The sequence below is a fragment of the Schistocerca gregaria genome, chromosome 5, assembly GCF_023897955.1.
Source record: "Schistocerca gregaria isolate iqSchGreg1 chromosome 5, iqSchGreg1.2, whole genome shotgun sequence".
Lineage (NCBI taxonomy): Eukaryota > Metazoa > Arthropoda > Insecta > Orthoptera > Acrididae > Schistocerca > Schistocerca gregaria.
In genome coordinates this window covers 506,767,218-506,911,396 of record NC_064924.1, presented here as the reverse complement: position 1 = coordinate 506,911,396, position 144,179 = coordinate 506,767,218, and positions in this window count along the sequence as shown.

Genomic DNA, 144,179 nt, shown 5'->3' with positions numbered 1-144,179 from the left:
ACAAAACCAGGTATAGTTAACTAAACAATAGGACATAAAAGAACGGTGTCCTGAATGCATCTTGGTCATCTAAAAAAATATAGTGACACAGCTGCTCCTAACGGTTATAGGCGCACCTGCGGTGATGAGCCATCTCAGACTAGCCAGGTCCACAATGCCTCCAATAGGCCTCTCGCTCAGTGATGGAAAACACTTTTGTTTAGCATCGTGTAGGATGCTCCAGCTGGGACGAGGGGAGAGCCATAGTCTTGTAGATAACACACCCACTGTATTGCGCTGGACTATTTAACACCAACTCGACTCATACAATAAAGTAACTATAAGAAAATGAAAAAAAGACATTCATGACTATAGTAAAAGTCCTCTTTCCATGAAAATATTCAAAGTCCATTTTCATTTATTTTATGAGCAAAATCGTTATATATTTTTTACATTCGACTGCATTCGTATCTCATTATATTGTGACATCCAGTGAAGTATACCACCACCGATCACAAATGATCAGCAGAGCCATAACCTACCCGCATAAAATCAGGAAAAAGAAAACATCCACTATTTTGATTCAAACACTACCAATCACAACAGAATGTTCTTGTTATTTCGAAGTGAAATTGATCATGAGAGTCACTTGACATGGTAATTTTTTTTTGTAGTCGGATTACACTCACCAGGTAGTTCAAATGGGAATCTATGGAGGGAACACGACGTTCTTTTGGATGAACACTATTAAGAAGTGACATCTGAAGGTGGCTGAAGAGGGATTCTACAGCCCACAACACGCGTTTCGCATAACGACCATGCTATTAGAAACGCGATCTTTGTGGCTATGTTACCATCACCATGCAGAAAAATCGGTTTTGAGTTTACAGGTACACATACGAGCCTCTGATAGTGTTACACTTTCTGGTACAAATGCTGTCAGCGATTTCGAATCAAGTCTGTCCGTACAACCACTTACTTGCCTTGGATCTTGTAGGGACATCTTCTAATTATTACAACCACTGGTGAATCGCATTTGTGGCACTCTCATATCTTGAAATGAGTCGCCTTTTGGATCCCGGGGAGCATTCTTGTCTATCACCCAAACATATGTGGTGATTCTATTAAGTATTCAGGTATTGGTTCATTGGAGCATCATGATCGAATTCACTTCGACAGACCGGTGTAAAGTTTTATCACGTGTACTGTAGGATGACCATATCCAACTGACTATGTATCAAATGGGAGGGTTCCTGTAATGCTCCCTCATAAGCCGTTTAATATATTATTTTTTTCGATTGTAACACATCCAGTCAGTGTACACTGCCATACACTTCGTTGTTTCAACCGTGTCTTAGAGACCCGTGTCAGCTGCTGCTAAACCAACATTAACATGCTTTGATTCTCTGGCTCTCACAGAAAACTGAAGATTGCATGGCATAAATTGTACAGCTACCACAACAGAGGCTGGTAGAAATAAAACACAGACACGATGTTTCTCATTAACAAAAATGTGGAAGACATCGCAACATACGGAAACTGGAAGAGTTGCTTCCAACAACTATTCGAAGGAGATTACCTGTACCGTTAAACTCATGTTTCCATCGAAAGGGTAGCGGATGTCTCGGTGCTCTGTTTCGTAAAGTATTCTTCCTTCATTTTGCAGTCATGTATATGATTACTGTTCCGTTGTTGACCGTCGCTGGAAGGTGCTGTTCACAACATGCATGAGGTAACACAAATAAAAAGAGGTACTGTTACCTTATTGGAGAAAAAAATAACAAATAGAAACATTTTTATGGAACCACAGCATACGAAAATAGGACGAGTATGTAGGAACGAGGAACGCTTCCAAACAACTGTATTAAGGTGATGACCTCTACATTTAATCGCATGTTCCACAGCAACAAGCAACAGATATCCAGTGTTCTGTGAAGGTTCCCTCTATCTCAACGGAGAGGTGTCAGTCAATAATTATGTGGTAATCAACAGCGTAGCCAATGGACACTTGGGATTGGAAATATTGCATTGATATGGACTGAAATACGGTAATATACACTGCAGTTGATAGACAGATCAGTTTTACCAAGAAGTCGAAAAGAGCAATATCCATTACATTCTGCAACCTGTTTAGAAACACAGTGAGCTGAGCTAATGGTACAGGAGGGTGTTTCGACCATTCGGTGGAAGAGGGAACATGTTGTCGTAGCTCCACCAACCGTGTACAATGTGTGAAGTAAGTGCCAAATCAAGCATGCTCCATCAACACGACAACCGTAAGAAGACTCAACAGTGAAGCAGATCTGTGTCCCTCAAAATCCATTGACATCCTTCACCCAAACATTCTATCAATGTTGTTCTGTACCATCCAGCAAATAAAACTTACGAACTAACTGTGTGCCGGCTTTGAGCACATGTAACAATCCTATTAAATATACAGGTATTGATCCATTGCTCAGACCAGTATGCAGTTGCATCGCCTGTACTGTAGGAGGATGACCATCTCCCACAAACTATACAATAATTCGGAAGAGACGCTCACTTTGACCCTGTGTCGTTTGGAACATTGCTTTTTCTGCTGTAACACGCTTTGTACACTGTGATATATTTTGTTTTTTTATCGCCACAACTTCGAGGTCTGTGTCACATTGTAAACTGACATTAACACGTTCTGATCCATTGCTTCTGACAGCAAACTAGACGTCGCACGGTATAAATCATATTGTTATTGCTGCTACCATAACACACCTCACACGCTGGAAGATTTTAATTAAAAGACAGTTACAACACAAGGAAACTGGAAGAATTTGGCGGTGTTATGGAGAGTCTCCAAACAGCTGTCAGATGGTGATTGACGATCTCTACATTTAGACTTGTCTCTCACACTGATGGAGTAGCTGATAGCTCTGCGTTCCATTTCGACTGATTCCTCATATTGCAATCATGTATGCGATCACTGTTTCGATGCTAGCCATCCCCAGAAGGTGTTGCCACTCCACCAAAACTCTCTATCTGTAACAAGCAGAGTCAGTCAATCATTATGTGGTAACCAACAGCGTACCAGTGGACGGATGGGCTAGAAAAGAAACTGTCAATGTACTGTAGTAATAAGCACAGTTGATAGTGCGAACAATTATAGTAATTTTGTAGTAATTTAAACAGCCACCAATGATGCGACAGCATGTTTACCAATTTCCTTATAATCGCTATACCGTCCCTTATCTACTTTGTTAGTGTCATTGCGAATGTTGATAGATGACTGTGCACTATGTCCAATCATTGTTAATTCTCGGACATACACATCATCGAAGTATATCAGGCAGCACCCTACATATTTCCAGCATCTCGAGTATAGTGCATAATTTACGATCTACCTTTATGCGGATGGGAGTCACAGAGTACTCTCGTAGTCTTAGGATTAAATTAGAGACTGAAAGACCCCCTAGCACTGTCTTTGACCAATCCATCCTGCAGTACCGCTACCGATTTAATCTGCAGCTGACCTGAGTCAGACTGCTATGTTCCGCTTCTCGTGAATGAATGGAGCTTGCCGAGTCCTCGCCCATCCAAGTGCACAAGATTTCTCCCGAAGCGCCCATGTCGAGGAGGTTAGCACCACTTATCGGTGTATAGTAGTAGGTTTGAAAGTGCTGTGATGTAATAGCAGACGGTTAAGAAAAACAAGAAACGGATGCATATAGGTCTCCAGATGGATGGAGTTCGAAGCATTTTGTGTAAATCCATTATGCAGTCAATTTTAAAATATTGTTCTAATGTCTGGGATCAGTACCAGCAGGGTACTGGTAAGAGGGAACATAAACCCACACACTCCTGAGGCTACACGGTTCTGTACTTAAAGCGGGCTATAATGTTAGATCGCTTCAGTTACTGACCTATCAGTCATGTGAAATGCAGCGCTTATAATTGGCTACCAGTGCTGTACAATGGCAATAAAGTCATCAGATGTTCAACTGACTCTTTTATTAGAACATGTTCTAATAACAGACTCAGTTGAATGTCTCACCACGTCATTGTGATTGTACAGCATTGGTTGCCAATTATTAACATAAAAATTATCGCAATCCTCAGACAGGATTTCATGTCCTGTATATCAAATGCACATCTGTTAACATTACACTGTAGGAAATATATTTCCTGTGCATGACATACATCCTTCCTGCAGGTTTCTCTACGATAAACTATGGTAAAAAACCGAAAAATTAAAAAACCGCTTCCTTAAAATATCGATTCTGTGTGATACGTGCACAATTTAGCTTTCCAGAGATGTATAGTGTCCACATCCGATCACGAATCACAAATTATACTATGCTCGAATCAGTCCTACATAAAATGATCGTTAGTCACGGAGAATATCTGTTACAAGAAAACAGATATACGAGTAACAGCGGCGTCTGACATGTGCAAGTACATGTCAAGCCTCCACTATGCAAACAGGACATCTGTTAAGCAGATGTATAAATGAAGATTTTATTGTCTAATACACACCTATCGTTAACTTAGAATCATCTTATTTATGAAACTGAAGTATCCATTTTATACCCAAGACGCGACAAGGGAGTGGAGTACATCACTAAATTCCTTCGTTTAGAGGAATGCACCGAAACAAGATGGTCGTGTTACATCACACATATCATCTGATGATGGAGAGGTTTGCTGTTAACAGTCGCAAGTAAACAGTGCTCTAAGTCACATAGAGAGCACGTGGTTGTTTACGAGTCGGACGCCGTCTATGGAAATGGAATGAGCGTTTGTCGTCATAGGCAGGTCCGGCAGCCTTCGACGCCACATTGGGCGACCTGCGCGCGAAATGAGAAAGGAATGATGATGAAGACAACACAGCACCGAGTCTCTTGAGCGGAGAAAATCCCCGACCCAGCCGGGAATCGAACCCGGGCCCGTAGGACGGCTATCCGTCACGCTGGCCACTCAGCTGTAGGGGTGGACAACGCAGGCTATGTCACTCAGCTAATGCATCCTGACAGAACAGCGGAATAAATGGTCGAATAACCTCCGCCAACATCTGCCTCCCTCTCTAGAATGTATCATCATTCTGCCATTACACCGTATCTCGTTACAGTTCCATCTCAAATGATCACCCCGACCACTCTCTGTTATCCTTTAACGCAGATGCATGTAAGTTTAGAGGAAGATGGTTCTCTGTTTTCCTGAAAAGCGTCAGATATAGTAGTAAACTCGCGTGTATCACTGTTATCACAGTAGAGATACACTAGAATGCTGCCTCGACGGAAAAAAGTGACTGTTTGCCTGGCCCCTTTTCTTCAATGTCGGCGTTTTCTCGGATTCCTCTTGCTGTCGCGTACTTGTCCCCATGTACAAGAATTGTTCTGCGCCAATCAGAAGACACTTAATTACTTCCTCAATTTCCGCGCATTTCATCGTATTTTGGCTCAAATTATTCGTATTTTCCATCATTTTTCGCAAGTCTATCGATTTTTTATGTCACTTCTACTCATGAGATCATGGCAAACCTCTCGTTCCGTGTTCTAAAACTGCTTATAAATATGGTGCAGCTGCCAGAACCTAGCGCATATCCATTATTTTTCTGATCGGGAGGCGTAGTATACCACTGTACTCGTTGGCATCCAGTCTCCACCACCCGCATGTTCTACATTTGCAGGGCGTTTGCTCTGTATTCTGTATGTATGTGTATGTGCATGTATCGAGGACTGCTCCCAGCTGCGTGCAGACAACTGTTACCTTTTGGATTTGGTCATAAAGTAAGACTTCGAAGGAATTTTTAACAAAATTTATATGTGCGGCTAATTAATAACAACCCAGGACTTCTGCATGGAAGCAGATCACCAGGGAAACAGCAATGTGATTGTGGACAACAATAAGTCAGTTAGAATAGGTTGTTTAATGTGGATTAGCTCCATCTGTAAAGATATATAACAAATTTATATGTGTGATGCAAGAGTGAATAACGAGAGAGGTAACCACATTACGGACTTTATAAAGTGTCCAGAGATGCGACTACGAGAAACTTTTAGGTCATCCTTCGCTAAGCAGCAAGACATTACCAGGTTGGAGGCAACAATAGAAAACTACAGAATGGATCTTGTATTCGACCCTGTGCAAGAGTGTTTTACCTGTATTAGACACCAATAAAGAGTATTTACAATGTGTTACGCTTCACTATGTGCCACTTTCTTCCATGTGGTGTCAATTAACGTATCACGTACAGAATAACTGTTGTGTTGTGTATAAAAACGTTCAGTAGTTTGTGTACTGCGGTGATAAGAATACCCGAAAATGGCAGGTGTGGAAGTAAAACTTCCAGATTCTCCGGAAAGAGAAAAGCTTATCAGCTATGTTCTGCCTGCATACAGTTTTAATTATCAACCTGTAAACTACGTGGAGATTCTTAACTCTGACTCCAATAAAGACAATATAAGAGTTATACAAAAGTGTTATATTAAAGCAGGAGAAACGTATTTCTCTCAGCCTAGAACACTGTTCTCCCAAATAACGGCCGATGTAGTTACTTCAGAATGGGGACTGGTTGACACGAACAACGTCATTCCACAAGTCCTAAGATAAAGAGTAAATGTAACACACAGACTTAAACCATTTCACAGTAAAGAAATTACACCTTTAAGTGCAGTTAATGTATTATGTGCACGTAAGAGGAAACTGGAAATGGAAGACGTCGAACTAAAGAAAAGAGTATACAGAGAAGACAACTGCTATAAAGGTAGAATATAAGCAGCAAATGGAAAAGAAAGAGGCTTTTGCGAATGTGTAGGCCAGGTTTATATACAGGCTTAAACACAGTGTATGGAGAAATCTGGCTACGACTGGGGAATACAATATAATACCATTTACTGTAAAGAACAGTGGTAAGTGTTGGATTGCTGGCCAAAAATGACGGATTGGAGCATGTTTACTATGTTAAACGACACACGAAAACTCTTTTGTCGAACTCCGTTCCTCCTTAGATCTGCTTTAAAAAAGAGGGATACATTACATCGAAATGTGGTGACCGTGCTGTCATACAATTAGCAACAGAAGAACCGTTTGCAGAGATTAAAACTAACGGAATAACAACTTTTAATGGCAATTCGTTTGCAAAATTTGTAAACTTAAAGTTCTACACCAGAATTCCGCAGCAGAAAAGCTGGCAGCCTTTAACCAGGAGGATGTGGAATGTTATAACAACGGTGTCATGCCGGAAATAAGAAAAACATTAAAATCTTTAAAGGTTCTCGTCTAGAAGAACTGCCAGAAGGAACAGAAATAATTATTACAGCCATAAAAGAGGTAGTTTACAGGAAAAAAATTAGATATATGCTGGAGTTCGAAAACATACCTTCTCGTATTTGTCAAATTACAGACTGCAGAAGGAAATAGACGTTTCAGATATGGATTTAAGTTATAAGTTAAAAATGAAATTGAGCATTATTGAATCTACACCTAATAAAAATAAGGAAAGAGTTGTTTTCTGCGTGTAAATATAAATGCAAAAGTTAATAAACATTTGGTACTAGAATATTTGCTTGTTTTATTCACTAACCTACCAAAAATCCTCAGACATTTCCAATACACAATGATCCTTGGGAATTATTTCGCTTGGGGAAAGTGGGTAGTCGGATGACCTTGAAAAGTTGTTGAAACTAGGTAGTTGAAAATATGTTGACCACCTTTCCGTACCTAAATGAGCTGTGGATGCCTCCCAAGCACGTCAAGGTGAGTGTTTTGTATCAGTGTAGTAAATAAACTACGTGAAATCTGTCTCTAAATAAATTGTTCCGAAAATAAATAAAGTACACTTCTTCCTCTCTTCAGCAGCACAGAACAGGCTGAGTCCTTTTCTCCCCATTTTCCCCCTCCAGACCGCCAGGGCGATGAGGAGGCTGGGACACACTTGCAGCTGATGAAAGGAAAACACGTGAGATCATCATGCTGCTGTGCTCCTGCTGACTGAACTGTACGATCACGTGACCTATGATGGCGCCCTCTAACTGTGAACTCACGAACTAGCTCAGTTCTTTGGTGTGCTGGAATGGAAGCAGTTGTCTGTCGTGTGGTGGGAGCTTGTAATTAGATTTTAGAAATGACGGACAGTTCCAGCAGAGATAGATGTTTTCCTGTGTTGTGTAATGCATCTTTAATACATCTCGATGTAGAGCATTTATTTGTAAGACTATATTCTTCCTCCTCATACATTCAAACATTACTGTTTGCTTCCATTCTTCATGCAGTGAGCTGTGGATGCACTCCTCGGCTGAGTGTGTGCATGTAATACAGCTATTAAAACTCTCCCCATCTGGCACCACCACCTCGCTAGTTGCATACATGCTCCTTTTACACCAAGAGCTCAACAAGCACTGATATCTCAGCCTCTTGTGGTGATAACACCACACTAAAACACTAAGGCTGTATGTGGATAGTAAATATCAACACATTTCTACAAATTTAAACAAACTTATACAAATCGAAACAAGTTTAAACAAATTATATTCGAATAGAATGACATCATGCAGTAGGGGCAACACCATACTAACCCCCCTCAGCAGCAGGAGTAACTTAGAGAAAAATTCCCTTCAAAATTCATATTTTCCCACCTACTTACTAAGAGGTTGAAGCGCCATCATCCAAAAAGTCGAAAAGGGGGAGCACGGGTCAGCCAGGTGACCTGTAGTAGCATATAAATCAATTTCCAGCCAAAATTCAAACTTCCTGCCAAGTGGGCATGGGGGGGGGGGGGCATGACACTTTCCCACCAAAAGCCGCCATCTTGGATAACTGTACTCGCGTCATTAGCTGACGTCACGGCTGCCGTCTTGGATGCCGTCATGCAGTGTTGTAAAGTCTACAGGACGCCATCTTGAATTACGTCATCGCCGCCATCTTGAATGCATCTGACAACATGCACTCTGCACTCAAGACCAGCTCCCTACTACTCTTGAGTGCACTGTTGTTGGCAGTATGGCATTGTTCAGTGTGGTGAGTCAGTGAGTGGTGAAGCTACTTAACATCACGAGTTCACTTCTCGCCATTAACTGCAGCGCACCACTCTCTCACCACCAATTATTTCCGTGAGGACACGTTTCTTTTACTTGTTGTCGATCTTTGGAGTTGTTTCGGATCATCGAAATTCTGATGGTATAGGTCGTAATGCACGAGATCATTTGATAAACACATGCCACAAGGTAAGTATGGTACATATGTTTGCGAAGCTATTACAAGGTTACAGAGAAATGGGGCAGCACACACCCTTAGGTTACAAAAACGGTAGGGCAATACACTATCACATTTATAGTTATAAATATTAAAATAGCCTTGTTCAGAGTAGCAGCACTAAATTTTAACTCCATTGTTGCGAAATAAAGTGATGTTAGTCCCGATACAGGCGATTCTGTTCCCATTTTATATGGTATATCGTTTTCAATGGAATTTGAAGGCATAAGTAATTTACAAGTAATTGCATGTAAAAATTTGTCACTTTGCAGAATGTGTTGACACAATGAGTCTTTCAATACAGTCTTAAGTATATATGGAGCCACAAATATATTAAGAATCTGTTGAGACATTTGCTGCACATCTTTAATACCTATATGAACGAGGTTCAGCGTAGTAACATCCTTTCAAAATAATTTCACTGCAATGTATTTCGCTAACAATACTCTCACTTGGGGAAACAAGTTTTTCGTATTATTCTGCAATTAGCATAGGTTAGAGAGATGCATTTTAATAAGTTTATTATAAAGAAAGGTGGAAATGAAATAGGTGGTGTGACGTCTCAGTTGCTCGGATAGGAAATAGAGGTTTTCTTTTTTAATTTAGTTTCTTTTCTTTTTTAATGGTTGCTTCAGTCGATTTAGGTTATCGACGGGAAAAAATAACTATATCTGGATCACCAGGCGGAGTTTTAACCCCCTGATATCCCCCTCCCCCCAAATATGAGTCCTGAGCCCAGTATGTGCACCCAGATACACTGCTGCTGTGGCTTTAGCGCAAAGGACCAGAGCGACCAGAAAGTATCTTTCTGGAACACCGTCGACATCCTGTAAGATCTATGAAGTAACACACGTTTATGGGAACAATCTGATGCTTTTTGCCACGCCCATTACCATCCATATTAGTGTTACATACATTGCTACTAATAGTCGGCCTTTCCGATTTTCAGGCGCGGAATCAAGAGGAGATCATCAGCAGGAGAAACAAAATTAGCATCCTATTCGTTAGATCCCATCAGGTTAGAGATCTGAAAAGCAGAAATGAATAAACTGAAGTGACAAATGGTGGGAATTAGTGAAGTTCTGGTGCAGGGTTAACAGTATTTCTGGTCAGATGAGTACAATGTTTCACATAGGGAATCAAATAGTGGTAATTCAGGAGTGGATCTAATCAATAAGATAATAGGAATTCCGGTAAGCTTCTATGAACAATATAGTATCGCACAATCGTAGAATAGAAAGAGACCAAGCCAACACCCACCGCAATAGTACAAGTTTGTATGCTCCGTAGCTGATGAAGAGATTGGAGAAACGTATGATGATATGAAAGAAAATATTCAGACAGGTAAGGAGGAGCAAAGCGTACTTGTTATGAGTGTCTGTAATTTCATAGTAGGAGAAGCAAAAGGGGAAAAATAGTAGGAGAATATTAACTGGAGGAAAAGGACCAACGGGAAACCCGCCTAATACAGTTTTTTACAGAGCATAATTTGATCATAGCTAACATTTTGTTTAAGAGTCCTGAAAGAACGTTATATACGTGGAAGTGACCTGGAGACGCTGGAAGGTTTCAGATTGATTGTTTAACGATACATCACAGATTTCAGATCGCTATTTCAAACTGTAAGACAATTCTAGCAGCGGTTTGGTACTCCGACCATAATCTTTTGGTTATGAACTGTAGATTAAAACAGAATAAATTGGAAGAAAACAAGAAATTAAGGAGATGGGACCTTCGTAATTTGAAAGAACCAACGAATGTTGAGAGTTGTAGGCAAAAATTGACTGATACAGAGGAAACTAATCCAGTGGAGACAGACTGAATAGTTTTGAGCGATGAAGTAGGGAAGGCAGCAGTAAATCAAATAGATAAAAGTAAAAGTCCTGATATACATCCTTGGATAAGCAGGAATGGCTAGAGAACAAATGCATGTCGATAAAGTTATGTGTAACTAGGGGAAAGACAGATACCGCCCACATGAAAATTAAAAAGATCTTAGGAGCAAAGAGAAACGTCTGTATGAATAACTACAGCTCAAATGTTAAAACAGTACTGAGAAAAGAAAGGAATGCTTAAAGATGAAAGTAATATACAATGGGGCGACACGAGGGAACTGGACTTGGAGGACATTGTTAGGGAGAGTGAAGAGGAAACAAATGACCATGAGATGCGAGATATGAGACTGCGAAAAAAATTGGACAGGGAACTAAATGTAGGAGACGGCATTCCCTCGGAACTACTGATATCCCTTTGGGAGCTAGCCATGACAAAAGCTATTCCACCTGATGTACAAAGTGTATGAGACGGAAGAAATACTCCAGTCTTCAAATACAACGTAATAACACAAATTTAGAAAAAAGCGGGCGCTGACAGGTAGTAATATTACCTAACTCTCAGTTTAATAAGTCAAGGTTGGAAAATACTGACATGAATTATTTATAGAAGGAAATTTGTTTGAAGTCGATTTCTGGCGTTACATTTCGCTTTCGGAAAATAGTAGTAACACGCGAGATAAGAATGACCCAACGATCTAGAAGGTGGGTTACAGAATGGCAAACCTACATTTACAGCATATTTAGATTCATTCAAATTCAGAAGGTAGCAAGGACAAAGCACACTTAGAGGTCACATACAACTTACATAGAATCCAGACGGCAGCAGTGAGTTTGAGAAAGAGTTGTGTCCTATTCCCATTGTTATTCAACCTGCACATTAAGCAAGCAGTAAAGGAACTGAAGGAAAATTTCAGACGGAGAAGAAATAAAAACTTTTAGGTTTGGCGATGACATCGTAATTCTCATAACGAAAGCAGAGGGCTCGGAAGAAGCGGCCATGGGCAGTGACTTGAAAGGATTACATAAGATGAACATCAACAAAAGCAAAACAGTTGTAATGGGATGAATTCGAATTAATTCAGATGATGCTGAGGGAATTAGATCGGGAAATAAGACGCCAACGCCGACCGTTTCTAGGCGCTTCAGTCCGGAACCACGCGGCTGCTACGGTCGCAGGTCCGAATCCTCCCTCGGGCATGGATGTGTGTGATGTCCTTAAGTTAGTTAAATTTGTAGTTCTAAGTCCAGGGGACTGATGACATCAGATGTTAAGTCCCATAGTGCTTAGCGCCATTTGAACATAAGACGCCAATAGTAGCACACGAGTTTTGCCATCTAATGATAGCCAAAGTAGGAAGTATGTAAAATACAGACCGGTGACGGCTAGAATAAGTTTTTCCGACGAAGAGAAATTTGTTAATCTGTAACAAATTGAGCTGATAAGGATTCTATTCTGAAGATAATCAAAATATCCACGGGTGTACTGCCGGTCTATAGTGTCCAACGGGCACAATATTTCGGCGATCAAACATGTCGCCATCATCAGGTGAACTGACGGACTGAGCTCCTGTGAACGTGCCGGCACGGAGATCCGTACGCTATGGCTGCTCAGGGGGAACTGGGTTCGGTCGCGGCGGCGGCCGATTTAAATACCCTCCGCCCGCGGCCCGCTCCCTCCGCCGTCCGCGCCCCGCGCCACGGCCTCGCGGTGGAACAGCTTGCGACGGCGTCTGAGATGACGTCGGTGTGATGGCTCTGTCCGCCGTGGTCGTCACAACCATGCATTTTCTCGATTTACTCTTGATTAACCCAATCGCTGGTTCCCAAGCCTTGCTGAGATTATAGCCACAGTCACGGTTTATGAGGTCGTAATTGGTGCGAATTTCGATGGCCTCTCTAACAACGCTGTCCCAGTATCTCGACGTCTGTTCCAGAATCCTCGTGCGGTCATACTCCATAGCGTGATTTTCCGACAAACAATGTTCAGCGACCGCCGACTTGCTCGGATACATCAGTCGAGTGTGCCTCTGGTGTTCACGGCATCGATCCTCGACAGTACGCATCCTCTGACCAATATACGACTTGCCACATTGACACGGACACTATAGACCGGCAGTACACCCGTGGATATTTTGATTATCAAATACGCCGGGAGAAACTCAAGAATCATATTCTGAAGATATTTGTCTAGAGCCTTGAACGGAAATGAAATGTAAACTATACGTAGTTCCGATAAACAGAGAATAGAGACTTTTGCAATACGAATGAATATTAGATGGGGAGAGCTGAATAGAATTACGGAGAACGTAAATTTGTCTGCCAGCCTGGCTAAAGGGAAGGATCGCCTGCAGGATAAATTATCAGATGTCAAGGTATCATTAGTTAACTATTGGAAAGAAGTGAGTGGAGAGAAGTAAAAATTGTAGAGAGAGACCAATAGAGGACCATCAGCAGATTCAGAAGGATGTAGGTTGTAGTACTAATTCCGAAAACAAGAGGCTTGTATAGGACAGAGTAGCGTCGAGAGCTACATCATACCAGGCTTCGGACTGAAGACTACAACAGTAACCTATTACATCTGTTCTTACTTCGACAGCACCATGTAAGTGAACTAATGGAGCGTAAAGGAAAACATAACCCTATCCTAAAAGGTTAACTTTTTTTAATACGTTCATAGAAAAACGACTTCTCTGAAAATTAAGGCCATCTCTACTTTATCAAAAAGAAACTAGTTGTTTCCACAGAACGTGTAGTCTTGACTCCGGTTCATGGACAAACTCTAGTGGAAGCCTAAATCAGGTGCCGGTAGTGTCAGCTAGTAACTAATTCACGCAGTCTGACCTTCTGTCACAGGGTGTGATATGATATTGACAATTGGGTCTCTCTTGATCGCACCTGTCGAATACGATGAGTAACGATATTGTGCCGTAATCAGCGTCACCCACTGCGCCAGTGCTCAAATTATCCCACCGCGACGGGCGACCGCACAGAGTCGCCCCTCAGCTGCACGAGTCCTCGACTTCTCCGTCTGAACGAGGACGTTGCGATGGCCAATGGCGGTACTCGGCGGGAACAGGAAGAGGTCTCTTGTTTTTGTGTTTTGAGTGGAGATAATGCGTTCATCTGGTGCAGTGATGCTTTTGGTCAGTATTAGCAGACAGTTGGCAGCACTATATGTTGTAGCAATGAGGTGTGGGATAGTAATTACGGAATTCGTGGGATTTCTGCATTTACATGTAGCATAGGAAACTGAATGACTATAAGGTCAACTGTATTTGATGAATTTCTTATCTTGTGCGATTGAACTTCAGGCAAGAGGTCAGTCTGGTGGCATGGTAGTCATAGACATTTACATGTTCTCCTTTAATTGGTTTAGTTTAGTCTAAGCAGTTGTATTTATGTGTGATAAATTTTGAGCCCACAGGGCGCTGAGTGAGAGCCCGCTACTGTCATGGATGACGATGTTTGGTTCGTGAGGCGCTCAACTGTGCGGTCATCAATGCCCGTACAAAGTCCCAATTCTTACACAGACCAGTTTTTACACAGTCCAACCTAGCCACTGTTACGAAAGATGATGAGGATTATGAAATAATGAGGTCAACACAAACACCTAGTCGGCGGGCAGATAACATCTCCAACCCGGCCGGCAATGGAAGCCAGGACCCCGTGACCCAGAGGCAGCAACGCTAGCCGCTGGAACCCGAGCTGCGGACGTACTGCCACGAATTTTTCGCCGTTGGTTGAACAGGAAAGTGGAGTCCACTCTGGCTCGTGGCGTCATTTTGCGACCTACTTCAAAGCCCGAAAGTCACCAACGGCCCGTAGAGCGATGTGCCGACCTAATAACCTTCTAACGCATCCACATGGCACCACGTAGCGGAGGATAAGACGGCGAGCGCTCGATGTGGCGTTTGCTTCAGGACTTGATCGTATAATTCAGTTCTTACAGTATTTTAACAGTTATTTATTGGATTCCTCTATGCTAAGAAGTTTTGTTAAAGAAGGGAGTCCCACTGATAGCGGCATCATTAAAGACGAAGGACAAGCTCAGACGTTTTAAGGATTGGGAAGGAATTCCGCCGAGCGCTTTCAAGGGAACCATCCCGGCATGTGGCTAGAGGATTTATGGAAATCACGGAAATCCTAAATCTTGGCGGGGGTGCGGTGCTTTGAACCACAGTCCTCTCGAATGCCAGTTCAGTCTGCTGACCACGTCGTTCCGAGCTGAATCTGAAATCTTTATGTTAAATCTTCTCTGTTGTATTCGAACAACTGATAGTATTTTCCTACGACTTCTGTACTAAAAAAGGAACAATAAAACTCTTCACAGAGCATTTTAATATAAATAATGTACGAGAATGAGTCAAATGAAAACCTTAAATTTGTAAGCGTGCTACAAACAGTGTGCAGAATGACCTGTAGGTGACAGTGTAGTGCAGATGCACACATACCTTCACAGTATCAGTATAAAAATGGCCGCCCCACTTCCGACTTGCACCAGGGAAGAATAGCGTTCTGTTGTTCCGGTTTTGCGTAGTGAAGGTGTGAAACCCATTGAAATTCATCGACGAATGAAGGTTCAGTACGGTGATGCATGTTTGTCACAGTAGTAAGTCTACCAATGGAGTAGGAAGTTCGCAAATGGTGTGACTTCAGTGGAAGATGCTCCTCGTCCAGGTCAGGCACAACGAGTTGTGACTCCACAGAACATTGCAGCAGTTGAAGCCATAGTGAAGGAAAATCGCCGAGTGACAGTGAATGACAGTGCAGCATGTTTACAGATTAGTCATGGGTCAGCAGACCATAGTGTCCATGATGTGCTCCAGTTTCACAAAGTGTCTGCAAAATGGGTGCCACGGCAGCTGACTCCTGAAATGAGAGAAGGACGTGTTGATGCTTGTGAAGAAGTTCTTCGGCGCTTTGATCGAGAAGGTGAAGGCTTCCTTGCAAGAGTCGTTACTGGGAACGAAGCCTGGGTTCACTTCCACCAACCGGAAACGAAGAGAGCGAGCAAGGAATGGCGCCATTCCTTATCAACAAAACCGAAGAAGTTTCGAAGCGAACCATCAGCAGGGAATGTTATGCTAACTCTCTTTTGGGACAAAAAGGCGTCATTTTGGAGCATTACATACCTAGAGAGACCACTGTCACCAGTTCATCATACACAAATCTCCTGAAAAAACATCTGCGGCCTGCAGTCAATTGAAAGCGACGTGGATTGCTGTCAGCAGGTGTCCTTTTGCAACATGACAATGCAAGGCCCCACACTGCCGGTACAGCAGTTGCAACAATCACAGACCTGCATTTTGAATGTCTTCCACATCGACCATACTCACCAGACCTTGCCCCAAGTGATTTCCATATGTTTGGACCACTCAAAGACGCAATGGGGCGAAAGAATTTCCGTTTTGACGAAGAGGTACGCCACGCGGTGAATTAGTGGTTGGGCAGATTACCAAAAGAATTTCTTTCATTAATGCACTTAATATGCGCTGGAGGACTTGCATTGAGCGTGGAGGAGATTATGTTGAAAAGTGATACAGCTTTGTGCCACTTCTGCACAATAAATAATATTTTTAAAAAGTATTTAATGTTTTCATTTGACTCGCCCTCGTAGTACACTGTCGGAAAACATCACAACAGAAAGAAAGAGTTGTCCGACGTAAACTAAAGTTGCTACTCGGATTTCTATATGTGAAAGACAATGTTTGTCCCAGTTTCGCCCCAGTCGTATGAGAGTGGTGCTAGCAGAGCCGCTATCGGTTTTGCTTAAATACTCCCTCTAACGGTCGTTAGCGTTAGTTATCAAACGGACTGGACGTGCTGAGTGGATGACAGTCAAGTATGCCTTTAAGGTGACAAAGACTTGGTTATCATCACCTCGATGAGTTTGAGTTTGACGTCGTGTAATAGAGTTAAGAGAATATCTATGTTCGTTCTGTGGTGCGGCACAAAGACTTGGCAGAGATGTAAGCACTGTACAGTATTGTTCTCAGCGGTGGTAACGGGAATGTACTGTCGGAACAAGACCAGATTCCGGGCGGGCATATGGCGTTGCCGACAGGAAACGCTATCGTTTTCAGCGTATAGGTCTGAAACATCGTACTGCATCTGCAGCAGCATTTAGAGGAGCAGTTGGCTCCACACTGACACAACGAACTATTGCGAATGGGTTACTTCAAGGACATCTCTAAGCCAGATGCCCTGTACCGTGCATTAGATTGACCCAAAATCATGGCCATTTCCGGCTTCAGTGATGTACGTCGAAAGCTCATCGGGGGGCAGGATGGAGGTGTGTCGTATTGTCTGATGAAAGCTGGTTCTTCCTATGTGCCGGCGATGGCCTTGTGTAGGTGAGGGGATAGGCTGAGAGCCTGCAACCTACCTGTCTCGCGTGCTAGACACATTGGACTTACACCTGGAGTTATGGTGAGGGATGTGTTGTTGTCCCAGCACCTGTGCTGCCATTTATGAAGGGCATTCGGGTGGGTGTTTTCTAACAGGATAACGCTCGCTCACATACCGCTGTCGTAATCCAACGTGCTGCACAGAGTGCCGACATGTTGCCTTGTTCTCTTATATCAACAGATGTATCTGATATTGGGACATCATCAGAAGACAATTACAGCGTTATACGCAACAAGTATTAACCGTCCCTGTATTGGCCGACCAAGTGCAATAGGTATTGAGCTTCATCCGGTTCGTGTACCACACAATGCTTGCAAGTTTGCATGCTTGCATTCGACGTTATGGCAGTTTCACGGACTAATAATGTACCAGCATTTCGTATTTGCAATGGCTTATCTCCACGCGGCATAGATCCCGAGTAATCAGTACCCAGAACAACCACCTTTGGCCGTAATAACGGCCTTGATACGCCTGGGCATTGAGTCAATCAGAGCTTGGATGACGTGTACAGGTACAGCTGCCCACGCAGCTTCAACACGATACCACAGTTCATAAAGAGCGTATTGTGACGAGCCAGTTGCCCGGCCACCACTGACCAGACGTTTTCAATTGGTCTGAGATCTGGAGAATGTGCTGGCAAAGGCAGCAGTCGAACATGCGGTCGTGCATTATCCTGCTGAAATGTACGGTTTTGCCGGGATCGAATGAAGGGTAGAGACACGGGTCGTAACACATCTCAAATGTAACGTCCACTGTTCAAAATGCCGTCAATGCGAACAAGAGGTGACCGAGACGTGTAACCAATGGCACCCATACCATCACGCGGTGTGATACGCCAGTATGAGGATGAGGAATACATCCTTCCAATGTGCGTTCACCGCGATGTCGCCAAACACGGATGCAGTCATCGTGATGCTGTAAACAGAACCTGGATTCATCCGAAAAAATGACGTTTTTCCATTCGTGCACCCAGGTTCGTCGTTGAGTATACCATCGCAGTCGCTCCTGTCTGTGATGCAACGTCAAGGGTATCCGCAGCCATGGTCTCCGAGCTGATAGTCCATGCTGCTGCAAACGTCGTATGGCTGTTAGTGCAGATGGTTGTTGTCTTGTAAACGTCCCCATCTATTGACTCAGGGATCGAGACGTGGCTGCACGATACGCTACAGCCATGCGGATAAGATGCCTGTCATCTCGACTGCTAGTGATACGAGGCCGTTGGGATCCAGCATGGTGTTCCGTATTACCCTCCGGAACCCACCGATTCCATATTCTGCTAACAGTCATTGGATCTTGACGATAAACCGCCACCGCCATAGGCTACAATCCGACCTTTATCAAAGCCGGAAACGTGATGGTACGCAATTCTCCTCCTTACACAACGCACCACAACAACGTTTCACCAGGCAACGCCGGTCAATTGCTGTTTGTGTATGAGAAATCGGTTTCCTCATCTCAGCACGTTGCAGGTGTCGCCACCGGTGCCAACCTTCTGTGAATGCTCTGAAAAGCTAATCATTTGCATATCACAGCATGTTTTTCCTGTCGGTTTAATTTCGCGTCTGTAGCACTTCATCTTCATGGTGTAGCAAATTTTAATGGCCAGTAGTGTATGTTAATTAGACAAATGTATTCCTGAAATTTCGTTAATCTATTGTAATTATTTCTTGGTGTTGAGATATGTTGTCTGTCAGTGTTTGCTGAACTACAGCAGCAGTGAAGTGAAGAATGTAACACCACGTCCTGAGTTACAACCTAAATCGCAGCTTCATCAGCTACTAGTGATTGGGGGGGGGGGGGGGGGGGTTGGCGTTGGGGTTTGGGCCGTACATAGATCCACGAATAAATCAGGCCACAGGAGGCAGTGCTACGTGGCAGTAAGCCCATGTTTCTTTTGCAGCTTAGCATAATTATCAACATGCAAGTGCCATTAGAAGCTTAACATTAGTGAAGACAAGCTTAAATTTGGAACGACCGTGTTAATGCGCTGATAATTCTTGCAGAGGGGTGTTAATGTTGAATAAAATTCATCACGGCGACAGCGTAATTGCGGTTTAACTGCTCGGAGCGCCGATAGCGGGACCTTTGCTCAGCACGCGAGACTGCGTACCCGCATTCCTTTTTACTTCCTCTCATTCTGCGATGATGTACTGTGCAAGACGTACGTGCACGAGAAATAACGCCATTCTACATCACGCACCGCTTGTGGCACACGACCATTACTAACAGACCTTAGTCTAGTTTGGGATGACAGCTCTTATTTAACTTCTTCATTGGTTATGCGTGTAATATATGCACTACCGAAGCGAAATAACTTATCTCCTTGTCTGTGGACACTGTATAGTCGTTATTTTGCTACATGAAACATTATATGGTCTAAAATTTACTTTCTCTTTCGAGAGTGTCATATGTCTTTCAGAAAACTTTCTGCAGCCATTTACGCACTTGCGTGCATGTTGTAACGTTTATGTCGAAAGTAAGGGGTTATGTTTATGTCTATCAAAGAATTTGGCTACTTTCCATCATACTCGTTTTGTTTCTGTTCGTGTTCATCTTATATCCTCCTCCCAAGACACTATCCATTCCGTTAAACTTCTCTTCCACGTCCTTTACTGTCTCTGACAGAATTACAATGTCATCGGCAAACCTCAAAGTTTTTATTTCTTCTCCACACATTTTAATTCCTTCTTCTAGTTTTCCCTATGTTTCCTCTACTGCTTGCTCAATATACAGATTGAATAACATCAGGGAAACGCTACAACCCTATGTTACTCCCTTCCCAACCACTACTTCCCTTTCATGACCCTCGACTCTTATAACTGCAGTCTTCTTTCGGTACAATTTGTAACTAGCCTTTCGCTCTCTGTATTTTACCTTGCCACCTTCAGAATTTGAAAGAGAGTATTCCAGTCAACATTGTCAAAAGCTTTCTCTAATTCTACAAATGCTAGAAACGTAGTCTTGCCTTTCCTTAGTCTTTCTTCTAAGATAAGTCGTAGAGTCAGTTTTGCCTCACGTGCTCCATCATTTCTATGTAATCCAAACAGATCTTCCCCGAGTTCAGCTTCTACCGGTTTTTCCATTCGTCTGTAAAGAATACGTGTTAGTATTTTGCAGCCAAGACTTATTAAACTGATAGTTCGGTATTTTCACACTTGTCCACACGTGCTTTCTTTGTGATTCGAATTATTGTATTCTTATTGAAGTCTGAGGGTATTACACCTGTCTCATACATCTTGCTCACCAGATGGTAAGAGTTTTGTCATGACTGGCTCTCCCAAGGCTATCAGTAATTCTAATGAAATGTTGCTTAATCCCGGGGCCTTTCTTTGACTTAGGTCTTTCAGTGCAAATTCTTCACGCAGTATCATATCTCCCATTTCATCTTCATCTACGTCCTCTTCCATTTGCATAATATTGCTCCCAAGTTCATTGCCCTTGTGTGGACCATCTATATACTCCTTCCAGCTTTCTGTTTTCCCTTCTTTGCCTAGGACTGGTTTATTATCTGAGCTCTTGGTAATCGTAGAGGTGGTTCCCTTTACTCCAAAGGTCTCTTTAATTTTCCTGTAGACAGTATCTATACGTGGTGATTTCATAGTACATAAATCACCCCTAGTGGTATATGCCTCTACATCCTTACATTTGTCTCTAACCATCCTTGATTAGCCATTTTGCAATTCCTGTTGATCTCATTTTTGAGACGATTGTAGTCGTTTTCGCCTGCTTCATTTAGTGCATTTTTATATTTTCTACTTTCAACAATTAAATTCAATATCTCTGCTGTTACCTCAGGATTTCTACTAGCCCTCGTCTTTTTCCTACTTGAATCTCTGCTGCTTTCACTATTTCATCTCTCAGAGCTAACGGCATTAATATGTTTTTTTTAAAGTAGATCATATCTGTCTCATTTTACAAAAATTAAACAGAAAATCATTGCAATGCAGTCACATTTGCACACTGGACTATGGTATCGATACATCGATCGTACTGTTCACAGTATGATTGTAAAGATATGTACCTCAGCAGATGATTGTATTTTCGTGGGTGAAACACGTGTCTCATTGGCTACAAAAGTAAGGTAAAATAAGGTAAAAATCTGAATTTCAGTTCTGGATATTTTTCCCAAACATAATACATGTAAGATATATAATTAAAACAACAACCAGCCATCAATGTACTTGTGACTGGTTACTGTTTTAATTATAAACATTTTTGTACTACAATAATGATTCTCAACATGTCAGCTTTCAACAAAATAACCTTAATATGTGGCTACAGGAAACTTGGCACATTAAGGCAGAATATCGTACACATGTCAAGATATTTCTAAAATTTGAGGCTACGAATTAGCACTTTTTGGTATAAGGCCATAATCGTTCCCTTACCGTTATGTGTGGGAAGGATGATAATCAGGGTGTGGTAAGATGAAGACTTAAGACAAGAATCTACTTAAAAGAAAAGTTATTTCAGGTTTTGATAATTAATTAAAACGCTCAGCTGCCGACAGGTGTTGTGGATGTACTTCGATGGGGACAGCTGAGAATGTGTGCCCCGACTGGATCTCGATCCCGGGATCTCCTGCTTACGTGGCATACGCTCTATCCATCTGAGCCACCGAGGACACAGATGAATAGTGCTACTGCAAGGACTTACCCCTTGCACGCATCCCGTGAGAACTCTTACGAGCATTATCACGTTAGTCTGAGCAAGTAATGAGTGGTTGGGCAAATATCTATTAGGTACATTACGTATGTAGATTGTGGATAGTTGGGAATGTGGGTCTCACGGGATGCGTGTAAGGGGGAAGTCCCTACAGTCACGCTATTCATTTGTGTCCTCGGTGGCTCAGATGGATAGAGCGTCTGACATGTAAGCAGGAGATCCAAGGTTCGAGTTCCGGTCGGGGTACACGTTTTCAGCTGTCCCCATCGAAGTATATCAACAACACCTGTCGGCAGCTGAGGTTTTCAATTACTTATCATCTATTCTAGAGAAGCTGCACTGTCATCAACGATATCTGTTCTTTCGAGAACAGTTACTACCTTCATATATATACACTCCTGGAAATTGAAATAAGAACACCGTGAATTCATTGTCCCAGGAAGGGGAAACTTTACTGACACATTCCTGGGGTCAGATACATCACATGGTCACACTGACAGAACTACAGGCACATAGACACAGGCAACAGAGCATGCACAATGTCGGCACTAGTACAGTGTATATCCAACTTTCGCAGCAATGCAGGCTGCTATTCTCCCATGGAGACGATCGTCGAGATGCTGGATGTAGTCCTGTGGAACGGCTTGACATACCATTTCCACCTGGCGCCTCAGTTGGACCAGCGTTCGTGCTGGACGTGCAGACCGCGTGAGACGACGCTTCATCCAGTCCCAAACATGCTCAATGGGGGACAGATCCGGAGATCTTGCTCGCCAGGGTAGTTGACCTAAACCTTCTAGATCACGTTGGGTGGCACGGGATACAAGCGGACGTGCATTGTCCTGTTGGAACAGAAAGTTACCTTGCCGGTCTAGGAATGGTAGAACGATAGGTTCGATGACTGTTTGGATGTACCGTGCACTATTCAGTGTCACCTCGACGATCACCAGAGGTGTACGGCCAGTGTAGGAGATCGCTCCCCCACACCATGATGCCGGGTGTTGGTCCTGTGTGCCTCGGTCGTATGCAGTCCTGATTGTGGCGCTCACCTGCACGGCGTCAAACACGCATACGACCATCATTGGCACCAAGGCAGAAGCGACTCTCATCGCTGAAGACGACACGTCTCCATTCGTCCCTCCATTCAGGCGTGTCGCGACACCACTGGAGGCGGGCTGCACGATGTTGGGGCGTGAGCGGAAGACGGCCTAACGGTGTGCGGGACCGTAGCCCAGCTTCATGGAGACGATTGCGAATGGTCCTCGCCGATACCCCAGGAGCAACAGTGTCCCTAATTTTCTGGGAAGTGGCGGTGCGGTCCCCTACGGCACTGCGTAGGATCCTACGGTCTTGGCGTGCATTCGTGCGTCGCTGCTGTCCGGTCCCGGGTCGACGGGCACGTGCACCTTCCGCCGACCACTGGCGACAACATCGATGTACTGTGGAGACCTCACGCCCCACGTGTTGAGCAATTCGGCGGTACGTCCACCCGGCCTCCCGCATGCCCACTATACGCCCTCGCTCAAAGTCCGTCAACTGCACATACGGTTCACGTCCACGCTGTCGCGGCATGCTACCAGTGTTAAAGACTGCGATGGAGCTCCTTATGCCACGGCAAACTGGCTGACGCTGACGGCGGCGGTGCACAAATGCTGCGCAGCTAGCGCCATTCGACGGCCAACACTGCGGTTCCTGATGTGTCCGCTGTGCCGTGCGTGTGATCATTGCTTGTACAGCCCTCTCGCAGTGTGGGTCTGACACACCGGTGTCAATGTGTTCTTTTTTCCATTTCCAGGAGTGTATTTTTTTAGGTTTTGCCTGTGATACATTTTGATTACAATGAAATCAAAGCACAATAAAATACGATGGAATAAAATCTTGGAAGCAGACCAACAACATTTAACCTTCAGCATTGGTTTCTTTACTCCAACATTTTTATTGTAAAAATCCATGCCAAATTGTCCGAGCTGGTAGATGCTCCAGGGACACATTTCTTCGACGTAAAGTATTACAACTGTAGTGCGGTTTCCGATTTTTCACCAGAAAAAAATGTTGTTTTCTACGTTCATATCATCATCTGCATCAAAATTTGGGATAACGGTAGAATCTAAATCTTTGGACAAGGCAAAATTGTGACCATGATTTCATTTTAAGAGAAATCAGCAGTTCGAGGATTTTTTTTATCGCAGTTTTTCCCTTATCTGTGTACGTGGCTTATCGTTTCATTTTGCTCCTTGAGTTACAGTAAGAGATTTTTCTTTCACCTGAGTGCTAGACTGACGCATAGAAGACAATTTCTTCTTAGGTCTCCTAGAATTCCGTTTTGGTGTTTGCGTAATAGGAACTTAACGGTGACTAGAAGTCTTGTTTCTTTCAGGCGAAAGAAAAGAAGTTTAGAATTTAGCATCCCGTCGATAAACTAGTCATTACATCTGACTGTGGAAGGAGGGGAAAGGAGATTGTAAGTGTCACTTTACGTGAGACATCCTGGGTTTGGCCTAAAGTGATTTAGAGAAATCATGGGAATTTAAAATCGGGTGACCTGACCCAGATTCAAACCGCAGTCTTCCTGCATACGCGTCCAGTGTTCGACCACTGTGAGTCCTCGCTCATGGAGGATGGGCTGCCAGTGTGATGGCTAAGTGAGGTAGAAATAGATCACAAAGTCGCTGTGTGGTGGGATGTACAGAACTGTTCAGATACTTCAGTCATAATGCAATGAGTTACGGTAAACGAATCTTAGTGGCTTCATTAATGATCAGGTAATATTGCGAACTACTGAAAGAATTGAAGATCTATGATGACGATCCTCCTCTTGTCCTCGGCCGAATTCGACTTCTTAGCACGAATCATCGATTCCGACAACCTTCCAGGAAATAATGTTATCGGAAAAAAATGTTATAAATGAGGTGAAGAGTTCTAAGCAGTGCTCCACAAACTCTGTTGCTTACAAAATGACATTAAAACAAATGTAAGCACAGTGGGCTCCCACAAACGTTTCTGCTTATCGTGAGTTATACTAATGGCTGAATGGCATAGTCTGGCTAACCATAACTGGTTTCCCACAGGGTGTCTCTGATGATACGGTCATTCCATTTAGCATCATCTTCGTGAATTATAAAGTTCGTCTTACCAAAGTTTTCTCTGTTGCAGATTCAGTAAGAAGAGCTTGGATGAGTCAAGGGCATATCGCCTTGACATTTAGACGAAGCCATGATAGGGTAGCCACGATAGCCCCGTGTGTTGCGACCCGTCTAGCGGGCAGCCGGGCGTGGGATTATCCTTCCTCCTGCACAGGTCGGCGCCCGCCCCCGGGGTCGAAGCCCGACCATGCGAGAAGAGACGCCAGGTAGATCCCGGATGTGACGTCAGCTTGTGCCCTTCCGGTCGACTGCCCGATCTGGCACAGGCTGCAGCGCGGTGCAGACGAGGGGCTTCCTCCCCTCCAAGTTTACTGAGGCTCAAAATCTAATGCAGCACAAAATTTTAAGTAGGATATTTTTTCATTGGAGACTACTTCTGAACATGCAGTGTTCACTTTCAATAGCTGTGTTTTGTTGCAATCATCACGAATAAAATTCATCGCTTACTACTCTCTTTTAATGTACTACTTACAGTCATTCAACAGAAAAAAAAACTCTTTAAACCTTCGTAGTTTATTGGCTGTGGAGGCATAAAGAGCATAGTTCAATCGATAAAAAAATATCACGAGTCACTTGGTGTTTCGTTTTATGTACTTAAATTACGGCGATTCCACTTCTGAAAAGGTGAATTTTTAGAAGATTTCCATGTGTGTTAAGCCTTGTATTACGTCTTCTATACATATCTCTCACAGCTCAAATGTGTGTTTGTGAATATGAATGTGTTTAAAGCCTGCAAAAGATTACAAAGAATTAAAAGGCGTAAATGCATTAAACCCCTCCCAAATGTCACTCATATTCTCTCACACACTCACATCTGAAGCATCCTTTGAAGTATAGAATATTTCGTCAAATTTTCTAAAACGTTGGTCGTCAAACGTTTTTGCTCAAGAGCCAATACTGACATTGTGAGGCAGCGACTCAGACAAAATATTTACACTTTCTTTCTTTAACTGATATCGGACATAAATTAGTATTTTATGAGTCCCCAATGGACCACCTATGCAGCAAGAACACGAAAATTTGGTCTCCGATCACCGATAACTGAGTGTTAAAAGTCGGCACCATTCCGGACACCTCGTGTCGAATTAAGTCTGTTTCAAATTGCTGCCAAACTCAGAGACCTGACAGACGTAATATTGTATATGATATACCAGGAGAACTGTTCAATACTGAGAGATATAACAGGAACGACATTCAAAGCGAAAAAGCTAATAAATATAGGCTTTAAAACGCGAACTTTACGAACTCTAAGTACTTCTTAATCTTCGATAATGTGAAACAAATCTTTTCTACTGCAATCTCTTGGCTTTCCAAATTTTGGGAGATGATAGTAAGGGACAAAAGAAGGAAGAATTTATTTAGTAAATATGCATGCCTTAAGAGCTATGAGCAGTTGCTCAGTAGAAGGCATGTGTTTGACAGAATAGAAGCTGAACTAGAGCTTGTTACGGTATGGACTTTGGAAATCATGTTTACCGGGATTCCTTTTTTCTTTTTGTTTTAGTCCATAGTATCTCTTCTCACAACATGGAAAGCAACGAGTTTGTAGTAGAAGAAAATTTTGTCAAATTATCGATGAGGAAGAAGAGCTCATGACTCTTAAGGTAAACCTTTTAGAGCCCATGTAATCAACATATTTTTGCTTCGAATGATCGATCCAGTCATACCCTAGAATAATGACCATTGCTTTTGGGACACGCAGGTAGTTGTGCGGGGAGGTGTTGGTTTTAGTATTTGTATGTGAATGCCTTTGATTAAAAGCAGCATTTGAAATATTTTAATTCAATCTTCGTTATGGGACACCATCACAAATGTTTGATAGATAATTTAAATGCCTGCTTTCTTATACTCGACGTGTTCTATTACAAAAGCAGTATATGACGGTAGTATCTGTTCCCGAAATAACAGTTATCGTTAATGGCACTGTAGCTTTGCTACAATGATATGATAATTAAATGGACACCCTTGCTGCAAACAAGCGTTTACATACTTCATTGGGGACATGTTGAAAATGTGTACCCCGACCCGGACTCTATCCGGAATCTCTGCCTCTAACTTAACAAAGTGCTCCATTATTTCGGACTGAAATACGCACTCGCCCTTCAGAACAGGCCTAAAACCCGGCTAGTGGAATGGCGATAAAGCGATAGAAGCGAGGATAGAAAATATTTTGTCAAATGGCTAGCTCTCCTCAAATCACTGGCGCTTGATGGCTCCATGAGATAGTGTTTGAGTGACACAGCATGTTGTAAAAGTTCCATTTTTCATCAATATATTTGTAGTAAAATATAAATTATTTTATCAAAATATACTTTTGTTTGAAGAGACGAACTGTAAGTGAAATGCAACGACACTTAAAATACTCAAAATATCTTCAGAAACAAGTTATAATATTTTAAAGTCAAGAACGTTCCCGTATTAATTTAAACGAAAAAAACAGCACTAATTTTAACTTATTCAGAATACTGTGAGTCGCTTTACTACGGTAGCAGAATGTGTAAAGAGGTTGCGCGCTTCTCCTCAGTGATAGCTAAAGCAGTCTTAGTCTGCGTCAGAGGCCAGACATCGACAGATCGAGAAAAAAAAATTACATATTTTTAAACATATTAAATAAAATCATTTAACTCTATCTGACGATGAAGTCTATCAAGAATTATGGTTTCCTTTGAGGGGTAAGAAAGAGATTTTGATTACACCAAATTTACTCTTATTTATGGGATTTCTTAACGAAAACCAGCGGTCGAATCTACAACTGATGAATTTTTAGTAGAAAAAACATTATACACTATTCTTAAAGGAGAATGATAAGAAATACGAACATATACATTGTTGTTGTGGTCTTCAGTCCTGAGACTTGTTCGATGCAGCTCCCCGTGGTACTCTATCTTGTGCAAGCTTCTTCATCTACCAGTACCTACTGCAACCTACATCCTCCTGAATCTGCTTAGCGTATTCATCTCTTGGTCTCCCTCAACGATTCTTTCCGTCTCCCTCTACGATTCTTACCCTCAACGCTGCCCGCCAATGCTAAATTTTTGATCCCTTGATGCCTCGGAACATGTCCTACCAACCGATACCTTCTTCTTGTCAAGTTGTACCACAACTCTATTCAGTACCACAATTCTGTTCAGTACCTCCTCGTTAGTTATGTGATCTACCCATCAAATCTTCAGCACTCTTCTGTAGCACCACATTTCGAACGCTTCTATTCTCTTCTTGTCCCAACTATTTATCGTTCATGTTTCACTTCCATACATGGCTACAGTCCATACAAATACTTTCAGAAACGACTTTCTGACACTTAACTCTATACTCGATGTTAACAAATTTCTCTTCTTCAGAAACGCTTTCCTTGTCATTGCCAGTCTACATTTTATATCCTCTCTACTTCGATCATCATCAGTTATTTTGCTCCCCAAATAGCAAAACTCAACTACTACTTTAAGTGTCTCATTGCTTAATCTAATTCCTCAGCATCACCCGACTTAATTCGACTACATTCCATTACCCTCATTTTGATTTTGTTGATGTTCATGTTATATCCTCCTTTCAAGACACTATCCATTCCGTTCAACTATTCTTCCGAGTCGTTTGCTGTCTCTGACAGATTTACAATGTCATCGGTGAACCTCAAAGTTTTTATTTCTTCTGCGTGGATTTTAATACCTATTCCGAATTTCACTTTTGTTTTCTTTACTGCTTGCTCAATATACGGATTGAATAACATAGGGGCGAGGCTACACCCCTGTCTCACTCCCTTCCCAACAGGTGCTTCTCTTTCATGTCCTTCGAGTCTTATAACTGTCATCTGGTTTCTGTACAAGTTGTAGATAGCTTTCGCTCCCTGTATTTTACCCTGCCACCTTTAGAATTTGAAAGAGAGTATTCCAGTCAACATTGTCAAAAGCTTTCTCTAAGTCTACAAATGCTAGAAAAGTAGGTCTGCCTTTCCTAAGTGTTTCTTCTAAGATAAGTCGTAGAGTCAGTATTGCCTCAGGTGTTCCAACATTTCTACGGAATCCTAACTAATCTTCCCAGAGGTCGGTTTCTACCAGTTTTCCATTCGTCTGTTAAGAATTCGTGTTTGTATTTTGCAGCTGTGAGTTATTAAACCGGCAGTTCGGTAATTTTCACACCTGTCAACACCTGCTTTCTTTGGGATTGGAATTATTACAATCTTCTTGAAATCTGAGGGTATTTTGCTGTCTTATACATCTTGCTGACCAGATGGTAGAGTTTTGACAGGGCTGGCTCTTCCAAGGCTATCAGTAGTTTTAATGGAATGTTGCAATGTAGACGATTACTTCTTTCTTCATTTCTGTGAAGTTACAGACGACGTCCTTCAGATGGAGACACTCTTTTTCTTCTCTTTCAGTTCTGTGTTGGTTTTTGATTTTGAGTTTACTCTCGAATTCAGTGGCACATTGTTTAGTTTTCGAAATCAAAAATAAAGGAAGGCTTTTTTGAGTTTGAGATAGTGTTTTTAACTTCTTTCGATTTAGGATTATTCAACAGCATAACAGCACATTTGAAGTTATCAATAGAAATAAGCAACCATATTTTTCTAGACAAATGATTTGGAGATGTAGGTTTTATGTCTTCTTAAATGTATTGATACAATTTTACTTTTTCAGACTGGTAACCTATCTGTTTGTATTCTATGTCATTTTCCATTAAGAATTGTGTAAATAGTTTGTTTCCATTCAAAAGTTCATCAGTCCTAAAATTCGACCGCTGGTTTTCGTTAATAAAGCCCATAAATATGAGCAAATTTGGTGTGATCAAACTATCTTTCCTATCTTTCTAAGAAAGTCATAATTCTAGAAAAACTTCATTGTCAGATAGAATTAAACAATTTTCTTTAATATGTTCAAAAACATCTCAAATTGAAGTTTCTATCTTGATCTGTCGATGTAGTTGTATCTGAATCTATTTCTTGAAGGCATAATGTGGTTACTGGATCGATCGATGGCTTATTTGCGGCCATTTAATTTGTTGTATTTTATTTCACTTGTTAGAAAACATGACTCTACCGACTCAGAGATTAAAAAAAGTTAACTGAATGAACCGACGACTTTGAATGCGGATTGAAGAAGACAATGATGTCGAAATCAATGATTTCATCGCTTACTTTATTTGTTGCCAAATTAAGTAAGTTGTCCTTTTCTTAAACGAATTGAACAACTCGATGATGTCGAAATGAATGAGTCAAGGAAAAATGCTTCAATCAAACGACCCCAAAAATCTTGAATTAATGAAGACATACTCAAACGACGAAGTCGTTCATAAAGAAGTACTTTTTACTTTTGGTTTTATTCGATTGAAGTAAAAGAAAGAACAACTTAGTTTTTAACGAATAATTTCATTGATTGTCCAAAAAGTAGCTGAAACTGGGTAGCTAAAAGTAAAGTGAAGTGATTTTCTTAGACTGTGTCAGCGACAGTTAAAGCTGTCTTAGACTCTGTCAGCGGACAGAAAAATCGTCAAAGGAAAAGTGTTGAATTTTTGTCAGTGAAAAAGACCAATAAAAAGGTGTTAGCATGTGGACGTAATGTGCTGTTCCAGTCTCTTCTGTACCTAAGGTCCAAAACCGTTCCTTTTGGATCCCTACGTAATTCGGTGCTCTCCGATACACACGATCGAACAGCGGAGGAGAGGTACTCAAGCGTCAAATTTAGGTTACAATATCTCCGGATGTAATTAACATTTTACAATGCAACAAACGGCACTGATTACATATTTGTTTATATGTTTAGAGGTGTTAACAAAACTAATGGGGTTCCAAAAAAAACGTAGGTTTGTGTTAAAAACATACTTCCGTGCATTTTTTATGGTTTGTATTAACCAATTACAGTAGCCCCTCTCCTTACGTTCGGTCTGTGGAATCGATTCGTCAGTATTTGATGTGGGAGCCCCCTTTAAATTTTCATAATTATTTGTGTTATCAACATCTACATTTTCGCTTATTGCTTTTTTAATACTTATATTGTTACATTTCAGCAATGTCTTTTGCTCTGAACCAAAGATTATTCTTTTCATCAATATTCATAAACACTTGCTAATTGTTGTGTATGAGCTTTTTGCTGATGAGGCCTACAATGGATTTTGTACATCAATATTACTGGTGTCACTATGAGCAACATTAAAGGCTGCTTTAGCTGTTGCTGATACATAATTACTTTTATTATCATTAATTATTCCAGGGATTTCGCTCGAGAACCTTGAAATTCCATAGTGAATAAAGCATAAAATGTCTTTCATAATCAGATAGAAATTGAGCATAATAAGTTTTATTTTTTCAACTTTGCAGCATGTATGCTCATACAGCCTGACGTTACAGTGAATAAACATAAAACAGTGGCCGAATATTACAATTGCTAATGGATTATCAGCAACAGCTAAAGTTTACATACAATAATAAGCTAGTCTTAATGCTTATGTATGAAAAGAATAGTCCATATTTTAAAGCAAAACACATTACTGAAATTCTCGAGTTTGAAAATCCTGATCAAACCTTCAGAGTAAATGTAGAAGCCGACGATATTTGTAGACCCCTGCCCGGTAGGAGTCTAACTTATAATGAAAAAAAGAAAAATATTTATTAACAAAACACGAATTCATTCATTAATTTTATCTTCTAAGTATTATGTTAAGGCTTTTATTTCAGCGAAATCTAAAGCAGTCTTTAACTGTTTCAAATGTCTCTAAGCCAACTTCCTAAATTTAATTCTGTTCAGCCCCATGGCAGCCCAGAACTGAGTTTCCAGAGAGTGGCATCCCACCCTCTGAAATTCCTTAGTGAAATGAAGCATAAAATGTTGTTCGTAATCAAATAGAAATTGAGCATAAGGACTTTTAACTGTTTTCAATTTTTCACTGTCCGGCTTTTTGCGGACATTGAAATTCCATAGTGAACGGAGCATAAAATGTCATTTGTGATCCAAGAAATTTTTTGATTGAACTGAAGAAGCCATAACTAGATCATATAAACAAGACGCAGTCAAAGACTTCTTTAGCTGTCGCTTATTCTATAATGAAAATAGTGTGCGTTTTTCCTAACGTCGATAACTGACCAACGTCAAATTCATTATATATTTAGAAGTCTACAAACGTGAAAAACTTCTGCAAAAGTCATCTGGATTTCATAAATATAGGATATAAACCAGACCCAGTTTAAGGCTACATTACCTGTCGCTGATTCATTGATGAATTTGGTTGAATTTTGTATACATTTTGGTAGGACTACTTCACTCCTACCCAAATTTTCATAAAGTTTAATTGTTTTCAAAAGGTAGCTGAAACTGGGTGGTTGAAAGGATAGCGATGTGCTTTTCTTACCTATATGAATGAGTAAATTCATGAATTGTTATATTGTATTTCTTTAAAAGATATCTCATTATCTTTAAGAAACTTAACATGATTTTTTTCTTGTTATAATTTCAAGCGCTAAATATTTGTCCCCTAGAATTCCATCCAAAAAGTTTTAATATCATTAGTAATTAAAACATCTATTCGATTTGGTTTATGACTAATAAAATCTAATTAAATCTCGTTTCATATTTTTAAAATCAGCAGAGGTGGTTTTTCACCACCTCTGAAATTCCATAATGAATGAAGCATAAAATGTCGTTTGTAATGAAAACATCTCTTTCTTCTTTCTTATTTAGACGTCTGTATAAGTTGGACTCTGATTTGTTTTTCAAGAAATCCCTTAAAATACTTTAATGATTTAGCTATATCTTTAGAGGTGATGAAGTCTTGGTTGAAAAATTAACTCGTAATTTTTCCGAATGAATAAAATGATCGTACATCTTTCTCTCTCAGTGGCTCTCAAAAGACTAACAGATGGAAATGAGTATGCGTCGAATCGTTGATTGCGCTTGGCCTCTGGCCTCTGACGCAGTCAAAGACTGCTTTAGCTGTCGCTAAAGAGAAGCACGCAACCTCTTTAGACATTCTGATGTCCTAGTACAGCGACTCACAATATTCAGTATAAGCTAAAATTAGTGCAAAATTACGTTAACAGATGGCAGCCCTGTTTGTTTCATTTAAATTAATATGGGAACATTCTTGACTTTAAATTCGAGAAACACTACTGAGAAAATTTATAAGCCCGGCTTTTGAAGCTGACTGTCGGACGATTCTACTGCCGCCAACATTCATTGCGCGTATAAACCACAAAGATAACATACGGAGGCATATAGGCAGTCGCTTTTCCCTCGCTCTGTATGCGAATGGAAGAGGAATGGAACTTGACAAGTAGTGCTACAGGGTACTCTCCGCCACGCACTATACGGTGGCTTGCGGATGTAGGTGCAGAAAGGGTTGGTCAGGAAAGCTCAGTGAATTATAATGTGCACTATGTCGAACCCACAGAGAAAATTCCGAAGTCCTGTAAAGAAACTGTTAGACGGATTCAGCGTACTAGCGGGAACCGGCATGTTGCCAAGCGTCACTCGACGAAAAATAAAGATTGGCGCCTCCACGCCCGCAACAAAGTGCTGACCAAACCAAAAGTTCCACGGTCACCTCCGTAAACAAGTTAGTTATCTAGTAAATGGATCACGTGATGCTGGGCTGTGATGTTATCCGTGCGTCTGGGTAGGACTACGCATTCACACGGTCCATCAGGTGATAGATAGAGGACTGAACGCGAGTGAGGGTAGCGATTTGAAGAGCAGAGGGAAAAAAGTGCCATGGCTTGTGCCGTGGGATAAAAACCTCAGCGACAGTGGGATCGGTAGTAAGAGCAGTAGTGGCTTATTAGCTGCGATAGTTCATACAAGGTTGGATTTGTTAGTGTGGGTATCATGCATCATTACCGTGGCAAGCGATGGCGATGCATCCCAGTTGCTGCAGCCTCTACAATACTGGAACAATCAAGATCGTTATATACACTACTGGAAATGGAAAAAAGAACACATTGACACCGGTGTGTCAGACCCACCATACTTGCTCCGGACACTGCGAGAGGGCTGTACAAGCAATGATCACACGCACGGCACAGCGGACACACCAGGAACCGCGGTGTTGGCCGTCGAATGGCGCTAGCTGCGCAGCATTTTTGCACCGCCGCCGTCAGTGTCAGCCAGTTTGCCGTGGCATACGGAGCTCCATCGCAGTCTTTAACACTGGTAGCATGCCGCGACAGCTTGGACGTGAACCGTATGTGCAGTTGACGGACTTTGAGCGAGGGCGTATAGTGGGCATGCGGGAGGCCGTGTGGACGTACCGCCGAATTGCTCAACACGTGGGGCGTGAGGTCTCCACAGTACATCGATGTTGTCGCCAGTGGTCGGCGGAAGGTGCACGTGCCCGTCGACCTGGGACCGGACCGCAGCGACGCACGGATGCACGCCAAGACCGTAGGTTCCTACGCAGTGCCGTAGGGGACCGCACCGCCACTTCCCAGAAAATTAGGGACACTGTTGCTCCTGGGGTATCGGCGAGGACCATTCGCACCGTCTCCATGAAGCTGGGCTACGGTCCCGCACACCGTTAGGCCGTCTTCCGCTCACGCCCCAACATCGTGCAGCCCGCCTCCAGTGGTGTCGCGACAGGCGTGAATGGAGGGACGAATGGAGACGTGTCGTCTTCAGCAATGAGATTCGCTTCTGCCTTGGTGCCAATGATGGTCGTATGCGTGTTTGACGCCGTGCAGGTGAGCGCCACAATCAGGACTGCATACGACCGAGGCACACAGGGCCAACACCTGGCATCCTACACTGGCCGTACACCTCTGGTGATCGTCGAGGGGACACTGAATAGTGCACGGTACATCCAAACTGTCATCGAACCCATCGTTCTACCATTCCTACACCGGCAAGGGAACTTGCTGTTCCAACAGGACAATGCAATTCCGCATGTATCCCGTGCCACCCAACGTGCTGTAGAAAGTGTAAGTCAACTACCCTGGCCAGCAAGGTCTCCGGATCTGTCCCCCATTGAGCATGTTTGGGACTGGATGAAGCGTCGTCTCACGCGGTCTGCACGTCCATCACGAACGCTGGTCCAACTGAGGCGCCAGGTGGAAATGGAATGGCAGGACTACATCCAGCATCTCTACGATCGTCTCCATGGGAGAATAGCAGCCTGCATTGCTGCGAAAGGTGGATATACACTGTACTAGTGCCGACATTGTGCATGCTTTGTTGCCTGTGTCTATGTGCCTGTGGTTCTGTCAGTGTGATCATGTGATGTATCTGACCCCAGGAATGTGTCAATAAAGTTTCCCCTTCCTGGGACAATGAATTCACGGTGTTCTTATTTCAATTTCCAGGAGTGTAGTAGTGGGAGATCGGCCATAGATCATCTCACTGTGTGGGGGATGTGTGGAACTTGTCTGCATGCAGTGTACGGAACGGCTTCCCTGCATGGTGCCAGTTATTCGGCAGTGTATTCCAGCTGGATATCCAGTAATGGCGTCTGATTAACAGGGGCTCACCTGTACCGATATGTTTGCGTATTGTTGGCCATAGATGTTAGGTTCTTACTAGTATGTCTTTTGGTCTTTCATGTTTCTATCTATGGTTGTGGCCGTAGTTCCCCAGATTCAGAATAAACGGGTTCTGCGAATGTCTGGGGTTTCTGTATAGTCTTGTGGTGAGTTTGTGGATTACCTCCGTGAGAGTCTCAAGTCGGTATTCCCAGTGAAGGTCCGCGATGCGTGTGTATCATGGAGCATTGCTTATGATTTTGAGTACTTTGTTTTGTACGAGCTGCAGACGGCGCAGGCGTGTAGGCGTAGCGTACCCCTAGACAGGAGCTGCGTACGTCATCAGGGGTCGGATAAGTGATATGTACATGGACCTCGACACCCTTCTGTTCAGTGTGCTACGCCTGTTGATCATAGGGTAGAGCTGTTTGAGCCTCGCGATAGCTCGGTTCCTCATGTGTTGTATGTGGTCCACTCAGAGTAATTTCCGGTCCAGCCAGACGCCGAGATATTTGACTTTCTCATGGAAACTTATTGGGCATGCATGTAGGGTTCTTGGTCTGCAGTAGCGGTGTTTGCGCTGTTGCTTCGGTCTTCTAGTGAACAGAACGGCTTCGCACTTGTCGACGTTTACTCTAACACGCCATTTCTGCAACCAAGGCTCAGCCACTCTGAGCGCAGTCTGTAGGCGTGACGTAATGTTTGATGGTTTCCAATCCGCGTAGATTGGCATCGTTGTGTTGTGTGTGGTTGGGAGATCGTTTATGTAGAGGTTAAACAGTAGGAGCCATAGGATGCTTCCTTGGGGTACTCCCGCGTGTAACCGTGTTGTGTTGATTGTTTTCCCTGCACGTCAGTATTGAAACTCCTGTCTGTGAGGTGTGAGTGTATTTGACGCACCAGCCAGCCGGGGAATCCCGCGTCGCTGAGTTTGCGAATAAGGCCGTTGTGCCATAGACGGTCGAAAGCCTTTTCGATGTCCAGGAAGACCGCCGCTGTAGCTTTGTTTATGTTGAAGCCAAATGTTATATGTTCAAGGACCCGTAAGAGTTGTTGTGTTGTGGAGTGGCGGGTATACAGGATGCAGGCGAGCATCGGATGGCATGTGAACACAGCAGTGTTATACTGTGTCCTTGCGAGCACAGGGCTACATGGGCACAGAGAGTGGCGCTCCGGAAAGGGAACACGTCGTGCGAAGCCATTAACAGACTAGAAACGCAGTTTGTGGATAGACTCCTCTCCCCCTCTACCCAGCCTACGGAAAGTTACTCGCGTGGACTGCAAATGCCAATGAGAAAGCAAAATGCCTTCAGCATCATTTCGTCTCAGCGACGGACAGAGATGAAAGGGAAAGGCTTCTCGAGAGAGTCTGAGAGAAATATAGAGAAAGAGTAGCCGGAATCTCCATAAAGGACTGGTATTGTGGAACTCTGTTTGTCGCACAGTATGTACGAGACCAGTTGACAGTCATATTCTGCACAGACGGAATTGTGCCATAAAGTCACCTTCTCTGTCGAAGTCTGTTTGTGGGTACGACGCCCGACCAGTGATAGGAGAAGACATTTCATGACATAAAGTATGAATTGTAGGGCGCTTCTTGTCGATATCATGGCAAACTACCTTACTGTCCCAGTCGTACTTTTTAAAGGGGAGTAGCTAGGTCGTGACCTCCTCTCACATACACCAACCGATTAATTCAATCCTAGCGAGCCCTGTCGCTCAATCCCAGACAAGATTCACGTTTTGGACGCGACAGCTCGTCACTGGACAACAGCTGTGAAGCCTATCCATCACGGACATTTTAACTTTATAAAACTGCTCAAGTTGTGTTATTGTTGTGAAGTGGAAATTCGAAGAAGGAACCTCAGCTAAACCCTAGCCAGACTTGACCCTGCTGAGGGACATGCGCCGATGGGCATTGCGGTTTTAATAACCACGTGAAACTAATAGACGGAAACACAAGTTAGTTCCTAAGGGCTGCCATCAGTCCAACTTTCACAGTGACTGTAAGGAGCTGCAAGGAATCGGTTACAATAGCTGAGCAGCTCCCCATAACACAAACGATTATGTAAACAATACTAAACGACGCTGCAGGGTGTACAGAGTGCCACCACTGGACATTGGATTACTGGAATCGAGTGATTTTGTGTGAAGGATCAGCCTGTGCCCTTTGTCAATCTGATGGAAGGGTCTATGTTTGGCGATTACCTGGAGAACGTTACCTACCATCTTATGTGGCGCCAACAGTGTACGATAGAACAGATGGCGTTGCGGTACGACATTGTTTTTCGTGGTTAGCTTGTGGTCCACATACTGCACTAAAGAAAACGCTTTAGGCTGAAGGGATATGAACACATTGTACAGCATTGTGTGTCTTGTACAGTGGAGGAACAATTCAAGGACTATGATTTTATCCACATGAAAATGCACTCCGGCAGAAAACATGTTAACAGGACAAGTCATATCGATGTAGGCCTGTCGGAATGCAATTTGGCCGGGTGCGACGTCTGAATTACAATCGCATGCGGCATGCGAGGGAGAGACACACACACGCGCTGCCTGTGGCCGCTCATCGAAGGCATCTTCTCCACTGCGAACCGCACGGTCACAAGGTCCGTCTGCGTGATTTCTGACAAAGCGTGCCGGTAATGACACCAGCAAGCCGTTGACGGCTACAGAGTATAATGGTATTGTTCGCGTTTGCCGGCAGCGGTGGCCGAGCGGTTTTAGGCGCTTCAGTTAGGAATCGCGCTACTGTTACTGTCGCAGGTTCGAGACCTGTCTCGGGCATGGGTGTGTGTGATGTCCTTAGGTTAGTTAGGTTTAAGTAGTTCTAAGTTCTAGGGGACTGATGACTACCGAAGTCCCATAGTGCTCGGAGCCAATGGAACCATTTTGTTCGCGTTTGCTATATACAATTGTTCTCGAGGTGGCAAGGGAAAGAAGGTGTCGATATGATTCCAATCATTTGCATATACACTCCTGGAAATGGAAAAAGGAACATATTGACACCGGTGTGTCAGACCCACCATACTTGCTCCGGACACTGCGAGAGGGCTGTACAAGCAATGATCACACGCACGGCACAGCGGACACACCAGGAACCGCGGTGTTGGCCGTCGAATGGCGCTGGCTGCGCAGCATTTGTGCACCGCCGCCGTGAGTGTCAGCTAGTTTGCCGTGGCATACGGAGCTCCATCGCAGTCTTTAACACTGGTAGCATGCAGCGACAGCGTGGACGTGAACCGTATGTGCAGTTGACGGACTTTGAGCGAGGGCGTATAGTGGGCATGCGGGAGGCCGGGTGGACGTACCGCCGAAAGCTCAACACGTGGGGCATGAGGTCTCCACAGTACATCGATGTTGTCGCCAGTGGTCGGCGGAAGGTGCACGTACCCGTCGACCTGGGACCGGACCGCAGCGACGCACGGATGCACGCCAAGACCGTAGGATCCTACGCAGTGCCGTAGGGAACCGCACCGCCACTTCCCAGCAAATTAGGGACACTGTTGCTCCTGTGCCGTATCGGCGAGAACCATTCGCAACCGTCTCCATGAAGCTGGGCTACGGTCCCGCACACCGTTAGGCTGTCTTCCGCTCACGCCCCAACATCGTGCAGCCCGCCTCCAGTGGTGTCGCGACAGGCGTGAATGGAGGGACGAATGGAGACGTGTCGTCTTCAGCGATGAGAGTCGTTTTTCACTTGGTGCCAATGATGGTCGTATGCGTGTTTGGCGCCGTGCAGGTGAGCGCCACAATCAGGACTGCATACGACCGAGGCACACAGGGCCAACACCCGGCATCATGGTGTGGGGAGCGATCTCCTACACTGGCCGTACACCTCTGGTGATCGTCGAGGGGACACTGAATAGTGCACGGTACATCCAAACCGTCATCGAACCCATCGTTCTACCATTCCTACACCGGCAAGGGAACTGGCTGTTCCAACAGGACAATGCACGTCCGCATGTATCCCGTGCCACCCAACGTGCTCTAGAAGGTGTAAGTCAACTACCCTTGCCAGCAAGATCTCCGGATCTGTCCCCCATTGAGCATGTTTGGGACTGGATGAAGCGTCGTCTCACGCGGTCTGCACGTCCAGCACGAACGCTGGTCCAACTGAGGCGCCAGGTGGAAATGGCATGGCAAGCCGTTCCACAGGACTACATCCAGCATCTCTACGATCGTCTCCATGGGAGAATAGCAGCCCGCATTGCTGCGAAAGGTGGATATACACTGTAGTAGTGCCGACATTGTGCATGCTCTGTTGCCTGTGTCTATGTGCCTATGGTTCTGTCAGTGTGATCATGTGATGTATCTGACCCCAGGAATGTGTCAATAAAGTTTCCCCTTTCTGGGACAATGAATTCACGGTGTTCTTATTTCAATTTCCAGGAGTGTATGTCCAGGGAATTAAGTCTACAGAGCGAAATATGTTCGAGTAGGTATGATTCAATATAATTCACTGAATCATTTATAACTTCCAAACAATTTACTGCAACAGACAAATCAAGTCCAGAAATCGTTGCCGTCATCTGTGCACTCGACGGAACACTACTGTATATTCACCAAAAGATCTCTCTTATTAGATATGTAATTCTATAACCGTATCTTTTAAACAAGGACACAAATTCATTATCAGTCCCTTACTATACAACACCCACACTATATACACTTTTGTAATCATAATTTTGTTCGCCCCAGATGTCTGAGTGGTCAGCGCGACAGAGTGTCAATTCTGAGGGCCCGGGTTCGAGTCCTGGATGGGAATTTTCTCCGCGCAGGTACTGGGTGTTGTCCTCCCATCCCCATCGACGCTCAAGTCGCCGAAGTGTCTTCAAATCGAAAGACTTGCACCCGGCGAACGGTCTACCCGACGAGAGGCCCTAGTCTCACGACATTTTATTTATCATGATTTTCATTGTTAATTTTGTTGTTTACAATTAAATTTCATAGTTTTGCACATAAGTTCAATTTGATTAGGGATACATGAAATATGGCAACGGCTGTGCAAAGAGGAATCAATTTATGATTAAAATTAGATATTTCTAGAATGTAATTTTCACCTTACAGCGGAGTCTGCGCTGAAATGAAACTTCCTCACAGATTAAAATTGGGCGCCGGACCGAGACTCGAACTCGGGAACCTTGCCTTTCACGGGCAAGTGCTCTATCAACTGAGCTACCCAAGCGCGACTCACGACTCGTTCTCACAGTCTTAATTCCGCAATTACCTCGTCTCCTACCTTCCAAACTTCACGGAAGCTTTCCTGCGATCCTTGCAGAACTAGCACTCCTGGAAGAAAGGATATTGCGGACACATGACTTAGCCTCAGCCGGGGGATGTTTCTAGAATGAAATTTTCACTCTACAGCTGTCGGCACACAGTTTTAATCTGCCAGGAAGTTTCTAAATTAGATATTATTCATGTTTTTACGGTAATATTTAAAGGTACAGGGGACATAAAATATTTTCACCATTTTAGATTCAAAGTTTTAAATTTTTAAAGTTAATCTGCTTGCATACGCTTTATTGTAAGATATGAACCTCCTGTAGAATTTCCGTGCGCAGCCTGTGGGACATTCAGATATTTGTTTAAATCCATGGTCAAAAATTTGTTTACTAGACTGGTGGTCGCTCAGTACCATCATGTGATATCACCTTTTGGGAGTGGAAAGCCGGAAGGATGGAGGTTCAAAATGACTCTGAGCACTATGGAACATAACATCTATGGCCATCAGTCAACTGGAACGTAGAACTTCTTGAACCTAACTGACCTAAGGACATCACACAACACCCAGTCATCACGAGGCAGAGAAAATCCCTGACCCCGTCGGGAATCGAGCCCGGGAATGCAGGCGTGGGAAGCGAGAGCGAAGGGTGGAGGAGGCCGTCCTAACCTATATAAGGGCGGTCGCCAAATTGCTCGAGGTCTGTTATTTGCGAGGAGGCTTCAGAGCGGCTCTAGTTCGTTGGTGCTGGATTTAGTTGGTGGCACAACTTGGTCACACGAATTCGGCCGTTAGAAATGTTTTGGCGTGAGTTCAGTGGGACTTTTTATCTGACGTTAGAGCATTGAGTTTTATACAAGATGTCATTTATTTATTTCATGTAATATGTTGCTTATATCTACACAGGGGGCTCTAGTTATTATTACTTTTGCATGGAACACAAGAAAACGATTTGCGCTGAATTTCATGAACAATAAACATTTTACTCAAACCTAAACGCATGTAGTTTGGATATGTTATTTAGTCAGAGCACCTACATACAACCCAGCAGTTGTTTGAGTTAGGACTACTTCGGCAGTAGCTCTTTTATTGAATCATTCTTTTAAATCGAAGCGCCGCACCTTGGAAGATAAACCACCCTTACACGAACATTAACAGTGCCCCATCACATGCAGAGGTACAGGTGACAGCCAGCAACTGAGAGGGAGTGGTTTGTGAACAACATAGCTCCAATGGACTGACCTGCCCACACGCCGGATCTGAATGCAGTGGGAGACCTCTGGAATGAGTCACAACATCAACTTCACTCCAGACTCCCAGGGTCCAGCATCACTACGTTCTCTGGTTTGGGATCTTCAAGAAGAATGGGCCACCATTACTCCACACACATTCATACAACTCATTCAAAGTGCCCCTGCAGAGTTAAAGCCTTCATAAAGACGAGAGGTGGACACACCTCGTATTATCATCACCGTCATCTCTTTCTAGGATTACGTATGTAGTCACCTGTTCCGTTCTCTGTCTTTCATTACCTAGCGGATCTATCCAGTTCTGTCTTTCCAGTCGGCCGATAATTCATCCTCTTTTTGTCAATCTATTTTCAGTCATTCTTTCAATACGATCCTTCCATTTCATTCTATTCTCTTCCATCTTGTCATTAACTGAAAAGATTTTTAAATCCTTTATCCATTTTATTAGAGCAGTGGTTCCCAACTTTTCTTAGGCCATTACACCGATCTGCAATCAGACTTTAGCGGGTATCCCCCCTCCTCCGCCCCTCCATCAACGAACTGTTGCCTGCCTCACTCCCCGAAATTATCACCAACCTTAGCACTGAACTAAATTGAAAGCCTTTTCTTGAAACGCTTTTGTCTTTAGGCTGATGACAGATGAGTGAAATATTCTTTGTGTGTGGGTGGCGAGTAAGGAGGGGGGAGACGAAGGAATTCGTGGTGCATCGCAAGTGTTACCGACACGTTCTTCTCAGCTAGGAAAGCTAACTATCCACAGTGAGGCTAGACACTTGCTACAAAACGTATTTCACCTGCGTTACTCTCCATTCCAGCACGTGCTTCACCTACACACTGCAGCCCCATTTAGATTCAAAGAAGTTCAGACGTGTGCATAATACTCACTGTTCGTAAATCACTTGATTGCTGGAATCCTTACTGAGCCGGCCGCGGTGGTCTCGCGGTTCTAGGCGCGCAGTCCGGAACCGTGCGACTGCTACGGTCGCAGGTTCGAATCCTGTCTCGGGCATGTGTGTGTGTGTGTGTGTGTTGTCCTTAGGTTAGTTAGGTTTAAGTAGTTCGAAGTTCTAGGGGACTGATGACCACAGCAGTTGAGTCCCATAGTGCTCAGAGCCATTTGAACCATTTTGGAATCCTTACTAATGAAGTGGCAGAAATTAGAGGACGTCAGATTGTTAATGAGTTTTGTCTAACTAGTCTAATAATAATAAAGATAGCCGCCCGGGGTTCTCGGCGCTACAGTCTGGAACCGCGAGAACGCGACTGTCGCAGGTTCGAATCCAGCCTCGGGCATGGGTGTGTGTGGTGTCCTTAGGTTGGTTAAGTTTGAGTGGTTCTGACTTCTAGGGGACTGATGACCTTAGAAGTTAAGTCCCAGAGTGCTCAGGGCCATTTGAACCAATAATAAAGATAATAATAATAATACTGTGTACAGCCTCATGTAGTTGTGTCATGCTGTCTATTAATTCATTTATTTGTTTCGAAGCGAGTAATGAAACAATTTCTGGACCGCTACAAGTACTACGTACAACTTGGAGAAGATATTTTCCTGAGATATTTAGTATTTGTTACGTTTTATGTCTCACTTTTGTCATCAGCAATGTAGGGCGCAAAGAACAACCAACGTATGTGTGTAGAGGGTGGGCTATGTGAGGAACCTATATACCTCCACTGGATCAACGCTATTAATGGGAAAAAAGTAGTTATTGCTAATTTATGTAATCGGTATTAGACTCGTAGAAAACTATGATAATAGTAATAATATTTCGGAATTAATTTAGTTTCGTGACTGAAAGAGAATTGAATCGCTTAGTTGTTGCGCTCGGAAAATTTAATCTTATCCTTGAGGGGGTAATTACCCGTACGTTGAGATCCACTGTATTAGAGCCTCATATGTCTCATGACCTTGATCTCTGCTGCTTATGACAGCGAATTTTCTTTCTTTGTTACTCTGCACTACATGGAACCATATTCAAAAGTAGACAGCCATAAACTTATAGAATTTCATTTGTTTTTCTTTTCTTCTTTTTCTTCCCAAAGTTCTTCCAGTTATTCCGCAGATAGGTCAACGTCCACAAATATATGCCCAGATACTGGGCTGTTTTGTTTTGGAATAGAATCTGAGGTGCTGAAAGCGACATAATTGTGTGGATAACACCTGCTGTCCAGGACGGGTAAGTGACGAATGTCGCTTACGTTCCCTGCCTACTGCGGAGGCGGCAGGCCACACCTCGCGTCCTAAGTGACGCGCGGCCCGCGGCGGCCGCGCTGAGACGGACGGCCGGCGTCGCACCTGCCCGGAAAGCCAGCGGCGGGAGATGGCGCTCGTTAGCGGCCAGCCCGCGCCCCTCGCCCGCCGAGGATCTAAAATTCCATTAGTAAGCGAGCGCGGCCGCCGCCTGCTCAAACTTTCATGTGGCGCGACGCAGACGCCGACGCCGAAGCCGACGCCACGACTGGGGGGCCACCGCTGCGCCTCCCGTCTCCCCCCGTCACAGAGCGGTCGCTCCTCGGAGAAGGAAAGCGGCGCGGAACTTCACGGAGTCACCGGCAGGCGTACGCCAGGTGTCTGCCAAAGATAAAGAACAGGAAAGCCGAACCTATCTCTTATATGACAACTCCAAGGGACTCAAGTACAACGGGCTATTTTCTTATGTTACAAAATCCTACCCATTGCCGTTATTCTGAATGATTATAACATGCAGATAGCATTTTCCTTCAGTATTCTCAGAAAATACCTGTTAGTTCTACATTACTGGCCATTAAAATTGCTACACCAAGAATAAATGCAGATGATAAACGGGTATTTACTGGACACGTATATTATATTAGAACTGATATGTGATTACGTTTTCACGCAATTTGGGTGCATAGATCCTGAGAAATCAGTACCCATAACAACCACCTCTGGCTGTAATAATGGCCTTGATACGCCTGAGAACTGAGTCAAACAGAGCTTGAATGGCGTGTACAGGTACAGCTGCCCATGCAGCTTCAACGCGATACCACAGTTCATCAAGATTAGTGACTGGCGTATTGTGGCTAGCCAGTTGCTTGGCCACCATTGACCACACGTTTTCAGTTGGTGAGAGCTTGGAGAATATGCTGGCCAGGGCATCAGTCGAACTTTTTCTGTATCCATAAAGGCCCGAAACATGCGGCCGTGCATTATCCTACTGAAATATAGGGTTTCGCAGGTATCGAATGAAGGGTAGAGCCAAGGGTCGTAACACATCTGAAATGTAACGTCCACTGTTCAAAGTGCCGTCAATGCGAACAAAAGGTGACCGAGCCGTCTAACCAATGGCACCCCATATTAGCACGCCGGGTGATTCGCCAGTATGGCGACGACGAATACACGCTTCCAATGTGCGTTCACCGCGATGTCGCCAGTCACAGACGCAAGAATCATGACGCTGTAAACAGAACCTGGATTCAAAGAAAAAATGACGTTTTGCCATTCGTGCACCCAGGTTCGGTGTTAAGTACACCATCGCAGGCGCTCCTCTCTGTGATGCAGCGTTAATGATAACCGCAGCCATGGTCTTCGAACTAATAGTCCATGATGCTGAACGTCTTCGAACTGTTCGTGCAGATAGCTGTTGTCTTGCAAACGTCCCCATCTGTTTACTCAGGGTTCGAAATGTGACTGCACGATCCGTTACAGCCATGCGGATAAGATGCCTGTGATCGCGACTGCTAGTGATACGAGGCCGTTGGGATCCAGCACGGCGTTCCGTATTACCATCCTGAACCCATCGATTCCATATTCTGCGAACAGTCACCGATTCTCGACCAACGCGAGCAGCAATGTCGCGATACGATAAACCTCAATAGCGATAGACTACAATCCAACATTTATCAAAGTAACAAACGTGATGGTACGCATTTCCCCACCTTACACGAGGCATTACTACAACGTTTCACCAGGCAGCGCTGTTCAACTACTGTTTCTGTATGAGAAATCAGATGGAAACTTTGCTCATGTCAGCACGTTGTAGGTGTCGCCACCGGCGCCAATCTCGTGTGAATGCTCTGAAAAGCTAATAATTTGCGTATCACAACATTTTCTTCCTGGCGGTTACATTTCGCGTCTGTAGCACTTTATATTCGCGGTTAAACAATTTTAATGGACAGTAGTGTATCAGGTTACGTTTCATTAGGAATTTGGATTGTAATCAACTACTGTGATATGACTTTCAGAATGATGGGAGCACAGCAATCAGTCGTGCTTTACTTCCATGCTTTGATAAAGCAAATCTAGATTTTGGCTAGTAACTAAACACTATCAATGCAAAAAATACAAGAAGTACATAGTCAGGCCATAGTAAAAAAAGCTACAATTCGTGGCATAACGTATATCACTTCTACGTACATTGGGTTACATACCACTGTTTCAGGTTTTCGGTAATGCCCCAGTACATCAGTCCCCTGTTGTTCGGACTCATGTCACAGTTCATTCAAGACTACAGTATAATGAAGGCAATCTTTGTGGGGAACACATCGGTTGGCAGTGTCGCGCCTTCTATATGAGCTACGTAATACGTGCGAGGGATTGTAAAGCAGTTATGGCCTCTATTAAAAAAAATTAACATTTGCATAGGGATATCGCCAAATAAAATACAGGCAAATCTTCTAGCGTTTACTGTTGACTGTGACAGTAATTCACATGGCAACGTAAATAATTTTGTGTTATTCCTAGGCGAATTTTGTATTTTAGTACAGACTGTAACTGCTTTACTATGACTTTTACGTATTACGCAGTTCACATAGATGGCGCGATACAGCCAACCGATGTGTTCTACACCTACCTTCATAATAAAGCAGTCTTGAATAAACTATGACAGGATATCGAACAACAAGGCACTGATATACTAGGGTATGTATTACAACTCTGAAACAATGGTACGTAATTTAATATATAAACTATATAGATTGTGCCACGAGTTGTAATTTTTTATACTGTCACCTGACTATGTAATTACATACACTCCTGGAAATAGAAAAAAGAACACATTGACACCGGTGTGTCAGACCCACCATACTTGCTCCGGACACTGCGAGAGGGCTGTACAAGCAATGATCACACGCATGGCACAGCGGACACACCAAGAACCGCGGTGTTGGCCGTCGAATGGCGCTAGCTGCGCAGCATTTGTGCACCGCCGCCGTCAGTGTCAGCCAGTTTGCCGTGGCATACGGAGCTCCATCCCAGTCTTTAACACTGGTAGCATGCCGCGACAGCGTGGACGTGAACCGTATGTGCAGTTGACGGACTTTGAGCGAGGGCGTATAGTGGGCATGCGGGAGGCCGGGTGGACGTACCGCCGAATTGCTCAACACGTGGGGCGTGAGGTTTCCACAGTACATCGATGTTGTCGCCAGTGGTCGGCGGAAGGTGCACGTGCCCGTCGATCTGGAACCGGACCGCAGCGACGCACGGATGCACGCCAAGACCGTAGGATCCTACGCAGTGCCGTAGGGGACCGCACCGCCACTTCCCAGCAAATTAGGGACGCTGTTGCTCCTGGGGTATCGGCGAGGACCATTCGCAACCGTCTCCATGAAGCTGGGCTACGGTCCCGCACACCGTTAGGCCGTCTTCCGCTCACGCCCCAACATCGTGCAGCACGCCACCAGTGGTGTCGCGACAGGCGTGAATGGAGCGACGAAAGGACACGTGTCGTCTTCAGCGATGAGAGTCGCTTCTGCCTTGGTGCCAATGATGGTCGTATGCGTGTTTGGCGCCGTGCAGGTGAGCGCCACAATCAGGACTGCATACGACCGAGGCACACAGGGCCAACACCCGACATCAAGGTGTGGGGAGCGATCTCCTACACTGGCCGTACACCTCTGGTGATCGTCGAGGGGACACTAAACAGTGCACGGTACATCCAAACCGTCATCGAACTCATCGTTCTACCATTCCTAGACCGGCAAGGGAACTTGCTGTTCCAACAGGACAATGCACGTCCGCATGTATCCCGTGCCACCCAACGTGCTCTAGAAGGTGTAAGTCAACTACCCTGACCAGCAAGATCTCCGGATCTGTCCCTCATTGAGCATGTTTGGGACTGGATGAAGCGTCGTCTCACGCGGTCTGCACGTCCAGCACGAACGCTGCTCCACCTGAGGCGCCTTCCTAGGGCAATGAATTCACGGTGTTCTTATTTCAATTTCCAGGAGTGTATTTTTAAGCATTAAAGTGGCTAGTTACTAGCCGAAATCTAGATTTGCTTTAGTGTTATGAAACTGAAGCTATAAAATCATTAAATTTCAATACTTGGCCACATGATGGCTCAACTGGCTCTAAGCACTATGGATCACCAGTCCACTAGACATAGAACTACTTAAACCTTACTTAACCTAAGGATATCATACACATCCATGCCCGAGGCACGACTCGAACCTGCGACCGTAGTGCCTAGAACCGCTCGGCCACAACGACCGACTTGGCCACATGACTGAGAACGCACTGCTACTGGGTGATGCCCTAGTGGCATCACAGGCTAGGAGTAAAGCGAAGCTACACATTTGTTACAGGAGTGTTAACTGAAGTTACTAGTTTCTTTTCGTACTATTTCTCCAAACGGTTTAGTTATTTAGTGATGGGAAACACATTTGCAACTTTTAAGTAACAGTTGAAACTAATTTTCCAAACTCTGATACAGAATTTTCTGAACTCTGAAAGTGGAAACCTTTCAAAAGCTTGATAAATACTCCTCATTTTTATGTTCCGGAAATAAAAAACGTGAAAACTGCATTGCATAGTGCCTTGGGCTGATGTACTGCGACACAGCAATTACTTGTAGAATTGTCTTCAAACTGAGGGACTGCTGAAACCCTATCATTTAATGTGATCGGAAATTGTTAAAGGATTTCTCACATTCTTCAGAATAAGAGCTACATCATGCGTGAAATATAGTTTCGTAACACCTTCCTTGTTATTAATCTCAAACAGATCAGATGCAAAATGAAGCTGATAAATGGTGATGAATATTAAAATGCAATATGACAGAGAATTTAAAGCCATACACAATAAAGTAAACTTAAGAAGTCACTAGTATTAAGTGAAGAGAGCCGGAAGGGAAGAGAGAAACGAAACTTCACAATCTGGTGAACATGTGTTGTAAGTCCAGCAAGCTACGTATTACGCTACAAGTGACAACATGTTGATGAGAGGTGTTTACTTGCATCAAACTGAGCCTTTCAGAAATAAGCAAACACAGTTACCATTGGCTCATTTGGATCACTGCGGGTGAGTTGCAACCACATGTTACACATCATCTCTTTCTTTGGACACTCAGAAACAAATTTTCAGAAGTTTCTGTAGATTTATTTGTACAATGTGTTACTACACACCAATTGTAATGCATTTTCCGATATTTAGTTCATAAACTAGAATCACTGTAAAGGAGATTTACGACAGTAGCAGCAGCATGCTAGCTGGTGACGTGACGTCACAGGCATCACATTATTCAAATAGAACGTTTTCTCTGGCTTTCAATTAATTTCAGTTTCATTTGCTTTTTTTTAAAACAAAACTTACTGAAATTCATGTGGAAAAAAAGGTGTTATGTCATAATATTACATAATAAATCATTTAAGACAATTTTCAGAAAACCTCAAATATTGCATTGCTAAGGAACAACTACCGACTGCACGAAACAACCGAAATTTGATACATTCGTTAATGAAAAGACCGTATCCCAAAATAATATGTTTTCAGGAAATAAGTAAAACATTTTAATGGTGAGTGTGTGGAATGTAACAGGATGTGCTTTCCAGTGTTTAAAACCAGATTGAAACGGATATTTTGCTATTAGCGCAGTTTTGCAATATCTTTAAAAAAAAATTAGTCTGAAATCTTAAAATAAGGTCCTTCTCTTGAGAAAGTAATTCATTCGCATAGTTAAGTTATATTTTTAACAGTATTTTCTTTTTTTATTCACTGATTTTGACAATATTGTAACTCGCATCGAAGTAAGTAGAAAATGGTTTCACCGATCATCATCATCAACAGTTTTGTTACGCACAAGCCATTTCCTCAAAACATCATAGAAATACCTATATTCATGGAGAATTTAATCAAGTAAACGTTGTATGTCGTGCACTGCGTTCCTTTTAATAATCACTGATCCAGTATAAGCCTTTTCAAAATTAAACACAACAGGCATTTTCGGTAATAAAATAATTCTGATACTTTCACTACGTTCCAACCCAATACTTACATCTCACAACACTATTAGGAAATAACAATAATTGACTACGAAAAGCGAAAGGCAACGCCTGGTACTTTAGGTAGTCGGTAAACGCCAATCGCCATTGAAAGGGCGTTATTCTAGTAGTAAATCGCTTTCAAATATGACATTGCTGTAACGAAGTCGCAAAAACCACACATAATGTGCGAATAAAACCCGTTTCATACAGAAAGATGTATCTATGTGTATTAAATGTAGTACAGCTCGTAACTCATTTTGTTGAAATGTATCAGTAGCTATGGAAAACCCGATCAGTGACATGGATGGAAATGTATGGGGTGGGGCTTGTGAACTGCAGCGAAGAATGCGCATGAACACTCTGTATGCGTTCGACAGTTCAAACAGTATTGTGTTGGACGGATGTTGTTGTGGAACAGAATAATGCGAAATTCCGTGTGGTACGGTAACATAAATGGAATGCATCATTTGATTGCTTACGATCGTGGATAAGCAGCAAGACGGTGCGAAGCCGGTCAAAGTGTCACTATTGCGGCCAGAGTAATGGGTGTACTCAAGAATGTCATTTCGCTACTAAAACAGCCACTGAAGTAGGCAACACCATGCGATAGCATGCCGGTGTTGGTAGATGGACCATCACATTGCAAGATTCATAGGTAGCATTAGGGATGAAAAGGAACAGACATCTCACTCCTAGGAGAATCGCTACCACTAGCGGGACATGTTTCTCTAAAAAGAATCAGGTCGTGGCAAGTAACTCACGCAGGTTTGTATACTCGGAAGCATGTTCAAAGGGTCCCACTTCAACCACGCCATTGTCGACAAAGAGGTCTTTGGTGTAGGGACCACGTTGGTAGGGGGTGGTAGGGGTTAGCAACAGCCGCCAAGAATGATGATCTCCGTCGAATTCGGCTTTTCCGAGACAAGTGACTCTGGCCAGTAGCTAGTGTGAAGAGAGCGAGGGAGAGAGAGAGAGAGAGAGAGAGAGAGAGAGAGAGAGAGAGAGAGAGAGGGAGAGAGAGAGAGGGAAGGGTAGCGTTACAGAGCAGCGTTATTGGAGGGAAATTATTCTGAATCATGTTCGTCTGTTTATGGATTCGCTAGGGCCTGACTTCCTGTTTAATGCCCACAATGCCCACCCACACGGGACCGACGGCCACATTGAAAAGTGAAGATAATGTATGGAGTGGCCTGCGCACTTATCGGGCCTAATGAACACTCTCTCTCCGAACAGTGCAAGCACGGAAAACCACGTTAGAGATGAGTGCGACAATCGCCCCCAAGGACCCCTCAATAGTTTGGTAGCCAGCATGAATAACAGTTGCAAAATGTCCATTGGTGCCCGAGGAGGGAATTTGCTTACTTAGAGTCCTCCGATATTGATCTTTCGGTCGGGAGTCACACCTGTTTCACACATGGCAGTTATTTATCTATGTTATCCTGCTTTCCCCTGTGCACAGATCAGTATCATTTTCGTTATAAACATACCACACTACCTTCTTACGCATGTATTTCATGTCGTTCATCATTGCCTTCGATTGTTCCAGTCCAACAATGTCGCTGTTCCTCACCAATTGTCAGAATGTTTGGATTTGGTCTCAAGAATGTAGCGAGGTTATGCGACGTCCTCATCGTCTACATCAGGGATTGGGCCTCTTGGTTCTTTCCGTATATAAAATTGACTGACCCATCTCTCCACTGGTCTTCCTAAACGTCTTTCGCTTCCATGTACATCTTTTATTGTTTTAGTGATTCTTGTACATTGGATACGGTTCATGTGGCCTTTCCATCTTAAATGATATTGTTTCGGTGTGTCAGATGCGTTTTGGTTATCCAGTTCGAATGCCATCATTTCTCTTTTTATCAACTAAAGAAAATCAGCCATGTATCTATTCATCTTCCTTCTTGAGGTTCCAGTTTTCGCATCGTTAAAGCAGTGCAGGTGTAGCCATAAGACAAACGGAGTAAATACATGCCAGTGGCGACTAATTTATGTCAATGTTGCTAGTTGAAAATTTGTGCCGGAAAGAGATTCGAATCCATGTTTCCCGCCTACTAGGTAGATGCACTTCACGACTAGGCCATCCGGATTCAGTCGTCACCACAACTCCACGGACTAAAGTAGCGCGCCTCCTGTCAGACAGTAATTCCCAAATTTTTCCACACTTCACTGATGTAGTGCAACTGCTCATCAGCCGCATTACTTGCGGCATCTTCTTGATTCCCGTTAGAGATCGAGCTTGCTGTGTATAGAAATATTTACTCGCTATTGAGCGTTCTGTTCCTCAGAAATAGTTAAATATGTCTAAATTATTTTGTATTTAATTATTTGCCCCATATGTAATATTGCTTCCAGAACAATTAAATGTATTACCTTACTCTAATATCTTTCTCTAATATCTAATACAATCAGTTTAATAAGCTACAGCTGCAAAATACTAACACGAATTCTTTACAGACGAATGGAAAAACTAGTAGAATCCGACCTCAGGGAAGATCAGTTTGGATTCCGTAGATACACTGGAACACGTGAGGCAATGCTGACCTTACGACTTATCTTAGAAGAAAGATTAAGGAAAGGCAAACCTACGTTTCTAGCATTTGTAGACTTAGAGAAAGCTTTTGACAAAGTTGACTGGAATACTCTCCTTCAAATTCTAAAGGTGGCAGGGGTAAAATACAGGGAGCGAAAGGCTATTTACAATTTGTACAGAAACCAGATAGCAGTTATAAGAGTCGAAGGACATGAAAGGAAAGCAGTGGTTGGGATGGGAGTAAGTCAGGGTTGTAGCCTCTCCCCGATGTTATTCAATCTGTATATTGAGCAAGCAGTAAAGGAAACAAAAGAAAAATTCGGAGTAGGTATTAAAATCCATGGAGTAGAAATAAAAACTTTGAGGTTCGCTGATGACATTGTAATTCTGTCAGAGACAGCAAAGGACTTGGAAGAGCAGTTGAACGGAATGGACAGCGTCTTGAAAGGAGGATATAAGATGAACATCAACATAAGCAAAACGAGAATGATGGAATGTAGTCGAATTAAGTCGGGTGATGCTGAGGGAATTAGATTAGGAAATGAGACACTTGAAGTAGTAAAGGAGTTTTGCTATTTGGGGAGCAAAATAACTGATGATGGTCGAAGTAGAGAGGATATAAAATGTAGACTGGCAATGGCAAGGAAAGCGTTTCTGAAGAAGAGAAATTTGTTAACATCGAGTATAGATTTAAGTGTCAGGAAGTCGTTTCTGAAAGTATTTGTATGGAGTGTAGCCGTGTTTGGAAGTGAAACATGGACGATAAATAGTGTAAACAAGAAGAGAATAGAAGCTTTCGAAATGTGGTGCTACAGAAAAATGTTGAAGATTAAATGGGTAGATCACATAACTAATGAAGTATTGAATCGGATTGGGGAGAAGAAAAGTTTGTGGCACAACTTGACCAGAAGAAGGGATCGGTTGATAGGACATGTTCTGAGGCATCAAGGGATCGCCAATTTACTATTGGAGGGCCGCGTGGAGGGTAAAACACGTAGAGGGAGACCAAGAGATAACTACAATAAGCAGATTCAGAAGGATGTAGGTTGCAGCAGGTACTGGGAGATGAAGAAGCTTGCTCAGGATAGAGTACCATGGAGAGCTGCATCAAACCAGTCTCAGGACTGGAGACCACAACAACATCTTCTTGTTAATGTCGATTTTAACTCGTATGGGTTGTTAACCTATAAATATGGTTAATTTTGTACATGTAATCGAGATGTTCAGATTCTATCCTCTGGCTGTTTTACTTAAATTTAAAACAAGTTCTTTGAGGTCTTTTCCATTCGGACTAATAATTACTTGGTCGTCAGCAAAAAGGAGCCCACCTAGTAACATCCACACTGTTAATTCTACATCTACACCATACTCCGCAAGCCACCTAATGGCATGTGGTACCACTATCAGATCCCTCCAACACTGTTCCACTGGCGAACAGTGCGGGGAAGAGCGATTGTCGGCAAACCTCTGTATAGGCTCTAATTTTTCGAATTTTCTCCTCGTCGTCAATAAGTGAGCCGAGCTGTATGTGGAGGGGGGGGGGGGGGGGAGGGAGGGGAGTAGTATGTTGTCTGACTCCTTCCAAAAAGTGCTGTCCCGAAATTTCAACAGTAAATCTCTCCGTGATGCACAACACCTTTCTTGTAACATCTGCCAGTGGAGTTTGTTTAGCATCTCCGTAACGCTCCCTCGACAGCTAACGGTCCTGTGACGAATCGCGCCGCTCTTCGTTGGATCTTTGGACCTCCTCTGTCAGTCCTACATTACAGGGATCCAAGAGATATGAACAGTATTCAAGAATCAGGCAAACAAGAGAATTATAAGCTACTTCTTTCGTGTATGAGCTACATTTCCTTAAGACTCTTCTGATGAATCTGAGTCTGGTGTCTCCTTTTCCTACTATTTGTTTTATATGGTCATTTCACTTAAGGTCGCCCTGGATAGTTACTCCTGGATATTTTGCGGTAGAAGTGTCTCTAGCTGATTGTCATTAACAGTGTAGCTGTAGAGTAGTAGATTTGTTTTTCTATGTAATCGCAATATAATACATTTATTTGGGTTCAGAGTCAACTGTCAGAGTTTGCGCCATTCAATAGTTCTCTGTAGATCGTTCTGCAAATTCTTACTATCTTATGGAGTTGCTACTTTGGTATAAACAACTGCATCATATGCCAATAGCCTTAAAGGACAACTGACGCTTTCTACAAGATCATTTACACAGGGTACTACAAAAAGGTACCGCCAAAGTTTCCGGAAACATTCCTCACATACAAATAAAGAAAAGATGTTATGTGGACATGTGTCCGGAAACGCTTAATTTCCATGTTAGAGCTCATTTTAGTTTCTTCCACCTACGCTCAATGGATCACGTTATCATGATTTCATACGGGATACTCTGCCTGCGCTGCGAGAACATGTGCCTTTACAAGTACGACACAACATGTGGTTCATGCACAATGGAACTCCTGTACATTTCAGTCGAAGTGTTCGTACGCTTCTCAACAACAGATTCGGTGACCGATGAATTGGTAGAGGCGGACCAATTTCATGGCCTCCACGCTCTCCTGACCTCAAACCTCTTGCTTTCATTTATGGGGGCATTTGAAAGCTCGTGTCTACGCAACCCCGGTACCAAACGTAGAGACTCTTCGTGCTCGTATTGTGGACGGCTGTGATACAATACGCCATTCCCCAGGGCTGCATCAGTTCATCAGGGATTCCATGCGACGGAGGGTGGATGCACGTATCCTCGCTAACGGAGGACATTTTGAACATTTCCTGTAACAAAGTGTTTGAAGTCACGCTGGTACGTTCTGTTGCTGTGTGTTTCCATTCCATGATTAATGTGATTTGAAGAGAATTAATAAAATGAGCTCTAACATGGAAAGTAAGCGTTTCCGGATACATGTCCACATAACACCTTTTCTTTATTTGTGTGTGAGGAATGTTTCCTAAAAGTTTGGCCGTACGTTTTTGTAACACCCTGTATATACTGTAAACAGCAACGGTCTTATCACACTTCGTTGTGGTACTCCGGATATTACCTTTACATCTGTCGATTTAGTTCCGTTAAGAGCGACAGGCTGAGTTCTGTCTGCCAGAAAGGCTTGAATCCAATCGCAGGTCCACTCTGTAAGCTCATATTTTTTTTTCATCAGACGGCAATACGGAACGGTGTCAAATGCCTTACTGAAATCAAGGAATTCTGCATCAACCTGAGCGCCGTAGTCCTCTGCGCTGTGGATCTCATGGAGGAACAGAGCGAGCTGAGTTTCACAGGATCTCTGTTTGAAAAACCCATGTTGATTTTTGTAAGAGATGTCTATTTTCCCAGAACGTCACAAGTCTTGAGAATAAAAGATGTTTCATAATTCTACAACAGATTCACGTCAACGGTATGGGTCTATAATTATGTGGATGTGTCTTACGGTCTTTCTTAAAAAACGGGAATGACTTGGGCGTTTTTCCAGTCCTTAGGTACCTTTCGTTGCTCAAACGATCTTCGATAAATTACTGCTGGAAAGGGAGCAAGTTCCTTTGCAATATTTTATAGAATATTCTAGGTATTCCATCTGGCGCTGAAGCCTTTCCACCACTAAGCGCCGCGCTGTATTATCCGAGCGGTCTACGGACTGCAGTCATGGGCTGTGCGGCTGGCCTCAGCGGAGGCTCGAGTCCTACCTCGGGAATGGATGTGTGTGTTCGTCCTTAGGATAATTTGGACTAGGTAGTGTGTAAGCTTAGGGACCGATAACCTTAGCAGTTAAGTCCCATAAGATTTCAACATTTGAATTTGAACCACTAAGCGACTGTAGTTGCTTTTTAATTCCGCGATCGGTTATCTCAGAATCTGCCATTTGGACGTTCCCACGACGATAGAAAGAAACGACAGTGTCACGGTCTACCGCGGTGAAACAGTTTCGGGAGACCGAATTCAGTATTGCGGCCTTCCGTCTACTATATTCCGTTTTGGTGGCCGTGTGGTCGCTGAGAGAATCAATAGATGATTTTCATCCACTTATTGATTATACATACGACCAAAATCTCTTAAGGTTTTTGTTCAAGTCGGTTGACAACGTCTTATTTTCAAAATCAATCTCTTTTCTCTCTGTACGCTCATTTTCGCTTCGTTTGGCTTTTGTTTGTCAGCTAGGTTCTTACTTGTCTTGAATCAGAGATGAAGTGCTCTTTGTTTACGTAGCACTTTTCTAACGCGGCTATTAAACCATGGTGGATCTTTCCCAACCCTTAAATATTACTCGTGGCATACTTGTCTAGGACATATTCAACGATACCTTTGAATTTTTCCATCTGTTCTCCAAGACTTCGTCCTCATCACAGAATACGCGAAACTGACTGCTGAGATAATTTGTATCCTGTCACCCTTGCTGAGCAAATGTATCTTCCTACCTCTCTTAACATTCCTTGCAGGACCCATCGTCATAGACGCTGTCACAGCCTTATGATCACTGACACCTTTCTCTGCATTAACTACTTCGGTAAGTTAAGGTATGTTTGTTGCCAGGAGATCTCAGACGCTACCCTCAAACTATCTGCTCAAGGTAATTTTCGGAGAAGTCATCCAGAACGGTACCAGACGACTCCCTGTCTCTGGCACCAGCTTTCAAATGGTTCAAATGGCTCTGAGCACCATGGGACTTAACATCTATGGTCATCAGTCCCGTAGAACTTAGAACTACTTAAACCTAACTAACTTAAGGACATCACACAACACCCAGTCACCACGAGGCAGAGAAAATCGCTGACCCGCCGGGAATCGAACCCCGGAACCTGGGCGTGGGGGCACCAGCTTCGATGGCATAAGTCTCCCAATCTATACCCGGCAAGTTTAAGTCGCCTCCTATTACATCGACATGATCAGGAAAATTACTAATGATATTCTGTAAGTGCTGTCTAAAGCGCTATATCACTACGGATCCTGGCCCAGGTGGTCTAAAAAACCATCCGATCACTATTTTTAAATGTTCTTTGATACTTAGTTTCACCCACATTAATTCACATTTGGAATCCATGATAACCTCACTAGATTATATCGAACATTTTTACTGCCATAAAAAAGCCGCTACAATTGGCTTACTATAAACATTGCTGTCTGAACGTAGGATTTCGTTGTCACTGGTCTCTGGCTTCAACCAGCTTTCTGTTCCTAATACTGTCTGTGCATTACAACCTTCGGTAAGCGATACTAACTTTGGGAGTTTTCCTTGGATGATCCTGCAGTTTTCTGAAATCATATTAATCTTTTCTAACTCTGATCGGCGAGGAAGAACATTCTCTGAGGTCGCTGTTTATGATTTAACAAGCAAATTGTCTTTACTCCGAAGGGAGGGGTCCTGTGTCCTTAGCCTAAAAGAGTCCCTTGTGCACGCACGCCACACGTACGCCGCTGGCCTAGTAACCGCTTTCTGCGTGTATTGCACGATTGACCTATTGAGGGGAGCCCTGCAGTTCTGCATCTGATAGTGGAGGTCGAGAAATTCGCATCCGATACCATCGCAGAACCGCCTGAGCCTCTCGTTTAGACCTTAATTCTAAATGCTTGAATGTCTGTAGTCAAGTTTTGGTTATATCGTCTTTGCGTATTTGAAAACAGTGGGTGAAAAGGGACACCCTTGCCTAAGTCCACATATACATCTACATCCATACTCCGCAAGCCACCTGACGGTGAGTGGCAGAGGGTTACTTTCAGTACCTCTATCGATTCTCCTTTCTATTCCAGTTTCGTATTGTTCGTGGAAAGAAAGATTGTCGGCATGCCTCTATGTGGGCTCCAATCTCTCTGATTTTATCCTCGTGGTCTCTTCGTGAGATATACGTAGGAGGGAGAAATATACTGCTTGAGTCCTTGATGAAGGTATGTTCTCGAAACTTCGACAAAAGCCCGTACCGAGCTACTGAGCATCTCTCCTGCAAAGTCTTCCACTGGAGTTTACCTATCATCTCCGTAACGCTTTCGCGATTACTAAATGATCCTGTAGCGAAGCGCGCTGGTCTCCGTTGGATCTTCTCCATCTCTTCTATCAACCCTATCTGGTGCGGATCCCACACTGCTGAGCAGTATTCAAGCAGTGGGCGAACAAACGTACTGTAACCTACTTCCTTTGTTTTCGGACTCCATTTCCTTAGTATTCTTTCAATGAATCTCAGTCTGGAATCTACTTTACCGACGATCAACTTTATATGATCATTCCATTTTAAATCACTCCTAATGCCTACTCCCAGATAATTTATGGAGTTAACTGCTTCCAGTTGCTGACCTGCTATATTGTAGCTAAATGATAAAGGATCTTTCTTCCTATGTATTCGCAGCCCATTACACTTGTCTACATTGAGATTCAATTGCCATTCCCTGCAGCATGCGACAATTCGTTGCAGATCCTCCTACATTTCACTACAATTTTCCATTGTTACAGCCTCTCGATATACCACAGCATCATTCGTAAAAAGCCTCAGTGAACTTCCGAAGTTATCCACCAGGTCATTTATATATATTGTGAATAGCAACGGTCCTACGACAATCCCCTGCGGCACACCTGAAATCACTCTTACTTCGGAAGACTTCTCTCCATTGAGAATGGCATGCTGCGTTCTGTTAAGAACCCTTCAATCCAGTCACACAATTGGTCTGATAGTCCATTGTCCATCTATATTTGAGCCTTATTATTTCTGTGGCCTGCTATTGTTATCTGTAATTCTTATTTATACATAAAGCCAGTGCAGCTCATATAAAGATGTGATGGGATCCCCCCCCCCCCTTACCACCCATTTATTAAAATTTCACATTGCTTATTTCTGTTGACTTTATCACTCTACTTTTAGTAATCATCGAAGGCTAGGAAAGCTGATAAATTGGATTCACAATGTGCTTCTATTGCTTGCGTCATAGTGAAGATATAGTCCGAGCACGTTCTTCCTCTCGGTAAACGATGTTAGGCAGGTGACAATATAGTTTTAGCGACTGGTAGTAGCCGTAATTTTTTAGCATGCAGCTTAGAACTTTTGAGGGTTTCCCACCAGAAACTAATGCACTGCATTTATTTTTTTATTTTTTTTTTTATTGGCGACTCCATGGAGTGTTCTGTGCACCACGACCAGATAATGGATATAATTGGAAGGAGAAACAAGAAACAGCATTAGTCGTATTTTTTTGTTTCTCCTTCCAATTATACGCATTTTTTTCTTCAGCAATTGTTTATTGCACATAATGAGAATTACACACACTAAAGAATTATGTTTTATCTACACTCCCAGTTTTTCCGCGTAATCTCCATGCCGTTCTGTAGTCTTCCTCCAGCATGAAACAAGGGCGTGTGTGCCCTGTCGGTACCAATCCTTTTCCTGATGGCGGAGCCAGTGCTTCACTGTGTGAATCACCTCCTCATCGTCCTCAAAATGGCTGCCACGAATTACGTCCTTTAACGGGCCCTATCGAATGACATCAGCTCGCTGCAACATGTCAGGTGTGACAGCCGTGGATGGTCTCCCCAACCGCTGCAAAATCTTGGAGCTCCGTCGGATTGCCTTCTGATGACCTCATCCTCCGTGCCCAGCGACTAACTGTACTTCTGATATGGATATTGTGTCTGCTCTTTCGGTCATCAGTGGTGTCTGTTCTTTCGGGCATATAGTTCTGGCAATACCAGCCATGACCTTTTTCTTCTGTGCGAACTCTTACGGGACTTGGTAAGGATGTCTTCCACGATTAATGAGTGTGTTGGGGTGGGACACTACGAATGTAGTGTGTGGATATACAAAGTGAGAATGTGGCTCTCGCGGGAGGCGTGCGCGAGGTAGTCCCTGCAGTCAGACTATCCTCTGCGCCCTCTGTGGCTCACATGGATAGTGCGTCTACCATGTAAGCAGGAGATCCTGGGTTCGTGTCCCGGTCGGGCAACATATTTTCACCTGTCCCCGTTGATATACATCATCGCCCGTGAGCAGATGACGGTATTAACATGATTCTAACTGTACTTTTGCCGACAGCAGTTGCTCCACAGACTATGCAATGGACTTTGTGAATATTCCCCACAGTGTCTTTCTCTGCAGTGAGAAATTCAATCACGATACGTTGTCTGAAACGTACATCATTTAGAAACTGTCCTACAGCTACTTCATCTGTCGGAAGTGACGGAAACGGTGCGCTCACGCAGGAGACTTCAGATAATACATACATAACGTTTCGCATTCGTAGCAATGCTTTCGGATTTTTAAAAAAATGCGATACATTACTTTCTGTGCAACTCTTGTAAATTTAGAAGTATAAGCAGAGTGGTCCTGCCTTCCAACGGTTTCAAAATTCCGTCAGCTATCGCGCGCAAGCTTCAGTCAAAGTGAGGCTCCCTGGTGGCAGCTTTCACGACATGACCCTTTGCAGTGGCCAGGAAGTGAACCTTCTCTTTTGTGACGTACAGTGGTGGAGAAGAACTATCTAGCTGGCAAGGTCACCTGCAGCGGCCGTGCCGATTGGCATCTTCCTCCTCCGATCGCTGAGCCGTGCAGTCATGTATGTCGTGACAGGTTCCTATTGCGAAGCAACAAGCAGCAGAGTTGCATACAATCAGTATTCAGATACGAACCGGACGTGCTTTGAGTATTTTGCTTAGCTGTCCGGTGGTGTGGTGGCCCACTTGTGAATCGAAACAGCATCTTCTAGACTTGTTAAAATCTACCAACTGTAGTTAGAGCTTGTTTCCTGTCGTATGCAGTAGAAAGCTGACGTCTGCGTGATTTCGCGGCAGGTTTAGTGTCAGCAAGTATTCCTAATCAATTTGATATAATCTATAAAAAGACTGGTTTTGGATTGCTTGTGAGAGTTTCGGCAAAGACGCGTGGTTGGTATTCGGAACAGTTACGTTTCGAGTTTTTTCTCACACGAAAGCCGGGTGAAGGATAAACCACTAATAGTTGTGTCTGGTGTTTTGTACCGAGCATTCGTTTCATAGATTGTTGACTGTGCAATCAGATGGAAATCTTGTGTTGATTCCCTGTAACTGTGATTGTGTTTAATGACGCGAAAAAGAATTTTGCACATCACACGGGATGAAATGACCAGCAAATCTCGCTTGTGTACTGTGTCGAATCTTGAGCAACGTTAGGTCCAAGTGGTTCAAATGGCTCTGAGCACTATGGGTCTTAACATCTGAGGTCATCAGTCCCCTAGATTTAGAACTACTTAAACCTAACTAACCTAAGAACACTACACATATCCATACCCGAGGCAGGATTCGAACCTGCGAACGTAGAAGCAGTGTGGTTCCGGACTGAAGTGCCGAGAACCGTTCGGCCACAACGGGTGGCATCATAATTAGGACCGTCTGCCCCAGTGTTGTTTGAATTTTCATTCGTCTGTATCAGAGGACGTTTGTTCTGCGAGGGCCATTGTTATACTAATGTCGATATCACCTGTACTTATCCCATTAACTATGTCTGTGATTGCTGCGCAAACACATTCTCCATGTACGCGTACACCATAATTACTCCACCAAATATACATTTGGAGTTATGTGGTATGAGACGTCGTTCCCAGGGGAGGGGGGAAGGGGGTGGTTCCACTGCGATCCGAATCGAACAATAACCCTGTGTTCGGTGTGGGGCGGCGGTGGGGTGGGCGGACTTCTGTGGCCTGTTGTGGGGTTCTGAACCACTGAGGGCTATGGCGGGACGAAGCCTCTCCGTCGTTTCTAGGTCCCTCGTTAAATACACACAATACACACAACATCTCATTAAAATTCGTTGTAGGCTTATGTTTAACGTCACCACTGTGTAACCAAACTGTTTGATGTAACATCTATGTAAATACACTCCTGGAAATTGAAATAAGAACACCGTGAATTCATTGTCCCAGGAAGGGGAAACTTTGTTGACACATTCCTGGGGTCAGATACATCCCATGATCACACTGACAGAACCACAGGCACATAGACACAGGCAACAGAGCATGCACAATGTCGGCACTAGTACAGTGTATATCCACCTTTCGTAGCAATGCAGCCTACTATTCTCCCATGGAGACGATCGTAGAGATGCTGGATGTAGTCCTGTGGAACGGCTTGCCATGCCATTTCCACCTGGCGCCTCAATTGGACCAGCGTTCGTGCTGTACGTGCAGACCGCGTGAGACGACGCTTCATCTAGTCCCAAACATGCCCAATGGGGGACAGATCCGGAGATCTTGCTGGCCACGGTAGTTGACTTACAACTTCTAGAGCACTTTGGGTGGCACGGGATACATGCGGACGTGCATTGTCCTGTTGGGACAACAAGTGCCCTCGCCGGTCTAGGAATGGTAGAACGACGGGTTCGATGACGGTTTGGATGTACTGTGCACTATTCAGTGTCCCCTCGACGATCACCAGAGGTGTACGGCCAGTGTAGGAGATCGCTCCCCACACCATGATGCCGGGTGTTGGCCCTGTGTGCCTCGGTCGTATGCAGTCCTGATTGTGGCGCTCACCTGCACGGCGCCAAACACGCAAACGACCATCATTGGCACCAAGGCAGAAGCGACTCTCATCGCTTAAGACGGCACGTCTTCATTCGTCCCCCCATTCACGCCTGTCGCGACACCACTGGAGGCGAGCTGCACGATGTTGGGGCGTGAGCGGAAGACGGCCTAACGGTGTGCGGGACCGTAGCCCAGCTTCATGGAGACGGTTGCGAATGCTCCTCGCCGATACCCCAGGAGCAACAGTGTCCCTAATTTGCTGGGAAGTGGCGGTGCGGTCCCCTACGGCACTGCGTAGGATCCTACGGTCTTGGCGTGCATCCGTGCGTCGCTGCGGTCCGGTCCCAGGTCGACGGGCACGTTCCACCTTCCGCCGACCACTGGCGACAACATCGATGTACTGTGGAGACCTCACGCCCCACGTGTTGAGCAATTCGGCGGTACGTCCACCCGGCCTCCCGCATGCCCACTATACGCCCTCGTTCAAAGTCCGTCAATTGCACATACGGTTCACGTCCACGCTGTCGCGGCATGCTACCAGTGTTAAAGACTGCGATGGAGCTGCGTATGCCACAGCAAACTGGCTGACACTGACGGCGGCGGTGCACAAATGCTGCGCAGCTAGCGCCATTCGACGGCCAACACCTCGGTTCCTGGTGTGTCCGCTGTGCCGTCCGTGTGATCATTGCTTGTACAGCCCTCTCGCAGTGTCCGGAGCAAGTATTGTGGGTCTGACACACCGGTGTCAATTTGTTCTTTTTTCCATTTCCAGGAGTGTATTTAATTCATGATTTATGTTGCTTTATGTTCCTGTATGCGTTATTTCAAAAGTAATGTTCTTTAAAAGTAATGACATTTTGAAACTATAGTTGTAACAGTGCTTCATGAGTAGAGAAAGTAGTTTTTTGATGACGTAAAATCCTCCACTCTGAAATTGGCTTCGCGGGAATATAAAAGGTGGATTTGGAGGTCGAACTGCAGGGTGCCTCTGTGGCAATAGTTATTGGTGATTAGCATGCTAACTCTCAGCATCCTGTGTGCAGAACGAGGCAAGAAGTGCAGCAAGCATACACTCCTGGAAATTGAAATAAGAACACCGTGAATTCATTGTCCCAGGAAGGGGAAACTTTATTGACACATTCCTGGGGTCAGATACACCACATGATCACACTGACAGAACCACAGGCACATAGACACAGACAACAGAGCATGCACAATGTCGGCACTAGTACAGTGTATATCCACCTTTCGCAGCAATGCAGGCTGTTATTCTCCCATGGAGACGATCGTAGAGATGCTGGATGTAGTCCTGTGAAACGACTTGCCATGCCATTTCCACCTGGCGCCTCAGCTGGACCAGCGTTCGTGCTGGACGTGCAGACCGCGTGAGACGACGCTTCATCCAGTCCCAAACATGCTCAATGGGGGACAGATCCGGAGATCTTGCTGGCCAGGGTAGTTGACTTACACCTTCTAGAGCACGTTGGGTGGCACGGGATACATGCGGACGTGCATTGTCCTGTTGGGACAACAAGTGCTCTTGCCGGTCTAGGAATGGTAGAACGATGGGTTCGATGACGGTTTGGATGTACCGTGCACTATTCAGTGTCCCCTCGACGACCACCAGAGGTGTACGGCCAGTGTAGGAGATCGCTCCCCACACCATGATGCCGGGTGTTGGCCCTGTGTGCCTCGGTCGATGCAGTCCTGATTGTGGCGCTCACCTGCACGGCGCCAAACACGCATACGACCATCATTGGCACAAAGGCAGAAGCGACTCTCATCGCTGAAGACGACACGTCTCCATTCGTCACTCCATTCACGCCTGTCGCGACACCACTGGAGGCGGGCTGCACGATGTTGGGGCGTGAGCGGAAGACGGCCTAACGGTGTGCGGGACCGTAGCCCAGCTTCATGGAGACGGTTGCGAATGGTCCTTGCCGATACCCCAGGAGCAACAGTGTCCCTAATTTGCTGGGAAGTGGCGGTGCGGTCCCCTACGGACTGCGTAGGATCCTACGGTCTTGGCGTGCATCCGTGCGTCGCTGCGGTCCGGTCCCAGGTCGACGGGCACGTGCACCTTCCGCCGACCACTGGCGACAACATCGATGTAGTGTGGAGACCTCACGCCCCACGTGTTGAGCAATTCGGCGGTACGTCCACCCGGCCTCCCGCATGCCCACTATACGCCCTCGCTCAAAGTCCGTCAACTGCACATACGGTTCACGTCCACGCTGTCGAGGCATGCTACCAGTGTTAAAGACTCCGATGGAGCTCCGTATGCCACGGCAAACTGGCTGACACAAACGGCGGCGGTGCACAAATGCTGCGCAGCTAGCGCCATTCGACGGCCAACACCGCGGTTCCTGGTGTGTCCGCTGTACCGTGCGTGTGATCATTGCTTGTACAGCCCTCTCGCAGTGTCTGGAGCAAGTATGGTGGGTCTGACACACCGGTGTCAATGTGTTCTTTTTTCCATTTCCAGGAGTGTATTTAATATCACCTCTGACGTGGAAGTAATTTGGCTTATTATTCATAGCAAACATTGGTTAGTTCTGAACTACGGAAATCCGACGCTAAGAAATGCATTGTTAGAGCTCGTTTTACAGCAAGAATCATGACAATTTTGCCATCTTTTTAGTAGCCACAGAAGATCGCTACAGCCACCATCTTCGTCTTAAATAATCAGCTGAGTATTGTGTAATAGCATGGGCCAGTTATGTGGCATCTTATTCAATAATAAGTTTTTGCTACTTAAACCACCAATATTTTACCTTTAGTCATTTACCTGAACAGAGTCATTTTCCAACTGTATCAATGTTTCCAACTATCCGATTTGACTGAAGTGAAAAGTAACTGCTTCCTGTAACAACTTTTAATAACTTTTGTTCAGTAGTAGACCTCATAATTATTCAGTGATCCTTGTTTCCGAACTATTCCACGTGTTTTTCATATATTAATAGTTAATGTTTCATCAATGTATAATTGCCAAGAAATTATCTAAACAAGTTTTGCTTAAATGTTATTTTTATTTGAATCTCAGTACAGCATTAAAGTCATCTGCATACAACTGCAATCATTCAGAGTAGTTAACAGCTAGCGAACTTAAAGGGTGAGCGTGAGAAACAACAATGCTTTTGTTTTTTCTTATCTTTATAGGTAAAATATTTTAATGTTGTATTGTAACAAAGGTTGGCAGCATTGTTCTTAGTAGCTGACAGAATAGTTGCGCGTCCCCCCCTCCCCCTCTAAGCTAACTGTTTAACCAGCATTTGCTTTGCAAATTACAGTAACACTAATAATAAAGGGCAACCGCCAATTTTAAATCTTTAATGTCTCCTGATAAGTAACTGGCTACAAGTGTACAGACCCTAGCAGACCTAGAGCCTACACTTTTCATTTGAGCTATATAATACAAAAATGAGAAAACAAATAATAATCAGAACAGTGAATACACATATTAGAAAATGGTTTCAGGGACAGTAATTTTCCTGAATTATGTAATGGTCGTTAACTTGTCTCTTTTAATGTACAGACAGTAACTGTTACTGAGAGACAATTGTTGCCAAAACGTTTAATATTTATTTATTTATGCATTTATTTTACCTGGCAAGATTAGGGCCTTCAGGCCCTCTCTTACACCTAACCAGGCATACTCAGATTGAACGAGTTACAGTTTCTACAGAACATTTAGGACATATAGCCTATTATGCAGTATTGATGTAAAAGAAAAAAAATAGATATTATAACAGTAGTACAATGATAATTATAACAATAAAAAGTAATTATAACAATCAAGAATAATAATAATAACAATAATAATAATAGTAATAATAATAATAATAATGACTATGTATATGAAAGTAAACAAACTTTTCTTTTCTGAATGTCAGTCCCATTGTTAGTTGGGAATTTTCTCGTTATGTTCTAGCAGCTTGTGAGTTATTCTCATCGAGCAGAGACATAAGACGATAGAATGGGATAAAGAGATATATAAGAGGTAGATAGGTTAGAGGAAGAGAAATAGAACGGTAAAATTCGAAGCTGTGATGGAGAGGAGAAAGAAAGAGATGGGAGGGGCACAAGAATGGTTGCTATACCGTCCCTAATATGTAAGTTTTGAGTTCCCTCTTGAATGTTGAGTAGTTCTAGATAAGACGCAGATCACAGGGAAGCGCGTTCCATAGTCGCATGGCTGAGATGGAGAATGACAGGGAGAAAGATTTTGTGTTATGTGTGTTGTGTTATGTAAAAATATTCATTCTGTGTGTGTCATATCAAACAGTTGGTGCAGTGCTTGCTACATTGTATTACTTCCCTTATCCTATCTGCATACCATAATTTCGGTATCAAGTAAAGTTATCACTAACTTTCTTTATGAACAGTGAAAATACTTGGTACAACACTGAGTGCCTCGGCTGGTGACCGTTTCCTTTTACGGAACTGCAATTTACTTTATAACTAACAGAATCTCGGTTAGAATCAGTAGAAATCTTTCGAGAAAAGAGAAGCGGTGTGATGCCTTTTCATTACATAGAGCTGCGGTCAAAATCTAATTCCTTCTATAGGAGTATCATCCTCGATGTATTGTTTATTTAGCATGAGCCGATAGTGTGATACAGCGTTCGAGCGAGCTTTGAGATTCGCCTGGCTGTATTTAACGAAATGGTTTTATCTTCTCGTCTGTGTATGTTGCACACACTTGTGCGTATCCAGTTAAGTTGTTGTTTTGCCTTGATCAGTGTTTCCATGAGCATGGGCTGTTCTCGTCGTGTATGTGGCGTTACTTGCGCACTGAACATACGTCTGCGAGTTTGTTTTGAGTCGTTGCCGCGTGTTTCAATGTTTGGCTTCAGTCTTGACGTTGAATTTTGCTTGGTTGTAAGGATTGACAGCCTTGATGGCTGTTATGCGAACCTTTCTTAATCTGTGCGTTCTTTTTATTCTACACATGGACGGGTATTTTCTGGTTCCCTTGTGTTGACTGAAATGCGCAACGTACCGCCTTGATCAATAGGTATCCTGAGCTTGCAGTGGCAAAATTATACATCGACAGCTGTTTTAATTCTTGTAGCGTTAAATTAGTTTAGAGAGCTAATTACTCGTAACGTTATTTTACTTACGTGATTGCAGCCTCGCTTGCAGAAACCCAGATTACGAACGGTGTATACGCCAGTAGTAACGTAAGAGCTTACTCAACTACGATAATGGAAAAGTAATATGGCTTCCGAGCTTTTCGCAGTAGAAGCACGTTGTAGCCGCGTAACACTGAAATAGAAACAAGAGATTTTGAAATTTTTCTTCAACACAGAATGCAGAACGCCTATTTAGAAACTACGTCGTCTGGTTCACACATTACGTCTGTTTCATTCTGAAACTTTTGATAGTAATTCTATCTCAAAAACAAACTTTTCTCTGAGCTAACAGTTTCCTGGCTAGCCTTTAAATCCATTCCCATTTGATAAAAGGGTAAAACTTTCGCTAAGTTATTGTATCACTATACTGTCCATAATACCTCATATTGCTGCCTCATCAAACAAACACATCCATATCGTTAACCTTTTCAGTCCCAAAAACACAAAAAAATTCACAAATCCCAACTTTTTCGTCATTGTGTGCAACAAGTACAAGAATAAATTGACAAAAAATAAAGAATAACATGTTTTAAGGAGGTGGTTTCACTTTTGGAATTAAGTTTTAAAATTTCTCACAAAATTAACCAATATTATTATGACAACGAATACAAATATACATTGGCAAAAAGTAATCAATGAATTATTTTGAGGAGCTGATTTCACTTTAGAACCACTAGGACGTACAACTTTCAACTACCCAACGTTTCATGAGATATATTTGAAATCAATCAGTTTCACATTTTTTCCAAGACACAGTCCCATATCTTGAAAGTTCCATGAACTCGTAATGAATAAAATAAATAAGTCGGAAATAACAAGCAACAGTGAGGGTAAAATTTAATAAATTTGTATCAAAAGTACATACTGCTGTTGTGATTTCTTTTCGAAACTACTCAGAAAAAGCCATAGTACAAAATTTAACTTGCAATAATTCCAGGTATATTTGCTTTCACTGTCAATGATCTGCTCAATATGATCAGTATAAAAGAAAACCACGTGTCACAATCGCTTACAATCACATCACATATCACAATTCCCACGAAAGCTGTTGCTTTGAACAGTGCAGCGTTAGATGTCTCTGTATTGCAATAGCTTCCGTGTATGTATGGGAAAGGCAGCCACCCTATTCGCCAGCCTTACCCCCAAATAACTTCTTTCTGTTCCCTAACTTGAAACTTTGGCTTGCTGGGAAAAAATTTTCATCAAGTAAGGAAGTGATAACTGCAGTCAACGAGTATTTTTCAGAGTTTGATAGACCTATATTTCTGAATGGATGATAAAGCTAGAGGATTGCTGGAACAAGTGAACATCCCTCAGAGGAGACAATGTCGAGAAGTAAGGTGAGTTGTTTACGAAACAACATTTCTATTGCTGTTTAGCAGACTTATCAAACCACCCTCGTACAGTGGCTTGAGGAGTATGATAATGAAATCATATTGGTGTCTTGGCCACCAGTTTCGCCTAATCTGAACCCGATACAGCACATCAGGCTCCACATCTGCAGACATAAACCACTAACCCGTAATTCTGTGGCCTGTCCGTAAACATCTGGTGCCACATACCTCCATAAACAAAACAAGGATCTGCTGAACCCTTGTCACCATCGCTGCAGTATTAAGATCCCAAGGTGGCTGAGAATGCTGCGTAGCAGGTTGTCATAATGTTTTTGCTCACCCGTCTAACGCGTGTGCTCTTTAGAAGTGGAGAGTACGATAGGGGAGTGGCCGCACGGAGGGTTGGCATACAGTGGAGCACGCGGCATCGCCATCGCCTCTGCGGTCGCCGCCGTCGCCTCAGCAGCAGCAGCAGCAGCAGCCGAAGCAACTCGCGCGCAGCCTCTGCGGGGCATCGACCGACGACCACCGCCGCAGGCGCCCTGCGTCCTCTGGCCGGACGCGTGGGACGACGGGCCCTGCAGCTGTGCAGCGAGAGCGCTGGCCGGCCGTACTCAGAGGGTCGTAACCTGCATCGATGGAAAACGCAGGGTGACACCATGGCTACTGGTATTAGCAGAAATACCACAGAACATTCTGGATAAAACAGTTTTGAGTGTGGACCCCGTCATTGCAAACTACTAAAACAGTTAGACTGAAATTTTAACTCTGCGGTGGAGTGTGCGCTGATATGACACTTCCTGGCTGATGAAGAGTGTGTGCCGGCCCGTGACTCAACTCGAAACCTTTACCTTTCGTGGGAAGTGCTTTGTCCTTGCCATAGCCTGGGGTATTTCTCCAGAACGTTGGTGGGGCACTTGGCTCCAAAGGCAAAGGTCTGAGTCTCTTTCCGGCACACGGTTTCAGTCTGCCAGGAGTTCCATACCAGCGCACACCTCTTCAGAGTGAAAATTTCATTCTGGAAATATCCCCCAGGCTGTGGCAAAGCCGTGTCTCTGTGGTGTCCTTTTTTCCAGGAGTGGTAGTTCTGAAAGGTTCGCAGGAGAGCTATCGTGAAGTTTGGAATGTAGGAGACGAGGTACTGGCGAAAGTAAAGTTGTGAGGATGGGTCATGAGTCGTGCTTCAGTATTTCAGTTGGTAGAGCAGTTCTCCGTGGAAGTTCCCAAATCCGACTCTCGGAGCGGCACAGAGTTTTAATCTGCCAGGAAGTTAGTAAAACAATTAAATTTCCGATGTCGTGAAGTACTTGCTGGGGTCCTCTTCAGGGCGATTCACTGCGGATACTGGCGAATGTCTTCTACTTACGTGATTTATTTTTATCTGTAGCTACCGACGCCACAGAAAAGGTAGTTATGGAACGGGTGGCTGTATGGTACGCTACTGCCTGTGCTACCCTGGTGGGTGACTAACTACTCATCAGCTACTAACTCTAGTAGGTAATGGGTAGAAGGTAGTGTATCGCCTGGCTGTTGCCTGTGCCATTCTGGTAAATGATTGGTAGGCAATCTCTCATTGGTGACTGTAAGGCCGTAGCAAATCGGCAGCTTGCATCAAGGATGCAGTGTTTTCATGAAGTGGGGCGTTAAGGTCACACGGCAGCTCTCTCGCGGCCACTTTTAAACAGGTTTAAGTTTGGCGAACAAACGCGATCCTCCGGGACTGGCAAACAGGCCGTATGTAACTAGTAGCCATACTCCCAGGAAATTTGTTTCAAACGCATTTCTTATTTTCTGTTCCTGCATCCACAACTGCCAAGCAAGTACACGTGGTTCTGGTGGTGTTTTGTTAGAGTTGACTTGTATACCAGCCGTAAGCAACCTTCGCTACACGAAAAAACTAACCCTTGGATACAAGCTGTGGATTTGTTACTGCCTTCCAGTCACCAACGAGAGACTGAGTACCAGTCACTTACGAAAGTGACACAGGCAACAGCCAGCCGATACGCTACCTTCTTCCAGTCACCTACCGGAATTGCCTCTCAATCAGTCACCAGGGTAGCACAGTTAATAGCGGACCATACAGCAACATGTCAGTTAGGTGATGGCTGTAGCCACCAGACAACCAAAAATGATTGTCTATAAAGGAAGATATTTATCGGCGTATAGGAATCAACCAACCTAAGGAGGACCTCAGTAAGCAGTTCGAAATAACTATAGTTTTTAGTAGTACACAATGTTTCGGCCCAGCACCGAAAAGTATATTATCCAAAATGACAACGGCCGTAGAAGACATACGAACTTCCACTACAAAAAAATGATAGTGTATTTACTTATTTTATTTATCTTTTGATTTATCTAACATGACGAGCTTGTGGCTATCAGGTTCTCTGTCTTGCATATGACCAACAGTTCTATGTACAGTGCCTCACAAAAGAAGTGAAAGACCTAGAAGGAGAGGAGGAAATCAGGTACTCTCCCTACTTCACGGGTAGAGAGAATACGCGATGTTATTTCCGAGATTGTAAAATCGATCAAAATTTACAAAGAACTTGATAGTACGAGCGCACCAGTCAGTTTGATGTTGCACCCATTCTTGGCCCTGATGCACGCACTAATTCGGTTGGGAACGGTTCAATTAAGTACTTGTATGTTCGATATAAGAAAGCTGGCCCCCAGTTGTTCTGAGTAGGGCTTGATGTCGTGGACGCTGCCACTGGGACTGATCTGTTGTGCTGGACCGACAAACGTTCTATATCTATATCTATGCACCGAAAGACACCTCACGGTGTGTGTCGGAGGTTACTTCGTGTTCCATTGTTACTTCCCCCTTTTCATGTTTCAGTGGCGATTGGTTCATGGGAAGATCTACTATTCATAAGCATCTGTGTCGACTTGAATCTCTCTCTGCTTATCTTCATGGTCTTTTTGCGAGGTATACGTAGGCGGAAGCACTATTGGTTGACTCTTTCATCAATGTACACTACTGGTACCTTCACTTTAAACAGCACAGTGATGTAGTACTAACCTCTTCATCTCAGAGTAGCACTTGCAACCTACGTACTCAGTTATTTGCTGGATGTATTCCAATCTCTGTCTTCCTCTACAGTTTTTGCCCTCTATAGATCCCTCTAGTACTATGAAAGTCATTACATCATGTCTTAACAGAAGTCTTACCATAATATCCCTTCTTCTTCTCAGTGTTTTCCACATGACCAGTTCTGCACAGAACCTCCTCATTCCTTACCTAATCAGTCCAACTAATTTTCAACATTCGCTTCTAGCGCCAAATCTCAAATGTTTCGATTCCCTTCTGTTCCGGTTTTCCCACAGTCTATGTTTCACTACAATACAGTGCTGTGCTCCAGACGTAGATACTCAGAAATTTCTTCCTCCAATTAAGGCCGATATTTGACGTTAATAGACTTCCCTTGGCCAGGAATGCCTTTTTTGCCATTACTAGTCTGCTTTTGATGTTCTCTTCCGTCATTGGTTATTTTGCTGCCTACATGGCACAGTTCCTTGATTTGATCTACTTAGTGACCATCGAACCTGATATTAAGTTTCTCGCTGTTCTCATTTCTGATAGTTATTACTTTCGTCTTTCTTAGATTTACTCTCAGTCCATATTCTGTACCCATTAAAGTGTCCATTGCATTCAGTAGAGCATGTAATTCTTCCTCACTTTCACTCAGGATCGCAATGTCATCAGCGAATCGCGTCAATGATGCCTTTTCACCTTGCATTTTAATTATACTCCCGATCCTTTCTTTTATTTCCATCATTACTTCCTCGATGTACAGATTGAACAGTAGGGACGAAAGGCTACATCCTTATCTTACCCGCTTTTTAATGAGAGCACTTCGTTCTTGGTCGCGTACTCTTATTATTCCCTCTTGGTTGTTGTACATATTGTATATACCTGTTTTTCCTTACAGCTACCCCTATTTTTCTCAGAGTTTCGAACATCCTGCACCATTTTAAGCTGTCGAACGTTTTTTCCAGGTCGACAAATCCTATGAACGTATCTTGATTTTTCTTTAATCTTGATTCCATTATAAACCGCAATGTCACAATTGCCTCTCTGGTGCCTTTACTTGTCCTAAGGCCAAACCGATCGTCATCTAGGGCATCTTCAATTTTCTTTTCCATTCTCCTGTATATTATTCTCGTAAGCAACTTGGATTCATGAGCTGTTAAGCTGTCTGTGCGATAGATCTCGCACTTGTCAACTTTAGTCGTCTTCGGAATTGTGTGAATGATGCTTATCCGAAAGTCAGATGGTATGTCACCAGACTCATACATTCTACACACCATTGTAAATAGTCGGTTTGTTGCCACTTTCCCCAATGATTTTATAAATTCTGATGGAATGATATCTATCCCGCCTTATTTGATCCCCCAAAGCTCTTTTACATTCTAATACTGGATTCCCTACCTCTTATACATCGACTCCTGTTTCTTATTCTATCACATCAGACAAATCTTCCTCCTCACTGAGGCAATCAGTGTATTCTTTCGACCTATCCGATTTCTCCTCTGCATTTAACACTGGAATTCCCGTCGCTCTCTTAATGTTTCCACCCTTACTTTTAATGACACAGAAGGTTGGTTTGATCTTACTCTATGCTGAGTCTGTCCCTCCGACAATCATTTATTTTTTGATGTCTTCACATTTTTCCTGCAGCCATTTCGCCTTAGCTTCCCTGCACTTCCCATTTGTCTCTTTCCTCAGCGTCTTGTATTTCTGTATTCCTGAGTTCTTCGTAACATTTTTGTACTTTCTCCTTCCATTAATCAACTGAAGTATTTTTTCTGTTACCCATGGTTTCTACGCAGTTAGCTTCTTTGTACCTATGTTTTCCTTCCCACCTTCTGTGATGGCCCTTTTTAGAGATGCCCACTCCTGTTCAGTTGTAGTGCCTACTGAGCTATTCCTTGTTGCCTTATCTACAGCCTTAGCGAACTTCTAGAGTGCCTTTTCGTTCCTTATTACTTTCCTATCCCACTTCTTTGCTCATCGATTCTTCCTGACTAATCTCTTAAACTGCAGCCTACTCTTCATCACTACTGTTTTGTGGTCTGAGTCTATATCTGCTCCTGGATACGCCTTACAATCCAGTATCTGATTTCAGAATGTAATCTAACTGAAATCTTCCCGTATCACCCGGCCTGTTCCTAGTATACCTACTCCTCTTGTGATCTAACTGAAATCTTCCCATATCACCCAGCCTTTTCCTAATATACCTACTCCTCTTGTGATTCTTGAACAGGGTATTCTCTATTATTAGCCGAAACTTGTTACAGAACTCATTTAGTCTTTCTCCTCTCTCATTCATTGTCACAAGCCCATAGTTTCCTGTAACCGTTTCTTCTACTCTTTCCTGTACAACCGCATTCCATTCCCCATGACTATTAGATTTTCATCCCCCTTTACATACTGTATTACCCTTTCAATATTCTCATACACTTCCTCTATCTCTTCATGTTTACCTGAACTATCGTTGTCGGTGTTGGTTTGCTGTCGATTCTGATAGGAACAACCCTGTCACTGTACTGATCACAGTAATAGACTCTCTGCCCTACCTTCCTATTCATAACGAATACTATTCCTGTTATACCATTTTCCGCTGCTGTTGACATTACCCTATATTCATCTGACCAGATATCCTTGTCTTCTTTCCACTTTACTTCACTGACCCCTACTATATCTAGATTGAGCATTTGCGTTTCCCTTTTCCGATTTTCTAGTTTCCCTACCACGTTCATGCTTCTGACATTCCACGCACCAACTCGTAGAACGTTATCCTTCCGTTGATTATTCAATCTTTTTTTTCATGGTAACTTAACCTTCGGCAGTCCCCCCCCCCCGGAAATCCCAATGGGGAACTATTCCGGAATCTTTTGCAAATGGAGAGATCATCATGACACTTCTATTACGTGCCACATGTCCTGTGGATACACGTTACGTGTCTTCAATGCAGTGGTTTCCATTACCTTCTGCATCCTCATGCCGTTGATCATTGCTGATTCTTTCGCTTTTAGGGGCAGTTTCCCACCCCTTTGTCATGAGAGTGCCCTGAACCTCTGTCCCATACTCGGTCCTCTTTGACAAGGCCGCTGGCTGAATGAGGGTGACTTCTTATGCCGGAAGTCTTCGACCGCCAATGCTGATTATTAATCAAAATTTAAGTAGCGGCGGGTTTCGAAACCGCGCCCGGAAACTTTCTGAGTATAATTGGAAGTTGCTACCCCTAGACCACGGGTGCAAAAGGACATAAATTTTACTTGAAAGTCGCGTGCCCGTTGTCGGCGGCTAAATACGTTATTTCTGTGTTATTCCGATTTACGATGCAATGTTCCTTCTGACATACTACCTGTGCACGACTCAAAGCCATACCCGAACTTCCATATGCAGTCAACCAACTGTCTACAACCTGTGATTGTACATCCTTTACGAATATTCATCTACAGGAGCGACAAATTATTTCAAAGTCGCTTGCTCTGTGTCGCCGGGTAAATGCAATATTGCAGTGCCTGTTTTATTCTGATATGCGATGTAATGTTCCTTCGGACATGTATGCATAGCTGAGGGAACAGTTTTAGAATTTATTTTAAAGATAATTTGTCGATTGTAGAAAGTTTTAAGTCTATGTTGTTGTTGTTGTTGTTGTTGTTGTTGTTGCAGTGGTCTTCAGTCCAAAGACTGGTTTGATGCAGCTCTCAATGCTACTCTATCCTGAACAAGCCGCTTCATCTACTGCAACCTACGTCCCACTGAATCTGCTTACTGCATTCACCTCTTGGTCACCCTCTAGGATTTTTATCCCCCAAGCTTCTCTCCAGTACTAAATTCGTGATCCCTTGATATCTCAGAATATGTACTATCAAATGATCTCTTCTCTTAGTCAGGCTGTGGCACAAATTTCTCTTCTCCTCATCCCCATGTTCAGTACCTCCACATTAGTTATTTGATCCACCCATCTAATATTAAGCATTCTTCTGTAGCACCACATTTCAAAAGCTTTTATTTTCTTCTTGTCTAAACTGTTTATCGTCCATGTTTCACTTCCATACACGGCTACACTCTATATAAATATTTTCAGAAAAGACTTCCTCACACTTAAATCTATTCTCGATATTAAGTCTATACGATTTTATTAATACTGCATTATGAATATCAAATTTCTATTATCATGTCGTACTTATCTCAAATACTGTGCTGCCTGCTGTATGTAAGAGATTGGTGAAGTTCTGATTGGGCACGTTCTTACACCGGGCTCAGTTTCGGATCTGTGACCATTACAGGGCAATCGGTGGTGACCGACATAGACTTCCAAGCTGGTGACCCACAGCCACGACTGAACCTCCACTGTTACCCACAAAGTTATTGAACCTGCCTCAAAAAACTACTTTCAATAAATGGTTTTCAGTTCAACTGACGAGCTATCCTTGCTCCCATCCACCAAAATTTCGGTTCAGCTGGTATCTGCAAAGCGTTTCTGTACTTACTGGTGGACTGAGATTGAGCAGGTAATTTCTGATTTGTTTCTGTTCGGGTGCATGTACTCTACGGGTTCCGAAACTACTGACGCTGAGGTAACTGCAGTACGAACTACAAATTCAAAGAAACGATTATGAAGGTACCAGAGCAACTTAACATGCTCCAACAAGTCACCGGCGTGTCGGTGGTGATTGTGGTTGACAGCAGTGAAACTGTGAGTAGCATTCTGGCTTCCATGAAAGCAGCTGTCGTAGAGATGTAAGGTATTAGAGTGTTTTGATGTCGGGCCACCATCATTAGCCCAGCAGCGCAGGTTGAAGCCCAGCGTGATGTGCTATACGAATAGGTCAGAGGTGTGAGCGAGGCTAGAGACAAGAAGCCACAGCAACAATTGGAAAAACTGTAGGATTCGGTACACGACTTAACTGAGTGGTCGATATGGGAAAGAAGAAGTGGAGTTGAGGAACAGGAACCTAATATCATCCCTGTTATCAGAGTTCAATGGTTTAGGAAGCTTATTGTTTTTGCTAAGATGCCAAATCCATTGCAAGAGTTTACTGCTACGAATGGAATCTTTGAGGGATAGCTCGATTAATTGTGTCACAATTTCTTAGGGAGTTATATTTCAAAGTCAAGTATTAAAGTACGACAACAGATTCTTAGTGACCTGATACCAGGACGTGCCATGCGGGAATCAGTCCATCTACATTACGCGAAGGAACAGGAGATCGATGAGATAATAAGCGATTATGCGTGCGGGGTGAAAAGAAGTGATAGGACTCTTGGATTTAATTTTGCGAAGCAACATGGTTTAGCCACATTTTAGTGGATATGAGACCAGAGCTGCATCAAACCGGTCTCTGGACTGAAGACCACAGCAACAACAAGACCAGAAGGTAGGCTAAAAGCTCTCTTTTGTCGAAAGCCCGAAAACTACCGACATTTAGATTAGTTGACCCGTTATACTCAAGGCGCTATATACCGACGAAAAGCGGGATGTTAATTGCCAACCTACAAGCCCAGTATAAACAGGGAGGTGACAAGGCATCTCACGCATTAGTGAGACTGAATGTTATCGGTGCGATAAAATGGAACACATTCGTCGACTCTGTACCCCAACTAAGGCCAAATGTGACAGTTGATAAAAAATAAATAAAAAGTATCCGGCGTACACCGAAGGTTATTCGAGGCCAACGTTTAGTCCTTGCGTTTCATTCGTTGTCATGTTCATAATTAACCTGTCTGCATGATCCGGGTTTCAGGAAGTGCAATATCTGTTGTTGATACCCGTTGCTTGGAACTGCATCAGCAACGGCACTGTTGGTTTCCCCCTATTAGGCTGGAATATGCCGGTATCTGGCAGCCAACAATTCTCGTGTTGGCATAATTCGGACCGTAGATGTGAGGTTGCACATTGACAATTTTACTTGGAAGGCTCGGCTTATGGTGGTGAATAATCAATAATCTTATTATGAAGGTAATTCTTGGTTCTAATGTTATAACCAAAATAAGTCCCTTACTGAATTTGTTGGATAGTTGTTTTGAATTCAATTTTTGTAAAGGTAAACAGCTGTTGTTTTGTGAGCATCGAGGTGTGAAAAGCCACTGATCGGTATCTAACAGGTCAAAGTCACGACACGGAGTAGGAGTTTGTAGATCTCTTGTCCAATTTCAGCGTTTATCAAGATCAGCAGAAAATTAATTAAAAAGATGACAAGTTTCCTGTTATGCTTACAGAAAGGATAGGTTTTACTCAACTTAGTAAGTATGAAATCTATGTTATCGATAACGCTCCTGTTAGGAAACGATGGTATAGCTTATCACCATCGCGTATGCAGCAGGTAAGGCAGATAATGAGACAAGACGTTAGAGTAGGTGGTAATTTGGCCATCATCTCTTTATTCGTCATCTATTTTTTACGGTCAGCAAGCTACAGCTAGTGATAAGACGAAAATTGAATACAGAGAACTGATTGAGATGTTTCCACATTCGTTTCTGTTGATTTAGTAAGGATGATGATAACCTTTCCGTTGAGCGCCCCCAAGTGATAAGCTCACACTTAACCTCTAAAGATTATTATTTTACGTTCCATTCCTCTCCATGCGCTCCATTCACTTTTTGGCTGGTTCAGATATGCTAAAGACTTGAATCATATTACGTGATATCTCTCGAGAAAACCTGCAGGCCGTTAACTGCATTCAGCGCAAACTGGAAAATTTTCAAATTCAACTGAGTCCCCTTTGGGCTGGTGAGACACGAGATACAGGCGGAAGTAAAGCTGTGACGACGGATCGTGAGTCGCGATTCGGTAGCCCAGATGGTAGAGCAATTGCCCCCCGAAACGCAAAGGTCCCGAGTTCGAGTTTCGTTACGCCGCACAATTTTAATCAAAAAATTTCAAACAAGACACAATGTTTGAAGGCATTAAGTTCGAGGTTGTTTACCACTGCTTCGATGATGAGGTGGCTTATAGTGGCTTTGTGGACGACCATTTCTAATGTGACTTTATTTGAGAGATTACGGAGGGTGGGATTTACAGTAAATCCAGATAAGGTTAAATTTACGTGTTTATCAGTTTAGTTTTCCAGTCATGTTGTCTCCACCGAAGGGTTAACTATTGACAATGAGCGAAAGGATCTATCATGATTTTTTCAAAGAATAAACCGCCATTTGAATGTACATTGTTCTATTTATCTTCTGTACTAAGTAGTTTTCGGCTTTTATGCCACTATCGAGTACCTGCTTGTACACCAGCTCTGGACAGGCTTTACCAGAATGATGTGTTAACGGTCTTAGAAATTTCACCAGTGTACTCGATAATGACATAAAAGCAGAACTCTAGATAGTACAGAAGATAAATACAGTAATATACAGGCAAATGGTGGTTTACTCTTTCAAGGAATACTGCATGACTTGCTCAGCACCATCGAAAACTTTTTAATCTGTTACGACAGTTCATATTCTTTCTTATGTAAAGTAGGTGGTGGAAATCGTCGGAATGGTATGCACAAACAGCTGCTTCGCTCGTTGTGTTAAGAAAGAGAGGTGTTCAGTTTCAGTGGTCTGACTCTCTATTTTGGACGTTAAGGGCACACTTACTATAGCGCCAGTCCCGCCTTTGCTTAACTTCGGTAATACCGTCATCGTTCAAACTGATGAATCCCAGCCAAGCGTACGAGCCGTTCTATTGGAACAGGATTTGGAGAGCCGAAAGTCGGGTGCTTTTGCTTGAGTCTTGTCGACTCAGCACAACCAGGAGCACCTCCGAAGATGTCCAACGTAGCCTTGGACGAGACGTCAGGGACTGAAGAGTTCCAAAGACCACGGCCATATAACCCGGAAAATTTCTCAGCAGCTGAATTCGATCTATGAATTGGAAGCTTTGGCTCTGCTGTTTGAGTTAGACAAGTTGAAGCCGCGTCTTGATCACACTCCTTTTGATCCGGAAACTCTCAACTGCACCCTTGGCTGAGCTGTGTGTCGATCCAGAGAAGCAATGACGATAGCGTAACAGGCTACACGTATTTTAGCCTTAAGTTCCAGGTTCGACATAATAATGTGGTGGATGACGTCGTGGGGAACGCTCTTAACTGTATGTTTGAGTCTCAACTGCTACCCGATAAATGTCCAACATCACTACCAAAAAGTTGTAGGGAGATTAATGCTTTTATCTGTCCCGGAACTTTTCATGGCTTAGACCCGAAAGTAAAGAATACTGATGATAAATAAATTGGGGTAAGGACTGTTCTCCTTGTTTTTGTAAAGAAAGGTATTTTGTGTTGTTAAACACATGGCGACTTTGCAATGAACGTCGGGGTCCCCTCCGTTACTATCGCTTGCCTTTGCAGTACATCCACATGCCCCTAAGGACTGTCTACTTGGGTTTACACTGAAGGCCCAGAAGAACTGGCAAAGGCATGCGTATTCAAATACAGACATATTTAAACAGGCTGAAGACGGCGCTGCGTGCGGCAACGCCTATATAAAAGAAGAAGTATCTGGCACAGTTGTTACATAGGTTACTGCTGTACAATCACAGGTTATCAAGATTTAACTGTGTTTGATCGTGGCTTTGTAGTCAGTGCACGAGCGATGGGACATGGTATCTTCGAGTAGCGATGAATTGGGGATTATCCCGTACGACCATTTCACGAGTGTACCGTGAATATCAGGATCCTGGTAAAACATCAAATCTCCGACATCCCTGCGCCCGGAAAAAGATCCTGCAAGAATGGGGCAAACGATTACTGAATAGGGTCGTTCAACGTGACAGAAGTGCAACCGTTCCGCAAATTGCTGCAGATTTCAATGCTGGGCTATCAAGAAGTGTCAGCGTGCGAACCGTTCAACGACACATCATCCGTACGGGCTTTTAGAGTCGACGGCTCACTCGTGTACCCTTAATGATTGCACGACACAAAGCTTTACGCCTCGCCTGGGCTCCTCACACCGACATTGCACAGTTGATGACTGGAAACATGTTGGCTGGTCGGGCGAGTCTCGTTTCAAATTGTATCGTGCGAATGGACGTTTACGGTATGGAGACAATGACATGAAATCATGGACTCTGCAACTAAGCAGGGGACTGTTCAAGCTGGTGGTGTTTCTGTAATGGTTGAGGGCGTGTGCAGTTGGAGTGATATTGGACTCTTGATGTGTGTAGATACGATTCTGACAGTTGACACGTACGCAAGCACCATATCTGGTCACTGGAATCCATTCGTGTCCGCTGTGTGTTCCGACGAACTTGGGCAATTCCAGCAGGACAATGTGACACCCTAGACGCCCAGAATTGTTTCGGAGTAGCTCCTGGAACATACTTCTGAGTTTAAACACTTCTGCAGGTCACCAAATACGAACAATATTGAACATATCTGGGATTCCTTGCAATGAGCTGATCATAAGAGATATCCAGTCCCTTGTATTCGTAAGGACTTAACGGACAGCCCTGCAGGATTCAGAGTGTCAGTTCCCTCCATCACTACTTTAGGTATTAGTCGAGTCCAAGCCGCGTCGCGTTGCGGCGCTTCGGCGTGCTAGCGGGCGCTCTAAACCATATTAGGCAGGTGTATCAGTTTCTTTGGCTCTTCAGCGTATGAAACAGGGAAATTTTGAGAGCGCTTTCCTTTTGGACAGTAATGAACATTGATACAGAAACATTTGTTAAGGAATATCAGGTGTGCACATTAAATAAACCTAATGAGAATGCCTTGACGGGCATCCGCTCTTCCCAAAAGGTGATGAAATCCACGGGAAAGGTGTTACTGGATTTCGGCGAACCGTTACAGTGTTCCAAAAGAAGGAATGTGTATGCTTTGGCTGCAGTGAATGCTTTCCCGAGATTAAGCTGCCTAGCTCCTACCAGACTGGCGGCAGTACAAGCGTCGGTAAACGAGTTGAAGTGTACAAGTAGGGCTGGGCTGCCGGTGCTTCGGCGTTCAGAGAGCGTTGTGCGTAACGCCGCACGACTAAGGTCATGACCTGGGCACTGGTAGTTCTGCGTTATGTGCGTTGTTTCTGGTGGTGATTGGTGAACAGAGTTCATTCGTTGTTGTTCTGTGTGGTATAAATTATAATGGAGTGATTCTCGTTGACGAGGACAGGCTAAATAAAATATGGATTCACTTTCATTTGATTATTATATGGTGGAAGCCCGTTGAAAGGGAACGTTAAACAGTGACTATCAAAATCTAAATGTATACTTTAAAATATTTCCTAATTATGGCTCAATCTTTAACATATTGAGTCAGTATTGAAATTTTTGTGTCCATACAGTTTTATTAATGTTGCGTTTATGAACCTTTACAGGTAATACCAATTGTGAATATTGTTGATACAAAAGTGTACTATCTGTGTTTTACCCTGTAGGATCCTGCTTTCTGATAATGCACCAGCATTTACGCACATGGAATTTAAAATCTACTGTTCTGTTGTGGAAGTGGAGCATCCCGTATTACCCTAAACCTTCTTTTGCGGGGAGAGTGAACCCCAACTTATGAGCGACTCTCATTGTATATCATCAAAAGAACCAGGCGGGGTGGGATAAGACGTTAAATGGCTTCCGTACACGTTTAATACAGCTAAACATGAAAGTCGTAAGAGCACTCCTGTACGGTTGATGCTTCCATGTGCACCCAATCCCCGTTAAGGAATCTGTGGGGAATTGACGATTTGCTGCCCCAGAAAATCTCCCCAGGGGAGAAAGGGGGGAGAGCATGGAACAGCATAACAGCAGCACATAATCGGTTCGAGAACCATTATAACGAGAAGAGCCAGCCTTGAAGTGATCAGCCTGGTGTCGTCACTCCGGTCAGGATAGACAGAGTGGTAAAATGGTACAACTGGACGTCTCCTCAATTTAAGTCCGTCGGCAGAACCTGTCATCATAAAACTTCACTATCCTCCCTTCCGGAGGTAGTAGAGAAACCTCAAACTATTGTAATACTAGCCTTTGAAAATGCTAATTCAGTCAGGTCACGGGCAATTCACAGTTCCAAAAGCTACAGATCTACCACGTGGCCATCGACACCAGCCGGTGACTGTTTGCCGCGTTATGTACGAGCCGCGCAACGCTGCTTCGTCGACCAAACCAGAATGTCTGACGGACACCAGGTCACAGAGACATCTCACTGCCTCTCGCCACCACCTCTCACCTCAGTTGCGTCAGAGAGAGCGCTCACCGTACAGTCTAGCAGCTAGCTGCCGATCAGCTCCCCTCAAGTCCGGCTCCAGCCTTCAGTCGCATGACCTCAAATAGCCGGGACAATAGATACCTGGTAGAAGCTCTCCACCCACCGCCGTCTCCCCCAACCCCCAGAAAATTCTTCAGTGAGTGCTACATGCCTCAACTGGTATTTCTCTACTTGTAAATTATCGTAAAATAAAAAAAAGGAAGAGGAAGCAAGAGGATTGAAATCAAGTGTCTTGCATTTGCTGATGATTTTGCTATACTTACCGAAAATGTGGCATCTGCTATAACACAAATGAATCTCCTGGAAGAAATAGCCAGCAGAAATTGGTTAGGATTTTCTGCAGGAAAAACTAAATTTGTAAGAAAGTTGAAGAATGCTCCAAAATTTCTGAAAATAGAGAGGGAAAGAAAATTAAAATAGCTATGGAAGATAATTCAAAAAATATTTCTGGAAAAATCTGCAACAGAGGAAAGGTTGCATAAAATGGGGAGAGCATATAGTATCAGCAAAGATCTCTACAACAAAAGGTCGCTATCCAAAAATGCCAAAATAAGACATTACAACTCAGTACTGAAGCCAGAATGTCTATATGAAAACTACAGTTTAGATAAATTAGAAGTACTAGAAAGGTGAATTTTAAGGAAAATAGGACCACAAAACACAACAGATAGTTGAAAGTTACCAAGTAATCCTGAAATATACGAAAATATGGAAAATATTCTAAACGCAATGAGAAAAAGATGACTCATGGTTTTCCGATACCTATTCCGATTGCAAGATAGTAGATTGACTAATAAGATTTTCAAATATTTATATGGAAAAAGTCCACAACAATCTGGGTCAGAAAGGATTTAGATAGAAACAATAAGGGAATTTCATTAACTCTTTTCTGATGAAATTGTTTTATACGATGAAAGTGTAATTGTGAACAAACAAATGCAACGCATACCATGTTTCCAGCGCCGCTTAGCCTCTTACTGTAGTTCATTTGGTTTCTAATATGTTCCGTGGTAGCAGTTTGCTCATGTCTCGTGATTGAGAAAGTTGACGAGATACAGTGTATCTACTTAACTACTTTATATGCCTGACATAATATCGGAACGTTAGAAATCATATTCTTCCTACTGTACACACATCTCCGATCAATTGCGAAATTATAACATATTTTCATGTAGTTTGATACCTGTATTTTAGTATTTTGTAGCCTTTCGGAATGACGGAATGGCTAAACGCATAAGGCGATTTTGGAGTCAGTCAAAAGCATGGCCAGTACATCCATTACATCTGAAAGTTGTTAAAGACTGAACACAAGAGTTCATTACTAAATAGTTTGCAACGGAGACGATCATAGGCAGCAGATACTTTGCTAACTACGTTCCACAGACGTGTATTTACTTAGGTATTTTAGTGATCAAGCTATGGGTTGAGATACTCCATAGGTTTTAATTATTGTCAGATGCAAGGAGATTCCTGCGTCTACTCGAATGAAAGCAAAAACGTACAATATGTTGTTTATTACAACTAACGTTACATCTTACCTTTCGTAATGAACAGCATAGCACGAATGAATCATTCCTTATCAATCGTGATAATATATCTCGTAAAATTATAATAATGACAGAGAGTTGACATAAAGATCAGAGGTATATCTTCTGTGAGCAAAGATTGTCATGTGTTAAGGTAGTCTAATACAGGTAGCATTTATATAACAGGACACAGTGCGTTACATCTCCCAGCTGTTCATGTCATACGATTAGCATGCAGTACTTTGCAGAAAAATAAATATGTTAAGGTATGTGGTTCAGCTGTATAACTGCTTTTCCCTAACACGAAACACACCTTCGTTATGTGCGCCTTAGCTAGTCCATTTGGACCTTTGTTTATGAGGGCGTTGCTTGTTTCTGCTTTGGACATAGACGTATGGCAATGTACATGTAGCGTGAATTTACAGAGCTGCAAATACACATAAAGCCAAACGTCACCACATTCTAATATGAATCATGAGCAGCGAATTTCTGTGAACCGATGACAGTCAGGATATCATTACGGAATGTCAAATACAAGATGTACGGAGTACGTGACTTGGCCGCTAAATAATCCCTGGGCAGTAAGATTTGGTTTTAATGTATTCATGCTGGAGAGGCTTGAAGCACTTGCGTCAGAAGATCCTCAGGCAAAGCTGAGGTGCAGGTCGTTCCTTTCGGAAAACTACACGTGGACCGGTTTCACAAGACTGGAAATGGGCTCCTATTCGTTTACGCCGTCGATTTTCTTGCTGTATTTGTAATTTCTTGCCATCCGTCGTCGTGAAATAACAAGTCTAGCGACCAATTAGCATTGCATGAAAAGCTCTCAAAAGGGGTATTTTATTTCTCCTGTCTGTCTTTCTCTGCATCTCACTTCCCTTCTTTTTGTCTGTTTATTTCTCTGAATACTTGATTCGATACAGCTTAAGCAATTCGCACATACGAGTAGTTTTCCCAGACAGCTTGATTGGAATGAGGCGCAGATTCAGAGTTTGGTAGATTCGAAGTTGCTCAATGATTTATGGTTTTCCAGTTTAGAGCACTCTTCTCAGGCAATACTTCTGCCTAAAGTCCCACTTCTAAAAATGGCAGAATGAAAACTGTTGGTTTATTTAATTTCTCTGGTTAAAGGATACGAAATGTTCGACAAAATACGCCTGAGACCATACCCAAATTTACGTAGGTCTATGGCCACCAACGAATTAATACCGGTCGCAGGAGTCTACATTGTGTGATCAGAATCAAAGATTACTCTTGTGAACCCTCAGAATTACGCGGAACCACTTCAGCCAAGTTTACTGGATAATGGAATATACTTCTCAGGATACTGACAAGTATTATGGAATATAGGTGAGCTGATATTGAGGAAACAGATAGTACACACGAATGAATAACACTTTATGACGTGATGTTCTAGCCATCACGAGATATACTTGTAAAGAATAGATCTAGTGTGTCACAGGAAAACCTGTCATCTTACATCGAAAATATGAAATTTATGCTTCATGTTCAGTTTCATATGATGCCTGTTGCAAATGGGATAATGCATAGCTACCTGCGCAACGAAATAATATCCACGTGGTTATCATTTATTATTTCGAATTTCCACTAATTGAATGCTGTGAATTACTTTTTGTGAGTACATGATTTTAACGACGAAAGCCATGAGCGAATACATGTACAGCGGTGGCAGAGCTGTAGTTTCGAGATTTTTAGACAATATCGTGCGAACTACACCGCAGAAAAAAAATTCTTCAAATATTGTACGCGCAGGAATTACATTTGGGTGTGGAAGTTACCGATGATTGATATATTTCACTTTAGCTAATACTGATGCTTGGAACTATTTAAGGTCTGTATGTTTCACCAAAAAATTAATATTAATTGAAAATCACTAATGGCCTTCTCAGGCGTTAAAGACAATTTTCGAGTAACATGTAGTATCTGATGAGTCAGTGAGCATGATTATTCTTAAATACTAATGGAGGCTGTGGCCAAAAGAACTGAGGGAAGGTAACGTCCCTAACTATACTTACAGTAATTTCATAGCTCTCGCACGGAACAACCTAGTTTTAGCATTAAACCAATGTTTGAAACACACACACGGAGCGATGAGTGCTGCCGAGACGAATGACAGTAGACTAGTAATTTTCAGTTAACCGCAGACAGTCAGTCAGCGACGGCATGTAAGGGGTGTGTTATGAATATTTAAATGTCACTTCAAAGACCGCAGCATGAATGCAAGTTGTGTATTTCGTTTCATTATTCTGTACAGCAGTGCAGCAGCGGGAACAAAATGAAATTAAAACCTGGTAGCCAAGGGAAGGCAGGATTCGGTTACGACAAAGGACGGGGCAGTAATCAGTTACTATTGGTAGCATTTTACAGTTACACACAATTTTTTTTAACCAGTAATTCCTGACTTAACAATAAATAAAGATACCACACACTATTAATGAAGGAATAAACAACTGTCTAAATAAGTTTTTTCAGTGAGTTACAATTTAGCAATACATCATTAAATAGAGATACAGCATATAATGTTTTAAAAGCGAGCCAATGTGACCTGGGTAGAAAGCCTTACACGCCAGGAATGGCAGAAAATTAAGAATTCTTTAAAACTCGCCGCAACTTACACTTACAGGTATTGAAATTTTAAATGTAAGTCGCCATAAACACAGGAGAAGGCATCAGACGCCAGGAATGGCAGTGAATAAGATTTTAAAGCTTACTGCTAAAATACAGATACCAAATTCCAATTTTAAGGCAAATGGTCATAATCACGGACGAAGGCCTTACACGCCAGGAAAGGTAATAATATAAAAATCCAGAAACCTGCTGTAAAACAGCAAATACAATAGCCAAGGTTAATTACAAACAAGCAACCGATCACCAAACGGTGAAATAAGATGATGGTAAACATTGTCACACAAATCTTAACATCCACTGAACACTAAACTGCTAGATTTATTCCAGAAGGCGACCAGAACTATTAACTAGATATATATAACTATTAATATAGGCATTACTAGGTATTGTAATAAATAATACAATAATAAAACACAAGGACCAGTACATAAGTTCCTTAAAGGGTACATTGTACCCACAGAAGGTGTGGGTTGAAGGAGCGTTACACTGAACTACTGGCAATCAGACATCCTTTTAGAACACACCTGTCTTACAAGAACCAAGGGGCCAAAGACCGTGCTCCAGGAATCGACCTCTGAGAAGATCCGAAAACAAACACTTTCTCGAGCGATGAGATTCCAAGAGTTGCACTCCCTTCACAAGATGGTAACTCAGACTAGTAGCAGTCTAACGAATGACTAATGATAATCTTGCTGAAGCTACCTGACGTTCGACAAACCAAATGCAACGTTGGAACAATACGCCAAAGCCGGAACCGGCGGTCTGCACTACGTCCACAGAATACTGTGTTTAGAAAGGAATCACTACCACCAGAGTAGAAGAATCACCAACCGGCCAACACTGAAGAAAGCTGTCAAAACTACACGCCTTACCGGACAGCAGCGGCAAGGCGAGGAAATGTACACTGCCGTTACATATACTAGCCCCGAGGGCAGGTAACTGGGGCGTTAGCGGCCACCAGCCAAGAAAAATTACCGCTCGTTGAACTTAACAAATTGTAACAAGTTGACCTCAGTAAATAGTAATAAGAAGTCAATGAAAACTAATCACGTCATCCTTTCCCAAGCATTCCACTCGCTGCTCTTCGCCTCGGCGACACTACAAGCAGCAACACGAACGCAAGTCACTGGAGAATCGCGAGATGTTACAATGGTGGAGGTTTCTCTACTTGCATTGAAATGCACTCATCTTAAAGCTTATTAGATCCGGTTTACAGCGAGGTGATTCGCCCTCATGACCACAGCCCTTCCATCGGGCAGTCCATGCATGCCGCCAGCGGTCCCGGCGTGTTCCCGCACTGCGCGGACCTGGCTACTCCTGAGTCCCCATGCGAACTCGCCCACTCACACGACTCTTAAAAGCAACGACGTCGCCCCAAAGATAGGGCAACAGTTACTACATATCGATAAGGGCCGCTGCTGCTTGCAAAACGGATTGCCTCCAGTCAACACGAGAAGAAGACAAACAACCGGAACCAAGCCAACTAAAAGATACCGTCAGGCCTTCGACAGAGGACAGAAACCTACAAACAGCACCAACGTGAGCAGCAGCACGGTTCAGAAATATATCATTGTAAATAAAAGACTTCCGAGGGAATTTGTCTTTGAAAGAAGAGTGTGATCTGTTATGAATTGTGTCCTATTACAGACTTATAGCAAAAGTCTACTTCAGGAATTAAAGTAACTGTTATGGAATGATGGAACCTAGATGTATGCCAACTCAAGGGAGGTGTAGTGGACATAACACTTCTTACGTTCTGATCATCTTTTCTCTCCTAGCAATAGAGCGTGACATGTCAATGGAATATTAACTAGATCATAATTTCTTCATATGGGCACATAATGGAAGGCGGTTTCTCAATGACTTGAACATGAACACAAGACTTTTTTTTCTAGATAACATTCAAGATGATGCTAAAGCATACAGTCATAGACTCAGCTTTCAGCTGACGGATTTGCAACATTTAGTGGAGTGGCTTTGTTAATTTTGGCCTGTCTCGTATTATCACAAGTAATCCCACTCAGTTACTACTTCTACAGGTACTTGAAGGCACCACTGTATGAAAGTGAGGGGGTCATCGTGGAGATTCCTCGCAATATATTCAACATCCAGGTCGTACTTGGAAATGACATTATTCCCTGTGTAACCAAATAACTTAGAGGGTAAAAGTCTCAGTGTTTGTCGCTCTGAAACTGGAAGCGGGTCGTGAATGAAAGACTGTATAACGTGACACTTGAATTCTGCCCTTTGTATTTGTCTCTTAGCATGTGCATTGTTGCTACGGTGGCTATTTGATTCCAAATACAGTATAGTAATTACTTGAGTCACAATAAATTACCATCACTGTTATAAACTACTTTTTTATTCTGTCAGATTTTCTGCATAGTCTTCTGACCTCAGTTTTTATGTAGTTCCTATTCACTTACTGTATTGATGGTTCATTTGACTTTTACGTAATTTTGTACATGCACATTTCGAAAGATTCTTCGGCTAATTTCTCCATAATCAAGTTTCCAGTGGCACTAATTTTGTGCTCCAGGTTTTGGTCGCTTTATTAAACAAGTTCTACCCTCCCAAAATTAAGCAAGTTGGCGTAATTACTTGTTCTGTCGACTCTATAATATTATGGTATAGTTCATGAGAATACGAAATACTGCTAATATCAGTCGACTCGAGCCATGAATAGTTGCACAGAATAAGTGTGTGAAACATATTGTTATTTGATAATGTCAGCGCTTCTTATGTTCAGGACTGATGCAGTTGCATAACTAACCTAATTTTCAAACACTGTCAGTGCTTGTCGGTTTTTCTTATACACTACTCTTCAATACCTCTTTTCCCAATATGAATATCACTCGGTAAAAGGTGTAGGAGAAGGCTATATCTATGTATAGGAGGTGGTAACATTGAAAGATGAAATACTGAATACAGCAGAGGCTCGAACAGCGAAAAACACGGGGCCCTGAAGAAATTCTTGGATAACACTCGAGACACTAAATTTAACAGACGGAAAGCGGAAACACGAAAATGCAGCACATGAGCAGGTAAAAGTGAATACAGACGTCAAAAAATTAGCGACCGAAAGAGCAAAATGGCTAAGCACGACTGGTTAGAGGGCCAACGCAACGCTGTACAAGCATGCATAATTAGAAGAAAGATGAATGCCGCCTATATAAGATTATCTTTGAAAAAAGGAGGCGACGTTGCATCAGTATTGTGAACTTAGATATGAAGGCGCACTAAAGAAAGATGGGATGGCTGAAAGAATTAAGGAATGCACAGAAACCTCACACAAAGGAAATAAAATTCGAGGCATTATTATAGAAAAAGAAGTAATATATGAAGATGACGTGGAAAGTACAACACTGTGAGAGCAAATTGACAGAGCCAGGTAGAAACACTGTCCTTGTAATAGGCGACATTCCCTCAGAATGACTAAGGTCTCTGGAAATGACAGCTATGGCAAAACTATTCCGGACGAAATACCGTGTGACTTCAAGAAGAACTTAATAATTCAAATTCCAAGGAAGAGAGGTGCTTCTAAACATTCATGGTGGTGTCTGTTTGTTCTATATCGTGTCTCCCTACCACTTTCGCGCAACGACGCTCTGAGCGTGTTTTTTAGGGAATTGACTAGTTTGAACCTGGGACCTGTTGCTGGTAAGGAGACGCCAGACCACACATGACATATAGAATTCAAAAGAGTTCAGTGAGACTAGCGATGATATAAACAAATACTAAATGATCTCAGCGTCAGCTGCACTGCACTCCCTGTAAAAGAATCTTAATACTAACTAAATGTAGTGGCAGGGGTTCAAGTCTTTCCTATTTTTAGTTAGCTGGTAAAATAACGTCGAAAAAGCAGTTAAGTTTACCACTGGAAATTTTATTCTACTCACAAAACATTGTTTATAAATTGCACTATTGGTAAAAGGAAATGTTTCAATACAGGATGGTAAAAACCAACTGCGTTCAACAAAAATGTGAACGAATATTCCCTGAGTGGTTTTCCACGTTCTACAATGGATCGAAGGATGACCTATGCCATATAACGTCTATAAGCTTGGTTTAAATTAAATTTCACAAAAGAGAAAAGTATCAAAATGGTCTACAGTGACCCTCAATTATCTTTAATTACTTATCTAACTGGTCATAAATTACAGTGGCTGATGTGGCTTCTCAATAACTATATAAAAGAAAAATCATCGCGTTTCAGATCTTTACTTCAAGTGGCAAATGTGAACACCATGAGCTTTAATTGTCGATCGACCCTAGTATTACGCAAAAAAGGAGGTGTAACAGATGAGACTTCTGCAGTCCTGAGTGAAGCCTTATGCGCTCAAAAATGCGGCATCGCGTGCGTTCATTACCTTGTCGGTCTTTATGCAGCGTCAGGGCGGCGGCCAGCACAGCTCCGCTCACCTCGCCATTTCGGAACTAACTTTGTCTTCACTTCTCCTTACTACCGTTTACGGAAGTTGGTTTAAAAAAAACTATCTGGCTGTGTTTTCGTCTGACCAATCAGGGTCTCAATGTTAACCTTAAGCTCCGCCTACAAAAATTCTGTGTATCCAATGGAAACGTTATACTTTTCATGGTGGGGCAACTTTTTTAAAGTTTGCAACGTAACAGAGACGCGAAAAAGTCTCACCCTTAAACATTGCAGCTGGTGTGGTCCTTTTAGCGTTATCGTAAGATCTATACTGTTCTTCTGGATGGCTCTATCTTTTAACATGGGCTGGGGAGTGGTCCTAATATAACAGACACGCGAAAAAGCTCACGCTAAAACTTGCGGGTCGTAGTGGCCCTTTTTGTGTTATCGTAGGATCTATATTGTTTTTCTGGAGGGCTCTAGCTTTTAACATGGGCTGGCGGGTGGTCCTAACGTAACAGAGACGCGAAAAAATCTCGCTAAACCTTGCTGGTGGTGTGGCCCTTTTTGTGTTATCTTAAGATCTGTACTGTTTTTCTGTAGGGCTCTAGCTTTTAACATGGGCTGGGGGGGTGGTCCTTGACGTACCTGAGACGCGAAAAAGTCTCACGCTAAAACGTATGGATGGTGTGGTCTTAGCGGTAGGCTGGCGACGTGGGTGTCCAGTCCATCCCTTATCGTAGGGCCTTCTAGCTTGACACGGTTCTGCTCTCGTCTTCTGTTTTCGTTTCTCCCCTCGGAACTGCGTCGGTCTCACGGTGGGAAGGTACGACATGCATTTAGGCATTTTTGTGTTAGTCTGTGGTATTCCATTTGCTCACTCGTTACTCGTATTACTTTGGTTAATTTAATGTCACGATTTATTCGGAGCTATGTGACATACTACTGGATTTTCTTATCATGTCAGTGTTTTCATGGAAGGTGTTGGATTTGCCTGACACATTAGATGCTGACATATATGAATATGACCGAACTTTCAGTTAATAAGTCACTGTGACAAAACATTGAAAATTATTTACAGAAGAAAAAAAAGGAGAGGAAGATCTCTACGGTGCTTTGGTTCCGGAGACAAGAATATCACCCAAGGCAATATCGACTATACGACTCATTTTAGATTAAAGGAAGGCAAACCTACCTTTCTAAGAGTCATAGGTTTAGAGAAAGCTTTTGACAATGTTGATTGGACTGCAGTCTTTGAAATTTTGAATGTAGAGGGGATAAAGTACAGCGACTGGAAGTAGGAGTGAATTCAAAAGCATTAATTCTAATTAGTTGTCCTGCTGCAGCTCTTAATAGTATGTTACGATTCGAGTACAGTAAATAATAAATGAGATAGAAAAGGTAAGAAATGTTATTACGCTATAAATAAGGCTACGTTAATGTGAGTTATGGAATGGTTTATTTATAAACATGATCTATGCAGACATGAGATGCTCTTCCTCGTTGGTTTATTTCAGGTGCTTGATAATTGGTCATGGCCGAAATTATGTAACAGCACAATCTTAATAAAACACCGACAGCCTACAACGGACAGTGTATTATTTTATTAAACACCTAGAGGATGTAGATCGCACAGCACTGTAGTTGTGTAGCTTCAGGAAGCCAATGCTCCTCCTCCTCCTAAACTACACATCTGCTGTATTCAACCAGTACTTGTGAGTTAACGAGCATTTCGCTCTCATTTAAGTATATGGCTTAAAGAATTAGCCTTCAGGAAATGTGATACGAACCCTGTCGTCCATTACCATGTGCCACAAAGAGCGCAGATTCGCCCCGAGATGGAGAAATTCACAGGCGTTTGTTATGCCGAATGAGGCCTAAGGGCTGTAGTGAGCAAGTGAGACAGACGAGAACGTACGTCGTAGGGAAATCCGTTAGAAGTCTTTTGTGGCCAGGGAGACTTAGCAGGGTTAAATATATCGGCTCCAGGATCAGCCTTAAAGGGGAAACATTTATGAAAACTACTTAATTCTGTGGTATTTCAGAGAATGAAGTCAAATTAATTTTAATCTACTACTCCTTATAAATTTTCATGATGATCCCAATAAAACTTGAACATTGATCATATCTATAATAGTGTAGTATTTACTGTTAAAGTGAAATTAACAAGTTTTGTAACAAATACCTGAATGCTTAAAATGTGAACGCTTTGGTCGATCTTAACTATCGACATTTCATATAGAAGCGCATCATTGAAATGACAAAGGTTGTACAAATCAACTCGTAACTTTCTTTGTTTAAAAGATATAGTCAATTTAAATACTATCAGTATTTTCAGTTATGTAACAGATCATCATTCCCTCCACACAAAGCACATTGAACGATGACAGCATGACACCTTAGTAGACAATCAGATGGACGGCTTCAGGTAAGGGAACTGCCCTAGTCAGTTGAACGACGAAGGTCGGTGCTCGGGAAACGCGGCCGGAGACGGGCAGAGGGACAGTTCTGGTCTAGACACCAAAGGGCACAGAGTTGGTGGAAAGGCAAAAGCGGACGGTCGGTATTAAGCTAGCCGGGAAACGAAACGACTTAGAAAATTTCGCGCTGTGTGGCATCGCGGGACTCAGTTTCTGAGCCGTGAGCAGCCGCGCGCCTGGTGTGAACTCTAACTTTTCGCGTACTTCATGAGTTGGAGTATAGGGCTTGTAATTATCAGTGAGGTTGTGAATCATTATACTCTATCAAATGGATGTGCGCTCAACTGTAACAGTAACTCTAAACACGACCACTTTCGCCGTTAGTTTGCTTTCAGAATAAACATTATTCTAACCAAATTGCTACTATGTGGCCTACATAATTTTTGGGGGACGTTAATTTAGTTCCCGACATTATTATTACAGTCATTATATCTTATATTAACTTTGTATTTCGCAAACCTGCCGTCAGCAAGACAATTTAACCAAAGGGACACAAGTGTCCAATTTAGAGCGTGTAATGCGAAACGTGCGGTTCAGCCCCTAGACGAGTTTGAGCCAAGACATTTCGACGAAGAGGAACCGCATCTGAGCCCGAACATCTTTGGTGTGTTAGCTCACATACTTTCAACAAACCATTGATGTAACTTGACATAGACCACAATGTACTGTTGATATACTGTCTGATACAGAAAGTATCTAATATAAATATTTGAATTCTACGGAAGTTACGTTCAAGAATTGTAATAACCTGGGAGTTTTGAGTTGCCTGCCTGATTCCCACAAACCTCTTTTTACAGATTTTTGCACCAGAACATGAAACACCACTCCGAACAGTAGAGAAGGATGCGTAGTCTATATAGCAGTTACTTCTACTTTTATTATAATAGCCATCATTTTCTGAGTTATGGTTAAATACACATTCATTGTTTACTTCCTGAAAGACGGAAGTATGCCTCAGTAGCATCATAACTCTAACTTCTCATTCTTCTCACATTTACCAATAGGAAGTACATCTATTGGCATTCAAGTGTAAAAATTCCGAGGTCTCTGGAGACGCCTCTGAAAACGGTTCGGTTATCAACTTAACACAATACTGTTATTGCACGCTTCTGTAGAAACTACTTTTTCCATTATAGTTCTAATGCCCTAGAAGATTATGCCATTGGATAGTGAGTATAAGCGTGTTAGCAATCCTATCAGTTCGTCAAAACAGAGAGGGAGACAACACCGAGCTTTCCGCTTAACTCATCCACATGTTTGTGCCACGTCATTTTATTAGCTATGCCGGTGTCCATGAAGCTCACACAAGAAGCCAATTCAGTGATATTTATTTACGGTACATCTAAGTCAACTTTTGAGCAGTTGTATTATATTAAATTTCATGTTATACCACAGTGAATTTAATTACCATCGTATCGTTTGCTGATGTGACCAATGACTAAGATATGACAATCCATTCCGGGAGAATACATTTTATGCCACACCATTTCTGTTTTACCCAGCATAATTTTATAAGATACGAGTACACAGCAATAGCATTGGCAGTACAACAGAAAATGCCAACCGGGTAATTATAACCGTTTAGTACTATTCCAGTTGAGTTAATGAGATTATATATTGCTTTAGTAGTAGATGATCCGTTACAGAAGCCAAACTGTGGTATTTTCAAATAAATGGAGCAGTGTTTGTTTGTAACCTAAGATCTCAAAAAATTTAAACAAGGCGGGAAGGAGAGAGGTTATATGGGACTGTAGGCTTTGTCGGGGAATTTCACTGATGAAATATTTTAGGGTCTTTCCTTTAGGCAGTGATGACGAGGAAGAAACTCGTCAAAAAGTAGCGACACTAGGACGCGATGACTGTCCCGACAAAATTAGATTTTACTCAAGGAGAGAGACTGGCCTGTAAATAGTCAGTTGCTTATCCCTACTTTTTGTGAGATTATATGGGAATGCGGGTTTTCTCTTGAATTTCACTGATGCAATCTTTTCGTGTTCTTTATTCTGGAGGAAATAATGAGTAGTAAACTCATTGAAAGATTGCGTCAATACGACGGCATGACTCGGCCGATAACCAGAGAAGATTTCAGCAACGAGATACGTTGGTCTATAATTAGAGGTCAGTTGCTTATTCCTATTTTTGTGTACTAATGTTACTATGGCACACGTCAGTCTACCATGAAACGCACCGTGAGTCATCTGCCGGTTACCAAGGCAACGGAATGGTGGCGCTACCAAGTCAGCGCTAGATATTCGGACTTTGGGTGAAAACAAGTTAACTAAGGATTGTTGTAGTTACTCTAACAGAGGATGCCTGGTGATTAACTGGACATTGCCCATTTAAGTAAGGTTATTCGATGTGATTTCGGTGGATAATTTTTTTCCCCATGTTTTTAGGTACTGTTAGGAGAAAGCTACTAATTTTAGTAGCCTATGGTTTGAATTTAATATCATGTGTATCACTGCTTCCGCCATCTGGAGGTTTAATGTATTTGCCTTGTCGAGTCTATTTGTTACTTGGCCAATAATGCACGTTATATCCCTTGTCTTTTTCTTAGAATGCTGATGTATGTGTTCGTTGAACATGGTTTTTGTCTTTTATGTAGCAAGCTGAAAAATTTTGCAATACTGCTTGTAGCTCATTTTAGGCCTCAGTTAGAGCTAGTGCTTTCCGTTAACTGAAACTCACTCATCATAGAATCAAATATTTTTGTTGTGACCAGACGAAGCTACTCTCATCCAACCACAACAGTTTGGTCTTTAATTGCTCTGGGAGAAGACTCATCAGGCTAAAACACATGAAATATTAGTTCACTTTATTAAATAAATGAATAAAAGATTTACTTAACACGTTTCTTTGCCACAGTATTACTAGAATCAGAATCTGCGACATGATCGCGATTTGAACACTGACCCGAAAATAGAATAAATTTCCGTAACTTCACGTCTGTGGTCACAAATCTTTTATGTCGTCAAACTACCGGTGTCGGTCTATAATGACCATCTTCAGATCCGTTATTATTACTAGAAAATTTACAACTATAGCTGACTATAAAAGCATCACTTGATGCACAGATTAACAAACTGTTCTCTTTCAGTACAAAATACAACATTCACTAAAGTAGTTTTCGTCAGAAACTTTAACTTCACTGTCCTACAGTGCTGCTGTAGAAGAGGTCTCAAGCCGGCTAGGGCTCTTGCTTGCTCGACAGTATACTGGGATTCGGTGTGAGAGTATCAGTGTGCTGAGAGGGAAGGAGGGGTCTTCAGAAGTGCTCCCATACTACGTCTCGAATTGCAGCGATACCTCTGTAACATCTGTGGTATCGATATGTGTTGCCGACTGCGGTGTTGCACAGTTTTAATCCTATATTATGTATTATGTATTTTCTTGGATTTCACTATAAATACAGCATACTCTTTGTAGAGGCAAAGTGGGTTCGTAATGTTGTCGGAATATTTGTAAGAAATAACTAAATTTCTCAAGTACTGTATGTACTTGGTAAACACCTCACTATTTTTCATCTACAAATTTTCACTTATTAACAGAGAAAGTCACAATATCAAGTCTGTGACATTTTTCATTTCCTTTGTTTGTGAAATGTGAAAGATGGGGATGTGTTGATTGTTGCATGCCGGAGTGACCGAGCGGTTCTAGGTGCTACGGTCTGGAGCCGCGCGACCGCTACGGTCGCAGGTTCGAATCCAGCCTCGGGTGTGGATGTGTGTGATGTCCTTACGTCAGTTAGGTTTAAGTAGTTCTAAGTTCTAGGGGATTGATGACCACAGCAGTCGAGTATCATAGTGCTCAGAGCCATTTGAACCATTTTTGTTGATTGTTACCGCTTGGTACTCGTGTGTAGCTAAACTACTTATTGTGGGGCTCACATCTTTCATTAAGGACGGATGGACAAAGAAATACGTTATCAAACCCTTTTGGACCATGTCCTTCTGTTCTGGTCGTGAATATTACTGTAAGGGTCACAAGAAAGCCACAAAACCTCACTCGAGGTGCCTCCAACCAGCACAACCCGAATAGAATTTACATTGAAATCCACAGATGCATTCCTCGAATTGAATAATGAAGTTCAAAACATTTGTTCTCGCTTAAGCCCATAAATACGAAGGCTATTCGGAAAGTAGGCTGGCAGACCGTGGTGGCCGAGCGGTACTAGTAGGCGCTTCTGTGCGGAACAGCGCGACTGCTGCGGTAGCAGGTTCGAATCCTGCCTCCGGAATGGATGTGTGTGATGTCTTTAGGTTAGTTAGGTTTAAGTAGTTCTAAGTTCTAGGGGACTGATGACCTCAGGTGTTAAGTCTCATAGTGCTCAGAGCCATTTTAACCACATGAAATTAAGCTCTCAAGAATAAGAAAAGGAAACGACAGTAAAAAAACTTATGAAGCTTTGCACAAATGTGTTGGGCAGTGTCTCTAGTATGCCTTTCGATCACATCACGTCGCTCTTTCCAATTCTGGGCTCACAGTGAGAGGGTACAGATGGATAGAACGATAGTGTCTCCGGCCAAGTATGTTGCCTGCTAAGAGTTTAGCCTGATTTCATGCAAACCCACATAACTTAGTGTCAAGTATTTCCTTCTTCATGACAATTCTCGGCTGCACTGTGCAGGGACAATGAGGACGGCCTGCAGCGTTTTCGATGGGAAGTGTTTGATCACCCATCGCACAAACGGACTTGGCTTCCTCTGATGTTCATATCTGCTCACATGAACCACTGCGTATAAAGACAACATGTTGACACAGACAGCGACGTGCAGATCAGTGTAGAGAAATGGTGGAAGGCCCAGGCGGCTGCATTCTATGGCGAGAGTACTGGAAAGTTGGTACAACGCCACGACAAATGTCCAATTCGAAGAGGCGACTGTGGAGAGAAGTAGCTGGCACCTGCACAGTATTGTCTCCCGCCAACAATTGTTGTCTACTGAGAGGTTTTGCCTGATTTCATTCAACGCCACATAACGTACTTGTCACGCATACCCTGCAGCAAACAAAATATATTTGATTTTCATTGAGGTTTCCCTTTCGTAATCGACTGGAACTTCCCGAATAGCCATCATGTCTGTGTTCTGTTATCTCTTGCACATCTTTCCTCATCTCCTCCTGTTTCTTTGACGTCTGCATTTACATCTATACTGAACAGGCACTATGTGGCGGAAAATACTTTATGTACACTCCTGGAAACTGAAATACGAACACCGTGAATTCATTGTCCCAGGAAGGGGAAACTTTATTGACACATTCCTGGGGTCAGATACATCACATGATCACACTGACAGAACCACAGGCACATAGACACAGGCAACAGAACATGCACAATGTCGGCACTAGTACAGTGTATATCCACATTTCGCAGCAATGCAGGCTGCTATTCTCCCATGGAGACGATCGTAGAGATGCTGGATGTAGTCCTGTGGAACGGCTTGCCATGCCATTTCCACCTGGCGCCTCAGTTGGACCAGCGTTCGTGCTGGACGTGCAGACCGTGTGAGACGACGCTTCATCCAGTCCTAAACGTGCTCAATGGGGGACAGATCCGGAGATCTTGCTGGCCAGGGTAGTTAACTTACACTTTCTAGAGCACGTTGGGTGGCACGGGATACATGCGGACGTGCATTGTCCTGTTGGAACAGCAAGTTCCCTTGCCGGCCTAGGAATGGTAGAACGATGGGTTCGATGACGGTTTGGATGTACCGCGCACTATTCAGTGTCCCCTCGACGATCACCAGAGGTGTACGGCCTGTGTAGGAGATCGCTCCCCACACCATGATGCCGGGTGTTGGCACTGTGTGCCTCGGTCGTATGCCGTCCTGATTGTGGCGCTCACCTGCACGGCGCCAAACACGCATACGACCATCATTGGCACCAAGGCAGAAGCGACTCTCATCGCTGAAGACGACACGTCTCCATTCGTCCCTCCATTCACGCCTGTCGCGACACCACTGGAGGCGGGCTGAACGATGTTGGGGCGTGAGCGGAAGACGGCCTAACGGTGTGCGGGACCGTAGCCCAGCTTCATGGAGACGGTTGCGAATGGTCCTCGCCGATACCCCAGGAGCAACAGTGTCCCTTATTTGCTGGGAAGTGGCGGTGCGGTCCCCTACGGCACTGCGTAGGATCCTACGGTCTTGGCGTGCATCCGTGCGTCGCTGCGGTCCGGTCCCAGATCGACGGGCACGTGCACCTTCCGCCGACCACTGGCGACAACATCGATGTACTGTGGACACCTCACGCCTCACGTGTTGAGAAATTCGGCGGTACGTCCACCCGGCCTCCCACATGCCCACTATACGCCCTCGCTCAAAGTACGTCAACTGCACATACGGTTCACGTCCACGCTGTCGCGGCATGCCACCAGTGTTAAAGACTGGGATGGAGCTCCGTATGCCATGGCAAACTGGCTGACACTGACGGCGGCGGTGCACAAATGCTGCGCAGCTAGCGTCATTCGACGGCCAACACCGCGGTTCCTGGTGTGTCCGCTGTGCCGTGCGTGTGATCATTGCTTGTACAGCCCTCTCGCAGTGTCCGGAGCAAGTATGGTGGGTTTGACACACCTGCGTGAATGTGTTCTTTTTTCCATTTCCAGGATTGTATTACTGACACTTCACCATTTTCCTGTTTCAGTCGCGAATGGTTCGCTGGAGGAACGATTCTGAGGTAGAATCTATCTAATGTGATCTTCATGACCATTCCGCGAAATGTACCTAGGAGGAAGCAAGTCTTCTAACAGCTTTAACAGTGAAGCACACCGAGACGCAGAGCATCTCTCTAGTGGTGAGTAGCATTGGAGGTGGCTCTCCCTTTGACGCTTTCGCGCCTGCTAAATGAACCTGTAAAGATACGCGTTGCCCATCTTGACAGTCTCTCTATTTCGTCTATTAATCCTGCAGCTTCTCCACAGACGAGCAGTATTCAAGTACAGGATGGAGAAGGCTTTTGCGGCTGGACTACACTTTCTGAGGACTGTTCTATTGAACTTACCAATATTAGTTTTACTTGGTCGTTCCATTTTAAATCACTCCTAGGTATTTTATAGATGTGGCTGCTTCCAGTGACTGCTCTGCAAACGATAATTTATAACACACAAAGTGGGGCTCGAACCGATGACAATGAGATTAAGAATCTGACGTCCTACCGACTGAGGCAGCCTAGCAGATACTTTTCTTCCTTCTGCATTGTTTTCTTCATCTCCAGCTATCTTTCCCCTGTTACTTTTCACTCTTATCTGGACCAGAAAAGCAGTGGTGCTCTATTGCATCTTTCTATATTATTGCTATCCCTTTCGTTTGCTTGTTTCTACTTCCATTTACGAGTACGTAATGTTATGAGAAAGATATTTATTACAATGGTAATAAAATGATGTTATGATTGTTTGTATATATGTGTTCGTTACGAACATTGTTGTTATTGTTATCCATTTTGTAACAAGTGTTGATATTATAAATAGACTTGTGAGGTTACTTATATAGATAAGAGGCACACTGAACGCTCTTATATTGTCAAGTAAAATAGTTTTATTGTTGGAACGTGTTTGGCAGGTGTTGGTACCAAAGTGTAATTCAACGAGATTTAAGGTCAGCCAGCAGTGCAAACGTGCCTGTAACTCTCTTTTATTTTCAGACATATCATAGCATGATGTAGGCGAAACAGGGGAGGTTTCTCCTTCTTTTCGGCCGCGGTAGCCGAGCGGTTCTAGGCGCTTCAGTCTGGAACCGCGCAACTGTTACCCATACTAACAATTTCCTTCCATTCTGTCCTCTCGTTTACTTTTCCCTGTTCTTCTCCATCGCCCAGCCATCGTTTACATTGTCTGTCGTTTAATCTTCTTAGCGTCGGTTTTCATTGAAGACCTTCCTTGTATTTGTTTTGTCTTGCATCCTTAGTACATGCCACACCTAGACTATTCATTTATTTTTATTTAGCTTTATAATATCAGCTTCTTGTATTAGACGGTGCAGCTCATAATTGGTCCTTGCTCTCCAGCTGCCACCATTATTATTCTTCCTTCAAAGAATCTGTTGTACACGAATGCTGGTTAGCGTCCATAAGCCATATAAAATCAGCGGCCTAATCACAAACTTAGATACAGTCATTTTCAGCTGTCTTTACCGTCCTAGATGTTGTTAGCTTTTTAATGTGTAGTAACACAAATTACCAGCTAAAATACTGGCTTCTATTTCAGTGAATACGGAATTTACTTTACTAGGTATTCAAAATCCTCTACGTACTGAAAAGTAAAACCTGCCACTCACGAATTCTCCACGTCATTGTCCCCAGCTCTACGCAGATTCATTACTTGGTTTTTGATTCGTTGATATCCAGTCCCCCGTGTTGTGCGGATTCTTTCACTTCCACAACTACTCTCTCCAATTACATCCTTCGTCTACTAATAACTGCAACGTCATCAGCATATGCAGTCAAATGTGTGGTCATTATGCCTACAGGTTCAGATACTTGTAGCAATCTCAACTGGGAGCATTTGGGAGCAGTCCTTAGCTGATAACCAAGAAAAACCTCCGAGAGACCTTGGCCGTTATTTTGACAATGTTGTCTGAAACAGAATTTGAGGGCGACGTATCTGTATGTTTGCCTCGTAGTACACGTTAGTAAAGTAGAACCTTTTCAATGCATCAGTTTGCAATGAGTATTTCTGGAACCACCGTTGGAACCTCCCTAGGGAAACGAAGAATTCGTGAGAACTGTGTAGAAGGATTTAGACTTTCAACAGTAGATTCGTCACAGTGACATGTGAGTAATTGCCGAGCAGTTTTGTGCTGATTGTGTGATCTAACTTCTTCAATTAATAAACCTGAACTCCGTCCACAGACCCCGTCAGACCACTCGGTACCTACCGATTGCCGTCTCATCTTCTGCCAATAGCGTCATTGCATGCTGTATGTAGGGGCGTGGTGCGAGTACAGTGTTCTCCCAGGAGTTTTCAGTTTTCTTAGCCGGAGCCGCTACTTCTAAGTCAAGTGGCTCCTCAGTCGTCATCACATGGCTGAATGCACCGTGTTCTAGTTCTCCCGCCAAGGAATTATCCCTTGCAGTTCCAGGAATCGAAACCAGGGCCTCAGCATGGCAGTCACCCGTGCTGGCCATTTTGCAGCGGAGGCGGACTTTGAATTACTAAACCACTCTAAATCTGTACTAAATGGCAACCTGAATCATCTGATAATAACAGTAATAATAATAATAATAATAATAATAATAATAATAAACACCAATAATTCCTAAACTTCAATGTTCATCCCCAATAACTTTGTAGAGGGTTGGGTTTTGGTTATTCGGGAGAAGAGACCAAACTGAGAGGTTATCGGTCTCATTGTATCAGGGAAGGATGGGGAAGGAAGTCGGCCATGCCCTTTCAGAGGAACCATCCCGGCATTTAGGATGGACGGACGCGGGATTTAACCGTCGTCCTCCCGAACGCGAGTCCAGTGTGCTAACCACTGCACAACCTCGCTCGGTAATTTTGTACACATCATGGAGGTATTAGTCACTACTTCAGCCCGCAGAAAACGAATTTTCTCATGCAAATTGTTCTTAAATAATCCATCACTGCTATACAGAATCACAGGGTTTACCATCACAGTAGTAGGAGAATGCAGGGACTTCACTGCTCTTTATTAAAACTGATTATAGCTCGTGAAATGTCTATTGACACATACAAACACGGATTTAGTAAACATCCTTCTTCTGAAAAACAACTAGCTCTTCACTCGCACAAAATATTGAGTGACATTGACAAGGGATTCCAAATTGATTTCGTATTTCTAGATTTCCAAAAAGTTTTTGACACCGTGCTTCACAAGCGGCGTGTAATAAAATTGCGTACTTATGGAATGTTGACGCAGTTATACGACTGGATTTGTGATTTCCTGTCAGAAAGGTCACAGTTCCTAGCAAGTGACGCTAAGTTACTGAGTGAAGTGGAAGTGACTTCCGGCCTTTGCCACGGTAGTGTTACAGACCCTCTGCTCTTTCCCTTGTATGTAAAATATTTGGGAGACAATTTGAGCAGTCGTCTTGAGTTGTTTCCAGATAATGGTGTTGTTTATCGTCTAGTAAAGTCATCAAAAGATCAAAACCCTTTGCTAAACGATTTAGATGAAATATTTATATCGTGCGAAAATTGGCAGTTAACGCTAAATAATGAAAGTGTGAGGTCATCCACATGAGTGCTAAAAGGTATCTATTAAACTTGTATTTCACTATAAGTCAGTCAAATCTAAAGGCCGTAAATCCCACTAAATGTCTAGGAATTACAGTTACGAACATCCTAAATTGGATAAAACATGGGGAAAACGTTATGGCGAAGGCGAACCAAAGACTGCATTTTATTAAAAAAAACTTTGAAGATGCAACAGATCGGCTAAAGCGGTTGCCATTACTCTCCTCTTTTTGGAATACAGCTGCGCGGTGTGGAATTCATACCAGACAGCATTAACGGGTACATAGAGAAAGTTCAAAGAAGGGCAGCACGTTTTGTATTATTGAGAAACAGGGGAGACTGTGTCACGGACATAGTACAGAATTAGGAGTCGAAAGCATTAAAACAAAGACTTCTTCGTCGCTGTGGAATTTTCTCACAAAATTTCAATAACCACCTTTCTCCTCTGAAAGTGAAATATTTTGTTGCACCGACCAACGTAGGGAGCGACGATCATCACAATAAAGTATGCGAAATCAGAGCTCACACGCAAAGATACAGGTGTTCATGTTTTCCATTCGCTGTTCGAGAGTGGAATAATAGAGAATTATTTTGAAGGTGATTCAATGAACGATGCTGTGCGAGGCACTTACGTGCGTTCTGCAGAGTAGCCATACAGATGTAGAGGTAGCTGTAGTAACTTAATTAAAACCACGAAATGCGCAACTAAGACTAAAATTTAAGCTGAAAAACTTACCTTTTTTTAATTAATTTATTCCAAAGAATAATTTTTATTTAGGAACTTGTTACTTATGTAGTAGAGAAGAATAACGCAGACTATGGTGTTACTAGATATAATATATTGCTGCTAAACAAGCTACACGTGACGAGGATGCAGTCATAATTCAATAAGAGCCATTTTAAACAGCCTGAAAACTGACTCGATCCGTGCCATAGTTTCATATCCGTCTAAGAATCCTGGGAAGAGATAAGCATGTAACCTAAGTAAAGACTAATGCTAGCAATCCACTTCTTTGACCGACTGCCTTCTGTCCTCTTTGCATGTCACATACATGTGAGAACTAATTTCCTGAAGCATTTTTCCAATGCTAATCGTTCTGTACAGAATATTCGCACGGATAACAAATGAACAGTAGACTTCTATTTGTATGGTGCTTCGTGTGTTTGCCATCCGCTAATATCACTACTCAGTCACAAGTGTGTTAAGTGGAATAGTGTACACTGTGTTCCCTCCCACGGTGATATCAGCTTACCTAATTTTCTGACTGGTTGCAACTGACTGTATTCTTTTCGTTGTTATCGAAACGGTTATAATTATTCGGCGTCTGAACTACATCGCGTAAATCTTCCATTTACAGAGATTATTATCAAAAATGAAGTGCTGCATTCCTTAAGTAACAGATGAAACACGGTATACACTACGTGTTTCCGAAGTACTGATAAAATTTTCAGTGGTATTGGCGATGGACAAATGCAACCATTTGAATAATGAAGTCTTATCAAGCAACAAATACGTCGATAATTACGAAGCCAAAAATATTTTGGGATAATCTTGGTGCTGGAATACGACAACTGCCAAGTATTTTTAATGGAATAAAGTAATTTATAATGATGTTCTCTAACATTGTAGGGTAAACAAACGCGGTCAACATGCAGCGCCAGATCCCAAGTTGTAGGGAAGGGCACTACACAAATGTACTAAAAACTGCGTGCAGTGTACACTGACATTATCAATTCGGCTTTGAAATGTTTTACTTAGGTAATCTTGTGACACATGGTTCCCGGGTTCGATTCCCGGCGGGGTCAGGGATTTTCTCTGCCTCGTGATGGCTGAGTGTTGTGTTTCGTCCTTAGGTTAGTTAGGTTTAAGTAGTTCTTAGTTCTAGGGGACTGATGACCATAGATGTTAAGTCCCATAGTGCTCAGAGCCATATTTGCGACACAAACTTTTTTAGTACGTGATCCGAAAGTTTTAAAATTTACTGCAGCAATTTAAGTTAAAAACTGCGTGGAGTAGTGGCCCCTAATGAAGTGTCATTGGCGTTTTACATAAGTTGTATGTTATTGTTCTTCTTGTCGTCAGATGGAAGACTGGTTTCATGCAATACTGCATACTGATCTATCCTATCAAATCACTGCTGAAATAACACTTTATTTTAATAAGCTAACTATGCCCCAACTTTGACATCCCCCTGTGCTTTTCACTCATCCATTACCACATTACCTAACTAGCTTTTCGTTAATTCAGCACGATTGGCAGCATCAAAATATACAAAAACTGTAATCAGAACAGAAGCTACCATAATAACTAAGTGTGACACATTTAATATGCAAATCCGGGAAAATCTACAACTAACTACACCAAACTACTCGACGCCATCCTCCAGAAATCTAGTTCTGTTCTGGATCGAAAATATGAACTTTTATCCTTCGTTGTTCTGAGCAGGTATCACTCAAGGAAGCCACCTAAGTATTCTGTAACAACGAGACCACATATGGATCTCATATGGTAATATGCTGGCGTGTAGTAACTTAGCTTACCTAGTTTTTTTCCTTTTCAGGTTCCGCGTGTACCGAGTAGCTTTTTGAGTCTGCCACGTTATTATCACGCTGTCTCGAATGATTTATGGAATATAATAAACACTATCGTCCAATGAATTGCATTCGCTATCCAGGAATGTGCAAATTTCCTCTTCATAAATTGGTAGACTGTCACATTATATCGAGCACATCGTGCCCATAATTTACACTCGCGTTTATTTATGACGTTATGGGTTTAATATGCAGAAGTAATTAATTTCATGTATCTCTCAGTATTAAACTGAACTGTCAGTGGTTTACAAAATTACGCTGCTTTAAATCTTCACGGATTTAGTAGCCCCAATTATCTCGGCCTAACAACGCAATATTAGAAATCTTTCTGACAAACGTATTTGATGCGGAGGGAACATTTACGTTGATGTAGATATTTCTGCTTTTCAGCGCGTGCACCAAAGTGACGCAACGGTACCCACACATAGTACTGTGTTAATGATGACAAATCGAGAAAAGTTTGCAACAGAATTCAGGGAACTGAATAATTGTTAAGTTATTTGAATCAGGTTACAAAGATAGCAATTTTTTTGGATTCTATTTCTTTAACTATAAGCAATGAAAAAGTGTACCAACAAAACACGATTTTAATCAAAGAGTTCATACACCTTGCGAAATGTTCAATTTACTATTCCTCCTGTCAGACTTGTGGCGCTGCCACAAAGTTTTTTTTTTTTTAGTTCAACAGCCTTCTGAGTGTTCTGATATAGCTCTTCTGTGGTAAGCCCTTCAATTCGGACCATTACTTGAAACCTTCATCCTACATTATTTATCTGATATGTTCAAAATTCTGTCTTCTCCTACAGATTCCACCCTTTACAGCTCCCACCAACACCAAGCTGTATTCGCTGAAGGCGGCCAGTGTGACCGAGCTGTTCTAGGCCCTTCAGTTTGGAACCGCGCGTCCGCTACGGTTGCAGGTTCGAATCCTGCCTCGGGCATGGATGTGTGTGATGTTCTTAGGTTAGTTAGGTTTAAGTAGTTCTAAGTTCTAGGGGACTGATGACGTCAGTTGTTAAGCCCCATATTACTCAGAGCCATTTGAACCATTTTATTCGCTGAAGTCTTAACATATGCTCTATCATCCCATCCCTTCTTCTTGTCAATGGTTTCTACATTTTCTCATCGATTCTACGGAGAACCTCCACTTTATTATCATAATACTCCATGATATGAAATTTTCCCACAGCCCATGGATTACTTCCATACAGTGCTGTGCTCGAAAGATATGGTAAAGAAATTTCTTCCACAAATGAAGGCCAATTTTTCATACTGGCAGACTTGTTTCGACAAGATATGCTCTTTTGACCTGTCCTAGTCTGTTTTCTGTCGTGCTACTTTCGTTTGTCATTCATTGCTTCGTACCTAAGTTAGCAGAATTCCTCCAATTGGACTACTTCGTGGTCCACAAGTCCGATGTTACTTTGATCGCATTTTTGGGACTACTCAGTGCTTTCGTCGTCCTTCGATTTGCTCTCGATCTGTAGTGTGTGCCCTTTATACTGTTCACTTCATTTAACTGACCCTGCAATTCTTCCTCTGTTTCACTAAGAATAGAAATTTCCACAGCGAATCATATCATTGATATCCCTTCACCATGAAAAAAATCAACAAAAAAACCTCGATACTGTTTTCAGATTTGTTATTTGCTGGCTACCGGTTTCGGACTGTTCCTCAGACCATCTTCAGGTTTACACCGCCATTATGACAACTGGTGGCGGAGACGGAGCGAGGTCTGTAGAAGAACGAATGTCACAGACAGTCAGTGACAACAGTACTCCTACGAACCTCGCTCCGTCTGCTTCCGCCAGCTGCCATAATGGAGGTGTGAACCTGAAGATGGTCTGAGGGAAGGGCAGAAACAGGTTGCCAACAAATAAAAAATCAGAAAACTCGATCGAGACTATTCTTATTGATTTTTAACATATTATACCGATCGCTGTGTTCCAGTCAAGAACGCTTTCTAAAATCCTTCCACAATGAATTTTAGCCCCATTCCTGACACTATTTCTTATTTTCGTCGCTGTTTCATCGATGTATACATTCAACTGTTGTGATGAAGAGTTACATCCTTGTCTTACACGTTTTCTAACCTGAGCATTTCTCACTTTGTCTTCCATTCTCGTTTTCTCCCGCCTGGTTCTTTACATGTTCAATATTAGGAAACTTTCCCTAGAGATTACCGTACTTCTGTTTTCCTGAGAATTTCTAACTCTTCGCACGAACGGTTTTTGTACGTTGACAGATCCTATGTCTATTTACATTATAAAACGCAGTGTGAGGACCGCTTCTTGGATGCCTTCACTCTCTCTGAACTTATACTGATCGTCCTCTAACAGACTCTCTCTTTCATGTCCTTTCGCAGCAGCATTGCTCGGACTAGCCAATTACCGTCCCATGTTGAGCGTGCAGTTTCCTTTAATTTCACGTGTAAACACATAACAACTGCAAATAACTGAGGTGCAATCCGTCGGCTCCGAGAAGGGCGTTTCGTAATCTTGTCTAACGTGTGCTCGAGCAGTTGAATGCAAAAGATGTAACCGCAATCGCCAGAGACGGCATACTTTATCATACGGCGCTCGATGCAGTACAATCGCTGACCTCATCAGTCATCTTAGTTTTCATGTAATTTCTAAGTGTAGTAAGACTTAAAAGAATCGACTCTGGTCTCTATCGTACATGAAGGTAAACTTGCTCTGTGCTGAAGTATTTCTCGTTAATCGTCGTGCACCATCTTAGGGACGAAAGATAAATTTTAAATGAATACAAATGGAAGTGTGATTTCAAATGTATGGAGAGTGCCATAAGAAGACTACTCAATAAATGTATGAAACTGCCGATATGCCCAAGCGACCCCCACCTGTACACCTACTCCAATGTGCTGATGACATAACCTTGATAGCTCTCTATCCTTCAACGGTCGCAAAGTACGCTCGAATCCCACCTTGATCAGTCCACCACTTGCTGCAACCAGTGGTTATTTGTATCAACCTCTCCATGACCCTGGCAATCATCATAGGTTGCACCACCCACTCCTGCCCCCTCCATGATTTCTACCCAACTATTTAAGGTCGTCCCATCCAGGTCACTCCCAATCTGAGATGCCTTGGCCTCACCCTCGACTCCCACCCCACCTGGACCCCTCATCTCCTGACTATCCAGCAGGAAACCTATTCCTGCCTCTACCTCCTGAAACCCCTGTCCAGCCAGACATGGGGATTTCATTCTTCAATTGTCCTCCAGACCTACAGATCCCTCATCTGATATATTCTGTGTTATGGCAGACTTGCCTGGATCTCTGCTCCCCCTCCTTCCCTCCCGCTTTTAAAAGGCCATCCAAGTCCTTGAACGCCAAGAACCCCACCTAGCCTTCTGTATCTGTCCTCCGTCCGCCACACAGCTCCTGTACCACCTTGTCTCCTTTCTCCACCTCCTCCTTTTCCTCCAACATACCTACATCCTTTACATTGACTGCAGGCTTGATCCCCCCACGCCTTAGTGTCCTCCTTCCTTTCCGCCTCCCACCTGTTGCCACATCTCTATCACTCTATCCCCTCCTCTCTCCACCAACATACCCTCCAGTCCTTCATCAGGGCAAATTTCAGCACCTCCTCCTCTCGGATAATGAACTTTGTCATGACTTCTGCCCTTCCTACCAACTGTAGCTTGGCCTTGTTTCTGTCATCCTCTCCCCAGGGCCCACTTTCCCCATCCTCCTCCCCTCCCCCCCCCCCCCCTGGGTATCAGCACATCCTTCTCAGCTGCTTTTCTCTTTCAGTCCTTATCACGTAGGCCCCCTTCAGCGCCCCCCCTCCCATCCACACTTCTCTTTTACGCCTCCAGCACCTCCCCTTCCCCTCTTTATTCCCTTCTCCCTCGTATCCCTATCCCTGGCAGAGCCTCCCAGTTTGTTCTTCGTCATCAGTTTGCTGCATCAGTGTTCTGTTTGGTGCCAACCTCCAGTGACGTGAAGTGCTGGGGTATTAATTTTGTGCTGCACTTCTCCATAGTTTTGCTGCAGTTTAGCTTTTTATCTCCACTTTTACAGTCGCCCCTCTTTTGTATACTCTGTTCCACTACGTCCCGCCATTTTATATCTATGTTCCGCCATATTTTCTCATTTATCTTGCTTTAAATGTCGTCTTGTTATGTACTTAACGTCTCTCAGATGACAAGCAGCGCCTATGCTGCTGCCAGCCTGCCCCAGATGGGGAACTGAAATACAGTAAAGAAAAAAAAAAAACATGTGTGAAATAAAGGCGATTCTTTAGAATTAATTTCCGATCTAACAAGAACCGTTATCGTTGAGTGACTGCTACACTATTGAAAGGGTTGCATATACTTCTGTGGCATGTAAGAAGCTGCAATTTCTACACATTCGTATTTCTCTTGTCATCATAGGACAGTTGAACTGCCAAATCACATTAATTCCACTCCACTGACTCCGAATTTATATGTAAGAATTCGCCATTGCACCCACGTCAACCCGTCATCTGTCTTTACGACGTAGAAAGAATTTCAGAAAGCGCAACCACTATCTGAGATCAACGTAAGAGCCGACTGAACACTATCAAGGATGTTGAAACTGAGCGTGTATTGCTAGTGAGAAATGGTTAAAGCTATATCTACGGAATATTCAGTTACATAATTCTTTCACTAAGAATCAAAGATCAATAGTAGCATCTTTATATCAATTCAGAATTTATCTTTGTACATTCGTTGCAATTATTTGAGGTATATGGTAACGACTGCTATCACTTCAGCTCTGGCTGCTATCAGTTCATACTCAACAACTACTTTAAAGGTGAAATCTGTAAACTGGCAGCACCAGATAGTGAACTATTGATTCAAGAGTAGATATATCCAGCTACTTTGAATTTTACAATTCCGTCAGCGTTAAACGGAGTGATGTGTGTGTGTGTGTGTGTGTGTGTGTGTGTGTGTGTGTGTGTGTGTGTGCTGTGTAGTCTGAAATTATTAGATTATGCTACTTTCTATCTAAACCACTTAGCCTTACACACTACATGTACATAGTTACAGATACAAACAGTTCAGTTGCCAAATAAGAAATTAACAAATAAACAGACACATAATCGTACAACCACACGTGCATCAGCAAAGAGAGAGAGATCCAGAATGAGATTTTCACTCTTCAGCGGAGAGTGCGTTGATATGAAACTTCCTGGCAGATTAAAACTGTGTGCCGTACCCGGGAACTCTGCCTTTTGCGAGCAGACGAAGTACTGGCAGAAGTAAAGCTGTGAGGACGGGGCGTGAGTCGTGCTTGGGTAGCTCAGTTAGTAGAGCACTTGCCCGCGAAAGGCAAAGGTCCCGAGTTCGAGTCTCGGTCCGGCACACAATTTTAATCTGCCAGGAAGTTTGAAAGAGAGAGATAACGTAACAGGCTGTCTTTAAGACCACAACACAAAAGGTTGCGTTTGGGGAGACCCTGTGACCAGCAAGCACGGACTGCCGATGAATAGCTCCGCACAGTGTTCATCAATGAATCACCGTTCTGCACAACCCTGGATTAGCATCGTCATCGAATATGGAGGCGACCTAGTGCTAGATCCCACTCTTCCAGCGTTGCTGCTGGCGTCATAGTGTGAGAAGCCATCGGGTATTAACTCCAGTTCATGGCTGGTAGTGACTGAGGGAATTCTGACAGCACTACGATACGTCACGAATACCCTGCGTCATATTGCGTCCCGTGCGACAGTATCGTGTGACATTGATCAACATGACAATCCTCGTCCACATTTGGCAATTGTCTTTATGTACTGTTTCCGTAATGTTGAGGTACTCCTGTGGTCAGTGATATCCACATGTCTGTCACCGATATAACTTGTGTTTGGTCAGCTCGGACATCAACTGCATCCCAGTTCCATTACCCAGGATAACAAGGACCACTTATAAAAGTTGTGGGTCAGCTGGCCTCAGCAGAGGATGAAGAGCGTTCGACAATGTAAAATGGGACAAGATGTTCGAAATTCTAAGCAAAATACTGGTAAGCTATAGGGAAAGACGGGTATTATATAATATGTACAAGAATCTAGAGGGAACAAAGAGTGGAAGGCAAAGAACGAAGTGTTCGCATTAAAAAGGATGTGAGAGAGGGATGTAGTCTTTCGCCCCTATTATTAAATCTATACATTGAACAGACAATGACGGAAACGAAATGAAGGTTCGAGAATGGTATAAAATTCAAGGTGAAAGGATATCAGTGATGAGGTTCGCTGATTACACTGAATTACAGGCTGTACTGAATGGAATAAATATTGTAATGAGTACAGGTTATGGATTGAGAGTAAATCGAAGGAAGTCTCAAGTAATGAGAAGTAGCAGAAATGAGAACAGAACTGCTGTTCACGAAGTATATGAAGGTAAGGAATTCTGCTACTTAGGTAGCGAAATAACACATGAGGTTGGAGCAGGGAGAACTAGCACTGACGAAAAGGGCATTCCTGAGCAAGAGAAGTATTCTACACAGACGTCAATTCGAGGAAACATTTTTGAGAATGTTTGGTAGAAGCATAGCACTGTACGATTGAAAAACTTGGACTATGGGAAATCCGGAGTAGAAGATAACTGAAGCATCTGGGATGTGGTGGTACAGAAGAACGTTGAAAATTAGGTGGACTGATGAGGTAAAGAATGAGGAGTTTCTCCACAGAAACGACGAAGAAAGGAGTATATAGAAATCACTAACAAGAAAAAGAGACAGAATGGAAGGACATCTATCAAGACACTAGGGAATAACTTCCATGACACTTCTAGGGGGAGCTGCAGGAGGTAGAAACTGTCGAGGAAGACAGAGATTGGAATGTATTCAGCAAATAATGCAGGATGTCGGTTTCAAGTGATCCTCTGAGAGGAATTCATGACTGGCCGCATCAAACTAGTCAGGAGACTAAAAGAAAATAAAAAGGAAAACAGCCACTCTTAGAAAACCGAATCAATGCATGCAGCCAAGCGAGAGGGTGTTCAGCATCATACTGAGCAGGGGGCAATACACCAAGTTGTTTTTGTAAATTTGACTTTACAATCGTTGTAATAAGGTCACACACCCTCTTAACATATGACGTCTCGTATCGTTTCCTTCTCCTCTTCGGGAAGACATTGTTGTATGAATTTGGTTTGGCCCTTGTAAACATTTGTAAATAAGTTTTCACCACACGCATAGACAGATAGAGTAAACTACTCACATATGTGTAATATATTACAGCTGCTTACTTTCTAGTATATTTTAGCTTAAAAACTGCTGTTGAAGACTGTCTGATGTTCAAGAATCCGCTAATCGGTATTTTTGAGGAGAAAAGGAAACCACACAATTTATCCACTATAGACGCCGATACCTAATCAAAAACAAACAAAAATTATCGATAGAAACGCCGAGTGTACTGTGTCGATCTAGAGATAATGTAGAAATATGTAGCAGTATAAAACCGAGAAAAGTTGTAACAGAGGATGTGTGGGAGATTCTACACGTAAATATTAATGGAAAAGAGCCAGAACGTAATGTTTCGAAAGTCCACACCTTAACTTACTGAAGTTGTTAAATAGGATTTAATGACTAAAACCTGCTATAAAGTCTTTTAACCCTGCTTGTAATATTACTAAATTGGTAAGCGATGATGACAATAAACCGAGTTGCTTAAGAAAATACCACCTACATCATAACATTATTTATCTTTGCTAACCGATTTTATAGTTGCAGTTCATTAGCTTTAGTAATAGTTTGTCACAGAAAGCAGTAGTCACACGAGGATTGTTGAACTGGGTGAAGAGTTATATTTAATGTTACGTTTAAACGACTGAATTTTCATGGGAGAACAGTTTCTTGAAATGGTATACCTAAAGATGGGGAGGGGCAGCACGTGCGGCTTATTGCAATGACTACCTCTTTTATTAATGCCTGTGTCAGGTGTCAATTTCCGCCTGGTTGTGGACCAGTATAGAAACAAGACAATCCACAAAAAACACGAGGGATGCTTAAAGCAGAAATACGAGCGATGCCAGAGGGTTTTAAGAAAGCACAGGCAAAAGCATAGTTTTCTCTTCTCATCAATAATACGGTTAACTGTTATCTGGCGTCCTACGCTAGGTTTAAGAAAGTTTGTTTCATTCCCACAGTACGGTTGTCTTTCAACTGCTTAAGCAGAAAACACCAAAACACCCACCCACTGGGCATCCGCTGGTCAAAATCTTTTGGGAAGGAACGTAGTGCAGGCCTTATTTAGCTTCCCTCGTCCTGGTCGAAGATACGGTGACACTAAGAGAGGGGCCGGCCGGAGTGGCCATGCGGTTCTAGGCGCCACAGTCTGGCACCGAGCGACCGCTAATGTCGCAGGTTCGAATCCTGCCTCGGGCATGGATGTGTGTGATGTCATTAGATTAGTTAGGTTTAATTAATTCTAAGTTCTAGGCGACTGATGACCTCAGAAGTTAAGTCTCATAGTGCTCAGAGCCATTTGAACCATTTTTTGGACTAAGAGAGGGTGCTGAAAATTTCCTGGGTTTTCGTAGATAGACTAAATCCAGAGTTGTCAAATTACCCATTAACATTCTCTCCTGACACTGAAACACTTAGTATATCATTGTTGTAGCTTTTCTAGCCCGTGCAAATAAAATTCATGTGGACGGTCGCGAAACTAGCTCCCCGCAGCCTCTTTGACAAAATCAGCGCCCTGAAAACGGTTATCCTTTTGGTGCTTCCACAAGTCATGAAACAGACGGTAGTCCGGAAGGGACAGGACTGACGAGTAGGGAGGTGGCTGACTAGTTGAAGACCCAACGTCGTGGATTTGGCATCCAAAACGCTGGACGTGTTCGCAGGTGCTACAAAAGAGTCCCTTTGGTCAAATCTCCTCGGTGTTTACTTTTAATTGCTTCCTTATACTGGTCCTGCTGGTTAGCATAATGTTGTTGAGTTATAGTAGATTTATGAGGTAATAGTCCATGTACAGAATACCGGCATTGTCCCAGAAAACGATCGTCATCACTATTTTTGTACGACTCCTGGGTGCGGAGCTTCTTCGGTCGTGGTGACGCGTTGTGGCGGTATTCGTTTGTCTCTTGGTTTCGGGGACACAAAAGTCAAGCAAAGTTTTATCCTCAGTTACTAACCTCGCATGTTGCAGTGTCTGTTGTGGTTTGAGGGAGACCATTCCGAGATTTGTCTTCAACAGTGAAATGACCAGGTTTGAAACGTGATATCCAAGTTTTCACAGTGCTTTAGGAAGCACACTAGTCTCCCAGTGTTAGACATTTCACAATAAATGTCACTGGCGACTTGAGAAACAGAAATATGATGACGGCCCATAACTCCAGTGGCAAACTTTCTTGCGATTCTGCCGTCTCGCGACCAACTGCAACAGAATAGATTGTACGAATAGTGAACACCTAATATTTACACAGTTACATATTAAGGTTTCAAGCTTTCAAATGGACCAACCCCCTCCTATTTGCCTTTGTATTTCAAATACAAGGCAACAAAGGAACTTTTCAGGACCCCTTCGTATGCAGGACATTCAACACTACTGGCCATTTAAACTGCTACACCACGACGATGACGTGCTACAGACGCGAAATTTAACCGAAAGGAAGAAGATGTTGTGATATGCAAATGATTAGCTTTTCGGAGCATTCACACAAGGTTGGCGCCGGTGGCAACACCTACAACGTGCTGACAAGAGGAAAGTTTCCAACCGATTTCTCATACACATACGGCAGTTGGCAGGTCTTGCCTGGTGAAATGTTGTTGTGGTGCCTCTTGTAAGGTGGAGAGATGCGTACCACGATGTTTCCGACTTTGCTAAAGGTCGGATTGTAGCCTATCGCGATTGCGGTTTATCATATCGCGACACTGCTGCTCGCGTTGGTACAGATCCAATGACTGTTAGGAGAATATGGATTCTGTGGGTTCAGGAGGGTAATACGGAACATCATGCTGGATCCCAACGGCCTCGTATCACTAGCAGTCGAGATGACAGGCATCTTATCCGCATGACTGTAGCGTATCGTGCAGCCATGTCTCGATCCCTGAGTCAACAGATGGGGACGTTTGCAACACAACAAACGTCAGCACAACAGTTCGACGACGTTTGAAGCATAATGGACTATCAGCTCGGAGACCATGGCTGCGGCTACCCTTGACGCTGCATCACAGACAGGAGCGCCTGCGATGGTGTACTCAACGACCAACCTGGGTGCAGGAATGGCAAAACGTCATTTTTTTATGAATCCCGGTTCTGTTTACAGCGTCATGATGGTCGCATCTGTGTTTGGGGACGCACATTGTCAACGTGTATCCGTCATCGCCATACTGGCGTATCACCCGGCTTGTTGGTATCGGGTGCCATTGGTTACACGTCTCAGTCACTTCTTGTTCGCATTGATGGCACTTTGAACAGTGGACGTTACATTTCAGATGTCTTACGACCCGTGGCTCCACCCTTCATTCAATCCCTGCGATACCCTACATTTTAGCAGGATAATATACGACCGCATGTTGAAGCTGCATGCGCAGCTGTAACTGTACACGCCATCCAAGCAATGTCCTGGCGTATCAAGGCCGTTACTACGGCCAGAGGTGGTTGTTCTTGGTACTGGTTTCCCAAGATATATGCACCCAAATTGCGTGAAAATGTAATCGCATGTTGGTTCTAGTATAACATATTTGTCCAATGAATACCCGTTTATCACCTGCATTTCTCCTTGGTGTAGCAATTTTAATGGCCAGTAGTGTAATTTAACAAGACAATCAGTGTAATTCCTCCCGCTGAGAAACAATGGAAATGTCTTCATTTACGGCAACAGATGTGTCTGCTGGGATGTGATTACAGTGACGATTTTGGCCTCCGTTCGTGTCATGAAAGTTATCGGAGCAGTCATTCAACAGAAGAGGAGAGTTAAATAGCTTCAGTCGGTGCTGGTGTCAAACGTGTTACACACATCAGTACTTTTTCCCTTCAGAGACTGAAGGCAAACCTTGCACAGACTGCACTGAGTGCTACAGGTGGCTGGCCGAACAGCAAGTGGCTAGGAGGAGCGACCACGCGGACAGCGCGCTGCTGGGTTTCGGGCCGTACGTCCCACGTTTGGCTTGGGAGGCCGGCGGACCGGGATTTGCCTGTGCGCTGCCCGTCTGCTCCCTCGTGCGTTAAGAGGCTTACGCGGGCGGATCAGCTCGTTATAAGGCACCGGCCCCGCAGCCTCTCGGGTGGAGCCGCAGTCTCTTGGGACTTCTAAACAAAGTGTGCAAAACGTACCTACCACACACAAGAAGCGGATTTTGACAATAATTCATCCAGTTTCTTCCATGTTGCCTAGTACGTGCACATTATTAGGGGCGACTTTAGTGTCACCACGGTGATACTTCTCAGTGACATCACTGTGATTCATTATTGTACAGTTTCTACCGTTGCTAATGTTCATCGAAGGGGATGTTTATCGATTGTCGTGGACGTATCGAGTCTGATCCAGGTGAGCCTCCCGTCAAACGAAGCTAACTCCTGATACCGGCCTACTTGCTACCCTATCTTAATGATTCTTAGAAATATTGTGACTGTTTGTTGTTTTCAATAGCTAGCTATTTCCATTAAAAAAGAAGCACTCCGTCTACAGGCTACAAATGGCTCATCGGGACCATCCGACCGCCGTTTCATACTCAGAGGAGGATGCGGATTGGAGGGGCGTGGGGTCAACACACCGCTCTCCGGGTCGTTATGATGGTATTCCTGACAGAAGCCTCTAATATTCGGTCGAGAAGCTTCTCAGTTGGCATCAAGAGGCTGAGTAAATCTCGAAAAATGGCAGCAGCGCATGGACGCCTGGATTAGTGACCCATCCAAGTGCCGACCGCACCGGACAGCGCTTAACTTCGGTGATCTCAGTTATTTCCATGCATGAAAATAATTTGTGGATAGCCGCGCTATGTTTAATTTAGAAATTCTGTCTGCAAATGATTAATCATTATGCACGCCTCATTAGGATTAATAAATGGAAACGGCGGATCTATAGGTCACGCGCATCTGGACAAGTCATATCTTGCCCCATTTGTTAGATTGGACCCTTTTTAATGACAACTTTTGAATCGATCTGTTTATTCAGTTGCGAACGATATACACAATGCAATGTCACGTAGTTACGTACGTAAAATTATACATGCTTTGTACACCACAATAATAAATGTACTATTACCATAATACTATTCATAAGTCTTAAAAACATTGTAAATACTGAGTGTCGTTGCGGACGTGGTAACGCACACTGCACACGAATTAAACAGCAACTCTTTATACCTCCAGGTGGTGCATTCATTGCAAGTTAGGAAACGAGTGTAGCCTTTTCTTTCCTTGAAAGTCATAACCCGACAGCCTCATATTCGTCGTCTGCAAATGCATCACGAGAAGTAGTTAACAATAAACTCTCCCAATGATAAAAGTGTGCTGGTTGGGTGAAGTAAGTTATAATTTATGTGATAAATTACAATACACTGTGATAAAAATGAATCTTGTCCTTAGTACTTGGAAGTAACTGAAACAACTACAAAAAATAATAGCAGCACATGCCTGTACCGGTACTAAATTACATTTCTTCAGCATATGTACTTTAATTCAAGATGTTCTTCTTTGAGGTCTCATAAAATAACTAGCTTGTAAATTTTGTTGCCCGCACATGCTTTAGACGGATGAGACTAACTAACCTAATTATTTTTCAAATGTGTCTGTGTTTTCTGTGCGTTTTATTGTGGATAGTACCTAGTTAGTTTCACTAGAGTATCAATGTATTTTGAATATGTAGGGGCATTTGTGTTTTTCTTGTTTATATGTTAAAAAATCTTCTTCTTAGAGAGAATAGTTGATGGAACAAAACCAAAGATATGTAAGATGTACAATGATGATATATTAGTTTTTACAAGAAATGTGAAGATCATGTTAAAGCTTAGCTGAAGTGTTCAGCAGAATGAAAAAGTACATCTTGCACTAAGCACTGAGAAGTGTCATTTTGCCCAAACAAAATTTATTATCGCAGACATATTATAAGTCAAAAGTAAGTATGGGCAGATACTTTTCTTATGTTAGCCATGCTCGATTTAACAACACCACAGACAAAAAGAAAGTTGCCATAATTTCTTGGCTTCTGTGACTAATAACATAAATTTGCAGAGGAGTGTGTTGAAATTGCATGATCATTAGTTACTTGAGAAGGGAGTCAGTTTCAATGGAGAGCAGAATGTCAGAAAGCTTTTCAGAAATTGAAGGAAATACTGTTAGCAGGTCCAGTGTTACTATTCCCTGATTTTGAGAAAGAATCCACACCTTCCTATGATGCTAGAGTCAATGTGTTAGACAGTTTTTGAGCCAGAATTGCAACAAAAAGGAACACCCAATGAAATACACTCTAGATAGTTAAGCAAGGCTGAGTGGCATTACGTAACAACAGAAAGGAAATATTGGCAGTAATGTACTGAAATTCTTCTTTTGGTTGTCATTTTCATGGTCAGGGATTCAAAGAAATAACGGACTACGCACCCTTCAAGTGATTGCTAATAGACTCTTCAAGCTCATTAACATGATGGGCACTCACACTGAGTGAGTTTGACTGTGAAGCAGTTCGCAAACCAGTAGTAAAGCACACTGATACAGATACTCTACGAAGAAAAGTAGCGGTATTACAGGCATTAGTTAAGAGCCAAGCAGATTTGAGAAAGACACACGTGGGAGACAGTCAATCTCAACTACACTCCTGGAAATGGAAAAAAGAACACATTGACACCGGTGTGTCAGACCCACCATACTTGCTCCGGACACTGCGAGGGGGCTGTACAAGCAATGATCACACGCACGGCACAGCGGACACACCAGGAACCGCGGTGTTGGCCGTCGAATGGCGCTAGCTGCGCAGCATTTGTGCACCGCCGCCGTCAGTGTCAGCCAGTTTGCCCTGGCATACGGAGCTCCATCGCAGCATGCCGCGACAGCGTGGACTTGAACCGTATGTGCAGTTGACGGACTTTGAGCGAGGGCGTATAGTGGGCATGCGGGAGGCCGGGTGGACGTACCGCCGAATTTCTCAACACGTAGGGCGTGAGGTCTCCACAGTACATCGATGTTGTCGCCAGTGGTCGGCGGAAGGTGCACGTGCCCGTCGACCTGGGACCGGACCGCCGCGACGCACGGATGCACGCCAAGACCGTAGGATCCTACACAGTGCCGTAGGGGACCGCATCGCCACTTCCCAGCAAATTAGGGACACTGTTGCTCCTGGGGTATCGGCGAGAACCATTCGCAACCGTCTCCATGAAGCTGGGCTACGGTCCCGCACACCGTTAGGCCGTCTTCCGCTCACGCTCCAACATCGTGCAGCCCGCCTCCAGTGGTGTCGCGACAGGCGTGAATGGAGGGACGAATGGAGACGTGTCGTCTTCAGCGATGAGAGTCGCTTCTGCCTTGGTGCCAGTGATGGTCGTATACGTGTTTGGCGCCGTGCAGGTGAGCGCCACAATCAGGACTGCATACGACCGAGGCACACAGGGCCAACACCCGGCATCATGGTTTGGGTAGCGATCTCCTACACTTGCCATACACCTCTGGTGATCGTCGAGTGGACACTGAATAGTGCACGGTACATCCAAACCGTCATCGAGCCCATCGTTCTACCATTCGTAGACCGGCAAGGGAACTTGCTATTCCAACAGGACAATGCACGTCCGCATGTATCCCGTGCCACCCAACGTGCTCTAGAAGGTGTAAGTCAACTACCCTGGCCAGCAAGATCTCCGGATCTGTCCCCCATTGAGCATGTTTGGGACTGGATGAAGCGTCGTCTCACGCGGTCTGCACGTCCAGCACGAACGCTGGTCCAACTGAGGCGTCAGGTGCAAATGGCATGGCAAGCCGTCCCATGGACTACATCCAGCATCTCTACGATCGTCTCCATGGGAGAATAGCAGCCTGCACTGCTGCGAAAGGTGGATATACACTGTACATAGTGCCGACATTGTGCATGCTCTGTTGCCTGTGTCTATGTGCCTGTGGTTCTGTCAGTGTGATCATGTGATGTATCTGACCCCAGGAATGTGTCAATAAAGTTTTCCCTTCCTGGGACAATGAATTCACGGTGTTCTTATTTCAATTTCCAGGAGTGTATTAAGCTTTCTGCACCTTTATTGTCAGATGTTCTCCTACCCTCATAATCTGATAACACGTGGTTTTGTGACTGTTGTAACACTTAAATTATGTTTCAGGAATCACAATGCACGGAGTGCACTTTGTATACCTGCACAGTAAGCCCTCATGCGTAATAAAGAGAGGTTGAGGTTGTAGTATAAAAAAACCGGATCCTGTACATGTAAAAAGCAGGTTTAAGCCATAAAAACATACAGCTACAGGGATTACCAGAAGCTGGAAAACTGTTTCAAATAGTAGCTCTTGATATGCTAGGAACTTTCAACAGAACTGAAGCTGATAAGTAATACATAATCTACATATTAGACCATATTTGCAGTATCTACCAACGTTTTTAATTCCAGATCAGAAGGTAAGTACCATCACACATATGTTGGTAAGCAATTGGCTGCTAAAATTTGGCATACAGGGAGAATATCCACAGCCAAAGAACTAACTTTGTGTCCAATGTGTTGAATCCGGTACGCCACTTCCTGCGAACGAAATAGTTAAGTAGAAGCCCATCCCATCAACAAGTGAATGGGTGAAGGACTTACTGCACAATCTATACATTGAGTAAGCAGTAATGTAAACCAAGGAAAAATTGGTAGTAAGAATTAAAGTTCAGGGAGGATAGATATAAACTTTAAGGTTTGTCAGTGACATTGTAATTCTGTCGAAGTGGCTAGCACACTGGACTCGCATTTGGGAGGATGACGGTTCAATCCCGCGTCCTGCCATCCTGATTTAGGTTTTCTGAGATTTCCCTAAATCCAGGCAAATGCCCGAATGGTTCCTTTGAAAGGGCACGGCCGACTTCCTTCCCCGTCCTTCCATAATCCGCGGAGACCGATGACCTTCCTGTCTGGTCTCCTTCCCCAAACAACCAAACCCAATACTGTCGAAGACAGTAAACGACTTGGAAGAGCAGTTGAACGGAATGGACAGTGCCTTGAATGGAGGATGTAAGATGAGCATCAATAAAAGTAAAACAAGGACAAAGGTGACGCTGAGGGAAATACATTACGAAATGAGAGACTTGAAGTAATAGATGAGTTTTGTTATTTGGACAGCAGAATAACTGATGAAGTAGAGAAGATATAAAATGTAGACTAGTACTGGAGAGAAAACTGTTTCTGAAGAATGGACATCGAATATAGATTTAGGTGTTAGGAAGTCTTTGCCAGAAGTATTTGTATGGAGTGTAGCTATTTACGGATGATAAGCAATTTAGACAAGAAGAAAATAGCTTTCAAAATGTAGTTTTGCCAAACATTGTTGAAGATTAGGTGAGTAGATCTTGTAACTGACGAGGAGGTACTAAATGTAGTTGGGGGAAAAAGAGACTTGTGACGAACCCAGCTAGAAGAAGGGATCGTTTGACAGGACACATTCTATGACATCAAGGAAGTCAAATCAAGTACTGGAGGGAAGTATGGTGGTGAAAAATTGTAGAGGAAGCTTAAGTATGCAACAACAACATCGTAAATGATCAACCGTTAAATGAATAGCTAACACATGGAATCGGATACCTGTTTGAATATGGTAGTAGCACATATAATTCAAAAGTTCACATAGGAACAGGTCTTTCACCATAGAAAGTAGTGTATGGCTGGCAAGTGCCGGCATATTTTGACATGACTCAACGAAAATTAGGGAGGAAAGGTAAAGTAGCAAAACAATTTGCAAAACGATTAAGAAAAGTTTGGCAGAAGGTAAAACGCGCCAACGCTAAGTTTTGGAAAATAAGATATTTCACAATGTGCATGTGAACTACTGCAATATATGAGAGGACCGTGGCTATTTCTAACAAATCCTTATACCTCAATCAGAAAAAAATGTACTTAAGGGATTATCAAAAACCACACCCGGTCGTCGAAATGTCTGAACCAGTAAATGCAAAACAGCAAGTATCGACTTCAGCATTATAGTCCATGTCAGTAGAGTGAAGTCACTTAAAGGAGTGATTGATGCAGTACTGCAGGTTCCTTAACCATTATTGTAAAAGAAAAAGGTGCCTAAGAAAGGAAAAAACATATGTAACGTACCGAATGAACTAAAGGGAAAGTAGAGTGAGTCTATACCTTTTACTTTAATTCTTATGTTGGGATATGTGTTAGGGTAATTACTTTCATATTATTTTTCATTTCTTTGTATTTGATACACACTGATCCAAAGGAGGGAGGCGATTGATGGTAATCCCTTCCCTTTGAGGTGATGTACCAATGATGACATACAGAAAGATTTTCGTGGTCATCATAGTACTACACTTTAGCAGAGGAGATAAGATTCAGAACCATCCTCGGGACATTGGCATTTTGCTCTCAGAATAACCAGACGTACTATTCAAGAATCACGAATGAACAATGAAGTTAACATTTAGGAATTCGAAGCTGAAGAATGAAGTCAGGAGACTGCTGAACATGTCCAGGGAGTTGAATGATGATGCAATGGAAGGAGCAGCATTAGCAGAAGCGCAAAACCAATATCAAGATCTGAAGCTTTCTTCTAAAAGTTAAGGGCTCAGCTGCATCTGTTGACAGAAGTCCACAGTTACTAGTGCAGAAGAAAATTAGACGCAGGTGGGAAGCTATTAAAAACGGTGCCTGTAGAAGCATGCGACAAGCATACAGCATGCTTGAATGAAACGACAGGAATGATACCGGAGATGCAGATGCTAAAACAAACAGTGGGTTGTCACGCGATGCAGCTAGCAAACATGGAACAAGGGACTATGAATATTCCAAAACAGTGCGAAAGTTAACGACAGAATTGGAACAGTACACATGGGGCACCACGGGTACTCTGAAAAGTAATTTAAAAAAAACACTAAGTCTCATAAGTGCACTTGATGGTAGGATAGTAGTACCGAAGTTGTTTCAAATGTTAGCAAACAGTTCAGGGGACGTAAGTAGCGAATTTGAAACACTGCAAGAAACAGTTCATTTCGTCACCCATGGGCAATTAGGTATAGCACTGCTAATCTCTCAGCAATTTCTTATAGTTGTACAGCAAGCTCAGAAGGACTTTTCTACAGACATAGCGCATTGTATCTGTAACAGAAAAATATATAGATTTGTCTTATCACATCTCTACAATTAAAATCGGTACTTATCAAGGTAATTTATGCATCACCATACAAATTCCTATAGAAGGCTTAAACGCACGATATCTATGTTCTAAGATCCATCATATCTGATTTAGCAGGAGATCATGAATATATGAAAACAAGTAAACACTCGTGAAGTGTTATTGGTTTCTGAAGAAGAAGACGTTCGTGTACTTAGTCTATAGCAGATGTAAACAATTGTATCAGATAGAATTGCATCTGTCCAACCAGGTTAGTTCAGACTTACGAACAAGCTAGTGAAACACAACTATTTTTTGGTAAAACGAGAGCAGCAGAGGGTAAAACACAAACACTGGACCTGCAGCCTTCCTACAGAAAATTTCAGACGACAGCATTAACTACATATATTTATTAGAAACAATGATTATCAACTATTACAGAAAACAAAAATCAAGAAGAATGATAAAATTGGAATTCCTAAATAACAGGTTATTAATCAATAGAACCAAGGGTGTTACAACATGATTTTCATCCTCTAGCTACTATCACAGGAACAACAATGTTTACCTCTTCTTGGCCAATGTTGTATTTTCCAGAAGAACTATTACACGTATTACCTGTACAGTATCTTACCTTCCTTAACAAATCTTTGGATTTCAGTTATTACACTCTTTAGATGAACTGATAAACTTAGAAAAGGGAAAATTTCGAGTTGATCAGATGGTACAACGTTTAAAGCAATGTCACAAAAAATGTAAGGAAAACTCTCTAACTGTTAGCATCTCGACAAAAAGTGTTACCCTGAGCCTAGTCCTCATTCCTGTAATTTATTTCTGCTTGAAAAGCAAAATATCTTATTTAAATGAAAGAAACACTTACTAGTGACAGGAATTAAAACAGAAACTGGAAAGTATATTAGTAATAGAGAAAGTAATAGGGAAATTCAGATAATGAAGTTAGCATCAGCTTACGTTCGGTGCCTTACAATTCAGCGTAAGACATAACCAAGAGTTCTGTTACATGCAGCAACAAGCTCTACCTCCAACACAGTAACACCTTTCTGAGACTTGATAGAACTCTTAAGAGCCTTTAACAAATTGTTAAACATACACCGTAGAATTAGCACCACCGATGACTAGTAAAGAAACAGGCCAGATTTGGTCATGGTGGACAGACCCTCATGCCATTCCCTCCCGTCTATCACCATAAATATTATAGTTCTCCAGCACGGAATTCAGTTGGTCATTAAGACCTATGGTGTTTTTACTAAAGCACTAAATTTGGTGATTGTTGCAGTGTACTGACATCATTTCTCAAGAAAACTTGACTTGCCATTCTCAGAATGACAACATCCAACTAACTACAACCTGTCACTCACGGGACTTTCCATTGGCCACTGCCTGCCGCATTACTGATGGGGACATTCAGGTCTTCCAACATGAGGACATTTTATGGTATTTATTGGACTAACATCATTATCACTACTGGATGAGAGAACCATTCTGCCTCTGTCCTGATGAACAGTCACTTCCAGATGCCAAAGGCTTACATATACAGTGGAACCAGAATCTGCTGACTACCTGACTTACGACAGCACAGTGCTTAAAGAAGGGTCCCTGTTAGTCATTACCTACAAGATCAAGGATGTCATGTCATATTGTGGGGCACATAGTCACACTTCAGCTTCACCTGGAGAGAGCCAGCCATCATCCAGCAAGACTTTAGCCAAACTGCTGGTGCAGCAGCTTTGCCGACTGTCCAGTCAAGCTGCCAATCAAAGTTATCTGAATTCCCCTATGTCACTGTAATGAGGCGTCAGCCTCTACTTATGAGAAGACACTGACCTACATATCTGAGTGAGAAGGTGTTCAATTGTTAATCATGTTTTATTGGAGTCCGAATCAGTTTAAAGAATCCACAATGCCATCCTGAGAAAAAAGAGGTCTCTCTGCTCCATACACAGCAATATCTTAATTGTTGTTGATAATTCTTCCGGGTTATATGGCCGTGGTCCATGGAATTCCTCTATTCCTAATAGGAGAATTCCATGGACCACGGCCATATAACCCGGAAGAATTATCAACAACAGTACCATCTGGTCGTGAAAGTCTTCATTGTACATCTTAATTGCCAGAAATGTGCAATATAACACATAGTTATCGGCAACTGTATATATAGGTTCCATTAGATTACAAAAAAATCGCATCCCTGACTGAACAAAAGGTACAATAGTCGCATATAGGCTGCATAGATGTATCCTTGTTAGTGAATAACTTATGTTTCATTTAGGTTTAAGTTTCCCTAATATTTTGATTTCTTGGACCTTTAAGGAGAAGAGAAATAATTCGAAAGAATATCTATGACAATCTCTGAACGTCTTACACCATAAATGAAAAAATGAGTGATGGAACACTTCTAGAGGAGTATGCTACACATTTGCCAGTATCATCACAGAGATATCAGCGTAGCAATTACCCCATTTTCGGTAGGCTCAAGACGCATTGAGAAGTTAAACAAAAATAAAATATGAAATTCGATAGGTTTCAAAAAATATAATTCTTCATTAGATAAAGATACTTAAATACTTAAACTTGAAACCAATTTACTTTCATTAGTTTAATTATGCCTAGGCTCTTAAAACATAATAAAAATTAGGGTGAGCACATGTAAACGAATTTTCTTTAAATTTCTTCATTCAGAAAGTGAATTAAATTGATCTAAACTGGTAAAAAATACCTCTCTTTTTTGGATTGTAATACAACTGTCACAGGGAAAGAGACAAAAGAAGATAAAACAATTTATGCATGCATTATACCAGTAGATTAGTCCAGGAGCTATCAAGAGATGTCTCATTGTCACTGTTGGTAATGTAAGCTGTAGCGTCAGAGCCAGCTGATACCCCTACAAGCGATTTCTCTGGGGATGTACGTAGTACAATAACTTGAGTAGTATGTGTATATACTTTGAATTGTAGCTGAAGATCTTAAGAGGTTAGTGGCACGCAACGTACATTCGAAATGTAACTCTGTTTATGAGAGAACCAAAGGCGTCAGATTAAGAAAAAAACGTTTCGTAATTTTGAGTGGTTATGCACTATAGTTCATTACAACTGCAATGTCAGGACATTGGGAAAATTACGAAATTTTAATGTTTATTGGTGTATGGTATAGTAGAATAAAATACATGATTAAATCTATAGTGATCTGAGAGTAAACAGTTAACGATTTGTTACTGAAGGGAGTATACAGTGTCCATACTGCATTAAACTGTGCTGCCACCTCTAACAACAAAAACGACTCTGGTCCCTCTGGGCATCACATCGAACATGGTGGCGTGGGTGACTGATACAAACATGTCAATCCATTGCTAGCGAGCAGTAATGTGGCAGTCTTCCAACTGTCTCTCTGACCAGATTGACCAGATGTTTTCAGTGGTTGAGAGATGTGGATATCATTGTGCTCATAGCATCAGTCGAATACCCTCTGCATCGAGGTAGAGCTCTACAGCAAGGGCAGGGCGAAGTCTCACCTTATCTTGTTAAAGGTAATGTCATTGAGACTTCAGGAATAGCGCACAGCCATCGAGCTTAACGTGTCAAGAATATAACGCCTGGTGATCGTTTTGTAAACCAAATGGTATGATATATCAACACACGAGGCGTTGGGCCATTAGGAAAATATTTACCGCAACCTGATAACGTTCATTCTCCTCAGAGACCCCAAATACGGATATGTCTATCCTGAAACCTTACGCAGAACCGAGCACTTTCTGAAAAAGCGACGTAGTGTCTGTGCTGTTCACAGCAGTGATGTTGGGCGCACCGCTGTTCACATGTCACTTTCTGTTGTCTCGGCAAGGGAATTTGCAGCTATGGTCGGGGTACTAGTGGTCAGTGATGCTCTAGAGGTCGACACACAGTCCATTTGGACACATGTTTGCTGTTAACAAACCTGGTTCCTGAATCAACGGAAGTTATATAACTGCTCGATCCTGCAGGGAAGAGCGAACAACACAAAATTAGAGCAGGATAGGGTGGTTGATGCACAGAGATCAATTTTCCGTCCAAAGGGCTGCGCGAGTTCATTCGTTTCTTCAGAGGGGGAGACAGCCACTGTCTACTACATTTCGGCCGGTCGGCGATTCGATGCTCACTCCCTGAAATTTTTCCCAGAAAATTTTACAGGAACTGTTGTGTAAAAACAATCTTTTTTTCTACTTGCAGCTCTATTTGTCAGGTTCATTATGATGTGCGAATAGTTTTGTTAATTGTCATAGTTATTGTGATATTTACGCAGAAATAATATACTGTAAAGACTGGAATACCCACAACATCCCTCATGTTTTATAAACAGTTTGAGATATCGATATGAGATTCGGAAATATGACAACAGTCGAAGAGGAGAGTACTTTGCCTTATGGTTACTATGCAAAACTTCATTATCTGTTGTGGTATTTCACTAACTACAGACTTTTTAGCCAAAAGAATGTAATTATAACGGCCGTCGATAGCTGGTGAAACGAGAAATGCTGTGACTTTTCGAACAACGCAAGTGAAGGCATTACATATTTATTTTGTGCTCAGCATGTACTTTCTTGTAAAATACTCATCTTAAGTTTCCTCAATTCCTCACTTATTAAACATAAGAAACCACTGTTTCAGAATCCTCTCAAAGTTGCATCTGCACAACTTGTTAGTGAGGTGAGACTGTGTGTGAACTCCGCTGTGTTTTGGAAAAGGAACAAATTGTAGCATGGCAACAAGATAAATGTGTAGGTTTTACTCAAAAGTCGCCTATCGTGAAACTTGTCTGAAGGTTACAAGTGGATAATAAATCACTGTGTTGTCGGGGGAATTCTTTTCAGACACTATCCAAAGCAGAAGTGACAGATTATTTTGAATGGGCGCCATGCGAGTGTGTGTTTGGAGGTGCTCCACTTAATATTTACAAAAAAAAATATGAGTGTAGGCATCAGTTTAGTATGGCCCTTCCCCTTCAGCTCTTGGCATTTCCCCTATAGAGCCTGTGAGCAGACCCTTCCCTTTCAGCGCTTGGCATTTCCCCTATAGCGCCTGTGAGCAGCCCCCACCACCATTATTCTGCCTGCACATGCTCTGCCATCTGCGCATCTAACGGCTGCAGTATTCTGCGTGGTCTCTACCATTCCCTCATACGCCAGAGGACCCAGGACGTTATGATATAGAATGTCAGTGAGGGTAGTCCTCGTGGAAACATCGATTCTACACTGAAGAGCCAAGGAAACTGGTACACCTGCCTAGTATAGTGTAGAGACCCCGCAAGCACGCATAAGTGCCGCAACACGACGTGGCATGGACTCGACTAATGTCTCAAGTAGTGCTTGAAGGAACTGACCCCATGGATCCTGCAGAGCTGTCCATTCATCCGTCGGAGTATGAGTGGGTGGAGAGGTCTTCTGAACAGCACTTTGCAAGGCATCCCAGATATGCTCAATGATGTTCATGTCCCTGGAGTTTGGTGGCCAGCGGAAGTGTTTAAACTCAGAAGAGTGTTCCTGGAAGCACTCTGTAGCACTTTTATACGTGTAGGGTGTCGCATTGTCCTGCTGGAATTTCCCAGGTCCGTCACAATACACAGTCGACATGAATAGATGCGGGTGATCAGAGAGGATGTTTATGGACTGCCACCGGTCATAATTATGTCTAGGTGTATCAGGGACCCCATACCACTCCAACTACGTTCGCTCCACACCAAAGCAGAGGCTCCACCAGCTGGAACAGTCTTCTGCCGACGAGCAGGGTCCATGGATTCATGAAATTGTCTCTACATTCGCAAACGTCCATTTACTCGATACAAATTGAAACGAGACTCTTCCGATCAGGCAACATGTTTCGAGTCCTCAACAATCCAATGTCAGTTTTGACGGGCCCAGGCGAGACTTAGAGCTTGGTGTCGTGTGCCTTCGGCTCCGACTATCACACCACGTTAAAACTCACTTCATCCTTGATAACTAGCAATTGTAGCAGTAGTAATCGATCTTACAACTGCCCCAGATACTTGTGGTCTTACACAGGCATTGCGAACGCAGCGTCGTATTCTGCCACTTTACGTATTGAATTCGCATGCCTATGCAAGTTTCTTTGGCGTTTCAGTGCATATTCGATTGAAGTCGTAGAATGCCGGGAGCAGCAATATTGCAGACAATAACTTGCAGTCTCGATAGTCCATGATAAAGCCGCTGTCGAACTTAGACGCTTTCTGTTGGGCTTTTAAGTTCTCACAAACAACATTCAACTGCCATTTCCAAAGGAGAACCCCTCTACATAAATGTGCCTTATATGAGAAATGTAGACGACGTTAGTATGATATTGTGATGGAAATGTTAATCATCTGAATATCGTAGCACTGTAGTACACTTCATACAAATTTGACGTTTTTTCTAAGTAGCCTTCGTAGGTGGCTGTTTGTGTATCTAATCCAAGCGTTTTAAACAGCATTACAGTCCACTTTTTAAGTTGTTCTGTATACAAACGGTGTCAATATATTGCAGCAATGTTTTATTAAACTGGGGAAGATGTCAGCAGCTGTCTTCCTTTGAACTACGACTGTTGTATTATCCCAAACTTCTGAGGGTATGTTGCCTGTCTAGTCTATCTGTGCTCTGTCAAATTCTTCTCACACTATCGTATCTCCCTTATCATCTTCACCTTAATATGCAACACTGTCCACAAGTTTGTTCTCCTGACGCCTTATTCCTACAGCTTTCCCTTTTTTATTCAGTGTTGGTATGCTATGTGAGCAGTTTATAGCCATTCACTTGCTCCTCTTCTCTCTAAAGGTCTCTATAATGGCCTTCAGCGTAGTTTCCCTCAGGAACACCATGCTTCATGTGCCCATTGACGAGATTCTCGAGCCGGCCGTAGTGGCCGTGCGGTTCTAGGCACTACAGTCGGGAACCGCGCGACCTCTACGGTCGCAGGTTCGAATCCTGTCTCGGCTTGGATGTGTGTGATGTCCTTAGGTTAGTTTGGTTTAAGTAGTTCTAAGCTGTAGGGGACTGATGAGCTCAGAGCCATTTGAATCTTTTCTCTTTTTTTTAGATTCTCGACAGGAAGACGGGTAGCAACGGTCGTAAAAAAATTAAAAATTTACAGCCGATGCTGTCCTTCTTTTTGTCGTGAATCTCCTTAATTTCTCTGTATGTGGCATCTAGGCATCTATGTTTCACCTTATAAGAGCCGAAGAACATGAAAAGGGTTCCATAGTTGAGAAGGGAGTCACACAAGATCGTAGCTCATTACAGTTGTTACTCAATCTGTATGTTGAGCAAATTGTGGTAGAAAACAGGGAGGTAATTAGAAAGGCTATAGAAATTCAGAGTGAAGATATAAGAACTTTCAGGCTTGCAAATGATATTGTAATTCTGTCAGAGACGGGTATGGGCTTGCAAGAGCAGTTGAAAGTAATGGTCAGTGTCTTGAAAAGAGCTTATAAGACGGACATCAATAAAATAAAAACAGACGTAACGGAATGTAGTCGAATTAAGTCAACCGATGCTGAATTAGAAAATAATACAGAGGATGTAGTATAAGTGATATGCTCGTTACGCACAAAAATAAAAGATGATGGTCGATGTAGGGAAGATGTGATATCGAGGCTGCCAGTAGCAAGAAAATTCTTCCGGAGAAAGATGATTTGTTGGCATCTAATACAAATTTAAATCTCAGGAACTCTTTTCTGAAGATATTTGTGTAGAGTGTAGTAGGCATGTAAGGAAGTGAAACGCAAACGAAACGCAGCTCAGACAAAAAGAGTATAGATGCTTTTTGAATGTGGTGCTACAGAAGAATGCTGAGTAGTAGATGGGTAGATAGAGTAAAAATCACAAGGTACTGCACCGAATTGAGGCAAAAATTATGGTGCAACCTGACTAAAGGAATCGTTTAGCTGGTGGGATACTCTCTGAGGCATTTGGAATAGTTTGGTAATAGAAGGAAACATGTGAGTCTGGAATAGTAACGTGAGTCTAAGGTTTTAAAATTTTAAGCACGTTCAAATGGACGTACAGTGAGTTTAAAAAAAGTCACCAGGCAGCAATTTACACATACACAGAAAGCGGTAATATCTCGTATACAAGGTATAAATGGAAAACGTATTGTTGGAGTTCTTACTTGTACTCAAGTGATCTGTGTGTAAAGTTTTCTGAGGTAATTATAGCCCTACGACGGAATTAACAGACTCTGAACAACTGAATATGGTATGGTAGTTGCAGCTAGGCGGGGAGCGGGTGGGAGGGGGGAGGGGGGAAGGTGGGAGGGGAACATTCCGTTTCGGAAATGGTTAGGGAATTCAATATTCAGAGCTCCATAGTGTGCCGAGAGTACCAAATTTCATTCATTAAGTCTCACCACGGACAACACAAAGGTCGACAGTCTTCCCTTAACGATTGAGAGCAGCGGCGTTTGCGATGGGTTGTCAGTACTAACAGACACCCAAAACTGCCTGAAACAACCCTACAGATCACTGTGGGACGTACTACGAACGTGTCCGTTAGCACAGTGTGGCGAAATTTAGCGTCTATTGGCTGTGACAGCAGACGACCTCCTACAGTGCCATCGCTAAGACCACGACTTTTTCTGCAACGCCTCTCCTGGGCTTGTGACAGTATCGGTTCGATCCTAGAAGCCTCTAGAACCATAGTCTGCTCAGATGACTTCTGTTGGTAAGAACTTATGGTAGCGTTCGAGTGTGGCGCAGACCTGAAGTAGCCATTTACCCAGGTTGTCAACAAGGCTCTATGCAAGCTGTTGGCGGCACTGTAATGGTGTGGGGTCTGTTCACATACAATCGACTGGGTCCTGGTTGCTACTTGGAGACCATTTGTAGCCATTCGAGGACTTCACTTTTCCAAACAACGATGGAATATGGATGACGATGTGTCGCCGTGCAGCAGCTGTTCGTGACTGGTTTGAAGAACATTTGGAACAATTCGAACGAATGATTCGTCCGTCCAGATATCTCGACATGCATCCCATCGAACATTTATGGGACATAATCGAGAGGTTATTTTGTGCACAAAATCCTGCACCTGCCAAACTTTGTTACTTACTGCTAGCTATAGAGGCAACATGCAGCGGACGTCCAACGACTTGTTGAGTCCATGACACGTCGAGTTGCTGCACTACACAGGGCAAAAGGAGGTCAGACACGATATGAGGAAGTGTCTAATGATCACATGTGTGTGAAATCTTATGGGACTTAACTGCTAAGGTCATCAGTCCCTAAGCTTACACACTACTTAACCTAAACTATCCTAAGGACAAACACACACACCCATGCCTTAGGGAGGACTCGAATCTCTGCCGAGACCTGCCGCACAGTCCATGACTGCAGCGCCTTGGACCGCACGGCTAAGGAAGTGTCCCACGACTTTTGTCACACCAGTGCAGGTTGCAGTTGTTATACACTCATGGAAATGAAAAAAGAACACATTGACACCGGTGTGTCAGACCCACCATACTTGCTCCGGACACTGCGAGAGGGCTGTACAAGCAATGATCACACGCACGGCACAGCGGACACACCAGGAACCGCGGTGCTGGCTGTCGAATGGCGCTAGCTGCGCAGCATTTGTGCACCGCCGCCGTCAGTGTCAGCCAGTTAGCCGTGGCATACGGAGCTCCATCGCAGTCTTTAACACTGGTAGCATGCCGCGACAGCGTGGACGTGAACCGTATGTGCAGTTGACGGACTTTGAGCAAGGGCGTATAGTGGGCATGCGGGAGGCCAGGTGGACGTACCGCCGAATTGCTGAACACGTGGGGCGTGAGGTCTCCACAGTACATAGATGTTGTCGCCAGTGGTCGGCGGAAGGTGCACGTGCCCGTCGACCTGGGACCGGACCGCAGCGACGAACGGATGCACGCCAAGACCGTAGGATCCTACGCAGTGCCGTAGGGGACCGCACCGCCACTTCCCAGAAAATTAGGGACACTGTTGCTCCTGGGGTATCGGCGAGGACCATTCGCAACCGTCTCCATGAAGCTGGGCTACGGTCCCGCACACCGTTAGGCCGTCTTCCGCTCACGCCACAACATCGTGCAGCCCGCCTCCAGTGGTGTCGCGTGTGGCGAGAATGGAGGGACGATTGGAGACGTGTCGTCTTCAGCAATGAGAGTCGCTTCTGCCTTGGTGCCAATGATGGTCGTATACGTGTTTGGCGCCGTGTAGGTGAGCGCCACAATCAGGACTGCATACGACCGAGGCACACAGAGCCAACACCTGGGATCATGGTGTGGGGAGCGATCTCGTACACTGGCGGTACACCTCTGGTGATCGTTGAGGGGACACTGAATAGTGCACTGTACATCCAAACCGTCATCGAACACACCGTTCTACCATTCCTAGACCGGCAAGGGAACTTGTTGTTCCAACAGGACAATGCACGTCCGCATGTATCCCGTGCCACCCAACGTGCTCTAGAAGGTGTAAGTGAACTACCCTGGCCAGCAAGATCTCCGGATCTGTCCCCCATTGAGCATGTTTCGGACTGGATGAAGCGTCGTCTCACGCGGTCTGCACGTCCAGCACGAACGCTGGTCCAACTGAGGCGCCAGGTGGAAATGGCATGGCAAGCCGTTCCACAGGACTACATCCAGCATCTCTACGATCGTCTCCATGGGAGAATAGCAGCCTGCATTGCTGCGAAAGGTGGATATACACTGTACTAGTGCCGACATTGTGCATGCTCTGTTGCCTGTGTCTATGTGCCTGTGGTTCTGTCAGTGTGATCATGTGATGTATCTGACCCCAGGAATGTGTCAATAAAGTTTCCCCTTCCTGGGACAATGAATTCACGGTGTTCTTATTTCAATTTCCAGGAGTGTATATGCTATAGTGTAAAATCCTGGAAAATGATCTGTTGTTCACACGAGAGACGTAGCAAGCCAGCTAATACAAAGCGAGCGGCCGAGTACCCCGCCGAGGGGTGTTTCTGTCACCTTGACGATGGGGCGGCACCCTGTGTGGGGCGCAGGCGACGCAGGGCGCAGGCACAAACGCGAGCTCTGCCACAGCCAGACGGTCCTTATCTCGCCAGCCCCCGGCGACCATCTAATCAGGCGGAAGCGGGACATGCATGCTCAAACATGTGTACATTGGCGGTTCGATACACGGCAAACTGCATGCTCCACAGTGGCGATTACCCGCCGCCCAGGGGCTTATCTGCAGTAATAGAACGCGCTGCCGCGCCGCACCCTGCGCTGCCGACTCGATGGCTTCCGTCACCGCCGAATTCCACCACGTCTTCACAGCGGAAGTCACACAGCCTACTTGTGACATAACGTAATGTGACAAAACCGTGGAGAGCACGTCCTTTAGGTGTGATGTTGTTACCACTGTTGTGAGCTCTAAGTCTGAAAGTTCAGTGCTTGCGTACCAAGAATTTCGTCTTATATTTGACTTCTTCTTCTTCAGCTGTACATCCCTTTTCTTCTCGTATAGATCACTTCATCCCTCACATCCGCAGCTTAATACCTCGGATTCTGTTGAGCTGTAGATTCCTACACTTACCAAACATAATTCCAAAATTTTTAAGCTTTTCAAATTGCAGTTAAATCTAAAATGTTGGAGGTGTCCCTTCTGTACTTAGAGGAGCAAAATTTCATGCAAAATTAACTCTAAGTAAGTGTAATGCCTAGGACTTGACGCAATATTTGAGAGGACAGTGGGTATTGCTAGCAAATTCTTATACTTCTTACTTAACGAAGTATCAAGGACAACACCAGGTCCTCGAAATGTCTTCAATGGCAAATGTAAAACAGCAACTATCGACTTCACCATAGCAGTCCATGTGAGTAGAGTGAAGCCACATAAAGGAGTGATTGATGCATTACTGTAGGTTCCTTAACCATTATTGGAAAAGAAGAAGTTGTCTAAGAAAGAAAAAGATACATGTAATGTACTGAATGAACTAAAGGGAAAGTAGAGTGAGTCTATACCTTTTACTTTAATTATTATGTTGGGTAATTACTTTAATATTATTTTTCATTTCTTTGACTTTGATACATACTGATTTTAAGGAGGGAAGGGACTGATGGTAATTCCTTTCCTTTGACGTGGTGTACCAATGATGACATCCAGAAAGATTTTCTTGGTCATAATAGTACTACACTTAAGGAGAGGAGATGTGATTCAGATTCATCCTTTAGACACTGGGATTTTGCTCTCAGGACAACCAACCGTAATATTCACAAATCACGAATAGACAATTAAGTTGACATTTAACACTTCGAAAGTGAAGAATGAAGTCAGGAGACTGTTGAACATGTTCATAGAGTTGCATGTAGGTGCACTGGAAGCAGGGGCATTAGCAGAAGTGCAAAACGAATAACAAGAGCTGAAGCTTTCTTCGAAACTCTTTGGGCCCAGTTGCACCTGTTGACAGAAATAGTGCCACACTTCCTAGTACAGAAGAAAAGGGGATGATTCTACCCAGGTGGGACGCTATTAATAACGCTGGCAGGAGCAGCATGCGACACAGACGCAGCAGGCTTTATCGAAACTACAGGAATGATACAGGAGATGCAGATGCTAAATAAACGTTGGGTTGTCACGCGATGCATTGAGAAAACATCTAACAACGGACAATGAGTATTCCAAAACTTTGCGAAAGTTAACTACAGAATGGGAGCTGTACACATGGAGCTCCATGGGTACCCTGAATAGTGATTTAAAGGAAATACAAAGTCTCATAAGTGTACTTAATGGCAGGATAGTACTACCGAAGTTGTTTCAAATGTTAGCAAACATTTCAGGGGACCCAAGGATCGAAACTGAAACATTGCAAGAGACAGTTCATCTGGTCACCCATGGGCAATTAAGTGTAGCACTGTTAATCCCTCAGAAATTTCTAATAGTTTTACTGGAAGCTTAGAAGGACTTTTCCAAAGGCTTATAGCGCATCGTATCTTTATCAGAAAAATATATAGCGTTGTTTGATCACATGTCTACAATTAAAGTTAGTACTTACCAAGGTAATTTGTACATCGCCATACAATTTCCTATAGAAGGCATAAACGCACGATGTCTTCGTTTTACGATCCATCATATCTGATGTAGCAGGACATCATGAATAAATGTATGCAAATAAACACTAGTGAAGTGCTATTTGTTTTGGAACAAAAAGATGTTCAAATCTATCCATCTGTCCAACCAGGTTAGTTCAGACTAAGAGTAACGAACAAACTTGTGAACGACGACTATTTTTTGATAAAATGAGAGTATTGGAGGGTAAAAGACAAACACTAGACCTGCAGCCTTATTTTCAGAAAATTTGAGACCACAGGATTAATTACATATTTTCAGTAGAAACAATGAATATCAACTGTAGCAGTAAACAAAAATGAAGAGGAATAACAAAACTGTAATTCCAAATTACAGGTTATGAATCAACAGAACCAATGGTGATGCAACATGATTTCACCCTCCATCTACTATCACAGGCACAACAATGATTACCTCTCTTGGCCAATGTTGTATTTGCCAGAAACTTTTACACATATTACCTGTACAGAACCTTACCTTCCTTAACAAATTCTTGGATTTCAGTTATTACACTCCTTGGATGAACTTATAATGTTAGAAAAGTGAGGATTTCCCGTTCATCATATGACAAAATGCTTAAAGCAATGTCATAGAAAACTTTGTAACTTTTAGCATGTCCACAAGAAGTGTTATCCTGAGCCTAGTTCTCGTTTCTGCAATTTACTTCTGTTTAAAAAGCAAATTATCCTGTTGAAATAAAAGGAATACTTACTAGTGACAGGAATTAAGAACAGACACTGCAAAGTGTATTAGTAATAGGGAAACGGACCAGAAGGACGATATAAAGTCAGATAATTAAGTTAACATCGTCTTACGTTAGGTGCCTTACAGTTCAGCTCAAAATGTAACCAAGGGATTGAAATTGTAACAGTATTAAATACTAAATACCAAGCATCTACAGCATAGATTAATAATAGACTGAGAAAGTGAAATTAATATTTTGTTACATGCAGCAACAAGCTCTACCTCCAACACAGTAACACCTTTCAGAGACATGACAGTAGTGTTAAGAGCCTTTTTCACAAACTGTTAAACACTGAGCACCACCAGTGACTAATAAAGAAAGAGGCCAGATTTGGTTATTGTGAAGAGAGCCTGATGTCATTACCTCCTGTCCATCTCCATAAATGTTATAGTGCTCCAGCACTGAAAACAGTTGGTCATTAGAACCTATGGTACTTGAACTAAAGCACTCAATGGGGTGATTGTTGCAGTGTACTGACATCATTTCTCAAGAATACTTGGCTTGACATTCTCAAGATGACAACTTCCAGGTAATCACAACCTGTCACTCGTGGAACTTTGTATTGGCCACTGCCTGCCACATCACTGATGGGGAGACTCAGGTCTTCCAACATCATTACATTTGAATGTTGTCACAAACAGCATTCAGTTGCCATTTCTCAAGGAGAACTCTTCTACGTAAATTTACCTTATGTGAGAAATGTAGATGGTGTTAATCTGATTTAGTGATTGAAATGCAAATCATATGAATGCCCTAGCATGTAGTACACTTGACGCAAATTTGACGTTCCTTTCACGCAGCCTTTGTCGACGGCTGTTTGTGTATCTAATCGAAGCTTTTTAAACTGCATTACGTACCATTTTAGCTCCACGTATCTCATTTTGCGGGATGCGTAAGGTTGGCAGCACATTCATGTCGTTGTATTAGGTAGGGGTTGTGATCACTGCTGGTGGCTGCTGTTAGGTTTGCAGATGTGATTCACCATTATTACAATTAAAACAATCTAACTAACTAACTATTTTAAATACAATTACAAATAATTACAATTACAATTTATTTCCAATCCCAACGAAAGCAGGTGTTGACAGACATAAAAATTACCGAAATATCCGTTTCATTAGCCACAGCTACAAAATACTAACACGAATTCTCTTCAGACGAATGGAAAAACTGGTAGAAGCCGACCTCAGGGATGATCAGTTTGGATTTGGTAGAAATGTTGGAACACGTGAGGCCATCCTGACCCCACGACTTATCTTATAAAATAGATTAATTAAATGCAAACCTAGATTTCTAGCATTTGTAGACTTAGAGAAAGCTTTTGACAATATTGACTGGAAGACTCTTTTTCAAATTTTTAAGGTGGCAGGGGTAAAATACAGGGAGCGAAACGTTATTTGCAATTTGTACAGAAACTAGATGGCAGTTATTAGAGTCTAGGGACATGAAGGGGAAGCAGTGGTTGGGTAAGGAGTGAGACAGGATGTAGCCTCTCCCCGCTGCTATTCAATCTGTATATTGAGCAAGCAGTAAAGGAAACAAAAGAAGTTCGGAGTCGGTATTAAAATCCATGGGGAAGAAATAAAACCTTTGAGGTTCGCCGATGACATTGTAATTCTGTCAGACATCAAAGGACCTGGAAGAGCAGCTGAACGGAATGGACTGTGTCTTGCAAGGAGGATATAACATCAACAAAAGCAAAACGAGGATAATGGAATGTAGTTGAATTAAATCGGGGGATGCTTAAAGTAGTAAATGATTTTTGCTATTTGAGGAGCAAAATAACTGATGATGGTCGAAGTAGAGAGGATATAAAATGTAGACTGGCAATGGCAAGGAAAGCGTTTCTGATGAAGAGAAATTTGTTAACATCGAGTATAGATTTAAGTGTCAGGAAGTAGTTCCTCAAAGTATAGAGTGTAACCATGTGTGAAAGTGAAACGTGCACGATAAATAGTTTAGACAAGAAGAGAATAGAAGCTTTCGATATGTAGTGCTACAAAAGAAATCTGAAGATTAGATGGGTAGATCACATAACTAATGAGGAGATATTGAATAGAATTGGGGAGAAGAGGAGTTTGTGGCACAACTTGACAAAAAGAAGGGACCGGTTGGTAGGACATGTTTTGAGGCATCAGCGTATCACAAATTTAGTACTGGGGGGAGCGTGGAGGGTAAAAATCGTAGAGGGAGTCCAAGCGCTGAATACACTAAACGGATTCAGAAGGATGTAGGTCGCAGTAGGTACTGGGAGATGAAGAAGCTTGCACAGGATAGAGTAGCATGGAGAGCTGCATCAAACCAGTCTCTGGACTGAAGACCACAACATCAATTACAATTAAATACACTGTACTCAAGAATATCACAGTAGATGCTAGAAATGTTTACCTCTTTATTGAATGCATAGTTCGGCAAATCTCCATTCATTTGCACATACTTTTACCATAGTTTCACGTGTATTCAAATACAGGTAATCAGACCGTGAAAATGACAGTAGTATCGAAGAGAATCGGCCTGTAATTCGCGCTCGCATTATTCCCAGCCACGCACCACTTTCCTCTGTGTGCAATAGCGTGGATTTTCTTATGACCCCATTCGTGAATTTGAGAAATTAGTGTAACGAGACTGGTGAAACCAAGCCTCATCATTGAAGAAGGTCGCGTGTGTTTCACAGCTGTTAGTTGTGTTATTGTTTAGTTCTTGTGTAGGCTGAGTGTTGTCGTAAAATTATTGCAAACCGAACGTTTTTAGTGGAAGAGGACTCCCCTGCGGAGGCAACCTTACGGATCATGTGAGGTGGCGATTCAGATTGTCTTATTCCTGTTTCGAGCTATATAAATCGTGACACTAAGTGATTTTATTCCAGAATTCCAGACAACATGATGCACCACCAACTGGCAGGCCCACAATTTTAAAGAAACGGAATCTTGACGATATTTCGGACAACATGTTACGGAATCAAACAAAATCAATAAACATAATATCACAAGGGACTAAATTCTCTCGTATGACATCACGTAAGACGTAACTAAAGGGCTGGGGGTGTACCAGTATAAAATTACTGCTGTGCAAAAGTTACATGGTATTGACCACGCGAAACGAAAGGTGCTATTTTGAATGGTTTCAGCGATTTGTTAACCGAAGTGGAGTTCCTCATATTCTGTATTTGCCTGGAAATATATCGCCTCAACTGTAATTGCGATGTCTTCTTATTCGTTTTTCCTAGTGATTCATTTGCACCCCGTTCAATACATTAGGTTTCTAAGGTATCATTTGCATCTGTCTAGTTTAAACAAATGTCCAGTCTGTTGTGGTACAAATGTTTTACGCTCTCATCTTGTAATCTGTGTAATATGTGCCGTAAAACCTTCTTCTATTCTTTCAGTTTGCTTACATCTAGGAAACATAGCTGTTTTACCTTCCACTAAGTAGTGGTCCGAGTAACAGTCACTGTTTCTGAAAAGACGAACGTACCGTATTTGTTTGCATATTTTACTGCTGGCTTCCACATAATCTCTTATTGATCTCTCCCTCACTCGCTGCAAGTGTCTTTGTGTATGTATGTATCTCTCTGACTAAAACAATTAGTAATTATTAGAGGCACAATTTTGAAGACATGCTCATTATCACTGATGTGTTGTCCGCCAGTCACCAGAAGTCCTTTCCGTAGGGGCAGTCGGTTACTTCCTACTGTGAAATTAAAATCTCTGCAGATCAAAATGTAGATCGTTTTGCAGTATTTATCTACTTCGCTTTGTAGGGTTTGATCATGATCATCAGCCTCTTCTTTTCTTCAGAAGCGTACTCCTGCATCACCGTTAAATGCCCTCGATATAGTCTGAATCTGAATGTTATCATTCTGTCATTTACGTGAGTGTAATCATCGACATTAGAGTTCCAGTTATTATTTGTTAATAAGGCAACTCCATTGCTAGCTCTCTTGTCATTTCCTACACTGCTGAAAATCATTAGGTATCCACGTAAATCTGCAGTTCCTCTCAACTTTCTCTTTTTTGTCTGTAACTGTTGCGGTATTAATATTTCAAGGCAATTATTTATTAGCTTATATTTTGCTCACATATGACACATGATTTAAGCCTCGTGATGTGAACTTACACTGCCCATACACGATAGCAATATACTTTAGAGTACGTGAGATATCCTAGCACCTTGGACTTTCGTAAGATAATAGCTAGTATATTAAGTGAAACAACTCGTTAAAGTAAATTTCATTATGAAACTCATACTGACCAC